The sequence below is a fragment of the Ursus maritimus genome, unplaced genomic scaffold (genome assembly GCF_017311325.1).
Source record: "Ursus maritimus isolate PB19 unplaced genomic scaffold, ASM1731132v1 scaffold_26, whole genome shotgun sequence".
Taxonomy (NCBI): domain Eukaryota; kingdom Metazoa; phylum Chordata; class Mammalia; order Carnivora; family Ursidae; genus Ursus; species Ursus maritimus.
Window position 1 is genome coordinate 16,809,043 of NW_024425119.1, and position 144,179 is coordinate 16,953,221.

Genomic DNA, 144,179 nt, shown 5'->3' on the forward strand with positions numbered 1-144,179 from the left:
TTTTGCTCTTCAACCGAAATGAAAATAACAAAAAAATTGTTCTTTGGATGTTTCTACTGTCTTCAATGAGTGTTCAGATGTAAGTAAAATCTGAAATGTCGTAGGAGCTATAAGAAATAAACTCTTTTTAACTTGAAATAATGGTTGAATTTTTTCTTTTATTTAAGTGAAGAAATGAGCGTTAACAGTCTTTTAAAATGTGCACTATAAAAGGATAAAATGTAGAAAAATATCCATTTTTATAATAAACTAAAATTAAGGATTACAAAAAAATCAATTATCTATTAAAAGGTTTAAAAATACTCTAATCAGTGTAATAAAAGTGAAGTTCACTAATTTATATTGCTGAACATCTGTTCCTAGTTATAATAAATTTGGAGTGGTTGCCGAGTGTATTTTCACTTTTAGATCATCTAAAATCAGGGGCTTCAAAAAATTTCAAGCAAATTAAACTTGATGATACATACCAGTCTTAGAAAAAATTGCATTTTGTATTATTTGTACTGTCAAAAATAGATGTTATTGAAAGATGATATCAGCATTTAGAAAAATTGAAATAAAGTTGGCATATACTAAAACATGTGACAGTAGGGTCCATGAAATATTTTGCAATATCACATCTACTCGTATACAAGCTTTCCAATTTTGTGAGTTTTATTTCCCATTTACCATATATTAGCTGAGTTTGGCACATTGGATTCTGCATAATCCTCCAAAGTACTGTGGAATGCAAATCTAAGTGTATCTTTTAAATCTGTTAAGCTACATGTAAAATATTTCTATATTTAAACAAATTTCTTTAAATCATATTAAAGAAGAAAGTCATCCACTCAAAAAACATAAGGTTATTGAATGACGACAGCGTGCTAGCCCTGTTCCAGGTGCCGGGAATTCAGTAGTGAACAAACTTTTCTCATATTAGTATGCATTCTAATAAGTAAATTGCATTCTAAAACAAACAGCCAAACAACAAATATGATTTGAGCACATTGCATCTAGCTGTACACATCTCTTGCTTTTGTTCATCCTTATTCTACTCAGATTTAATTCATTTTTTCTCATTTTTCTGTTTAGTGGAACCTACTCAAACTTTAAATCCTAGTTTGAATTTCACTTCTTTGAAGTTTTCTTTTATACTACTTCTTTCACTTCACCCCTGTGTAAAATTAATTACTTCTCAGTTCTAATAATAGCAATGTTATATATATATATAATATATATATATACATGTATACACACACGAATATATAATTGTGTATATATAATATACATTTTGCTTTATTATTAATCCCATGCTTGAATGTGAGATTTTTAATAGGGGACTTACCTTATTTGTTTAAATAGTTTCTGTACTGAACACAATGCTGGCTATATACAGTTATTTTTTAAAAAAGATTATATGATGAATGGAACAATTTTGGGATGTCTTCATAGATAGCGTATTAAAAGGAAAAAATGGATCAATGAGGAACTGTTTGATAGTTTCTTATTGCCGCCATAACAAATTGCCACAAACTTTGTGGCTTAAAACATGGCAAATTTATTATTTTATAGTTCTATTGGTTAGAAATCTGACATGAGTATCACCGGGCTAAAATCCAGACAAGGCTGCATTTCTTCCTGTAAACTCTAGGGGAGATCTGTTACCTGGTCTCCTCCAGCATCTAGAGGCTGCCACATTCCTTGATGTGTGGTCCCCTTCTTCCATCTTCAAAGATAGCAAGGTCTCGTCTCTCTGACCTTTCATTCTCTGATCATAGCCAAGATTTTTCTGCTTTTAAGAATTTGAGTGATTAGATTGGGTGCACCGAGATTATCCAGAATAATCTCATCTCAAGGTCTTCAGCCTTACCCATATCTGCAAAATCCCTTTTGCCATGGAAGGTAAAATATTCACAGGTTGCTGGGGTTGAGATGCGGACATCTTTGTTTGGTGGGGGAGAGAGGGCATTATTCTGCCTACCACAGGTAAATGTAAACCAATAACTTGGTTCATGTGTTGTAGTGACTGCTAATAATATGTAAAAATAAAGATGGCCAGCAATAGAACAAGTTGTAACAATCAAATTAAGACATTACAGGAATGCATCTAGTGAAGTTATTTTCTTCACAGTTGATGAAGAATTAAATAAGTAAATAAATACTTGAATAAGTGGAGTCAAGGAAAGTTAAATTAAAAAGTAAATAAGCAGAGTGCCTGGTGGCTCAGTCAGTTACTCATGGGACTCTTGATTTCAGCTTAGTCCTGATCTGAATCTCAGGGTCATGAGATTGAGGCCCCCATGTCAGGCTCCCTGCTGAGCATGGAGCCTGCTTAAGATTCTCTCTCTCGCCCTCTCCCTCTTCCCCTCCCCGCCCCAGTGCACACGCATGTTCTCTCTCTCTTTGTGTAAAAAAAAAAAAAAAAAAAAAAAAAAAAAGTAAACAAGCAAAACTTTTGGCAGACTAACTATAAGCCTAAAAGCCATCAAAGCCAAAAACCAAGTTTTTTCATAGAAGGTGAGCTTCGGAACTATAACTCTCTTTCAATTGAGAAGCAGCAATATGAGGGTGCGTTCATAAGTCTGTTTTTTTGCCATCTTAACTTCAGTTGCCAGATATCTTATAAGTTTTGAATGTACTGAAAAAAAAATAGATCTTTCACAATTTCCCCAAAGAGGTCAAAGCACTGTTAGGGCATTTGTCCTGATACACAGGCTGTGATTTCACTGGCTCAGGTCATCTCATCACTTCTGCTTACATTCCCATGAGCCACGCACAATAATTCCTCACCATCTTGATAAACACATCCGTCAACTGCTACTACTTGTCAATGACATCAATTTAATTTTATTGGAGATAGGGTCAGAAGCAAATATCTAAGAGACTACTATCCTCTAAATCAGATCTAAAAATACCCACATTTGTTGTTGTCACCACCACTTCTTTGAAGGAAAGAGGGGGGAAAAAGAAAATGTACCCTTGTAAATGTCAGCAAGGAACAAAAGAATGGATAAAAGGAAAGTAGTGAACGCTCCATGAGTTTTGACTTGAAAGAAATATTTAGCAACTTTGAATTTCTAGTCTTATTTAAGTTGAAAAGTGTTCCTCTGATTTTGGTTTTAGAATATTCATGTGACTTTTCAATGTATGAGACTGCCATTCAGACAATGTTTATCTCCATAAGCATATAATGTATGCATAACTTCATAAATCAAATAATCAGTTCACTTGTAAAATACAGTTACAAACCTATGTTTTGTTATAGGAGCAAAGTTATGTTACTCTCTTTAAATCATTTTGGCATATAATCAGACAATTTCAGGGCAACATTCTGTTTGAGAAATTATCTCATTTAGGGGCGCCTGGGTGGCTCAGTCGTAAAGCATCTGCTTTTGGCTTAGGGTGTGATCCCAGCGTTCTGGGATGGAGCCCTGCATAGGGCTCCCTGCTCCGCTGGGAGCCTGCTTCATTCCTCTCCCACTCCCCCTGCTTGTGTTCCCTCTCTCGCTGGCTGTCTCTCTCTGTGTCAAATAAATAAATAAAATCTTTTTAAAAAATTTATAAAAAAAGAAATTATCTCATTTAAGCACACAATTTAAAGATGAGCAACTTGGATGGGATTTAGTGATTTTCCCAAGGTCACATAGCTAATTGGTGGCAAAATAGAAGGTTAAACTCAGTTTAAATGTCAATACTCTTCCTTACAACCAAGTTTGCCTTCAGAATTTCTCCTTTTTTCTACGAACATCAACATTTGCATTCATGGTGTTCTGTATCCCACCTAATCAATGGGAATGGACCAGAATGCTATCATCAGATAACATCAGCCATGATGATACTTGCATTTTTAAAAGATTTGCCTGATTTTGTGGGCAGGGGCAGGGATTAGAAGAGGGGTAATAGTGCACATGGCGTGAACTGTTAAGAATAGATTGCAGTAGGGCGCCTGGGTGGCTCAGTCAGTTAAGCGTCTGCCTTCAGCTCAGGTCATGATTCCGGGGTCCTGGAATCAAGCCCGCATCAGGCTCCCTGCTCAGCGGGGAGCCTGCTTCTCTCTCTGCTTCTGCCCCTCCCCCCAGCTTGTGCTCACTCTCTATCTCTCTCTCAAATAAATAAATTTTAAAAAAATAAAAAAAAGAGAATAGGTTGCAATGATAGAGGTGAGAAATGAAAGTAAATCTGTCTAGGAGAGTATCAGTGTAGAAGCAGAGATGGTTCAAAAGTAGTTAAAATTAGTAGGAGATGGTGGTGGAATAAGTATGGAGCAAGAAGGAAGAGGGAGGTAACACAGATGATTTCCAAATTTCTGGGTTACGCAATTAGAAATATAGTGACATTATTCACTGAGATAGGAAATATTAGAGGAAGATCAAAGTATTAATCAGCTTTTGATAGGTTATGAGGCAATAACAAAGAAGCCCCCATTTTAGTAAGAACAAAAATCTAGTTTTTTCTTCATGACTAGAGATGCAGAAATATGTATATTGAAATTGTGTGTGTGTGTGTGTGTGTATATATATAATTTCAAATAGAACCTGGTGCAAAACAAAATTCCAACAAATGTTAGCTAATATTATTCCTATTACTATCCTTATCCCAATGAAAAGGAAATTGAAGGGTAAGAAGCTTTAAATAACTTGTCCAAGATCATACAGATAGTTATAGAGACAGAATTTGAGGCCAATTTTACGGAGCACAGATCCAATTCATAATCATTATATTAAAATGTCTGTGCTGGGGCGCCTGGGTGGCACAGCGGTTAAGCGTCTGCCTTCGGCTCAGGGCGTGATCCCGGAGTTATGGGATCGAGCCCCACATCAGGCTCCTCTGCTGGGAGCCTGCTCTTCCTCTCCCACTCCCCCTGCTTGTGTTCCCTCTCTCGCTGGCTGTCTCTATCTCTGTTGAATAAATAAATAAAATCTTTAAAAAATAAAAATAAAAAAAAATAAAATGTCTGTGCTTTTCTTCTACCTGGGGCTCTTGAGTACTGACTCTCTACAACCCACCTATCATTGGTGATGAGCACGGATGCCTACTTATTGCATTACTTCTGAAGGAACCCAGGAATATATAAACATTTGATAGATTACAGAACAAAATTGTTTCTCCATGGAGAAGAGAATGATATTTTAAGGAGTACGCTGAGCAATTAAATTTGCACTGAAAATTAAATAAATTTGGACCACTGCCACCAATCAAGTACAAAAATCTATTTCAAATAATTCAGTGACTGCATGAACTCAGATTAGGAAAGACCGATTTATTTGTTTGTTTACTTATCTACTTATTTATTTAAGTATTCCAGCTTTATTGAGATATAATTGCCACATAACAAGTTCAAGGTAGATGTGATGGTTTGATACATGTATATGTTGCAAAATGTTTACCACGGTAAAATTATTTAAAACGTTCTTTTCTCACATAATGATTATTTTGTTGTTGTTATTATGGTGAAAGCATTTAAAATCTCATAGTAACTCTCAAGTATACAGTGCAATATGGTCAGTGTGGTCACCATGTTACTTATGGAACTTCATGTTCTTGCATCTGAGTTTGTGCCCTTTGATAAGTGTCTCTCTGAAATGGACTATCTCTCCACTCCCTGGCCCCTGGTAACCATCAATATACTGTGTTTCTATGAGTTTGACATTTTAGATTCTATAAATGAGTGATATCGTACAGTATTTTTCTTTGCCTGATGTATTTCACTTAACATAATGCCCTCAAGTTTCATCCATATTGTCCCAAGTGGCAGGATTTTCTTCTCTTATAACAAAACAATATTCCATTGTAGATATATGCATATACATAACACACATGCACGCACGCACACACACACGTGCGCACACACACATCCCATATTTTCTTTATCCGTCTGTCAATGGACATTTAAGTTATTTCCATATATAGGCTGTTGTGAATAATGCTGAAATAAACATGGGAGTGCATATATGCCTTCAAGATCCTGATTTCACTTCCTTTGCATATGTAGCCAGAAATGAGATTGCTAAATTATCTGGTAGTTTTATTTTTAATTATTCTGGGAACTGCTATACTATTCTCCATAGTAACTGTACCAATTTACATTGCCACTAACTGTGCACCAGGGTTCCCTTTACTCGACATCTTTGCCAGCACTTGTTATTTCTTCTTTTTTTGATACTAACCATCATAACACATGTGAGGTGGTATCTCATTGTGGTTTTGATTTGCATTTCTTTGATGATTAGTAATGTTGAGGAATGTTTTTGTGTATACTTCTTGGCCATTTGTATGTCTTCTTTGGGAAAATGTCCATTCAGGTCCTTTACCTATTTTTAAATTGGGTTCTTTGCTTTTTCGCTATTGAGTTGCATGTATTCCTTACATATTTGGGGTATTATATATTGGTTATATTGTTATATATTGGTTCCTATTATATTTGGGTATGGTTTTCTATATTTTCTCCCATTCCATAGGTTGCTTTTTCATTTTGTTGGTTGTTTCTTTTTTGTGTGCAGAAGCCTTTAGTTTGATGCAGTGGTATTTTTGTTGCTTGTGCTTTTGGTATTATTTCCAAAAAATCATTGCTTAGACATTATCAAGGAGCATTTTCCTTTTGTTTTCTTCTAGGAGTTTTATGGTTTCAGGTCTTATGTTTGATTTAATCCATTTTGAGTTCATTTTTGTGGGTGGTATAAGATAGGGGTCCAATTTCATTCTTTTGCATGTGCATATCCCATTTCCCCAACACTATTTATGGAAGAGATGTCCTTCCCCTATTGAGTATTCTTGGTTCCTTTATCAAATATTAGTTCACCATACATGCAAGGGTTTATTTCTGGGCTCTCAATTCTGTTCTATTTGTGTATGTGTTTGTTTTTATGCAGTACCATACTTTTTCCATTATTATAGCTTTATAATATAGTTTGAAGTCAGGAAGCACAATGCCTCCAATTTGCTTCTTTCTCAAGATTGCTTTGACTATTCAAGGTCTTTTGTTTCCATATGAATTTTAAGATTGCTTTTTTCTAATATTGTGAGAAATACTATTGGAATTTTGATACAGATTTCATTGTATCTATAGATGTCTTTGGCTAGTATGGACATTTTAACAATATTAATTTCTAAGCATGAACACTGGATACCTTTCCATTTATTTGTGCCTTCTTTAATTTCTTTCATCAATGGCCTCTACTTTTCAGTGCAGAGATTTTTTTACGTCCTTGGTTTAATTTATTCCTAAGTATTGTTTTGGTTTTGATGCTATTGTGAATGGAGTTGTTTTATTTCTTTTTCAAAGGGTTCATTGTTGGTGTATAGAAAAGCAACTGATTTTTGTATGTTGATTTTTAATTCTGAAATCTTACTGAATTTTTAAATAAGTTCTAACAGTTTTTATGTGAAGTGGTTAGGATTTTCTATATACAATATGTCCTCAGAAAACAGAAATTTTGCTTCTTCCTTTCAATTTTAATGCCTTTTATATTTTCTTGCTTGATTGTTCAGGCTATAACTTCCATCATGGTGGTCTATAGCTTTTCTTGTGTCTTTATCTGGGTTTTGGTATCAGGCCTCGTAAAATAAGTTTTGGAGTATTTCCCCTTCCTTAACTTTCTGAAAAGATTTGAGGATTGATAATGATTCTCCTTTAATTATTTGGCAGAATTCACCTGTGAAGCTATCTAGTCCTGGGCTCATCTTTGTTAGGAAGTTTTTTGTTTTATTTTGTTTTATTTTAAAGATTTACTTATTCATTTGGAGAGAAAGAGAGCACACACACAGGTGTGGGAGGGTGGTAGAGGGCGAGGGAGAGAGAATCTTAAGCAGACTCCATGCTGACCGCAGAGCCTGATGGCTCGATCAAACGACCTTGAGGTCATGACCTGAGCTGAAACCAAGAGTCAGTCACTCAACTGACTGTACCACCCAGGTACCCAGTAGGAGGTTTTTTATTATAGATTCAATTTTCTTTTTAGTAATTGGTCTGTTTAGATTTTCTGGTTTTTTTCATATTTTACTCTTGGTAGGTTGTGCACTTCTAGGAATTTACCCACTTATTCTATGTTGTCTAATTTTTTGGTGTATAATTTTTGTATTTTTGTGAAATTATGTAATATCTCCTTTTTCATTTATAATTTTATTTATTTAAGTTCCCTATTTTTTTCCTTCGTAAGTCTAGGTAAATGTTTGTCAATTCTGTTTGTCTTTTCAAAAACCCCATTCTTGATTTCACCGATCTTTTATACCTTTCCAGTTTCTATTTCATTTATTTCTGCTCTGATATTTGTTATCTTCTCCCTTCTGCTAATTTTGGAGTTAGTTTGTTCTTATTTTTCTAGTCCCTTGAGGTATAAATTGAGGTTGTTTAGTGAGATCTTTCTTTTTTAAATGTAGGCATTTATCACAATAAGCTCCCCTCTTATCTCTTCTTTTGCTTCATTCCATAACTTCTGGTAAGTTCTTTTTTCATTTTCCTTTTTTCAATGTATTTTTAAAATTTTTTCTTTTGATTTCATCTTTGATTCATCAGTTATTCAGCAGCATGCTAATTTCCATATATTTGTGAATTTTCCAGTTTTCCTCCTTTTATTGATTTCTAGTTTTATATCATTATGGTGAGAAAAGACACTTGGTACGATTTCAATCTTTCTAAAATTTCTAAGAATTATTTTTTCACCTAACATATGCCCTATCCTGGAAGCTGTTTCATGTGCACTTTAGAAGGATGTCTGTTCTGCTGCTGTCAGATAGAATGTTTTGTGTATGTCTATTAGATTCATTTAGTCTAAAGTATAGTCCAAGTTTAATGTTATCTTATTGATTTTCTGTCTGAATGATCTATATATTGTTGAAAATGAGATAGTGAAGCCCCCCACTATTGTTGTATTGTCTATTACTCCCTTCAGAATGGTCAGTATTCACTTAATACATGCTCTGATGTTGTATGCAGATATATTTACAATTGTTATACTCTTTTTTTTTTAAATTAACTAGGGTCCATGTCCAACATGAGGCTTGAACTCATGACCCTGAGATCAAGAGTTGCATACTGTACTGACTGAGCCAGCCAGGCACCCCAGTTGTTATATTCTTTTGATGAAGTGATCATTTTATCATTATATAATGACCTTTGTCACTTGTTATCATTTTTTACTTAAAGTACATTTTGTGTGATGTATGTATAGCTACACTTGCTCTCCTTTGGTTTCCATCCCTTGACTTTTTTGGTTTGTTTGTTTTTAGTTTCAGGTGTACAATATAATGATTCACCAATCTTGAATTCCTCATATGAGTAAAATCATATTCCATTCATTGACTTTTAACCTTTGTATGCTCTTGAAGCTGAAGTGAGTCTCTTGTTGGCAGTATATAGCTGGGCCTCTTTTTTTTGTTTTTTTTTTTAATCTATTCAGTCACACTCTGTCTTTTGATTATAGAATTTCATCCGTTTATATTTACAGTAATTATTGATAAGTAAGAACTTACTATTTCTATCTTGCTAATTGTTTTCTGGCTGTGTTGTAGTTCCTTTCCTCCTTTCTTTCTCTCTTGCCTTCTTTCTTGTTGAATTGATGATTTTCTGTAGTGGTATACTTTGATTCTTTTCTCTTTATCTTGTGTGTATCTACTCTAGGTTTTTGTTTTGTGGTTATCCTGAGGCTTACTTGAAACATCTTATAATAGTTTATTTTAAGCTAACGACAACTTAACTTTGTATATGAAAATTCTACCCTTTACTTTCCCATTATGCATTTTGTTTTGATGTCACAGTTTTCCTCATATAATTATATCTTTTTGTATTATATATTCATTAACAAATTATTGTAGCTATAGTTATATATATATATAGTTTTTAATATGTTTATTCTTTACCCTTTATAGTAAAGTAGTTAATGCATCATATTACAATATTAGAGTATTATGAATATGACTACTACTTGATTTGGGGCATGATATCCTGACATCTCAGACCACTGGGCCTATAGCCCTGACAACTCTGTGGTCCTTGAAAGCACTGTTGTGGTCCCCAGTGGTTTTAAGGGCTGTTGGAGTCCTCAGTAGCACCTCCAGATCCATTAGCTAGGGACCAGGGCAGTCACCAGTGATCACTGGAGGTGATAGTGGGTGTACACTTGACCCTGGGGACCAGCTGCCTGTGCCTATGTAGTGGCAAGGATCAGTTGAAAACACACATATATGAATGCGGACCAGGACCAGCAGCAAGGACCAGGACCAAGATGGGCACACTAGCAACTGCAAGACCCTGGTTGTTGGTATGCACCCCTGTGACTTCGAGATCTGACCAGAGGTGTGCTCACAGCAGTGGAGGCCATTGATGAGAGTTGTGCTAGCAGGGTGCAGTTGCAAGTGAGTCCAGAAATGCATGCCAGGGACAGGATTCAGGGCCAGATTTAGTCCAACAGGTAGCTGTGGGGCTGCTGGCTGTCAGCATGCATTCCCATGGCTGCCAGGTCTCATCACAGATGAAGGCACAGCAGTGGAAAGAAAGATTTCTTAAATACAGCCCAAACTAAATAATGGATAAATAGATCTATAAATTTAACTGAAATAAAACTGTTTGTTGAAAAACTGAATTGGGGGAGTGGGCAAAATGGATAAAGAGTATTAAGTGATTGTGATAGATGGTGACTAGACTTTTGATGGTGATCACTTTTCAGTGTATACAGATATCAAATTATAATGGTGTACACCTGAAACTTATGTAATGTTATATACCAATCTTACTTCAATTAAAAAAAAAAAAGAAAAAAGGAATGTCTAAGTTCAATTTTTTAGCAGATAGGTATCTAATTCTTCCAGCATCATTTGTGTGAAAAGGAATGCATAAAATAAAAGAATATATTTCCAACACAAATAAACTGGTATAATAATGTTTTTTTTCTAGAAAATATTAAGAACCCTTACAAATCATTAAAAGCTCAATAGAAATGTGGATAGAATAATTTCACAAAATCTTCATAAATGAGGCTAACAAAATGGCCAAAAAATATATGAAAAATTGTTCAACACTAAGTCTCATTACTAATCAGGATAATGCAAATTATTATGATGAACACATGCTGCTATTATAAACTGAAACGATTGGCCGTTTACGAAGTTTACAACACTAAGCAATAATGTGGAGGAATTGGAAATTTTTAATATTCTGATAGTGCTAAACTTAATACTATTGTGATTTTGTAAAACACCATTACCAGTTGATAGAAAAGGCACACACCTTATGACTCAGTACTTCTACTACTAGTGGTAACACTGGATAAAATTTCTAACTTGTGCATCTTGAAGTGAATGTATATAAATGTCCATAACAGCATTGTTTGTAAGGGCCAAAATTGGTTTAACATTATCAACTGAATGAATTAATTTATTGTGATATATTCTTATAATGGGATACATATGACATGTACATGCACGATGCTTGAAACAAAATATAATATTTAACTCAAAAATTTATTTTTTAAAGATTTATTTATTTTAGAGAGAGAGAGAAAGAATGTGTGCGCGCGCGCGCGCGCACATGAGTGGGGGAGGGGCAGACGGAGAGGGAGAAACTCTCCAGCAGACTCCCCACTGAGCATGGAGCCTGATGTGGGGCTAGATCTCATGACCCTGACATCATGACCTGACCTGAAATCAAGAGTCAGACCCTTAACCATCTGAGCCAGATGTCCCTTAACTCAAAACCTTTTAGATGAACTTACAATTGAGATATGTAGAATAAAGATGATGAAAAGCTGACACATTCTATATATGAATATAAAATTTAGTATTTCTGATCATACTTTAAAACCTTTATAGTTAAAATAAACTCTATTGTATTACAAAAAAAATACTTTAGCCTGGTTCTTGAATTCTCATATGTTTCTTACTAAAGAAAGTAATATTTACTGAAATATTCAGAGATAATATATTTAAGTGCCCCTTTAACTATTCCCATGATTCTCTCACTGATCATATAAAACAGCCTATCAAAAAAGATAAATAATGATTCTTGCTGAAGCAAATGGGACTGTATGACATCACACTTTGAAAAACCAACAAATCTGTAATCTTATCTAGTTTGACAGTTATAAAACACATTTCAAAAATTGATTGTATCTACTATGACTTTAAGAGGGTTAGCATATGACTAGGGAAACAAATCTTAAAACCTCTTCTCTAGAGAATGTACTTTAAAAGATTTTATTCCTAATTCACAAATACTGTCACCCTTTCCTTCAGATTTGATACAGATTATTATAAAACATTCCATTTTCTTTCATTCTAAAATGAAATATCTCTTGTTGTATGTATAGAGTTGGCTACTCTTCATTATATTATATGAAATAAACTTTGCTTCTAATTTCTGAAGTTTCAATATCTTTGTGTTTCTATTATGCTATACAAATTTAAACACTGTTGATTTTCATGTCTTAGTTATAAGTAATAATGTTCAGGTATAAGATTTCAATGAGAATTCAGTTTTAATGATATTTCTTGGGTAAGTGAATTGTCTCCTATTTATAAAAAAGCCATACATTCCTTTCTTTTGCTTACTCTGAACTGATTTGTCACAGTCCAACTCTCAAAAATGCAATTTCTGTAATAAAAATACTTTTGAATCTGAAAATGATTTTTTTTTTTTTTTTTACTATTGGCATTTCTGTTTTTAAGCACTAATCTTTTGCAAATGGGTTCAGGCATTGGTGACATGAGCATCCAACAGAGAAGAAGTATCACTTTCAAGTTAGCTCAGTAGATTTGTAACTGGACTAGAATCTTTTGATTATTTTGTGGGGAAAAAAGTAATTTTCTTGTATTGATTTATGGAATATTAATTTTTGGCAATTACTTTTGCTAATTGATTAATTTTTAATAATTTGCCCTCCCAGTTTGGGGCTTACATTTTCAGTATCTTAACAGTGTCTTTGCAAAGCAGAAGCATTGGCTTTAATAAAGTCGAATGTATCCTTTTGTGTTTCATGGGTCATGTTTTTGATATTGTATCTAAAATTCTATCACTAAATCTAAGGTCACATAGATTTTCTCCTAAGTGTTTGTTTGTAGAAGTTTTGTTGCTTTTCGTTTTATATTAGGTTGATTTTGAGTTACCTGTTTTTGGAAGTATATGAATTGTGTCTAAGTTCAATTTTTTAGCAGATAAGTATCCAATTCTTCCAGCATCATTTGTTGAAAATAATTTTCTTTTTCCATTGAATTGCCTTTGAATTTTTGTCAAGAAATACATTTAGAATATTTGTTTAGGTCTATTTTGGGCTCTGTCTTCTATTTCATTGGTTCGTGAACCTGTGCTTTCACTAATACCACGCCATCTGAATTACCATAGCTTTAAAATAAGTCTGCAAATCAGCTAATGTGAGTCCTCCAACTTTGTTCCCCTTCATCAGTATTTTGTTGGCTATTCTAGGCCCTTTTGCCTTTCTATATACATTTTAGAATCAGTTTTTCATTACTTACCTTATACCTCCTGGGATTTTGACTGAAATTCTGTTGAATATAGTTCAAGTTGGGAAGAATTCACATTCTATTTTGTATTGTACAATCTATGAACATAAAATGTCTCTTCATTCAAGTCTTTTATTTCTTTCATCAGTAGTATCTACCTACAAACCTTGTATATATTTTGCTTTATTTAATCCTAAGTATTTGGAGGGAGTTATTATGAATGACATTTTTTAAAAATTCCAAATTCCAATTGTTCATTTCTGATATAGGAGAGCCATTGACTTGTGTCTATTGACCTTGTACCTTGCCAACTTGCTTTTCTTAATTATTTATTCCAGAAGTTTTTTGAGATTCTTTGATGTTTTCTACATGGACAATCATGTCATCCTGAATAAAGACATTTTAATTTTTTCCTTTCAGATTTTTTGTAAAGATTAGAAGTCTTATGCAAAACGTGTCCAAATTGTCTTCTTATACTAGCTACAGCTCCCAGTATGGTGTTGATATGGAATTTTCTCTGTAATTCCTCTATTTCAATGAATTTTGGTCATTTTTATTTATTTTTTTAAATTTTATTTATTTGAGAGAGAGTGAGTGAGCATATGTGTGGGCATGGGAGGAAGGGGAGGGGAGGAAAGGGCCCGAATTTTGGTCATTTTTAAAATTATTATTTCTTTACTCACTTGGTATTTAATTCATTTTTCTTCTTTTAGATTCTTAGGGTGAAAGCGTAGATCATGGATTTAGGGGTTTTTTGTTTGTTTTTTATTAATAGATGCATTTAATTCAATTTTTTTTTTTTTTTTGAGAGAGAAAGTGAGCTAAGGGAAGAGGCAGAGGGAGAGGGAGAAAGAGAATCTTAAGGAGGCTCCATCCCCAGGCCAGAGCCCCACTCAGGTTTCCATCCTACTACTCTGAGATCACAAAATGAGCCCAAATCAAGAGTTGGATGCTTAACCCACTGAGCCACCCAGGGGCCCCTAATGCAATATATTTCTATCTAGAGACGATATTAGCTGTACCAACAAGCTTTGATATGTTGTATTTTTCTCTTTTCATTCAGTTCAAAATGTTTTCTAATTTTCTCTGTGAATTTTTTGCTTTAGTCTATTAATTATTTTAGAGTGATTTGAAAGTTCTTTTCAAATGTTTGATGATTCTTCCTTTTTTTTTTTTTTTAAGATTTTATTTATTTATTCGACAGAGATAGAGATAGCCAGCGAGAGAGGGAACACAAGCAGGGGGAGTGGGAGAGGAAGAAGCAGGCTCATAGCAGAAGAGCCTGATGTGGGGCTCGATCCCAGATCGCCGGGATCATGCCCTGAGCCGAAGGCAGACGCTTAACCACTATGCCACCCAGGCGCCCCTGATGATTCTTCCTAATATGTTTTTTAAAAAATGATTTATAGGTAATTTTGTTATGACCAAAAAACACGCACTTTGAAAATTTCAATCTTTATTTAAATTTATTGGCTTTTCAAAAATAAATAAATATATAAATGTATTAAGACTTTTCATATGACCTAGAATATTGTCTATCTTAGTAAATAAGTGATGTACACTTTTAAAAAGTATATATTCTGGGTCACCTGGGTGGCACAATCAGTTAAGCATCTGAGTCTTGGTTTTCATTCAGGTTGTGATCTTAGGGTTGTGAGATCGAACTCCACCTCGGGCACTGCTCTCAGTGGGGAGTCTGCTTGAGATTCTCTCTCCCCCTCTCCCTCTGCCCGTCTCACTTGTGCTAAATAAATAAATAAATCTTTAAAAAAATTAAAAAGTATATATTCTGTTAGGACAGCAGAATGGTCAATGCAAAGTTTCTGGAGGTAAGTGCTTGGCTTTGCCTGTGCACTTCACTGCTTTCTAATATGAAATCATAAAAAAAAGAAAAATACTTAACCTCACGGTGACTTAGTTTTCCCATTTGTGAGATGGAAATAAAATGAAGATACCTACCTCATAGTATGGTTCTAAAGATTAACTTTTTCATTCATCTAAACATTTTGATCATTTTTTACATGCCATATATGTTAGTGCCATTATTTGTATTATGATTGTCATGACATTTGCTTTGTCATTATCATCTGCAGCGGCAACAACTGTATCAAATAAACTTGAAAAACATATTGAGAAGCAATAGCTGATATGTACACAAAAAGTGAGAAGTGTATAAGGTCATGAACAGGGGAAATGGGTGACTGGAGAAGACATCAGGACATCATTTCAAAGGTAATCATTTCTCATGCTGTACTTCCCCTATAGCCAATATTCTTCACCCACAGTTACATAGAACTTCATGAACTATATATACATTGGCTTGTAATTCCCAAATCCATAACTTTGAGCCAAAGCTCTTTGAACACCAGCTGTCTTAAGCTACTGTTTGCTAAAAAGTATTACTTAGATTTCTCAAAGGCTCTTCAAGCTCCACTTCTATGCCTAAACTCATAAACTTTGCCCTGAACTTGTTGTCTTCCAGAGTTTGTTATAGTATTGAACCATTCATCTTCTTGCATAGGCCAATATCCTTCATTATAACTATATCAGGAAGTCCTATTATTTTTCCTTTGAACTATTGTTAAATTTAAGTATTGTTACATTTGCACACTGTTCTCTTTCCTTAGCATCATCATTTTAGATCAAGAAATCATTTCTCACATGGACAATTATGGACTTTTAACCAATCTGTCATTCATTCTCAATGTTTCCAATTCCATACCTATATGTTAGCCAAAGTAGTTATTACAAACTGCAAACCTGACCATATTACCCCCACATAACCATCTCCATTATTTAAAAATTGTTCAATTTCTTTGAAAGATCTTGGTCTGTTTCCCAGTCATGTTTATAATTGTGCTTTCTCTTTTTCTTCACATCTCAGTCACACAGACCTACTGTTCTCAGCCGACGTTTTCTACTCCTTCTAGCCAAAGTACCTTGGCACAGTATTTCCTATGCCTGGCCTCTGCCCTACTTTTCTTCAAATAGTAAATTCTACTGATTAATCAGACTTCAGTCAAATGGTAATCCCTCAGGGAGACTTTCCTGATTGTGTTTCTCTGTCTATGTTCCCATTTTTTCTATAAAACATGCACATTAATGCATGTGATCTTGAGATTAATGTCTGTTTCCTCATATATTTTTAAATGCAAGTGAGTAGGGACAGTGTTATTGTTCACTGCCATATCACCAATAGCCTGCAAATACTTGATCATAATAGGCATAAAGTCATGTTTTTAGTATCTAAAAAGAAAATAAAGGAATAAAATTCCATTTGAGAGTGGCATAACTGAGAGGAATCAAGCATTATTTGAAAGGAAAATAAGCAAAAATTTTACCATTGCAAGACTATTAGTAAAAAGAGAAAGGTTCTTGTCACAGAATTTTATTATTGAATTGATATTTTTTCACTATAAACACAAATTCCTTTTCTTTTCCTTAAAGAAAAAGAAAACCACTATAGAACTTTAGACAAAAATAGAAGGAAGGAAGGAAGGAAGGAAGGAAGGAAGGAAGGAAGGAAGGAAAGAGAAAGAAAGAAAGAAAGAAAGAAAGAAAGAAAGAAAGAAAAAGAAAGAAAGAAAGAAAGAAAGAAAGAAAGAAAGAAAAGGAGGGAGGGAGGGAGGGAGGGAAGAAGGAAGGAAGGAAGGAAAAAGAGAAAGAAAGAAAGAAAGAAAGAAAGAAAGAAAGAAAGAAAGAAAGAAAGAAAGAGGAAAGAAAGAAAGAGGAAAGAAAGAAAGAAAGAAAGAAAGAAAGAAAGAAAGAAAGAAAGAAAGAAAGAAAAAGAAAGGGGAAAGAAAATGAGAATATTGGGTTCTGGCCTGACTTTTGCCAAAGAAACCATACAATAAAGTTGCACACAACTCACATACCAAAAAGAAGCTCTTCTAGAATGTAATTCTTCTCTCAGGACCAGTTTCCCATTAACCTGTAACAAATTACTTCAAATAATTAATTATACTTTCTTTGTATGGGTTCCACCAGAAGCAAATCCAGAAATAAGAATTTGATAGTAAGATCCTTTGGGAGGTGAAACCACAGAACATTTGTAGGAAAGTGCAGAGGCGAGGTTGGGGATTCTGGGAGACAGTGCAGAATATATACTTCAAAATTATCTCTTCCGCATATTAAGGGACCTGGGGTAGTTATTCAACAATTTCCTTCAGTCGTGGGTAGATGGTTACTCCTGGGGTGGATGTTAATTCCCAATACTTCTTCTCTGTCTGGCAAGTGGACAAAGTAGAGTCTAATCATAAGGAAACTTGAATAATTGGAAGATAGACCAGAGTGTATTGCCCTGGGAAAACTCAAAAAGAAATGGATGGGCTATCGAAACTGCTGCAGTGTACTCCTTGCACTGAAAAGACTCATTCATGTCTTGTAAGAATATATTCTTATAGCTCCCATACCACTCGTTCAACATGCCCTTCTTCCATGGCTGCCACTTCTGTTGCCCTAAGTTTATTGCCCAGTGGAGTAACTCAGACCCTAATTTCCAAGAGGTTATGATGCCTTTTCAAGCCATTGTTGTTGCAATTGCCCATTATTGGGCATGGACAAAGAAACCATAGTAGATTCTCTGATTTCTAGTTATACACTTACTGATCCTCATTATGTAGCATCAATCCTATCTGTTATGATGATATAAGTCATTTTCCCTATAATACGCCAGGAGAGTATTGCTATCTTTGCCTCCCTGTCTCCTGTGAAGCACTTTCTGTATCTCTCGACAGATGCCTGTTTGTGATCTCTCTACAAGCCCAGTTGCATGCCAGAAGCTGGATTCCAAACTATAAATAGTTACCTGCTGCAGAGAACATGGTCTTGGACCAGCAATGTAGGGGTCTCTGCTGCTGAATTCTTAGACTTTTCCTTGGAAAAAAATTCAGAAATGAAACTTGCTATGCTCATTTTATGGCATGTCATTTGTTCCAAAACCTGAATCTGTGCAGAGCTGTCTCTTGCTCTATTTTCTCCTCTATACTAGTGGGTCTTCTGAGTCATTAAATGTATTATTAATGTCCCCAATATCCTAAGAGGCCCACCTAGCACTCTGTATATTTCCTAGAGGTAGGAGTTTTAAGAAACAACAACTCGTTCTTTATCTTAGATGGGCTATGCTAGATCATTGTACTTCTGCAGTATTCACTAATAAGGTAATCCCTTGTATCTCTGCAGGGTTTATTTTATACCCTATGGTACTTTGCCATAGTTCTTTCCACTCCTTGCTTCCTGAATATGATTTTAAAAAGGTCATCAGGATAAGAGAAGAATTTGAGGTTTAATAGAATATCCAGATGATCAAGTTTACTTTGCAGTATATTGTAACAAAGAGCAAGAAAATGATTATTCGCTATAGCATAAAACAATGTCGGTGTACTGCTGCCCATTCCAAAGGAATACAGATTGTTCTGTTTCTCTTCCTTCATAGGAATGAAAAGAACACATTCACCAAATCAATAGCTACATGAAAGTGCTAGAGGCTTTGTTGATTTGTTCTAGTACCAAATCCATATTCAGCATATCAGCTGAGATTAGGGCTATCACATGATTAGCTTAATAGAGTATTCTACTATTTGCTCATCTTAAGAATTTTTGGTGAAATAAACAGTGGTATGATAAGACTACCACACCCATCTTCAAGAACAGCACTCATCGGGGCCATTCAACTTGAGATACCCATTGCTGCTGATTTTCTATGTGGGTCAAAGATGTGTGTATGGCCTTTCTTACAGTGAAATCTTGGCTCTTACTCCACAGCTCACCAGTGTGAGAATCCTGTCAGCTGCTAAGTGTGTTTATCTTAATTACAAACCCATGACTAAAAAAATGACCAGTGGTTGGTTCTCATACCCTTTGGATCCGCGGTGAGGCAAACTTAGGGCAAGAATGCATTCATCATCTGACCTGTGTGTTCCCTGCCTCTAATGGAGGGCCATAATGGTGTTTTATGTTCCTCAGTATTGCTTAAGTTCCTAGTATATCTATTAGCCCTTGGAAGATATATTGCAAGTCAGGAAACTGGATTGTGATTTTCCACTGGGGTAACTGACATTAGCATTCTGCTCACCAACTGTTTATTGTTTCTGATATTTAGTCAAATAATGACCTTATTGGCGCCCATCTCCTTACCCCTAATAGCATAATGGTTTTTCCACCCTCATCACGTATTCCTGTGTGTCCGTGGCCTCCTGCTGGCCACTCCGATCTTGCTGCTCATTACAGTCATTGCATACACCTTGCTGTTGACAATTACATGCCGCTCTCTGGCTTCTGCTGCTCTTGAATCCAATCCTCTCCATTGATGCTACAGTTCAAATTGCTGTATCTGCCTGCAATGACCTCTTTTGAGGTTCTTTTCTTCCCACAAAACCATCCTAAGCACCTACCCTTCTATACCCACATTAAACTAACTTCTTTGTCATTAAGTGTTCTCAGATCCCCCAGCCAGAATTGGTTGGTCTTATGTTTTTTGCATTTTTAGTTTGTACTACAGTATCAGCCTTCTCAGGGTCTATATTAGAGGCAGTCTGCATTTCACTATAAGATCCTTTAGCACAGAAACTTGTCCGGTTTAACACTGTATCCCCCGAAGCACTCTTCCTACAGCCCTTCCTCCATTTTAGCATAGTTGAACTCATCTGAATGAAATTATTGCATGATTTGAGAAAATATGAAGTGTATAGTACAAAAATTCTGGATGTTTCTATATTTCAATAATTAATATTTGATTAATTTGTAAATACTAGAAATTGAATAGTAAGAACAATTCAGAGTTGTGATTCTTTACATCTACGTAAGGCAGGTGAGACGGTATATTCTAAATGTATTTACTGTGCGTGAGAATCTCATCCCTAAAGAATGGCAGGTAAATGGAAATTTATTCATTTTAATGAAACAATTGATATGTATTACACAAAAACCCTTCTACATCTAGCGTATTACATTTTCCAGTGACTAAATAAAGTAACATGGATGAAGTCCTTGTAATGATCTTGTAATGATACACACACACACACACACACACACACAGGTGTATATATAAATCTATCTGTGTATCTTGAAAGGATTAGAGGAAGAAACATAACAATAGTGATTTCTTTATATTAGCAATTCTGTGCTAGTTTCTTTTATCTAAAGATCTCCAAGGCTTTACAAACATTAACACTTCCCTCTTATCCAGTGAGATAAGTATCATTATCCAAGTTTTATAGTGAAATGATGGAGGCACAAAGAGATTAAGTGATTTCCTCAAGGTTACTGCCAGTTATGACAAAGAAAAGGATAGAAGTTAGATTTATGAATCTCAGTCTTATGCTTTAACTATCCGTGGGCTCTGTGTATTTGTCACCAAAGACATCCAGATAAAAAACATTGAGAACACAGTAAACAAAGGCCATATAGGTAAAAGCCAAATATTTGGATATTCGACATCAAATTGATTAAATAGGTAAAAGCATTAAATACAAATCTGGAAAGCTAACTTCATTATGAAGAAGGTGACCCATAGTTTGCAATTAAATAAAGCTGGAAGAGATTATGCTACTTTATATGCCAATTTTTATGTAAGAGTATAGAACTGTGCTCCGAGAAAAGTCTAAAAATATGTATGTTTCTATACATACGTCATTTGAAACCATTAACATGGCCTATGGCAATCTATAGACCTAATAACTATTTTGGGGTGACATGTTTTCTTTGCTCTTTGTTTTTAACAATCTATCCTGTCAGATTAAAAGGTTAAATTACTTTTCTAAGTGACCGCTCTGTGAAGTAAGAATTGTATTGTGAAAGCAGAACAGAATTTATTCTTTTATTCTGGGAAGTCAGACAAAGAATTATCATTGTACAGATTGTCTAAGTATTTGTAAATCTACACCTGTGATATGTAGTTCTTTATCTACTGATTGTTTATAAGCTCGATCTCAGGTAACCACGACAAAATTCTAGGCATTCTTTTTGTTGAAACAGTGTATCTGTGTCTCTTAAAGACAATCCAGTGTTGGCAGAAAATGAGAGTCAAATCATCTGACATTTTTCTTCACTATGAGCCAAGATCCACTTTTGCTAATGGAGGGTGTCTGCAGTTTCCTTGATATTTAAACCTAAGAATTCTTCTATATCCCCCAATAGATTTTCTTTCCTCTAATATGGCAATATCCTCATCTATTCATAGTCAAATGTGAAAAGACAATAAAAGGAAGAATGGTCATTTGCACCATGGCTCCTGGATTACCCAATCTCTGACAAGCTGTTTTCTTTCAATCCCTTTGACCCATATCCCTCTGCAAGTGACATATAATAAGCTACACATATTAAAAGTCTATATTTTGATAAATTTTGACATATGTATACACCCTTGAAACCACTGCCACTGTCAAGATAGTGAAATTGTCCCCTGTCCACCAAGTTGCCCTGTTGTGATCCTCCCATCCTCCCTTCCCACTCCTTCCCAGCCCTACCCTCTAGCCACCACCCCCCTCCAATCCCCAAGCAACCACAGATCTGCTTTCTGTCACTACAGCCTAGTTTTCACTTTCTGGAATTTGCATACATGGAACTATATGACAAATACTTTTTTTTATAATAATATTTTTATTATATTATGTTAGTCACCATATAGTACATCCCTAGTTTTTGATGTAAATTTCCATGATTCATTACTTGCATATAACACCCAGTGCACCATGCAATACATGCCCTCCTTAATACCCATCACCAGTCTATCCCTTTCCCCCACTCCCCTCCCCTTTGAAGCCCTCAGTTTGTTTCCCAGAGTCCATAGTCTGTCATGGTTCATTCCCCCTTCTGTTTACCCCCCCTTCTTCTTCCCTTTCTTCTCCTACTGATCTTCCTACTTCTTATGTTCCATAAATGAGTGAAACCATATGATAATTGTCTTTCTCTGCTTGACTTATATTGCTTAGCATTATCTCCTCCAGTCCCATAAATTGAGCTGCCCTATGATCCAGCAATTGCACTACTGGGTATTTACCCCAAAGTTACAGACATAGTGAAGAGAAGGGCCATATGCACCCCAATGTTCATAGCAGCATTGTCTGCAAAAGCTAAATCATGGAAGGAGCCGAGATGCCCTTCAACAGATGGCTGGATTAAGAAGATGTGGTCCATATATGCAATGGAATATTACTCAGCCATCAAAAAGAACGATTTCTCAACATTTGCTGCAACATGGACATGTACTCTTTTTCATGATTTATTTTACTCAACATAATTATTATGTTATTCACCTATGAAGTATATATAAATAGATCTTTTTTTATTACTGGATAGTAGTCCATTGCATAGGTATACCACATTTAAAAAAATCCATCCACATTTTGATAACCATTTGAATTCAGTTTCTATCACAAATAAACCTTCCACAAACATTTGAAGTGTTTGTATGTACTTACACTTTCATTTCTCTAGGTAAATATCTAGCAATGAAAAGTCCACCTCTCATGGTAGATGTATGGTTTTTGTTTTGTTTTGTTTCAAAGATTTATGTTTGTTTTAGAGGGAGACAGACATAGAGAGAGAGTGCACACAAGTGGGAGGAGGGGCAGAGGGAGAGAATCTTCAAGAAGACTCCCCACTTAGTGAGGAGCCCCACACAGGGCTCCATCTCACAACCCTGAGATCATGATCTCAGCCAAAATCAAGAGTCAATTACCCAGCCGACTGAGCCACCCAGGCACCCTAGCCCGTTAATTTTTTTAATTAACATCCACTCCAAGCAAATCTGAAAGATACTATAACTGAAATCTGCATGATTGGTGTGAGCCCAGATCTTTGAAACATGATGTGCTTACAGAATGCCTACACTATCTAATAACTTTGCTATCATGAGAACAACCAGTTGTTTGGTAATAGTATAAACAAATGGATAACTCTCCACATGTTTATTGAAGCCATTAGCTGGTTAAATTGGTCTTATAGAAAAATATACTACAATTTCTTTTTTTTTTTTTTTTAAGATTTTATTTATTTATTTGACAGAGAGAGAGACAGCCAGTGAGAGAGGGAACACAAGCAGGGGGAGTGGGAGAGGAAGAAGCAGGCTCCCAGCAGAAGAGCCTGATGCGGGGCTCGATCCCAGGACTCCGGGATCATGCCCTGAGCTGAAGGCAGATGCTTAATGACTGAGCCACTCAGGCGCCCCTATACTACAATTTCTACAACACTGTTTGCTTCTTCAATACAATAACTATCAGCCTTGTGTATTTGTTCTTCCAACAATGAACAGAAGAGCTGGCATTATTTTTAAAATAAGAAAATAGCTTGTTTTCATGTAAATAAAAAGGTAATTGACAAAATTCAAAAAAATCTCTCATGATTGTCTACTATTCCTAAAGTATTTTTTATGTTATGATAAAAAATAGAAATAAATACATATTATCTGGCTGTAGGCCCAAATCACAAAAGCCAGATTACCAAAATATGTATGCATCAAAAGTATGTCTTCTAACTTTTCTTACATTTATAAAATGCTGTGTTTGCGCCAATTCATGTCCAAAGTTTAGTGTATTATTTTTGGCTCGACATCTTTGTGTGTATTTTCTAGTTTAAGACTTGTGCATGCCACAAATGTCAAGGGCTTTATAAATGGTGATGAATTGATTTCTTTTAACCATTTTAAATCCAGTTCATCTTTCCTATTGTATGAACCTGCAAGTTTCTCCCAAATTAATAAAACTTCCTGTTCTCTACTTATTTATAATATATAAATCCTACAGTTGTAAAAGAAACAGCAATTAGGATATGTGTTTTAAAGTGCCAGTGGTGTATGATTTGTCCTGATCCAAAAAAATTTACAACAAGGGAAAACAAAAACATGTTCCATAGTAGGATATCCAAACATAAAATATGCTTAATATGCTATTTACACAATAAAATTTTAAGTTGTCTCAGATATGTGAATAATTACATGTGGGCTAAACTTCCATCTGGTATATTGACAAGCCAAGTGTGGTTTTAATATGTAAGAATCTGAGTGTGTATGTGTTTCTCTGTGTACACATGCTTGTGATAGATATTTAAAAAAAAGATAGGAAAAAAAGTTTGTATCTACTCCCTGCAACTATTCTCTTTGATCTCTCAAGAGAGGAAATGTAATATATTTGAAATTAACAAGTCCCAAGTTTTTGTGAATCAATAACTGCTCCTATTGAAACTTGTGACAAGTTGTTTTTAAACAAATTGCTCTCAGGAGTGGCGAGGGCATTATTATTCAATGATCTTCAGAAACTTGACAAAGAATAATACCTACATAGTGTAACCTCATTGCTGATCAGGGTTTAGTCTGATGATTTGATCAAGTAAGTGGAGTTCTCTTCATCACTTGACTACAGGACACATACATTGATGCTTTCCTCTACTTAGTCTACTTCTCAAACTCCTGCTCCATCTCAAGATAAGGTCCAGATTCTACCTATTTTCTTTTTAAAGATTATTTATTTGAGAGAGAGAGAGCACGATTGGGGGGGAGGAGGGAGAGGTAGAGGGACAGGGAGAAGCAAACTCCCCACTGAGCAGGGAACCTGATGCAGGGCTTGATCCCAGGACCCTGGGATCATGACCGGAGATGAAGGCAGACCCTTAGCTGACTAAGCCACCCAGGAGCCCCTGAATTCTATTTATTTTCTTAAACCTCCCTTGATTGTTTTAGAATATGCACTCCATTAATACATATTGCATTACTATCTATCTGTATCTCCAAAAGACTATAAATTTCCTTACTTCAAGTATGGTATCCTTTTCGTATCTATACAGGCATACCTCAGAGACATCACCCATTCAGTTCCAGATCATTGCAATAAAGTGAATATTGCCATCAAACAAGTCAAATAATTTCTTTGCGTCCCTGTCATATAAGTTATGTTCACACTACACTATACTGTAGTCTATTAAGAGGTCAATAGCATTATGTCTAAAAAAAAGTACATATTATAAGGAAAAATACTTCATTGCTAGAAAGTACTAACCATCATCTGAACTTTCAGCAAGTCATAATCTTTTTGCTGGTGGAGGGTCTCACCTCCCTGTTGATGGCTACTGATCAGGGTGGTAGTTGCTGAAGGTTGGGGTATCTGTGGCAATTTCTTAAAATAAGACAATAATGAAGTTGACTCTTCCTTTTGTGAGTGAATTCTCTGTACATGTGATGCTGTTTGGTAGCATTTCATGCACAGTAGAACTCTCTCAAAATTGGAGGCAATTCTCTCAAACTCTGCTGCTGTTTTATCAGCTAAGTTTATAAAACATTCTAAACACTTTCAAAAATCCTTTCAACAATCTTCACAGCATCTTCACCAGGAGTAGATTCCAACTCAAGAAATCACTTTCTTTGCTCATCCATAAGAAGCAAATCCTCCTCTGTTTAAGTTTTATCATGAGATTGCAGCCACTCAAATATAATAATGAAAATTTTGAAATATTGCAAAAATTACCAAAAATGTGACACAGAGACTCAAAGTGAGCAAATGCTGTTGGAAAAATAGTGCCAATAGATTTGCTTGACGCAGTGTTGTTACAAACCTTCAATATGTAAAAAATGCAATATCTGAGATGTGCAATAGAGCAAAACACAATAAAACAAAATATGCCTGTATAACTGTATAATTATTACACATATATCCGTAAGTGCTACAACTACTAAGTATTATTCTAAGTTTGCAGAAATGAAAAATAAACTATCCTTCCTTAGGGAGATAGAGATCTCAAATTTTAGCAGAAAAGATGGACAAGAAAAATAATTAAACAGCAATATAATAAGCACAAATAGATGTTATTATTTGAGATCATACCCTAAGGGAGTCAAACAAAGCTTCCTACAGTAGGTGATACCTAAATTCAGTGTTATGGATTAATTAGGCATTAACCAAGTAAAGGATGAGTGAAGGGGAGTAGTGAAAACAGATGGTACAGCATGAAAGACTGCTTTGAGATATAAACCAGTAGAGGCAGGTACAGAATTAAAATTTTGAGATTAGAATCAGGAAAGTTGAGACTGGAACAGAAGTCATAGATACCAGACCATGGAAAGCATCTTAACCTGGGCAACCACATATTTCCATCTACCAGGTTTTTGCCACTTGTGCTGGCACAACTAGAAATAACATTCCCCTTAACTCATATGTGGCCCACTTTGGACAATAAATTCTAAGGTCACTGTAATTTAAGACTATCTTCTAATTTTTTTATTGCAAATAGGAAGGGACCTTTGAAAGATGTTTATAAACCATGGTAAGGACAGATAAACCATTTAGAAAGACTAATCTGGAACCTGGTTGGAAGATGACACTCAAAGGCATAAGATTGAGGCCATAAAACTAGTAAGGAGCCCCCCAAGCAATCCAAGTGAGAAACAATAAGGACCGAATGGGAGTGATGGTAGACGGGGCTGTTGAGAAGAAATCCTTTCCCAAAGCGTTTAGGAAGTAAAATAACCATCAGTGTTGAATGGTGGAGAAAAACAAGGAGGAAACAATTAGATACTAAATGTGATTCCGAAGAATAAAGGCAAGTAAGTGACGAAAACTCTAGCATGTGTTCTTTGATGATGGCATAGCATAAAACAGATCGTAACGTGTGTGGCAGTAAACATAAGTAACTCTGGTGGAGTTTCTTGGACACAAACACCAGGCAACGTTAATGTCAGCGCTGTGAAGTGTGAGCCTAGAGAGACGGATGGAATAATCAGGAGCCTGTTGGGACTGGACTGTGGGGCAATGGGGACAGGCTGATCACAGAAGCTGGAAGAGCGACAAGGCAAGAAGCAGGCAGAGGTAAGACAAAATAACTGAGTGTTCACTCACTGAGATAATATTTTACCCAAATAAGTGGGGCACCTGGGTGGCTTAGTTGGTTAAGCCTCTGACTCTGGACTTCAGCTCAGGTCATGATCTCAGGGTCAGGATTTCAGGGTCGTGAGATTGAGCCCCGTGTCGGGCTCCCCACTCAGCGGGGAATCTGCTGGAGATTCTCTCCCTCTCCCTCTGCTCCTCTGCCCTGCTCTCTCTAAATCAATCAATCAATCAATCAATCAATCAATATTTTTAAAAATTTTCCCAAAAAACTAAACTGTCAAATGCCAAACTTAACAGATTAATTTGTGGATTCACAAGCAGTGACATCCTAGAGCAGTCTATGCAGAGGCAGAAGGTTTTGCTAGGGCCACGGTCATTTAATTTTTTTTACATGCAATGAGAACATCAGAAAAATAAAATTAAAACGTGAGATGACAAAATAAGTGTTGGTAGCTATGTAATAAGGTTTTTATACTTCATAAGATAGCCAGAATATCCTCTTTTATTTTATGTAGTCATATGTAAAAAGGTAAACAGTTCTACTTATCGTCACTTTTTTAGTGAAATAAGTTATGCCAATGAAAATTAATCTTCTGAAAGAATATTTTATCTTATAAATATCCTTCTGATTTTTTCCATCAACAACCCTCATATGTTTCAGAAACTTGGTATATTGCTCCTCCCCTAAAAATCCTCACTTTAAAGTGATGTGTTCTATTGAGTTACAGTCACAGGTAACAGTCAACAGGAAGGAAATCAAGAGCTAAAAGCTATCATGACAGTAAGGTTCAGGAAATTACTGAATAGTAGTTGGAAATTTAAAGTAAAGAACAACTTTCAAAGTAGTATCTGGATGTTAGATTCAAGCTAGTATGTCTAATCTTAGATATCTGCTTAAAACTAGGATGTTCCATCAGTACTTCTTAATTAATTTAAAATTATTTATTCATTTATTATAAATTATTAATTAAAAATTATTTGTTAAAAATTTTATTAATTTAAAATTATAATTGATTTAAAAATTTTTTGTATATGTTATGTCATACCCAAATGAACACTGTATTAATGAAACCTACGCTCTTATTAACCAGCCACTACATTAAAACGCACAAAACAAAATGCAGAATGACCCTTTGAACGATATTTGGGGTTGATCATCTATTTTAGGAATAACTGTCTTTGGATCTATGGTCAGAAAAGATTATACACAATGAATTGATATATTAAGGAATAATAATAAATATCAGCATAATCTATAAACGGTCAATACAATTAGTGTTTGCAAAAGTACTTACTCTAAAATTTGGCTAATAACATTTAAGCAAATTAAGTTACTATGTCACTCTGAGTTCTTATAAGTGATATAATTAATATGTCATTAAGGCCCGTTGTTAGTTTCACTGGGAAATTATCTTTTCATTGCATCTGTCCAGGCTGAATACAATTCACTTTATCGTCTCCCATAACTCACTTCTTATGGTTTTATGGAAGCGTATGTAGTAGTTTCACCCCTGGCTCTACCCTGTGTTATGCGACATCACAAACTCATTTAATGGTGATATTAATGATTTTAGAAATCACTACAAATGGTTGGCAGCATCGTTGTCCTTAACGTCTCAAGGGAACCATACAAGTGAGTTTTATCAGCTTGAGGCTGAGGTAGTTGATGAAGTAATAACAAACTAGCTCTGAATTGTCTTTCATTACCCTTTATCTCTCCTAGAGAGAATATAACTTATTCAAATTATAATGGCCTCTGTTATCAATGAGCTTTACTATTTATTTACCTGCATCCAGACATGCAAATGCACATGCATTCTGGTTTTTCAACCTACCTGTAATGAAATTTCCTCACTATCAGAATCATGCACAATCACAAATTATAAACTAGTTTCTACTATAATTTGCTTAGCATTAAAAAAACCCTACTCATTCTTTTAATATACTATCTTGATTAAAGGAGTAAAATCCAATCATTAGGGTTGAAATACAATACATGCTAAACAACTTTTAAAATAAGATCACTATTTCAATTAGGAAGTAGTTTTGTTTTTCTCTTAAGCAACATATGAAGTTAAATTGTGCTGAGACTAACTTAGGTTAAGTAGAGAATTACTAAAGACAGGGACTCCTGCTTAACACAGATATCTAGGTATCTACTTTTAATTTTAGCTTAGTTATCTTTATTTATGGCAATGGTCCTTATATTTGTATCAGCTGGGTAATTTCAAAGAGTTTTCATACTCCGTATCAGTTGCATCCCCTTAACTGATCGTAAGTAGGGTAAAAAGATACAATCATGTGTAATTGACAGAGAGAGGAGATCCAGAGAAGAGTGTTCCCTGGGCCATTCCTCCTTCCTCTCTGCCTTGTCTGCTTTTGACCTTGGGAATAATTCTGTCTTCCTTGTCTCTTTTAACATATGTTAACGAACAATGAAAAAAAAAAATCTTACAATGAAGTTAATGATGATTCATCCTTACAATGAATATTTATTGACTACTGGCTTCATGCCACAGACTCTTCTAGATATGGAGGGTAATATAGACAAGAATTTCTACCTTCACTGTATTTTGTTGAAGGTACTGTGTGTAAACGCTACGGAAAAAATAGAAAAATCATGTAAGGTGGAAGGAGACTGCTAGGGATTGCTTTTAATTTTAAAAAGTATAATGGAATAGGCCTCAATGACATAGTAATAGACTAGAAAGAGATGAGGTAGTAAACTACGTTATAGAAAAAATGTATTTGTAACAATGCATTTATAGAAAATGTATTTTCTGGGGCGCCTGGGTGGCACAGAGGTTAAGCGTCTGCCCTGAGCGTGATCCCGGCATTATGGGATCGAGCCCCACATCAGGCTCCTCCGCTGGGAGCCTGCTTCTTCCTCTCCCACTCCCCCTGCTTGTGTTCCCTCTCTCGCTGGCTGTCTCTCTCTCTGTCAAATAAATAAATAAAATATTTAAAAAAAAAAGAAAAGAAAGAAAATGTATTTTCTATATTTGTATATAGAAAAAAAAGCATTTGTAACAATAACTTCCAATGGCTTACCATTTTCTGTTTCGTGAAATGTTCTTGATATATCATTAGATTCAATCCTCCCAATAACCCTGAGAAGCAGGACAATGTGACTATCCCCCTCTTGTGGATGAGAAAACACATTTGAAGAAATTATATGTCATAAGCAACACCTGTTTTAATTTTTCCCTACCAGACCATATTTTAATCTTTAATTTAATACTCCACAGGCCAATGCATTAGCTTCATTTGGGATTTTTTCAACCCAATGAAACTTCCTAAAATTAAAATGTTAATATTATACTAGTCAATGACATCCATAAAGGTAGAATCATGTCTGTTCTACTCACTAATGACATCATTTCATTAAGGGCATTAGTGCCCAGCTACACTGGACGTCCTGATTCTCAAATACACCAGTTAATTATTTTCTACTTTCTCTGACTAAAAGCAGTTAAATACTTGCCCACATACCCTCTTTTTCTATCTTTCTATTATGACATCAGATATTTCTTTAGAGTTGTTGTTTTCTCAGATTCTCAGATGGCGGACACTTTCTTTAATTTGGGTCTTAATTCTGTTACCCCATCCAGCTTATTGATGGTCTACCTACTTCCAACTAGTGTGTGAACTGTGTGGGAGCAGAGACGTTGGCACTGTGAGCACAATGGTGTTTTAAATTCTCAGAACTTTACAAAACACATTGTGAGCACCATGTATTTGTTGTTTGATTCTGAATACATAATGGCTATCAAGTCATCCTACAATTCCAAATATGTTCTAAGCCTCAGTAACCACAGAAAGCATTTGGAACTAATAAAAGTAATATTCATAATATCAAATTCTTTTCTTAGCATAAAATTATTTAAATATCATTACTATTATCATTTCTCAGATCAGAAAAGTGAAGCAGAGAGAGTGACTCTACCAACCAAGAACTCTCAGAACCAAGTTCTGGGTACATAGTCTTAACCACTGCACTCTATGAAATTCCTCTTTGACACTATCCCAAAAGATTATGGCTATTTCCTGTGAATTATTACAATTATACTTACTATACTATTTCCTTTGAAAGATTATGAATATTTCCAACACACTGACAAGTCTAGGGAGTGCCATTTGCATTATTGTTACGTGAACATACAGAATAATGTGAATAAACTCCCTTGGGTGAGGCAGCATGAAGGTCATTGTTTTATTTGGAATATACTGAACAGCTTATATTTTTCTCCCTAATTCTACTGCCTTCTGCTCTTTCTGACTGGTGAGTAGTTAACTGCTTGCCCACATACTCTATCATTTTTCTATTCACCCCTAGAAGAAACATAAATAAGAGTGTAAATATTTTTAAAAAGAATATCCTATTTCTACAATGTTTATACTTTGATACACATTGGAAAGCTTAGATGTGTACCTGGAGGAAGGAGGAATTTCCATCAAAATATCAGTAGAAAAGAAAACTAGAAAAATTTCTAAGGTATACATTTGTCTACATTTTAAAATTAATAAGGAGAAACTCTTATTTCAACATCATAAATATTAGTTATCAGAGAAATTGGATACTATGGTGCAGGGGGAAGATTTATGCAAGACTTTTCCACATACTATAAAAGGTGAGACTTTCTTCTTTGCCTTAAGGTGAAAGAAAAAGCATAAGATCAGAAAGCCGCGTGAGGAAATACGCAATGGCATGAAGTCCTGAACTCTGCACCCACTGTACAGTGTTGGGGAAATAGCAGAAGTGAGTAGTGATCCCTCAGTGATCTCTATTAGTTATTCCACTGTATTCTGCAGAGCCCATAAGTAGGGTCTTCAGTGTTACACGAAGCAAGATGTCTATGGCAGAGACATTTTTAAAATGTTTGATGAAAGTTAATCAAGTGTTATTTCTGAAAAACTTCTTGGAACTTCCAGTACACCAATGTGACTTGCGAGTATTCGAAAGTCAGTTATGGGTTGCAGGGTTTCCCAAATTAACTTGAATTCGAAATCACATTTTCATAAAAAGGAAGGATGTGCCTTAGAGTTTACTTGGGATTGTTAATTATCCTGACTAGTCATGAGAAGAAAAGCAAATGAGCTTAAGTCATTCACCGTTGGTTGATAATGTAAAATGAGCAACTAGTGTGGTTGCAATGGGTAGAAGATAAATGGAGAGCACTTACCTGACAGGATTTTGGTATATATTTGGTATAATTATATTGGCAGTTCCTACAGATAAGATTCTCTATATTCAAATACAGTTTTAATTAAATTGCTATCATCTTAGGGGAAGAAAAAAACCCTAGAGTAGGATAAGGTATAGTTGAAAATTTTGTGATTGTTTCTAAATATGTATTTAAAAGGGGTCTTGTGGGAGCCTGGGTGGCTCAGTCGGTTAACTGTCTGCCTTTGGCTCAGGGGTCCCTCTGGGGGATCCCACGGCCCTGGCATCGAGCCCCATGTCTGTCTGGCTCCCTGCTCAGCTTGGAGCCTGCCTCTCCCTCTTCCTCTCTCCCTCCCCTCTGTTTGTGCTCACTCTCTTTTTCTCTCAAATATATACCATCAAATAAATAAATATAATCTTTAAATAAATACAAGGGGTCTCATTGTACCTAGATATATGTATTTCTTTCAATCCTGTTTTGAAATAATAGTTGTTTATACGTATCATTAAATTTAAAAGATTTGTAAAAGTCATTATTGACTGCAAAAATGATGTGTAGTCCAAGTACTATTTTTCACATATAGGAATGTAGCTTTTTAGACCTGTTATCATTCTAAGAATATACACCACTTCATCAGGCAGCAGCTTTTCTCAAATGTAGATATGGATCTCTAGAGAAAAGAAGCATCTGAAATTCTAATTTTGAATACTCAAACATTAAGGGAGTAGACCATGTGAGACTAAAATTTCCAAGGTAGGTCTCTTCCTGTCTCTGGGATATATGACAATAAAATACTAAGGAGACAAGTATAAAATCTACTTCATAGAATTTTCTTGAGTCTTGGAAATGAAGAGGATGATACTGAATAAATGAAAGATCAAATGACAAATACAGGAAATAAAAGATCAAATAAATAGAAGATCAGATAAGAACATTGTTACCTCCCACTTCCCACCTGGTTCACAAGCAAGGCCACAGGCTTCCTTAAGCTAATGTCCAGAGGAAACACAGTAAGGGACCTCTTACCTTAGAATACTGGGTGTGACCTCAAAAGGACATGTCTGGCAGAATATTAGATCAGCTTAAGGCAGGAGGGAAAACATGGTGAAAGAATGGGGAAGCCATAGTACTTGACCAGGTAGTTAATACAAACATAGTGTTGGGTGACATTTTTGGAGCATCTAAATAGGAAATGAACTTCTTATTTAGGAATTTATAAAAGATATTGCATTGAAGTAAAACACAAAGAATGCATATATCATTAGTGTGCAGTGAAATTAATCAAGAGAACATAGCCATATAATCAACAACTAATTTAAGATATAGAACATTACTGATGCCAGGGAACGCCCCCTCCTGAACCCCTTGAAAAGCTCTCTTCATTCCAAAAGAAACATAGTCTTCTTTTTTTTTGCCTCCTTTTGAACCGTACATAAATGGAATCACACCCTATGTACTCAGCATGAGACTTATCCATGTTATTCCATCATGTAGCAACTGTTTTTATCTGAACTATTAATAAAAAATAATTACAATCCATTATTGCAAATCATAGAAAATAATTCTATAAGTTGCCCACATTTTAAGACAAATTGCCATTTGAGTGAACCAATGACTTTCTTTTTATTTCATATATGGTGCTGATGAACCAAAGAATTATCCTGAACACTTTATACAAAATTATGATAAAAATTAAATACAATATCACATGAACATAGGAATTTTTTCATGCATATAGGAGTGTAACTATAATGTAAAAGGAATGATTTTCATGTATGGTCTATAGGATTCCTTTTGTTTCTTGGCCTTTGGATGATGGAACTTTTTGAAAATCTGGAGATCATCTACATAGTCACTTGAAAACGTTACATATTTACATAGACAACATTTTGCATTTAATTTCAGAGCATCAGACCACCTGAAGGAATTTGCAAATCTATGGTGCTGAGATGAGGAATATTAAATTTAAAGTTATACTTTTGCAAACAATTTTTTTTTTCAGAGAGGAAGGGAGGGAGGGAGAAAGAGAGAGAGAGATGGGGGGAGGGGCAGCGGGAGAGGGAGAGAGAGACTCCCAAACAGGCTCTGTGCCCAGTGCGGAGCCCCAGTGGGGGCTTGATCCTACAACCCTGAGATCATGACCTGAGCCAAAACCAAGAGTCGGACACTTAACCAACTGAGCCAACCAGACACTACTGCAAACATTAAAACACACACACACACACACACACACACACACACACAAAGAAAGACTGTTTAGAACAGTAGTCTCCTTTTGTAGAGAAGAAAATCACAGATGTTTTTGTCATAATACGTTTCAAAACATAGTAAGTAGGCAGAGAGTTTGCCTTTCTGGGTAGTTGAAATTAGACCACCAAGGTTTAATTAGCCTTGCCTTTGAGTAGTCTCAGATTTACTCTCTTGTTCTACTCCAGTCCAGATACAGTATATTGGGATTCTCTCAATCTCCCTCTCTTACTCTTCTACCATGTAATTTTTGAAAAGTCTTCAGAAATTCTTAGGTTTTTCTCATTTTATCACAGAATCATTTTGTGAAGACAATATCAGTCGGGGTCCAGTTGTAACTAACAGAAAGTACCCTAGCTATTTCATCCAAAAAGTTACTTAAAAGAAATTCAATGCTACCAAATCAGTGTTTGGGCAGTCTTGACTAATTCGAGGATCATACCATAGAAATGACCACTAAACTGCCTGTGACAAAATCAGGAAACGAGAGGAGGACACCAATCCCCTAAATTCTGACTTCATGATCACAAAACGTGAGCTGGGATCTGGAGATCACAGAAGGACCACTGCGCCTGTTGGTTTGGGGAACGTACCACCTGCCGTTATCCAGGCAAGAGGCTCGACCAGAATGGCTGGACCCAGGCTCTCTTCCACTAACCGTAATCATGGTGGGGCCCCTCTCTCCACTTAGATTAGCTCTGAATTCAAGACTTACCTGAGCGCACCTGATCAGTAGAACCCAAATTCCATCCAGAACTCTTGCTACGAGTTAGTCCTGGAAATACATAAGGAAGACCACAAGGGAGGGGAACCCATGCTGAGCAAGATTATTTACCTTTCATGCTGCAGATATCTCGTAATATTCAAACAGGCATCATGACTATGAGGATGTGATTATCACAACAACAGCAATAAATCTCCAAAATAAAGTTGATTTAAAGACTGTTCTTTTTTTTTTTTTAAGATTACACTGTATTTAAGTGTCAGGGCTATTATATAACAGGAAATGAAGACAGGAAATGGAACTGATAATATGTCAACTGAATCTTATACAGTGAATAATAGACATTCCTCACAATATTTTACTATACTGAAGGTATTTTTGCATTAAATATTGCTTGAAATAAGAGAGACTGAAATTGGCTCAGTTTTACCTTTTTGGGGGGGGTTCTCTTTAAAATGTCTGTGTGTGTCCTGCTTGTGGAGGAATTCTTCACTAAATTAAATATTTTTTGTAACAGAATTTGATATGCACATTCCAGATGTCTAGAGAGACAAGAAAATAGCAAAACATTCTTTATTTTTTCTGTATCTAATTAAACTTTTCCCTTATGCAAGTTAAGAGTATTGTATTGCAAATACTATGCATATTTTCTTAAAACTTTGCCTCTATAATGTTCTATAATATTGATGTCACATATGTATTCTCTGAAAGCAGATGTTCTATTTTTAATATATAAAAACAAGAGATCAGAATTTATATATATTCCAGGTAGCTAAGTATCAATCTGCTTTTGAACTCTAAGGAATGGCACTCATATTAGGGTTTTTCTGTAATTTATGCATAATAAAAATAATTCTGGTTATAATCAATAGCTCGAAAAGTCTTTGTAGCCCAGCATGGTACAATACAGGGAAAAGTAAGTCAGCTATTGAGGCAGTCATCGTATCTCAACTCTAAGGTGTCAGATACATCCTTATACCCTCCGTTCATTAAAACTAAGAGAATAACTCTCTGGTATGCTAATACAAAACGTTTTAGGACGTTTTCCTGCCAAACTGACCTCTATTCATTTAGGCCTTGTTAGTAGGTGATGATACTATTTGATAGATGACCTCACTTAAAATGGAATTCCACCCAGAAAAACTAGGAAAGATGCCACCTTATACAGCCCCAAACTACATGTGGATAATGTTTGTTAAAAGAAGACAATAATAGGACAACCATAAAAAACGTGGAGGTGTAACAGAAGCTAAATGTGTCCAGATTCTCAATTAGAAAAAAATGTCTCTGCATTTGTCACAATTGTATCTTTATCTCCACCCCTGCTCCTCTCCAGCTCTGACTTCTAGGGATCACATGACCTCCAGCTGGAGATACCACAGAAGAGCTCTAGTCAGCCGGGCTCTCGGCCTGGTGTTCTTGCCCCCTCCTCTGCCCATTTCTGGCCGGGCTCACCCTGAGGATCTTTGGGCGGTGTGTGTTGGTGTGTGAAATGCAAGCTTTCTAGTGCTATTGTCCCAGGGGCCAATCACAGCATTTCGAAGCATCAGAAAGGCTATTTATCGTGAAATTAAAAAAAAAACAAAACCCTACCTTCAAAGCCTTTGTAGGAATTACATAATTGCATATAACATATGCAAAAATGGCAAACCTCAAGGTCCACGCAAAGTAGACTCTCCATCCACCTTAGCTCCTTCCTGCCTTCGCCAACTCCCACAGAACTGTGTTTGCTCGCCCCCTAGCGGCAGACACACGCACTCATCTTTGCATGAATTCAAACACTCGTCGTCCTTGCGGCAATGCCCCCAGAAGGTCCAAAGGTAAGACAGTATTATGTCCAAATCGAATACTTTGGAAAACCAAATGCAGACCTTAGAGAAACAAAAAGAAACGCAAATACTAAATGGAATACCTCCCTCATAAAAGACTATTAAAATGAGAAAATAAGCAGCGTAATTAGAGAGAAGGTAGAACACGTGCTGCTTGCCCAGCCTGGATATAATTTTTGGTTCAGTTTGTCACAATTACAAGTTAAGTAGCATTATGTCGTTCATGCTTAATTTACTTCTGAGCCGCTTAAAAGGACCAACTCTTAGTGTGTTTGTTTTGTGGCGACACATCTGTTGACACTGCTGCCATCTTCTAGTCAAACTACAGAAGTTGGTGATTACAGCGTCAACCCTCTGCTTAGAAATAAGACTGCCAAAAAGAAAAAAGAAAAAAAGACTGTCTTTAAAGAAACACTTATTTCTATATTGCAAAAATCTCCTGTAATTTCAAATATTGCAAACCATGTTTTTTTTTATAGCCAAATTTACTTCTTTTAGTGTGTTTTTGTTTTTTTTGTTTGTTTTTTGTGGGGTTTTTTTTGGTCAAACGTTAAGGGATAGCTACAAGGGGACTTATTTGTTCTTACCACACACGAAGTTAACAGTGTGCTGTCTAGATATCCATTCACATATGCTCTTATTTTTATTTTTACAAACACTAAAAACAAAAAAATTTTTCTAGTGGGTGCAAATGGACTTGTGACTTCAAATTTGAATTCTATTAAGGAGAATATATTTTTACCTGATATATTATTGAGAGATGAAGAGATTTTTGTAACAGCTTTTATATCTATATTCAAATCTCTCTCTCTCTTTTAGAGATTTTATTTATTTATTTATCAGAGAGAGAGAGAGCATGCACAAGCAGGAGGAGCGGCAGGAAGAGGGAGTTACAGACTGAGATAACCCCCACTGAGCAGGGAGCCAGACTTGGGACTGGATCCCAGGACCCTGGGATCATGATCTGAGCTGAAGGCAGACGCTTAACCGACTGAGCCACCCAGGCGCCCCTATATTCAAATATCTCTTAAACGATGTGAAAAACTCATATTGACTAACTGACCTAATGTTTATTAAATAAAAGTTTCTTTAAAAAAATTTTCTAGGAGAGAGTTCATGTTGAAATTATAGAATTAGCTATTTAGTGGTGACTTTATTCCCATTTTCCTCTTTTTTTTACCTCGGCTTATCTTCAATTGTTGTCTTTCACAGATAAGAAATATTCAGGTCAGCAACATCAATAGGTTTTATTACCACAAAACCCCCAGATGTTATCATCACCTATTCTGCCAGTTTAATTAGAAATATTGAAATGTGCTCTATCCCTGTTGAGCTTCAGACTGTGGAAAATAGCTTGTTTTCCAAGTTCTTCAAATTCTTATACAGCTACTGCTTTGAAAAATGAATCATTTTTCACATTTTAATGGGACCAGAGAAGAAGCAAAATTTGCTCATTTTTATTTTCAGACAAATAACCCGGGATGTTTTAGAAAGGATTGATCACATTTAACATTGAGTTTAATCCTACAGATCGTGGTACTCTATTACAGGCACAAGCCCCATTTTTTTGCCAGCAAAATAGGACAATACGCTCTCAATATGTTACAAAATTAAGTGGACTGAAAAATTACAGGTAGTTTATTTAAAGACCAAATTTATTATTTCAAGACCAAATGGTTTGTTTTCTTTCATAAGTAATACTTCAGGGCAGTGATCTCTACATAGTTCTTCAGGAACCCAAGCTAATGCCTTCTTTAGTTCTTCAGTGAGGGACTTCCAAGATTCCTGGGCATCATCATTTCAGTCAGCCAGAAAGGGGAGGGCGCGTCAGACCTCCGAGTGGTCCAGCATTTCCACTAGAAATGAGCGAGAGTTCAGTCCCATGGCCACAACTACCTGTGGGAGAGAAACTGGGAAATACAGGCTAGTTACGTGCCTGTGAAGAAATATATTTACATATGTAATGGACAGCTACTAGCATTCTCTGCCCAAGCCTGACCTCTAATAATCAAATATCCATCCCTACATTCCTTCCCACATATGGAACAAGCGACTCTCCTTTTTTAAGGAGAAAACCTGAAGTCCTATGTAGCTCAAAGTCTAAAATCACTTGGCGATGCGTGGATTTCTCCATCATGTTCAGAAGCAGATCCTAGCGCTAATACCATTGGGATCACCAGAGAAAGTTGCCTGAGTAGATCTGAGTTCACTCTCTGATAGAAATTCGCAGAGCCCCCAGCTCTTCTGGCTAATGGGCTCTTTGTGGTCCTTTCTCTTCTTAGCCACACCTGAACGAGGTGTCGCTTAGATTTTTGCAACCTGATTCTGACTTACAAAAATTGGGAAGCCTGAATAGCTTTTAAGACGTGAACAATCTAAAAGCGTTTTAGAACACAGTGGTGGTTTCCTTGGCCCAACTAGTGGGTTTTTTTCTAAAATTAATTACACTTTCATTCTATTTGTGTAACTTTTACGTGCCCAAATCACAGAAAAAATTTCTCCCAGATAGTGTCCAACTCATTGTTTGGGTTTTTCTTCAATGTACCATTCAAACTAATGGCAGCTACCCAGCAACATTGAGTTCATCTAAAGAATAGGCTTAGTTGGGAGGGCACACTTTTCTATTAATGAATTGGGGATATATATACACACATATATATATATATATATGTGATTTCTTCATTGTACTTCTAATTCTCAGATATATTTTGAATTAGGGAAGTTGCGAAATAGAAAAATTTTGAATAATTTAAGCGTTATATAAAAGTTCAATCCAGGGGATGCCTGGGTGGCTTAGTAGGGTTAACCGTCTGCCCTCGTCTCAAGTCATGATCTCGGGGTCCTGGGATTGAGCCCTGCATGAGGCTTCTTGCTCAGCAGGGAATCTGCTCTCTCTCTCTCTCTCTTCCTCTAGGCCTCCCCACTGCTCATTCTTGCTCTCTTTAAAAATAAATGAATAAATAAATAAAAGTAAATAAAATCTTTTTTTAAAAAGTTCAGTTCAAATAAGCAACGAATCGTGCATACACCTGCATATGCGGAATAACGATTTTATAGGTATTTAATCATGTGCATTTACACAAGGATTGTAGAACATCTGATTAATATTCTCTCTAATTAAAGCTATATCTTGCTCAGTGGCCATATGTTTTTCACTGTATGTACTGGTATGCACATGTGTAAGTCTCAATCAAACTGGAGAAGACCAGCACATTTCACTTCAAATATTCTCTAATTATCTGCTGCTGTCTCAAGTTGAAAAACAAGTAGTTTAATGGAATGAGGTCACTGAAGCTACAAGAGTGAAAAAGAACCCATTAGTAAATAAGGAAAAGATGATCAATAAGAGAAGAATAGGTTGGAAAGGTTTGATGGGCTTGGATCCTAGATGTAATAAATAGTAAGTTAGGACTGGAGTTAATCAGCAATATGATATTTATGATACAATAAAGTCCTGGAAAAGGCACAAAAATAGAGGCTCGCAGACGCAGGTGTCCACATACCGCAGGTACACAACAAAATCAGAAACAAAATCATCATATACAAGATCGGCTCAAATAAAACCATGTAAAATCTATTTCTATTCCATAGAAGATATTTTCAAAATGTCTCCTAACTTACCAGCAAGAAAATTAGTCTTTCTTATGGAGTGTAATAATGAAACTATGCCCAAGGAGAGCAATCTGAGTTCAGAGATTGCCACATTCGTGCTGTGTTCTCTTATCAAAGTTGACATTGCATTAAAATGTCAGAGTTGAGAACTGTGACTTGAAACCAGGAATTCATTTTTCCAGCTACAAATGCTGGTTAGGAAAATTCACTTCGAGTTCTTACTAACTTAAAATTCTGTAATTAGTTGTTTTCTAGTGATTGATGCTTATCATATGATTTAACTTGTTGAAGGATGTCAAGAGCTAGTTAAGCCATCTTCTCTACAATAATATTTTAAAAACTAGTTTCTGATACGCTCTGTTAGCATACTGACGACAGACATGCAAAATAGCTGATGATGAGAATGTGTCCATGCCCAGCAAGTGTGGGAGTTTCCAACAACCAAAATAAAAAATATCTCCCCCATTGGTAATCTACAGGTTCAAGTAAGGCACAGAATGACTATAAATACAATTCCACTGTGGAACATGATACAGAGAGACAACCAAGAGTGAAATTCCTCTGAAACATGCAATAAGAGAACTTGACATCAGGAAGACAGGTTCTAATTACGGCTTCATTTATTGCAAGCTAAGTGGTTTTGTTTTTTGTTTTTTTTTCCTTTTCTTTTCTTATAGCAGGAGTTCTAACTCTGAGCCTTGGTATCTTGTTGTACAAATTGAGAATAATAACACTAAGACATGTTTAGAATTTATTATTTAGCTCAAAGTACTCACAGAGGTGAGTATAACCCAAAGCTTTATTAGAGTTTAATTTTCACACCTGAGTATATTCACTTTTCTGAAGTATATATGCAAACCTCATGTGTCCCTTCCTAAATACATGAGGATCAATTTTGTACCTGAGTTTGGATCCCAGGAGGGAGAGAAATCTTTGCTTTCCTATGAAGATGTTCTTGGGAAGTATCAGAAATGCCCAAGGTGGAGGCAATATTACTTCGTCTATGAATTGCCTCCAGTCCCTTAAAAAATTATTTTATTTATTTATTTATTTATTTGACAGACAGAGAGAGAGAGAGCACAAGCAGAGGGAGCAGCAGGCAGGGGGAGAGGGAGAAGCAGGCTCCCTGCCAAGCATGGAGCCCAACATGGGGCTCAATCCCAGAACCCTGGGATCATGACCTGACCCAAAGGCAGACGCTTAACCCACTGAGCCAGCCACGCTATTTTATACTTACACATAAGGTATTTCTTTCCTGTAGAATATCAGAGCATTCTGAATACATAGTTCCTGAAGAACTATGAACTGAAATAAGGGTATGAGGTACTGGGACTCAGGATAGTTGCACCGATGGAACAAGATGACAGCAACAGGACATTAGTAGCTATCCTTAGAGGAGAAAAATCTCAAGCAGAGAGGCTCTCCTTGGTTGCTTCTCCAGCATCCATTTTCCCTTTCTCTCTCTTCTTAATAAGGCCCTGAATTTCCAAAGGGTGCCCCCTGACTAGGCCAGGACATTTGGTGCATGTCATAACCCCTCAGCTGCAGTGACTTGTGTTAAGGGTGGTCGCGTTAGCCATAAACAGTCGTCCTCCTTCAAACCAGTCAAAGGAAAATTCAAGATTTGTTGTTGATAAAGAAGAGGAGAAAGCCTTTCTCTTTCTCTGTGAAGGAGAAAGCCTTTATCCATGGATTACCAGGAGCCCTCTTCTTACCATGAGAACAAAGCCAGTTCAAATCGGAGGACAAAGCTGAGATTCACAGAAAAGCCTCATTCATGAGCTTCTGCTCCATGATCTTTGGTCATGTGAACAAATCCCAGTTTGAATTGCATTTTCCTAGATCTTGCTACTGAAACCATCGTAACTGCTACACAAGGGTAATAAAACTGCGACAAAAATTTGATACTTCATAATGCCATCTAATGAAATCAGACTGATACTGATTAATTTAAAAACCATTGTTATTATTATAAGCAAAATCTATGAGGTAGAGAAAGATATTAAGAATTGGGAAAAACAGCATGCAGGTGTGTCACAGGAGGAGAAGAACAACGAAAACTTGCAGATAAAGTCAAAAGTCAAAAGTGACTGTAAGCGCACCCATGTTCATGGTAGCATTAGTCACAAGAGCCAAGAGCTGGTAGCAGCTTGGATGTCCACTGGCAGGTGAATGGATAAAAGAAAACGTGGTATATATATGCAATAGGATACTATTCAGACTTAGAAAAAGAAGAAAATCCTGCCAGATGCTTCAACATGGGTGCACCTGGAGGATATTATGCCACGTGGAATAAGCTAGTCCCAAAAATAGATCCTGTATGATTCCACTTACATGAGGTATCAAAAATAGTGAAACTTCTAGTAACAGAAAGTAGAATAGTGGTTGCCAAGAGCTGGGGAAGGGGGAAATGGGGAATTGTTGTTCGATGGGTATTGAGTTTCAGTTTTACAAGATGAAAAAATTCTAAAGACGTGTCGAACAACAATGCAAACAGTTAACACTACTGAAAGGTACACTTAAAATAGTTAAGATGTAAATTTTATGTTACTCGTATGTTGTATTTTCTACGACAATTTTTTTTTTAATGGCTCTGGAGGGAAGGGAGGGTGAAGATAGATTGCTTAATGGGTATGGGGTTTTCTCTTGGGGAGGTTTTTGGAACTGGATAGGGTGATGGCTGTGTAATGGGGAGAATGTACATTTTTAATGGCTAAATTTATATTATGTGAATATCACCTCAACAAAAAAAAATTTTTTTAAAAAGTGACTGTGAAGTTTATGCAAAGTAGTAGCGAAGTTCACACATACTTAAGGCGCACTGTGGTCCAGCCAAAATAGAATAGCTGCACACAGGCTATAATCGTTTAATCGTCACACGCCCAAGGTGTAGATGCTATCATGATCTGTATTTTACGGAAGAGCAAAACGAAACAATTTTCCGAGAGCACGTAGCTCGTAGGTCATTCCACTGAAGATTAAAGTGAAACCATCTTCACTCACAGCCTGTACTCTCTCTCCTTGCGGACGAGACAGAGTGAAGCTGGTGTCCAGAGAGGCTTCACGTACTGAAGGAATTCTTAGTCCCAATTCTGCCCACGTGGCTTCTAATGATAAATCACCTGTTTATTTAAGCAGCTTGAATGAGTCTCTGCTCTTTGCAACCAAATGACCCTCCCTCGATTTCAAATGACCCATATAGAGAGGGGCCTGTGGAACCAGATAGGGGGCCCTTATGCTCAGAAGAGGACCCAGGAATCAGGGTCAGACTATCAGCAAAGGAAAGTTGATACTGAGTATAAACATGAGAGAAATGGGACCTGGGAAGAACCAGCTGGTGAGAATCCGTTTGTTTCAGCTGGAGGAGGAGAAAATTGTAGCAGATTGAAATTAAGGTTCGCCTGATGGTCGAATTTAAATCTCAGAAATTCTAGATGGAACTCTCACTACCCATATGCAGTCCCTGGAATCTCGATTAGATGAGTTTTGCCTTCAGCGGCATGTGCAAAAGTTCATACTGTTCATACAGGGAACTATCATTTTGACTATGCTATTTTGTTTCAGTTTTATTAGTTACAGGCTCATGATCTGTCACCCTGTTAAAAAGGTGAGGTCTTGGAGTTGGAATAGTCGGAGTCTAATTTGCCACTTTCTAGTCAAACCATTTAGATATGTCACTGAGTAGCAGTTTCTTCATATGTGGAATGGAGATAAAAATACTTCCCTTGGGGCGCCTGGGTGGCGCAGTCCTTAAGCGTCTGCCTTCGGCTCAGGGCGTGATCCCGGCGTTCTGGGATCGAGCCCCACATCAGGCTCCTCCGCTGGGAGCCTGCTTCTTCCTCTCCCACTCCCCCTGCTTGTGTTCCCTCTCTCGCTGGGTGTCACTATCTCTTCAAATAAATAAAAAATAAAAAAAATCTTTAAAAAAAAAAAACACCACTTCCCTTGACACATGTGGGGAAGAATAAAACGGAAAACATGTAAATTAACTACCCCAGTGCCTCATTGGTGATTCCAAGTGTTCACTATTATGTTACTATAATAACTGTAATTATTATTGCGTATGTAAAACATCTAACCACATAGAAAACTTCCTAAAATAACACTCCCTCAGTGAAAGCAAGTGCCATTTTCCCCCCACATATACTTATTTTAAATAAGCTTCCTGATGGAAAATGTTCACAGTGATTGATTTTTCAGGAACTCTGATTTTTAGCATTAAAGTGCTTCTGGACCTCTGTAAGCTTAATTTAAATATTTAAAGTTTACTGAGGCTTAGAGTCACCTCCTCATTAAAATCCCAAACATAATCCTACTGATTATACTTTTACTTCAGACTAAGTTTCTTTTTACTTACTTATTATGCACTTACTGTTTCTTTTGTCACTTTAAACTTTTAGTTGTAGCACTCAGGGGGCATCTCTGTCTTGTTACAACTTTGCAATTAGCTCTTAGATCTTCCCTAATTGCTGTGCCAGCACACTTCACTCTCCCCTCCAAAGACACCCTACCTCTTTCCCCTGTGATGTGTTTCTTCGCCACAAGCTAAATGTATCAGTATCCCCTTTTCTAGTGGTAGGAAAACTGCTCTGACCTCACGTTCTTACTCTTTTCTCTGCCTAGTGGCTGGTATTATAAACTGTGGGCTTTTGGTTCTCCAAACCTTCGTCCACCATAACCAAAGCCAAGATTTCGGAACCCCAAAAGAACTTCTCAGGGTGCCTGGGTGACTCAGTCTGTTAAGTGTGTGCCTTTGGCTCAGGTCATGACCCCAGGGTCCTGGGATCGAGTCCCACCTCTGGCTCCCTGCTGAGCAGGGAATCTGCTTCTCCCTCTCCCTCTGCACCCTCCCCCATCCTCCCCCCTGCTCCTGCGAGCACTCTCTCTCTCTCAAATAAATAAATAAAATCTTAAAAAAAAAGAAAAAGAACTTTTCTGGCCCAAGAAAAGCAGAAGCATACAAAACATTGTTTTAAAAACTCTTGCCTCTGTTATAAAGGTATAAAATCTGTGTGTATGTGGGTGGGGGTATGTATGTATTATGCGTATATGAATGTGTTCTAAATGATAATGGTCTGCCATTAATATAATAACCGAAGTCTCCTTTAATTACTGCAAGTATCCTATTCCCTTTTCTACCGTTTTAACTTGTAACCTATGCGTGTCTTTTTTTTTTTTAACATGCGGATTATTTTTTCCAAGATAAAACTGGGTCTTGCTATTTTATGTAATCTGGCAATCTTTAACTTTTAACTAAAATATTTAGATAATTAAAATTTAATGTAACTATATATGTGCAAATTTATATGACCTTGCTCTTTATTTTCTTTTTGCCTCAACCATTCTTTTTCTTTTCTTCTTTCTCTGTCTTTGGATGAACTAGTATTTTTTATGATTCCATTTTGTCTGTTTCTTTTGTTATTTTCTTGATTAGTGTAGGGTTTATAGAGTCCACCTCTAACTGAATGCCGTCCGCCGTCATGTGTTTTTATATTATCAAAGTGTAGCGTAAGGATTTCACCTCAGTATACTTCCATTTCTCTTCTCCTGGACTTTGGGATACTGTCGTTATATATTTTAATGTTGCATATATTATAAACCCAAGAACACATTGCTGTTATTTTCATCTATACAATTACTTTTTAAAGAGATTTAAATGATAAAAAAAAAGTGTTTAGCCATGTAGTTATTTCTAGTGCTTTTTACTCCTTTGTGTAGACCCACATTTCCACCTGGTATCATTTTCTTTCTGATTGACAGATGTGCTCGTTATTTTATGTCTGACAGACTTTATTATGTTTTCCTTTGTAAAATTTATTTTTGCTGGATATAGAATTTTATGTCGGCAGTGTATTTTTTTCTTTCAGTATTTTAAAGATGTTGCTTCAATTTCTTCTTGCTTGTGCTGTTTCCTGTGCGAAATCTGTCATCTTTATCTCTGTTTTCTGTAAGTAGTATTTTTTTTCCCTTCTGGCTGCTTTTAAGGTTCTCTAACACTTGGGGCACCTGGGTGGTGCAGTCGGTTGAACTTCTGCTCTTGGCTTTGGATCTCAGGGTCATGGGAATCAAGCCCCCTGTGCGCTGAGCACAAAGTCTGCTGAGATTCTCTTTCCCTCTCCCTTTGCCCCTCCCCCCCAAAACAAATAAATGAAATATTTTTTAAAAGATTCTCTATCACTCATTTTGAGCAATTTGATTATGTACTTTGGTGTAATTTTCTTTATGTTTCTGTGCTTAAAATTTATGGAGTTCCTTGGAAAACATGAATTTATATATTTTATCAAATTTGGAAAATTTGCAGCCATTATTTCTCAAATGTTTTTCTGCCTCCCTGTTCCCTCCTTTCTTTTGGGGATCACCATTATGCATTTTTTAGGGTACTTGAAGTTGTCCAAACTTCACTTTTACACTTTTACCGTTTAATTATTTCCTTCTGAGTGTTTCATTTTGGAAAGTTTCTATAGCTGTGTCTTCAAGTTCTCTAATCCTTTTCTCCTTCAATGTCAGACCTGCTGTCAATTACGCTTTATGTACATGTCATCTCAGAAATTCTATTTGGGTCTTTTTATTATTTCTTCTATGTCTCCAGTTAACTATTTTAACCCAACTGTTTTTATATCCTTTTCTACTAAATCTAACATGTATGTCAGTTCTCAGTCAGTTTTGATTGTTCGTTTGTTTGTTTTCCCTTTTAATGGTTATATTTTCCCAAATCTTTGCATGCTTGATCATCTTTTTTTTTTTTTTTTTTTTTTGACAGAGATAGAGACAGCCAGCGAGAGAGGGAACACAAGCAGGGGGAGTGGGAGAGGAAGAAGCAGGCTCCCAGCGGAGGAGCCCGATGTGGGGCTCGATCCCACAACACCGGGATCACGCCCTGAGCTGAAGGCAGACGCTTAACCGCTGTGCCACCCAGGCGCCCCCATGCTTGATCATCTTTAATTGGACGCCACACATTTTGGATTTTACCTTGCTGGGCGTTGAATTTTTTTTTATTATTATTATTCTTACAAATATTCTTGCGTTTCACGCTGGTATGCACTGTTACTCAGAAATAGTTTGATCTTTTTGTGCCTTGCCTTTAAGTTTGCTTGGCAAGACTAGAGCAGTATTTAGTTTAGGGTGAATTATTCACCACTACTAAGGCAAGACCCATCTCCACACTCTATCAAAATCCTGTGAATTACGAGATTTTCTAGTCTGGCTGATGGGACTAAGCACTATTCCTGTCCTTGTGTGAGCACCATGTACTCTTTAATACTTTCATATGCTTCTGTCCTCTCTGTGGACAGTTTCCCCACACATGTGCATCAAACAGTGCTCTGCTGACTACCTCTAGAGACCTTTTAAGAGTTCTCTTGTGCAACTCTTTCTTCTCCTGTTCTCTGTCTTGTGAATACTAAGTGATTTTATTTTGCTTTTTTCTAATGGCCAATGATGAACATATTTTCAAATGTTTATGTTCCATATGTATATTCTCGCTGTGAAATATCTGTCTATACTTTTTGCCCATTTTATAATTAGATATTTGTTTTTTTAATGTTGACATTTAAGAATTCTTTATACAGTATAGTTAAAAGGCATTTTTTGTCAGATATGTGACTTGCAAGTATATTCTTTTGTCCTTTCATTCTTCTAACAGGATTTTTGCAGAGCAAAACTTTTTAATTTACTGAGATCCGATTTACTGGAGTTCCTTTTTATGGATTGTGGGCTTGGTAACATGTTTAAGAACTCTTTGCCTCGTCATAGGTCCCAAAGATTTTTTCCTAATTTTTTTTTTTTTAGAAAATTTCCTGTTTTTTATTGTACATTTAAGTTCATGATCCATTTTTTGTTAAAGTAGGCTCCATGTCCAGCATGGGGCTTGAACTCAGGACCCTGAGATCAAGCCCTGAGCTAAGATCAAGAGTCAGACCCTCAATCAACTGAGCCACCCAGGCACCCCCATGATCCATTTTGAGTTAATTTTTGTATAGGTATGAGATTTATGTGGAAGTTCTGTTCTTTTCTTATGGATGCCTACTTGCTCCAGAATAATTTGTTGAAAAGGCTCTTTCCTCCATTGAATTGCTTTTGCATCTTCATCAAAAACCAGCTGAACATATTATATGGTCTATTCGGAGTTCTCTGTTAGGTTGCATTGACCTCTATGTCTCTCTCTGCCAATACCACCTTGTCTTCCTTACTCTAAGTAGTATATACTAAGCCTCAACTTCAAGGAGAGTCACTCTTCCCATTTTATTCCTCTTTCTCAAAATTGTTTTGGCTATTGTAGAGCTTCTCTTTCAATATAAATTTACAGAAAAAGCTTGCCTGTGTCTACCAAAACCAAACCAAACCAAACCAAAACAAACAAACAAACAAACAAACAAAAAACGAACCCACAAAACTTGCTTAAGTTTTGATAGAAACTTTTAGGCTATGAACCAATAAAAGAGAATGGACATCTTGATTATGTTCAGTCTTCCAATGCATAAACATATCATTTACTACTTTTAATACTTTTTTCCACAGACATAAATTTAATCTATCAAATCAATATTATCATTGAAGGGCATTATAGTTCAGTCATAATAGATCTTCAATCCATCTGTTACCTTGTCTAAGAAAAATCTTCAGAAATGCCAACCTACCATTTTAGCATCCTGTTTAAAACCCTTAAATGCATCTCTACTTTTGTCTCCATGAAAGAGTTCAAAAATCCTTAAAAATCTATTAACCCCTACCTGTATGAATAAGTACATTAATTTTTTTTAGCTCAATGGCATTAACATTTTTATGAGAATTTTCTTGCCATATACAAATAGTGTTAAATACTGGAATTTTCTCTGAAGGTGACTTCTACTTTATTTTATCAGTAAACATTTCTTATGAACAAGCTGGTATGGGAAAAATACGTAGGATTACCCTTCATAATATGTCATCATATTATTCTACCTCTCTTTATCTTGAATGCTCTATTAATATTCAGAAATCATATATCTTTGGTATAATTTAATAACATATAAATAGAAGTGCTAATCATAATTTATTACAGAAGACATAACAAAATTTTACACTATTCCACTCATTTTTAAAAGTTATTATAAAAGTACTTTAGAAAAAAATATGACATATCCTTGAATATAATTTTTAATTTATTTATGTGAAAATGTATTAATAAGTATTATATGTATTTATTCATGATATACATAGAGAAATTTAATGAAATGTGAAAAAGGGCAAAAAATAGCATAGGACTGGTAAAATAGATTTATTACATGGTTAGCTTTCATTGTTCTTAAGGAGAAGCTTTAGATGAAAAACATTTCATTGTCATTAAACTTTTTTTACACATGCTTAAAATATTTTATTAGGTTCAAATTTTGTATGGTAGGTTAATAACTGTCAAAATATATGTTTTGATTAAAGCATAGAACATTAGTCATCGTATTTTTGAAAGTCTAGTATTGTTCACATTATTCCAAAAAGATAAAGAGCTACATTAATGGCTGCTTTTACATATAAATTATTTACAATTAGATTACAGATGAAAAATGCTTTCTATTGCTGAACATACATACACACGTGTGTGTGTGTGTGTGTGTATACACTTTAAGCACTTTCTAGTATATACTATGTTAGGACATTGCATTGAAAAGGAATAAGGAACAGAATGGTTTGGGATGAAAATTCTTTAAAATTTCTTTAATTAATTTTGTATAACGTCTGTTGTGAACACTGGCAGAAGAAAACATTGCCTTATGTTTCAAGGCCAGCTATTGAGAAACGCAATGAGGCTAATATTAAATAGTTTGAAATTCACAAGCAGCATCACCCATCTTGCTGGAGTAAATAGGTTTCAGATCTAAACCTGAATTATGATTAGAATGGCATTTTTTTCACAGAAATGAGGAATGATCTGTGCAACAGAAAGAGATATCCATATACATACACATATGCATATGCATATACATAGATAGGATCAAAAGCAGCAGTTTCTTTTTATGGAGAATAATTACAGAAAATAAGTGTGCTGGTCGTCTTTCCTGTTATGCCTTTACAATACGAAATTAGCCTATAAATCTGATGCATTTGGATTTTTATGCTCTATTCCCTCAGAATCTTTATTTTATGTTATTTTAAATAAACTCAATTTAAATAAACAGTCACATGGAAAGTGTATATAGTGGAACAGCAAACAGCTTGATGAATTTTCCGAAATGAAACCATAATGTAACCAGCACCCAGATAAAAAAACCAAATTGATTATCGAAACCCCCAAAACTCCTTCTATTGTCTTCCAGCTACGTCACCCAAGGGGATACTCTCTCCTTGCTCACAACAGCATATAAGTGTGTAACATATGTGCACACTTTCGTGCTATGTTTCATTCCCTCAGATTCTATTTGTGAGATCCCTTCATGTCATTGTGGGTAAGTGTGGTTATTTGTGGTTGTTACGGTACACTATTCCACTGAATGAATAGACCAGAATTTATACATTCTAGGACGTTTGAACTTTGGAAATGAGCCCAGGTTTGTAGTATGGAGAATAAGGCTGCTAGGAGCATTCGTGTTTCATGGCTATTTGTGTACAGACATGGTTCAAATCAATATTCAGTAACACAAGAGGAAGGGCCATTCCTTTCACGAAGTCGGCATCAAATACATGTTTCTGTTTTGTAGGAACCGTTTGTAGACATTTCCTTTCAGGTTAAGGAAATACCCTTCTATTCCTGATTTGTTAAAAGTTTTCTTGTGGGTGTTTTCTGGGGACAGTACACTGTAGTAAGTATACTGAATTTTGTCAACTCTCTTTTCTATAACTATCAAGTTGATTGAATGAGTTTTGTCCTTTTTTAAAATGTGGTGAATTGTATGGGTTATCTTTTCTAATGTTAAACCAACCTTTCAATCCTAAAATAAACCTTAGTTTGTTAGTTTTTCATATATGTGTGTGTGTATCACATATGTAGTAAATTTTAAGTAAGCATTCATACAGTGTGTATAAATACATATACATGCACTTACAGACTTCAAATATATACATAGATACTTCTAAATTCTATTGCTCTTCTTTTGCTGAGATTTTTTTTTTTTTTTGCATTTACTTTGCTCAGCAACATTTGTCAGTAATTTTCTTCTTTTCAATTCCTTTGTCAGTCTTAACTGACCCCAGAAACTTAGGAAGTGTTCCTTCCTGTTTGTGTGATGTTAGAGTTATTTAAAGAATCATGTCACCATTCCATTTTCTTTAACTTTTTTCCAATTTCCATTACATTTCCTTCATTGACCTCTCAGTCATTTATGGTATTTTGTTTTGCTTCTGAGCAATTGAGAATTTTCTGATTATCTCTTAAATTTCACTACAATCAGAGCCCATGCCCTAAGTAATAAAAATCATTTTAATTTTAATGACAGTGCATGGTTAACTTGGGGAAGTACTATATATGCTCTTGAAAAGAACCCACATACTATCTATAGGTCTAACAGGTTGATTTTCTTAATTACATTAAAGTCTTCTATATATTTTCTCATTTTTGTTTGCTTATTGCAGTCTTCCATTAAGATTACGCATTTGTCTGTCTCTTTTTGTTTTTTTGTTTTTCTGCCAACTTTTATTCTTCATATTTTGAAAGTGTGTTATAAGTATATAACAGTTTAAGGCCTTCTTGCCTTGAGTCCTTCTTGTCAGGTGTTTGGCTTTCTTCTGATTAGTGTTCGCATGTTTTGTTGCTTTCGATCCTGTAAGAATCTCTCTGTGTTCTTACATTCAATAGATATCTCTTACAAGCAGGTTGCAGTTGTCTTTTGTTTAGGACGTCTGGCTATCTAAGTCTTTTACTTTTGGTACAATTACATGAAACCTACGTAATGATGTATTTGGGTTTTTAAATACATCAAAAATGTTATAGCATTTAATTCAATTGTCTTATGATTTTCTCTCTCTTTTCTTGCTTTCTATGTGTAAATCAAAACTTTTTATTACTTAGATTTATCTTGCTAGTTTCTAATTTATTAATCTTATTTACTTCCTGTTTAGTGGTCACTACAGATTCTAAAAATATTTTATATTTAACACTCCATAGTCTGATACAATTATTTTATTTCATTTTTCACTTCTTTGGTAATACTAGACCGTAGGAAACTTCAACTTCATTTACCATTTTTTATCATATTTCATGGAGATTTAAAATTCATAAGACATTGTGTTGTTTTGGAAATTGGTATTCAATCAATATTCATTTGTATTTGCCCTTATATGTGCCCTTTCTGGGGGCTCTTATTCCTTCTCGCAGAACTCCATTTTCTGCTGGAAAGTTCTTTTGCCAGAACAACTTCACTTAGTATTTCTTTTGTTACAGATTAGCTAGTGACAATTTGTCTCAATTTTGGTTTTTCTAAACTTGTGAACTATCCCTCAGTTTTTAATTTACCAAAAACACTATTTCACCTTTTCTTTTGAACAATATTTTCACTGCATATAGATGATTGCTAGGGTAAGAGCTAATTCCTTTCAGCACTTTGCAGATTTAATTCAATTTCCTCTGACTCTCATCACACCCATGGAAAGGTCAGCCATCAGCTTCCTTGTTGCTGCTTTGAAGGAAATGCGATTCTGTTTCTCTGCCTGCTTTTATTTTTTGTTATTTTTGATTTCAGTGCTCGTACTGGGCTGTTCCTAGGTATAGTTATCATTATATTCATACTAACTATTTCAGTATATCTTGAATGTATTGTAACTAATTTTTCCAATAATGAAATACTTTAATTTTGTTAGAATCCTAACAGTTCTGATATTGATTTCCCCCTTTTCTATGTTCTCTACTTTCGGACTCATCAACAGTAATGCTTCTTCTACGACACTTTTCTTTTTCAGTGTTCATAATTTTTCCCCTATGCAAATATTCAAATATTTTTTATTGTCATATCATTTAGTTCTATTATCTTATACTGTATCTAATTTAGTGCTGGACTCTTCTAGTCACTTTACTTAAATCTATCTACCTATTATCTATCTATATATGTCTATCTGCATTTACATAGGTGTCCATTTATATTTTCTGTTTCCTTTGTTCTTTATATTCCTATTTTTTTTAAAAGATTTTATTTATTTGACAGAGATAAAGACAGCCAGCGAGAGAGGGAACACAAGCAGGGGGAGTGGGAGAGGAAGAAGCAGGCTCATAGCGGAGGAGCCTGATGTGGGGCTCGATCCCATCACGCCAGGATCATGCCCTGAGCCGAAGGCAGACGCTTAACCGCTGTGCCACCCAGGCGCCCCTATATTCCTATTTTTTGACTTGTTTTTTACCTCAGACTGAACTCCCGACACTATGTTTCTGAAATATCATAGAGGCTTGTATACTATTTTCAGGTCTTATTTTCTGTATATTGAAAATTTCTCTCCTTCATTTCACAGTTCAGATAGAGAAGTGGTTGATCATCTTAATCTTAACAGAGATTATGATAAATCAAAGCTGGGCTGAACTTCTAGTAAGTTTGAGTCCACCTCTGATTTACACTGCTTCCCAGGTTTCTGTTTCGTTTTTGTTTTTACTTTTAACTAAAAATCGTATGTATTCCATGGCTTTTTCCTGTATCAGTAAAAATCTCTAATTTCTATCCTCATGAGAATGGTAACACTCTCTTATGCTATTCAAAATTTTTCTGCAAAATTTAGACCTGTGCTCCACGCAGCCTCAGCATTTGGCAAATGTACTGACAGAAAATTAGCTATGTATATGAGTCTCTAAATTTCCATGCATAATTCTTCTGTTTTCCCCGTCCTTTCTCAGTAACCTTCCTCTGGACTTTGCAATAGACTTCCAGCTGCCCCAAATGCATGGTCTAGCAGATGGCCCGGGGGTTGTAAGCGTTCAGGAAGCCATCCTTTATCTCTGAGTTTTTCTCCCTTCAGAATTCTCTCTACTTCTTTTTATTCCAGCAACTGTCTACTTCCTTCGAACAGATTTTTTCTGTTAGATTTATTTTATGCATTTTTATTTTCTTTAATTACATGTATTTGATTTATGTTTATCTATACTAGACGGGGTTGCTGATCCACCGAGAACTACTCTATCCCCATCAGAGCTGAAAGTCCCTACCATAGAAATTATAAATGCATGTGTAACAATGTATAAAGTTAAGCATTTTCTTGAATCTTCTCCTGGAAAGGCATGCTCTTTTCTAGATGTTTAGTTGTGTTTTGAACTTTCATCTGTTCAATTAATAGAATATCGTTATTGTTTTACACTGTCATTTTTTTGTCTAGTCTCAACCACATTTACAATATATCTGATGCATGACTGTTACCTCTTGGACTTTCCTTCCGAGACTATTTTTTTCTCTGGATGATAAACATTAATTATAACTAGGTAAGTTTTCTGCTGTGTAATTGCATGAGTTTCTAGGTGTTACTTTGTTCAAATTTGAACTCTAAATGAGAAATAGACAGTTGTAAAAATTATTAATGAATGCAAGCTCCCAAAGTTAGTTTTGGAACAAAAATAAGTCATGTTCAAAATTAAATACGGCATTATTTGTGTCTTTGGCCCGAGAGGTTTGGTGTTAGTTTGTAACTCTGAGACTCCATGATTTTAAAAGTCTACTTTCTTCTCATCTTTTTGTAAAACCAAAGCTAATGAAGCTGCTCTTTACAGTGCAGCCAAATCCACGTTAATAGAGTGCAGATTATTACGGAAGCTATAATAATCGCAGAGAAATTGATAAGGACGGGAATCAGTGCCTGGCTTGTTAATTGTAAAAGCTTTTACTATAAAAAGAAATTATTTAACAACTGCACTTAACTAGTTATGAAGTTTTATTAGAAATAGAGATTAATGGTTCCTATGGTGTCTCGTGCAGGTTATAAACCATCATTGTGTTTAAAGTAAAACTGTGATATTCAGATGCTGATAATCTACAACCAGGTGAAGGTTTGGAAACCATAATGTTTCACTTTTCTTTCATGTTTCATATATTTAAATGATTTTATTGACAAGAATATAGTGAGAGATGCTTTGTGACTAATAGAACCAAATGTTCAAATATTATCCTCTCCAACAGATAAGATTTTCTGGAAGAAATTATATCTCAATTCTACCAGCTCAAACATTTTAAGATCCCCCTTAATATAGAATACATTTGATACTTTTCTATTACATATAAAGCTTAAAATTGTCTCTCAGGACAAGCAATTTACAGACAAAACTTCTCCTTTTACTGTAGCTTTCTAATATTAGACCCTTTCAGGAAAATATATTCCAATAAAGAAAAGTAAGTGAGGATGTAAGAAACATGTGTGGACTGGTTTTTGTTTGCTCTCTGGTACTTGATGTCCCTGGTCTCTGATTTGATGCCTCCAATTCTATGAAATAGGTATTGTTATTTTTATTTTCAAGGTGTGATAACAGCAACAAAGGAAGGTAACATGCATCTAGAAAGTGTGAAGCTCTAATTTGAAAAGAGGTGTGTCTAAATTTTCCCACCCACGAAGCTTTAGATGTGAAAGTAACAGAGACAAATAGAAGGTGGAAAGTTTCAAAGAACAGAAAGGGAATGGGGGCCCCAAAATCGCTTCATCATCTTCACAACCCTCTGGTGAGGCAACTCTCTAGATTCTAGAAATCCACTGATCATTTGTGTATTTTTTCACTTTTTTTCTTTCATTATATATATATATATATATGGTCCATTTTACTTACAAGCATCCATCAGGAATGAACTAAGAGAAGTGAAGTGGAGAAAGAAAGAGAAAAACAGACACACACAGAGAGAAGAGGGAGTGTGTGAGTGCTTTGGGTGTATTTGGTGGAGTTTATGGGACTACAATATATACTGTTACCCCAGTCAACACCAAAAATTAAGTAGTCCTTCTCAGGGACTTTGCATCCGGGAACTAGATGAACTCCAATAGGTTGACACAGGAAAGCAATTTAGAAAGTATTTCAGGCTGTGGTAAGGATTATTGACCTTATTTTAAGTGATGGCTAATTTACATTTTGTTTCTGTGAAACCTTTTGTGATTCACACAGGAAAAAAACAATAAAGAAAAGAAAAGAGGACATAAGACAAATGGACAAAGGAAAGGGGAAAAAAAGAAGGAAATTACAGGAAAAAAGAAAGGAAACCAAAAGAAGAGAAAACGTACCATTTGTACATCACCAGTATGTCATGGACAACGAGCAAACTTTCCCCCTCACTCCGTTTTATATGGAAGTTTCTAGCTGACACTATTGAGTTACTTGTGATAATGGATGATGAAGAGTTTGCTTCATCGGTGTGTGATTAAATCAGTCTCCAAAATCACATAAAAGAGACAGGAGATAATATCATAAAGTTGGAATTCATGTTTTGAGAGAGAAAACGACGTTTTGGATGAAATCAGAAAGGCGAGTCAGGGCTGGGGACTTCTGTAATATTTAGAACTTCAGGGAGATTAGCAAAGGTAGGTGGATTTTTAACATATTTGACTCTGTGACATGCTATATACGTTCTTTTATTTCAGAACTTATAGGCCAACTTATCTGAGAAAGTTTAGTAAAGATATTAATTGTTCTTCGGTGCTCTGTAGGCTCTAAATTGATGACTCTCGAATGTAAGTTGGTGCGGGAATGAGTCTCAGGATGGCTTGCCCCCTACACCAGCAGCAGAGATGTTCCATCAGCAACGGTTGTATGTGCTCCCACTGACAGTGAATTCTTTGATAGCAGGTGTCATATGTCACGGTGCTTATTTTCTCAGTCCTTCCTCTTCTATACTATAGGTAACAGGATTCCTTCTTGCTGGCTCAGGTATGCGCATGGGTAGCCCCAACTATGACCTCAGTCAAAAGGAATTTAAGAGACTGCCAAGGGTTTCTTATTACTATGTGAGAGAACCACACACGCATGAAATCTGTTCTTCATCCAAAATTTGCAGTTGCTTATGTAACTCACTATGTCTTCCTCCTTGCGCAGCTAATGACCTTTATGTCAAGACAGCCTTCTAAGGAACTAGTGAATCTGTTAGGTCCTAGCATGTGTGAAACCATAAACTAGCAAACATACATACAATAGTTACCACAAAAATACTTTTTGCAAATAGGATGTATATAAGATTTTAATTAAAACCTAGTGGATGTATAGATTAAATGAGTTCTAGGGCACCTGTTCTATTTTTAATTCCAAGCTCTCAATTCTTTAAGAAATATATATTCCACTAATAATAAAACTACTCTTATTTCAAGACTACAGTTAAATTATTGGTTGATACAGTTTATTTTGTGGCAACCACATGAGGTGTTCATCTCTTTTATGGTTGTGTTCAGTGAGTACTTTTATAAAAGTATTTCACTTGATCTAAGAGTCTTATAAGTTTAATTTTACTATATAAGTGTGTGGTCCCTGTTTCAGTTTGAAAGGGTGAAAGAACACTGTTCGGTGCCTAGTAAAGGAAAAGTTTTAGTCTAAATACCAGAAAATTATTCTTCCCAAACTGAGACAGCCACCCATGTACCCATCGCTTGTCATCCTCACCTGTCATAGCGGAGAGTCCTTTCTCCTATGTGCTTCCTAACATTCATATAAGACCCGTATATCATGGCACGATTCTAGTAGCAACAGCTAACACATTCGGCCTGCTTTCTGGTAACTCAACAGTAGCAAAGAAGGAACCTAGAATTGTTTGTTCGTCCTTATGTACGGATCTATCCAAAATGAAACTACTCTTTCAAGGAGCTTCCTTGCAAACACCATCACCTTTAACTACATATAATACAATTATCTGTTCACCAGGATAGCATTATACTACTACAGAGTGAGAAAGAAAGTATTTTATCAATATTTAAAACAGCTGACTCTGGTACATCAACAGAAAGCCAAGAATAAAGAGTATGACAACCAAAATACTAAAATTCCTTATTCTCATAGAGCCGGTGATACCACTCAAAACATATCCTCGGGGCACCTGGGTGGCACAGCGGTTAAGCGTCTGCCTTCAGCTCAGGGCGTGATCCCGGCATTATGGGATCGAGCCCCACATCAGGCTCTTCCGCTATGAGCCTGCTTCTTCCTCTCCCACTCCCCCTGCTTGTGTTCCCTCTCTCGGCTGTCTCTATCTCTGTCGAATAAATAAATAAAATCTTAAAAAAAAAAAAATATTCTCATTACTGCCCTCCTTAATGCCCAGAACTCCTGTGAGATATTTGGGGGAAAAATATCGTAAAAATGGTGCCTTTTCCAAGGTGAAAAGGTTCTAAAGACCAGCTGTCCAATATTGTGCTTTTAGTTAATAATACCGTACCATAGACTTAAAAGTTTGTTAAAAGATTAGGGCACCTGGGTGGCTCAATTCGTTAAGTGTCCCACTCTTGATTTTAGCTCAGGTCATGATCTCAGGGTCGTGAGATTGGGCCCAGCATGAGGTTCCACACTGGACAAGGAGCCTGCTTAAGATTCTCTCTCTTCTCCCTCTGCCCCTCCCCACCCCTCACTCACCACATACGCACTCTCTCTCAAAAACAAACAAAAAACAACCCAAAAACCAAAACCTAAAAGTGCTTCAAATGTATTAAAAATGCTTAAATGTACAGTTGCAAAGGTAAGAAAGAGTCATGTGGAAAATTGTCTTCACACAAAGGTTGCCTCCAAGTACAAGTATGTTACCAGACAAACTACCCCAGAGATTAGGGAACAGAAAAGCTCACAGAACAAATTGAATGACTTGAATTTAGGGCACACAGCACAAAGCAAAGCGAAAGAGATGGGTGTTTAACTGGCTGAGAATATAATGCAATTAAATTGAAAAGACACTACCCGATTCTTGGGGTTTGCAGTGTTTGTGGTGTGATGATGGTGTGAACACGAGAACAAAAGCTGAGGTTTGAATGTTCCTTACAAGGACAGAGGACTCATGGGGCCATGATGGCAGTCATCAAATGTTGGCTGAACTAAGACTGCAAGAATATTGAATGTCTCATGTATATTTAGTATGTCATGAATATTTAGTGCCCCTGGTGCCTCATGTATATTTAGTGCCTTGTGAATATTAGTTAGGTATTTCTGCTTTCTCCCATCCCTTTCTATATTCACAGATATATGATCCACTTTATCTTTCTAACATGCACCACAGTTTAGCATGAAGGTTATTCTACTCATTTTCTTTTCTTCTGTAGCAGAATGAATTTTCTCAAATATAGAAAATGAATTTTGCCATAAGAAAAAAATCTCCTAAGGACCAAATGGAGAAGATGCTGAAAAACTAAAGAAATAATGGATAAGCAAAGATACTATCATACCTTCGGTAGTACTGGAGATGGTATAGGTTGGAAGACTTTTCTAGAAAGTAATTTGGCAAGAGGTATCAGGAATCTTAAAACATTGCAATTATTTAACATTTTCCTATTCTAGAATGTTCCCTTATTTATATGATAATTTTATGAAAAGATATGTGTATAATGACACATATAACAGCAGTATATATTATAACAAAATTGAAAAATCATTAATATTTAACTACAGAACATTCATTAAATAAGTGTCATACCATAAAAATAAAATGACCAAATGAAGGTGAAAAAAGTATTGTCACATTGATGGTTAAAATCATGAAGTAAAATATTATAAGTCACTCTGTGGAATTTTTAAAAAATGTATAAAGCTGAAATAAGAAATAATATTTATTCTAAATATGCACATCTATAAAATTAACAATATATATTAGTTGAATAACTCATCGAATACTTTAAAATTTCCTATTACTCCCATTAAGTTAAAACAATTTGTAAAATGAATCCTGAAATACTATTTCATGGCAAGAAGATATAAATATTATTTCAAAAGACTGAGTTTTATGTGTGTACCTCTTCGCATCTTGAAGGAATTAAAGAGGCATGATTTCCCTATGTATCATTTCTCTTTCCTTCCAATTTCATTAGAAATTTAAAACACACAAAAAAGAAATTTAAAACCTCCAAGTAGTGCATTTAGTCCTTAAAATATGTCAATGAAATAAAGAGTACCTCAGAAGGAGTAAAAGCTCTTACCAAAAAATCAGCCTGGACGAGGCATTGAAGTAAATGTGATTTTTATTTTTTTTATCTCTATATTTTTAAAAATTAGAAACACAATGAATAAAATGCTGCCCATAATTCAGACCCAGGTCAGAACAATGGAAAAAAAGAAAACACTTTCTTCATAGTTTTAAGTATATATCCACTTGAAAACACATCTTTTTAAACTTCAAAAACAATTTTTTACATAAATGTACCTTTTGTAATCAAGTGGAATATAGCTACATAAAATGGTACAAGAATATCCGAGTTTCTTCTCCTTTTCACATAAAGACATAACTGAAATAATTTAAACTTGAAAGAAAACATGGTAGAAATGTAAACTACCCTACATTATGACATAGTTGTAACTATTCTAAATTTGAAAATTGAGAGATAAATCATAGGATGTATAACTTTCACAGAACTGAATATGTGGAAAAAGAGAATATACGTGTATTTTCTTGTCCTCTCCCTCTCTAATAATAATTAAACAATTATGTCAGAAGAAATGAATAATGCAGAGTTGTCTAAAGGATTCTATGTTTTTAATTTGATTTTATTTTTTAATAAAAGGTACTAATTCTACACAGTGCCATGCACATAGACAGAAAAAAAAAACAGATTTATCAACATGGGCTCTTGATACATATTGACAAATTCGTTTCCTGTGAAGTTTAATCCATGTGCAAGGCACCAGCAAGGTGTCAGACATGCCAGGCTTGCTATCCTGGTTTTGGCACTGAATATTACTCTCATCTTAACATTTACCAACATGATAGACGAGGCCAAAGCTTTCAGTATTTTTATTTTAATTTTTTTGATTACTATAAACTTGACTAATTTTTGATCTGCTCATTGGTTTTTTTTATTTTCTTCTTTGTGGCCTTTACTCATTTTATATGGAGTAACTGCTCTTTTTAATTTCCTTTGATTTATAGACAATATTAAGTATTGAAGATATCACACTTACTACATCCAAAGAAATATGTTCTGGAGGGTCACAAATTTCATTTACTTCATACTACAAATCAAATATTTAAATTTTTATTATATTCCTACACATCTTTAACTGAATTTCTTTTGCAGCTCTAGACTTTGTTTTTATTTTTTTATTTTTTATTTTTTATTTTTTTTTAGACTTTGTTTTTAATACACATATGAGAGAGAATACTTTTTTTTTTTTGAGAGGGAGAAGGTGGAAAGGAGCAGAGGGAGAGGGAGAGAGAGAATCTTAAGCAGGCTCCACACACAGTGGGGAGCCCAACATGGGGCTTGATTTCACAACCCTGAGATCATGACTTAAACCAAAATCAAGAGTTGGAGTCTTAACTGACTGAGCCACCCAGGTGCTCCAGAAAGAATACTTTCTTCTTCTTCTTCTTCTTTTCTTTCTTTAAAGATTTTATTTATTTAAGACAGAGAGCACGTGCATGTGACTGGGGAGAGAGGCAGAGGGAGAGGAAGAGAGAGAATCTTTTTTTTTTTTTTTTTTAAGATTTTATTTATTTATGTGACAGAGAGACAGCCACCGAGAGAGGGAACACAGCAGGGGAGAGGGAGAAGAAGCAGGCTCCCAGCGGAGGAGCCCGATGTGGGACTCGATCCTGGAACGCCAGGATCACACCCTGAGCCGAAGGCAGATGCTTAACAACTGCACTACCCAGGCGCCCCAAGAGAGAGAATCTTGAGCAGACTCCCTGCTGAGTGCTGAGTGTGGAGCCAGACCCCAGGCTTGATATCACAATCCTGAGATCACGACCTAAGCTGAAACCAAGAGTTGGTTGTTCAACGGACTGAGCCACCCGGGCACCCTGAAAGAATACTTTCTGATCAGCTTCTGTGCAAAGGTAGACCTATTATAATGTCTTTTGTTATGTTTTTTAATATTTCTAAGGATAAAATAAAATTAGAGGAATTTGTTACAATTACATGTTTTGATAATTAAAGTATATTTACATGGTACTTCCGATGCTTCTTATTTACAGATAGTGTCAATTTATCTATCTCCTTTACTCAATTACCCAAGACAGTACAGTCCCTTTTGCAAATCTCCTGATATAACAATAAAAAATGCAGAAAAAAGAGTGGAGCATTTTAATATCAAGCACTGTTCTACTACCTACCAGTAGTTATCAGGGCCCACTGAAAATGTCTGTATCTGCTTTATACAAGGTATCATTCTATACCTGAGTAGTCCTGAAATTTAATCCCTTCAATAAATGTTTTTTGAGTGTTTATTACGTTCTTAAACAGTGCATGTTAATGTCCTCCACTATTATGGACTTCACAAGACAATTAGGGACAAAAATACATATATCAAAGATTAATTTTTCTGCATTTATATTTATAAAAACCTGAGTTTATCCACAATGGAGTACAAACCAGCATAACGAACAAGGAATATTTCACTCTGTTAAGAGACAGTTATAAAATACCCAAAGTGCTATGTAGGAAAAAATAACCACTACTACTGCAGGGAATGAAAAAGGAAGAACAGGGGCCTATTTGGCTAGAGTAAGCTGGAGATGTTTATGGAAGAAGAGGAAATTGAGCAGAGTTATTAGGCCATGATGTTCCTCTTCTAACAAAGGACAAAACTGATCCTGAGAATATTGTCTCCAATAATTGCAAGAAAATCATACCATCAAGTTCATTTCAGGATACCAAAATGAAATAAGGCTTAATCCACAATTTGAAATCAGCATTGTAAAAAAGCCACTCTCTGAAATAAACGCAAAAATAAATAACTGTGGATTAGGTCAGTGATCTGTACAAATCTTCCCGGAGGTGTAAACCTGAGGTCATTTCTGGATAGCAGATGACAAAGAGGGCAGCCTTGTCTTCATCATGATTCCTTAGTGCATGCCCAAAATGAAGGTATGGTAACATTTTTCAAAAAATAATATGTGTGGGGCACCTGGGTGGCTCAGTGGTTAAGCACGACTCTTGGTTTCAGCTCAGATCATGATCTCAGGGTTGTGAGATCGAGCCCCATGTGGGGCTCCACACTAGGAGTGGAGCCTGCTTGAAGATTCTCTCTACCTTTCCCTCTGCCCCCCCCCTCCAAAAAAAAGAAGCGTTATTGTGCGTTCTCGCAGCAAATGAAGAATACTGCAGAAAGAAAGAGATGAAATTTTCATGAAACAGCCACTTAAATCCAGTTAGAAGTTTTATCCTTCTATAGAATATGACCGGACAGCCAGAGAAGGCAACATTCTATAAGTAATTTTTCCCCATTCATTGTGTACTCGCCGTGAAGACTGGAATCGTGGCTGGAATTATGGGCTTCCTGAGAGCAAATATGTTTATGCACACAGAAACCTTACACTGATGCTGTAGGTGCTCCTGGATTCCACGTTACCACTCTTGGCTGGTTTTCTTCCTGCCTTTTAAAATGCTCATTTCTTAGTCTCCTTCGAGCAGGGTGGCTTTACGTCCTGGCCAGCCTGGGTCAGAACCCATTAATGCCCATCACCTCGCTGTATTAATTACTAGTGCCACTCTCAGAAAGACCAGTTTGGAGAAGATATTCTGTGGTAACACTCTTCGTGACTTCCTCCTCTGCCGGTGAGTGCTGCCAAGGTTTCTTGTAGTGTGCCTTCTTTCCTTCTCACTATATTCAAGCCTCTGGGCACTAGCATCCCTTCTTAAGTTTGAGTTTCTTCGATGTGCATCTGACTCTTCCAATTACAGTCTTACAGAAATTTGTATCCTCAACTCCAAAATGTATTCCTCTTCCTGCATGGACGTTCCAGAGGCATCGTAAACTCAAAATCCAAAACTGAATATATTCTCTTTCTTCCTGCTGTACCCACTTATGTCAGTGGAAAGCATCACAATCCACCTCAAATTCCAGACCTCATCTTGGGCGACCCTGTCTCTTTTGTCATATAAGCAACCATCAATCCTATCGATTCCACCTTCTCTGTAGCTCCCTAATCTGCTGCTTCACTTTTTTTTTTAAGATTTCTTATTTATTTTTGAGACAGAGGACAAGCGGGGGGGGGGGGCAGCAGGAAAGGGAGAAGCAGGTTCCCCACTGAGCATGGAGCCCCATGTGGGACTTGATCCCAGGACCCTGAGATCATGACCTGAGCCAAAGGCAGATGCTTAACTGACTGAGCCACCCAGGCGCCCCTGCTTCACTTTTCAGACAGTGACACGCAGTTAAAAATATGAGCAGGTGAGTCAAAGAGATGTGGATCAGAATCCTTGTCTTACCACTTACTAATTATATAAAGTACTGAATTACTGAGTTGAGGTTTTCTCTTTTGTCTGTATAAGGATAGTAACAGTTCCCACCTACCTTGTAGAGTAGTTTTAAAATTTAAGTGAGAAAATGCTTAGAAAGCACTTTCTATGGCACATAATGGTTCAGTAAATGTTAGCTATGGCTTTTAATATTGTTTGAATTATTATGAGCGCAACCCACTACCATCTCGGGACTAGATCACTACAACCACTTCCTTACTACGGTTTCCCAGACATCATTCTTTTCTTCCCATTGCCCTTCTTGACCCTGAAGGTAAAATAATTTTTTAAATACACACATGCGTGTACATCATTCTCCTGCTCAGGGGCTACCCACCATTACCCACCTTATCGTGATGCCTCGGCCACTCCTGACCTGTCTCCTGCTTCCCATGCCAGCTTTCTTGACTCCCCCTTTAACAAAAAGGTTTTTCAAGCTTGAGTGTGCCTAAGAAGTACTAAAAAATATGGTAAGACTAATTCCGAGGATATGCCCACAGGTTTTAATTTAGTAAATCCAGGGTGGGGCCCAGGACTCTGCATTTTGTTAAGGTTTTATTTGCTTTCCGGTTAGTTAACACACAGAGTAATGTCAGCTTCAGATTCACAAACAGCGATTCAACTCTTCCATATCCAAGATTCTGAATTTTGAATTAACTCCATCCCCTCACATCTACCCTCCCAGGAGATTCTGCTACAGGGAACATAACGTCAGAAATCTTGGTTTATGTTGTATTAAACTCCAAAGCCCTTCATCAGCATTTTTTGCCTAACTGCCTCTTATTTTTTACTCACCTTGGCAGTTACTGTCTTTCAAGGAAGCAGTAAGTTGTTGAGTTTCTTTTATTATAATTCTATGCAGAAAACCGAACTTCTGGTATCAAGTTGGTATCTTCCCACAGGTTTTTGTATTGAGAAGATAATTCATTAAGTAAAGTTACTACATTTCTCAGTCTTTATTAATACCTTGTTACCTTAATGTTTCCATTTCTCATGGGTTTGGTTGGTTAGCATGAGCAAAACTTTCCCAAAATTTTAATCTTACCGGGCAAAACAATAAAAGTGACATAATTAATATTTACAAATGAAGTGTAGCTCCTTAAATTGAATATACCTTGTGAAGTATCGCCTAGAAAGAAAACAGAAAGGAAACACATCTCTCTTAGGTTTAGCTTATTTGCAACAACATCTGGGATGAAACAGGACCGTTTCCTCTCCATATCCAGTGGCTTTGTAACTTTTACAACAACAATGTCATTTCTGTTTACTGCAACACTCAGCCATTTAAGACCTAGAACTTAAAAGAATAAATTTTACCGATTGTTATTTTTCCCCTTTACAACAAGAGTAATCCTTTCCGTGCACTTGATTTTATTTAAATTTTACTTTTTGATCTGTGCTCATTTTCCCTCAGGTCATAAGTAATTTGATAGCCAGGTGGGTGTGCTTGTGTGTGCGTGTGTGTGTGTGTGTGTGTGTGTGTGTGCTAGAGAGAGGGAGAATTTGTATGTGTGATTTATTTTTTGTAAACGCTTCCCAGTAAAATCTTGAAGATTTTGCTTTTAGTCTCCCTACATTTGACAGATATAAACATGAAGATAAGAATCATGATAGGCTGTTGAATAGTTTATCTGTTTGTAGTTCAGCTTCAAATATATGACTCTAAAATTCAGAATAGATACATCACTTGGTGTAGTTCAGATAATTGATTCATAAGTCAGCTACATCAGGCAGGTTTTGATGGTATCTTTATAAATAGGCCGGAGCTTTCAAATGCCTGATGGTATCTCTCATGCTGACATGAAAGACATTTAGAGGTTGGAATATGCTACCAGTACAACTTGTATTCTAGATACAGTTTGTGAGTCCTATTAACTTCCTATCGTACAGGGAACGAAATATCACTGAAATGTAATAAATTTAATGGTGATACAAGAAATGCTTTTATAACTGTTTTAAAGGAGCAATGTGAGATAATGACTTTTATGTTAGATATTTAGAAGTAAAAACACAAGCAATTTTAATATTTAAAATACAAACAAAAATAATAACAAAATAAAAGGATTTAAAAAGTCCAGAGACATAGCCCCCTTTGCATACTGCCGAGACGGTTTTCTTATCCATTTGTGAGCTCGTTTGAGCCTGCCTTTGCAAAGTGCATACACTCAGTCTGTCTTCATAATTCCAGATGCATGCACACATCTTCTATCCTAAAATTGGGGAAAGGATTAGGCGTTTTTGTAGTGAGATATTTATCAAACAACTGTAAACATAAGCGATTCTGGGCTAGAAGTAGGATAGGAAGCATCATTGGTAATTCTAAGCAGGTCCCCTGCACACCGTAAATTTCTTTATATTTTTCACAATTACTGAGGCCAAGCCTTCTATACCGCACATTGTGCCATCATCTTCCCTCTGACTGCTGTCCTATCCTGACTTCCCAGTTGGCTCTCAAATCCATAGAGGATTTTTTCACTAGGCTTGAAATACTTTCTCTAGGTGCTGTTCCCCCCCCACACACACACAGTACCATAGAAATGGGCACCCAACCCCTATCATCCTAGAAGATATCTATACGCCTTTGAAGGAAATTAGAATGTCACTTCAAAATATGCCACTTCGGCATATTAATTACTTTTAATTCAAAGCACTTAAGAAACAGGTGAAAGAAGGACAATCAGGTCTTCCTTTTTCTGTCAAAAAAGTTTTTCCTTAGCAAATAGAATCTTAAAGTCCACAACAGAAAATAACTGGGGAGAAACCCTTTCAGTGTCCCCAGTGTACGAAGTGTTATTTTCAGAAACTCTTGGAGCATAAAGCCCGAAGTCATATGAACGGCTGGGAACGTGCTCCGTGTTCCAGGAGATCTTCCGGGGAAGGATGGAGCTGTAGCTGTGCCTGGCGTCGCACAGGGAGAAGAAAGATGCCCTAAACGTGTTCTTCCCGCCCCGAGCAGTTTACGAAGGACTTGCAGAGCCCACGATCGAGCTGCCAAGCCCCCCTTCTGTCCCACCTGCGCCAAGTGCTTCGTGTCTCGAAGGAACTGCAGCCGCTTGAGGCTTTTAAGCAGCATGTGGAGAAGCTGTTCGTACGCCAGGACTGGGGGCACCAGCCGCGAACAGAAATCGCCTGCAGATGCACGTGAGGGTCAAGCACAGGAGTGAGAGGTCGTCTGTCTGTGAATTCTGCAGCCACGCTTTTACCCAGAAGGCCGATCTCAATCTGCACCTGCGCACGCACACGGGCAAGAAGCCCTTCCAGGGCCACCTCTGTGGCAAGACCGTCTGTGCTCAAGCCAACCCGAACAAGCACAATCATACCCATTCGGCTGCGAGGCCGAGTTCCGCAAGGAGCCCTTCTCCTAAAACGGGTATTGCCGAAGCACGTGGTGGGTCGGCCGCCACCTGGAGGGTCGGCCCCACTTTTGCCAGCAGCTGGGTATACACGTCAGAAGGCCCAAGTCAGTGCGAAAGTTCAAGTGCACTGCCTGCGACTGTAACAAGTTCACGTAGCAGGCAGGTGCACCTGCGGAGGCCCGTGGAGATTCGCGACCAGGTGGAGAACTACAGCCCACGGCAGCAAAAGCCCTGGAACCTAGTCACTGAAGAGCAGACGAAGATGGTGATGGTGACCCTCCAGACGCCTGTGGAGCTGCAGCTGGACTCGGCCAAAGTTATCGTTAAGTCCCTGCCCAGGATAGCCTGGCCTCACAGTTCCCGGGTCAGAGACAGTGCGGTGGTGGAGACAGAGCTTTGCGAGCCCAGGAGGCCATCGCTCATCACCGCTACCATCCCTGCGGACTGTGACACGGAGCCCCTCCAACCCACCACAGCCCACATGGCCCCAGACCCCAACAAACCACATGGCTCTGGACTGCAGGGGAAAGTGATGGTGGTGATGGTGGTGGTGCTGTTCCGTGAATGCTTCTCAGGTGATCTTCACATCTTTGTTCAAAAGATCTGCTCAAAAATTCCGTACCTAAACCTCATTTAAAATAGCCCTTTCTCCCCCTGCCATTCCTGCAGCACGCCTGTTCTTTTCCGCGGACTTACTTTTCGCTGTAGTACTTATGCATTCATCATTATTCAGCATCCTGTCTGATTTACATATTTTGTTTATCATTGTGTCTTCCCACTAAAAGGTAAGCTTTATGAAGGTATGGAGTTTTGTGTTTTGTTTGCTGCTCTATCTTCAAAGCTTGGAATAAAGCCTGGCCCTTAATAGATTATTGGTCAACATTATTTTATTTGTTTTTAAAGTGAATATAGGTGTAGGTGTCATGCATACTAGGACCTAACAGTTGGCTAGTTCCTTAGTAGAGTACCTTGACATAAAGGTCATTAGCTGCACAAGGAGGAAGACATAGTGAGTTACATAAGCAACTGCAAATTTTTTAAAAGATTTTATTTTTTGAGAGAGCGCGCAAGCAGGTGAAGGGAGAGGGAGAAACAGACTTCCCTGCTGAGCATGTGGGGCTCGATCCCGGGACCCTGAGATCATGACCTGAGCTGAAGGCAGGCGCTTCACTGACTGAGACACCCAGGAGCCCCAGCAACTGCAAATTCTGGATAAAGGACAGATTCCATGTGCGTGTGGTTCTCTCACATAGTAATACAAAACACTTGTAGTCTCTTAAATTCCTATTTGATGGAGGTCATAGTTGGGGCTACCCATGGACATACCTGAGCCTGCAAGAAGGAATCGAGTCACCCATAGTATAGAAAAGGAAGGACTGAGAAAATAGTCACTATGACCTCTGACAGCTGGTATCAAAGTATTCACTGTCAGTGGGAGCACATACGAGAGATGCTCATGGAACATCTGTGCTGCTGGTGACAAACCTTCTCAAGGTCCGTTTCAACACCGAGTTACTTCAGAAGAATCACCAATTTGGAATCTACAAGACAGCAAAAAGCAATTTACATCTTTACTAAAATTTTCACATAAGTGCCTACAGATAAAATGCATTCCAGTTTCATGCAGTGAGTGTGTTAAAGGCTCCAGCTGTGTGCCAGGCTCTGTGGTAAGTCCTGGGGACACGGTGCTGAACTAGCAGCACAAGTCACCCACTTTCTTGGAGCTTGAAGTCATGCAGCACAGGAGTATTCATCGCATAAAGATTGAATATTCTTTCTGTTGTTTCTAAGAATTGCATATTCTTGTTATTATTTTAAAGTTACATTTATGTTTACGAAAAATGGCAAATTGATTTCCAGATTGCTTGGAAAGGAGTACAAGGGAGGTTTCCAAAATGACGGAAATGCTCTTAATCATGATTGGATGGCAGTTACACAGATGAATACATCTGTTAAAATTCATAGAACTGGACACTTAAAATACAGGCATTTTGCTTATGTACGTTATCTTGGTCAAAGATACAAAAGTATATAGCCTTCTATGTCCAAATCATAAATGTAACACATGTTCTTGTGGAAGATTGGAGGGAGGAAGTCCATCTGCAAAATAGAAAATGTACATGATTAACAAGCTTTGGGATTTGATTTAGATTAAAAAATAAAGATCTATAAAATCATAATAGTAAGGGTAAAGTTTTTGTAATGCATGTATAATCTATATAATCCAAAAATTTTGACTATAAATCAGCCCAATAAATTCTTTCAACATTTGTAAATTTAAAATAATCTTTAGGGGTGCCTGGGTGGCTGTCAGTTAAGCATCTGCCTTCAGCTCAAGTCATGATATCAGGGTCCTGGGATCGAGTCCTGCATCAGGCTCCCTGCTCAGCGGGAAGCCTACTTCTCCCTCTCCCTCTGCCTGCTGCTCCCCCTGCTTGTGTTCTCCCATGCTCTTTGTCAAATTAATAAATAAAATGTTAAAAATAATAATAATAATCTTTAATTGTCCTTTAATTAAGTGATTCATGTTCATTTACAGGAAATTTGGAAAACCCAAAGAGATAGTCGTCCAAGAGCTAATAATCATTTGGTGTGCTCCTTTGCAACCCTGTTTTTGTGATACGTTTGTACAAAAATGAAGTCATACTTACCTGTCCTTTCGTATCTTGCTTTTATATTTATTATCAAAACATAGGCATCTCCCCATATAATTCAAAACCATTTTTAGACATGATTTAACATGTGTATATAATTTTCAGTGGTATTGAGGGAGGGTATTGTGGTGGAGAGAGCTGTTTAGCGCCAGTTACATTTGTGAATTCCAGCTCGGGAAATAACTGGCCTCTAATCTAGATTAATCTTTTTAATTCTGTTCAGGTGTGTGAAAGATATGACTATCTAAGCCATGTAAAATAAGATAATATCTTCTTTGCAGGGCACTTCATATCTTTTAATAAAATATATGTAAGCCATCTAGCACTGTGCTAGGTATCTAGCATAGACTCAATAAATGATTATATAGTCCACATACCATAACTATTTCTATATCATAACTAGCTTAACCACATTGTTAGATGATATTGTTTACATTTTTCTCTGCTGTAACAAAGGCTACTTGCACTAGTTTGTTTTTCTGACTAATCATAGCCTAGATTTCTACAAGTATCACTTTAGTCATTGATGATAAATAATATCACATACATCATTCAATGCATGTAATTAGACCTACTACAATTTCTCTTACATTATAGCCTTTTAGTTCCTACATCCTTAATTTCAATTATTCTCTATTTATTAGAATTGAAACTTTGATAATTTTTAAGTAACACTAATTGCGTATATTTTTTCTGAGTATTTGTGTATCTCTGAAAATATCTTTCTTTTGTCTTCATATTTTAACTAGAATTCAGCTATCTTTTTAACTAGAATTTTGCAAAAGTTGCCCTCAAAACTCTTTAGACTTTTTACTTTTCTTAACTAACTTCTGTTCATGTAATTGCAAAGAAATTTAAGTCACACTGAATTTTTTCAATTAATTTTTACATGCTTTTTCTTTCTGAGAGACTAGAATATGTATTTTTTTTCTTAAAACACACTGAATCATATTTGAGATGTAGAATTTAATCTCCTTGCACTACCAGAATAGGGATTATTGCTTCTGTGGATTTCTGAGTTTATATTCCAGAAATTTGTATTATTTATTACTGTATTATTTTGATTATATTCTTATCTTCATATCTATATTTATATTATATGTTTTTAATACATTCATTCGTCTTTCATGTTCTTAAAAATCTTTTCTTGTTCTATACATCAATGCCATTTAACTGACTTTCTGTAATGCCAGTTCGACTCTTCGTTACCAAAAATGCAGATTTTAAAGTCTGCTCTAGACTTTCTAGTCTACTTTTCATTTTTAAAATTATTTTCAGATATATGCTTTCTCCTTTCCAATTAATATTGTTATGTTTTTGTCTTAAGGAACATTTTCAAAAATCCATTATTTTTAATGCCCATGTATGGTGGAGGGATTTATCTGTTCGTTTTATGTCTCTTGATCCCTAAAAAAAGAAAGATGTTCTATGGTCTGGATTGCCAACATATGGTGCACCTGTCTTGCCCTTATCATCCTCTCAATCGTTATTTTGGGAAGGGAATGGTGTAGCTCTCTCAAGTCTCAACTCCAGAAGTCTGGCTATTGTGCCCATCTCAGCATAATTTCTATGCATAATTAGGATTGATTCAGTTGGCTATGGGAGGTGGTTCCCATACTCGCCATCCTCATGTGACAAGGAAGAGGTGATATGTAGTAAATAACAGGACACAAATTATTTTGTTTTCCTTTTAAACAAATACAACGCGTGAATCATAGTAAATCAAATATCTGAGCCCTGCCCTAACATTTCCAACAACCAAATCTCTACTTCTATCTATGTTTGCCTTTACCCATAAGCACTGTACTGACTAAGAAACAGTTTGCCACTCCCACTTTTCTTATTCTTCTAGCTGTGAACGCTTAAAGAAAGAGAAGGTGTTGGTAGTGGGTCCCGAGTGAGAGAAGTTAAGGGATGTGGCTATTTCAGAAAACCATGCTCATGGAAGGGAGAGAAAAATGGCCAGCTCTCTGGTTGTACAAAGCTGTGTACAAGCTTTCTTAAGAAAAAGGCAATATATTGTAGCTCTCTGGACCAGGCAAATTATGCATTTTCAGTCCAGAAGGTAGCACAAACCTAAACTATGATTTTTATCTCTCATTTCAATTCTCAGTTCACTTAGTGAAACACCGAGTTTCTGCTAACTGACTTCTGTTATATGAAATTTCAATGCTATTATAAACTGTCATTATTCAAATTCAAATTAGAATTTAAATAGAAAATTGGGAAATGGCAGATTTAGTCATCCTAAGTAGTCAATGTCTCAGTGAAACCCTGGTGATTAAAAAATACACACCAATGTGTCTGAATTAAGGTTTTTTTCACAGATATCACTTACTAGTGGTTCTCTAAAGGTAAAATAAAATTACTAAAGCCATGTTGTTTTATATTTTCCTTCTAGGAGAAACTCAATTTGCTTTAAGATATTTAATAAAAAGGGCGCCTGGGTGGCACAGCAGTTGGGCGTCTGCCTTTGGCTCAGGGCGTGGTCCCGGCTTTATGGAATCGAGTCCCGCATCGGGCTCTTCCGCTATGAGCCTGCTTCTTCCTCTCCCACTCCCCCTACTTGTGTTCCGTCTCTCGCTGGCTGTCTCTCTCTCTGTCAAATAAATAAAATTAAAAAAAAAAGATATTTAATAAAAGAACATCATTAATCCAAGTTCTGGGCTTATCTTCCATCATCTTCCATCAACAATGTTTGGTGATTATTCTCTACCAGATAATTGATACAGTGGCTGGTGTTAAAGAAAAAGAAGTAGTATAAGCATTTGCTGTTCTATTCCTGATTCTTACAATACTGAGCGTCACAAACTAACATACTTATTTTAACAAGAGAAAATGTGGTAGGAGAAAATATATTTTTCCAAAATATCTTTTTTTCATTTTATATATAATTTCTAAGTTACATGTTATTCACTGTTATAAAATAAGATACCCAAAGAACATATATTTTGTTTTTGGTACAAAATTCTCCTTTTGTGAACTTTTCTCCTAGATTTAATTTTCTAATACTTTATAGATGCCCACTAATTCTTTTTAGAATTCTGATATTTGCTGAGACCAATTGGAACATTATGCCATAGTATCTGTTATATTTCTCTATCTCCTGAACCGTTCAATTTCATTTTTGTCTCATGCCCACTTATTTTAACTATAATGCCAAATTGATAAGCAGCTATTCATTGTTCGTAGCTACAAACCAATTTTTCTAACATTTATATGTATCCAATCATTCCCCATTTTATAATTGCACTATTTTTTTTCTCTTCTAAAAGGATCTATCCTGGAATCTGTCCCCAATTTTATAATTTTGAATGCAACTTTTCTCACATATTTTAATCATCCTTTTTTTCTATTATTTTGCTATTTTCATTAATTCACTTGATATTTTGTATTCCTTCTGACCAAATGGGTTATTATCAGATTAAACAGTAACATATCTATATATACATGTTATTTACATGTAAGTAGTGTATCTATAGACATACACGCAAACACACACGTGTGTTAGTCTTACTCTATAAATATGTTAAGCTTTAAAAAAAGACATTATTAAAAATAAATAGTAATTTAGAATGACCAAATTCCATAATTTTTAAACTGCTTCTTAGCAGGTTGTGCTCAAAACCTCTCCTACTGTGGAGAATGTTGTGTAAGTAAAATATAGACCTCTTTTAGTCTAAGCCTTAAAATTTTCTGATAAAAGTCAACCAACTGGTTATTTTTTAAATAATTGTCGTTTGAATGAATTAAACATTCTACCTCCAACTCAACCCAAGAATTTTAACCCTCAGATGTGTTTGTGTGTAGAACTATATCCAAATTATGCAAAACTGAATAACTTATTACCTTGAAAGTAAATTTATGTCTGGAAAAATACCAGTCTAATTTAATAAGTGTTTGAATGTTTCCAAGTGTCTAGTTATTAAGTAGTCATCTTGAGTCCTATAAAATGGTCTGGATACTACGGCGGTAACTCACAGTCATACTTTCATATAAATGACAAGTAATTTCATCTCTTACTTGTCTTCAGTGTTTTTTTTTTTTCTTAATTCTTTATGCCTTAGTGGTGCCAGGATTACTAAATATTGGTGAAATTCCACACTGCAACAACACTTTATAATCTGCTAATTCCCTCCTTAGAGGAATTTACATTTCCATTATTAAAAGTAAACTTAAATTGTATCTTTATCTGAAAGAAAGAAAGAAAAACAATCTGTTTGGTAGTTTATACATTTGAAAATTATGATGACCCTCTTCTTTGCTTTGAAATAATATATTGTCATTATAAAATATATTTCCAATTTATAGTGTGTCTTTTTTTTTTCTTTGGGAATTTAAAACACTTTAAATAATTTGGGCTTTGCCTGATTCCCCCAGAATTGTAGAGTATGACTGATAACTGCCTTTAGAATCCCTAATAGCTAAATTACAATTATTATGCAAAGTCCTACAATAGACAGTTATATGGATTATTAAATGACTTTGCCTTTTTTGCAAACTATAATCATTTTCCTTTATTAGCTGAAGGATTTCATAATTTAAGGAAGATGAGAAACCTATAAGTCACGCTTTCAAATAAGGAACATGGATATTGCAAACATTAAATTCCCCCATAAAAATGTTAAGGCATCATTAAACTAGGTTCAGATTAATACAATTCAGTCAACTCTAGACAGATATCTCCCATAATAAGCTGAAACAATACCTAGTGATCTAAGATGTAAAATATTTTACTACAGCCAATTTATAAACCTATAAAACATACAGGTATCATTCAACCTCTTTATTAATAGTGCATGCCTTGTATTAAATCAAAACCGTTTTAGAGGCCCCTCCCTTTTGGCATTCCCTTCCTCAGCTGTTGCCCCTCATTATGTGTCATCTCATTGAAGCTCATCCAAAGTGAATGACAGCATCTTTTTTACTAGAAGCAGCATAGCAATTCTCAGCCTACTGATACGGCTTAACTATCTTCGAGATTTATAGACACACTTGCTATCCTCAACCTACAATATCCTATGGTCTAATGTTGATGTATTTGTTTCTCTGTAAGCAGATGTGGTTTTCTCACTTTGGAAAACTGTAATTTATTATTTTTTAAGTTTTTGCAAGCTGCTTTACATGTGAATTCTATTCCCAAGAAAACGAATGGTGGGATAACTTCACATTCTGGACTATTTTGAAGCTGGTTGGAAGAATCCTTTTTTCACCATTTTTCCCCTAGAAGAAAGCCAAATATTTTGTATTGTCTTAATTGCCAAAAGTTTTAATAAGTTATCTGTTCTGATTATCTATTATCGCATAACAACCCCAAAGCAATGGTTTAGTAACCCCCAAACAACGACGATATTAATTATGCTCTCAAGTCTGCAACTGGGGCAAGATTCTGTGGGCCGACTCATCTCTGCTCTATTCAGCATCAGCTAGTCCAAGGTTAGAAGCTCGAATCACCTGAGGATTTGCTCACAAATCTTGGGTGGCTGTGGTTACTACTCCCATGCGGTATCTCCAGTCAGGTGCCTTCAGGGCAGCCTGAATCATACGTGTTGACTCCTGGCTCCCAAAGCTCAGTCCCAATGAGGCGCAGATGGGACAGCTGAGAACAGATGACACAGGAACAGATGGGAGCTCTAGCACCTTTCCCAACCTGGTCTCCTAAGTCCTACCCATTACTTCCACCTTATTCTGTTTGTTAAAAAGAGAGTCAACAAGGGTGATCCATAATCATGGAGAGGGGAATTAGACTTAACCTTTTGATGGGAGAAGTGTCAAAAAATGTGTGAACATGTTTTAAAACTGTCACAGCATAAAAGGGGAAATTAATCCAGTACTTTTAAATATCACTCTGGAAAATAATCGCGTGCATGTCGAAGGTTGCTTCACAGAAACTGCACTTAAAATGTAATTTTTTTAATGTAAAACTGGGTTTCTTTCCATGTTGACATAAATTGAAAAGTAAAGTTGTAATATGATGGTTTAATATACATATATATTGTAAAATGATTACCACAATCACACTGCAATCAAGTTAATTAACATATCACCTCATATAGTTATCTTTTGTGTGTGTGTATGAGAACGTCTGTTTGCATTACTATGTTCCATTGACTCCTTATAACAAGACTTGTTATCCCAAGTCATCTTGACAAAAAATCAAGGTATAATAAATGAAATTCCAAAATATATGCAAATATTAGTATCCTTAACAGAGGAATTTTGAACTCTGACTCATCACAGACACATATGCAAGGATTAAGCTATTAAAGAATTTTCATACCATTTTGACATTAGAGTTCGTGCATATAACATGAGTTAATATGTTGTTTTTCACACAAAATCATTGCAAAAGAATCTTTCTTACTGGGAAAATAGTTTTAAAGAATGAAGACCAAATCTCTAAAACTGAGACTACCCAAAAGAATAGTGAGGAAAAAAATAAAACAAAAACATTAAGGTATAATGGTTAAACTGATAAAGTCATCGAATATTGAGAATATAAAAGATTAACAAAATCCCTGTAAATGGTTGACCAAAAATAGTGTATTACTGAATTTGCTAGAATAACATTACACAAGAAAAGTTTATTTCTCATTTACATAGCAAGTTAATCTGAATGTTCCAAGTTGATAGAAAGCTTTCCTAAGCTTGAGAGATTAGGGCCAACCATAAGAGGACTGTGCCCTATTACACAGAGGTTACCAGGAAGTTCATTATCCCATTTGCCAGGGCTTCAAGATGTACACTTGGTTGTCTACCCTTTGTATGTTAGGAAAGGTGGCACATGGTACAGATTTCTAGGCAGCCACCGGTGGTTTTGCCAGTCGGTCAGAGATCAGTATAAAGTAAAACTGGAAGACAGTGACAAGAAAGACTAGAGAAAAAGTGTATTAATGGATCTCTTAGAGACGGCATAAAGTATACATATCTTTATGTATCATGTCACTGCCCATCAGAGAGTATACACCAATGAGAAGCCACTTTGCAACCAGATGGACAGGATAACCGATCCTGCAGATATCAACCTGCCTCTTTCCTTGGCCATCCTTGTGCTTACAAAATGGATCCAGGATAATAGTGGTCACAGTGGCATGGATGGAAGCAATGCCTGGGCTTATAATATGGACTTTGCCTCAGTGTAGCTGACTGAGCATGTCACTTTTAAATTTCCAACCAGCCAGTATTAGAAATGGAGCCTTTGCCCCAGACATAACATCATTTCTTTGGGGGCTGAGTGGGTGGATAACAGGAGCCAAGTTAAATGCCAGCAACCAGATTCTGCTCTTCCAGGATTCTACCACCTGCGCTGATACTGAGGGGCCCAGTTCGATGGCAACATCCCCACCGCCAATTTGGGACCTGTAAGCACAGTCACTGCTAAGCTTCTCAAAGTTGTCTGTGCCTCCTCACTTCCTTAGTAAAGGAAATTCCTCTGAATTGTCCCAAGCAACACAGTAAGATGGCAGGTTCTTGGGCCAATCTACCATATCAATTTTAACCCCCCTATCTTTATGAATGTTCTGAACTATTTTGTATTCTACCACACGATGTTTTATTATTTCCACTACTCTTTTACTCTAGTGTATCAAGGCCAGGCTCCTAAGGAACAACAAAGCTACATGGATGAGCTCTAGGTGTCGCCCCTATAATGCGGAATCACAGCTCATGGTGAGTAATGCCATGTCAACGAATTCTCCCCTTTGCAGCCTAATGTTCTGTATCACCCATCTCCCATTTGCCTACCACCCTCTACTCAAGATCTTCTTCCACCTTGGCCCCCAAGTTCTTGCCAATACATGTTAACCAATATATTAGCATTGCTTGTACTCTCAGTTTAACTTCTCGGAGACCTAACTTTGATTATCAGTGATTTGGCTCAAGTGAGGTCTAGGACCATGACTTGAAATGCAACGAGGCCAGCAGCAGTGATCCTGAAGTCCAGAGGTTAAACAGTTGATTTCTGAAAGGAACTGTACTCAGAGAAATCTGAGAAGGCCCCGGATGTTTATCTAATACAATATTTCTTTCAGGGCAAGAAGGTCTTCAAGGTTATACATTTAGCATTTACTTGCCCTTTCCCTGTGATGTATGGCTCTCTATATGAACTAAAAACAACTAATCTTTTTTTATATGAAAAGCTGTATAACTTAATTTCTCTGCGATAATTAGCCTCCTTAGCAAAGCATACAAGGAGAGGCAGAATTTTTCATCATCAGACCGAATACAGACTACACTTACAGGCAAGAAATTTAACTTCTTAAGGCCTAAGTTAAAAGTAAAATAAGTAGTGTGAGTAATAACTAATATCAAGATGTAAGCAATATCAAGAACTCACTGACTTACTGTAAAGGCATTTTTAAAATTAAATTCATGCATTTCTACTAAATCGTGAACTTTCACAAATTTATAAATTCAGCACTATGACATATTAACTGTATGAAATATAACTGCATATTTCATTCAAAAGAAATAAAATAAACGTCAACTGTGGCCTATGGAATGGTAGTTTAATAAAATTATTAAGCAGAGTTTATTTGGCAAGGCAAACTGGAGAGCAACGCACCGGGAAGTTACAGTGGTGCTATTCCGTGTAAGAAAGAAAAAGGTTTAGTGTGAAGTAGAGTGTACAAGACACAAACAAACAAAAAGCAAACTATATGTATTTGAAAACACAGCTGTGGCTTATGTTCAGTCATTTCATATCTCTAAGAGAATTATTTTTTTAAAAAACCGCATACAAAGGGTAAATTTAATTATCATGTGAATATTTGAAACTCTCTGACATAATACATCCCCTAGGATTACATGTCTGCTAAACAGATTTCCGTCTCTTTCCAAACACATTATTGATCAATTTAGCCATTGATTTAGATCCACTGGGTCTTCTCTTTTCTTTGAGTCTGAAGTTTGTCAGGATGTCCTTGATAATTCTGATAAACATCACTTCTACCTCCAGAGACTGCTCTGCTGCGGACAATTCACAGAACTGGCATCGGTTATCCACTGCCAGCTTTTGCCCTTCTTCCCAGCCAACCTCTCGTACATGACAGAGATCTTGCTTGTTACCAACCAAAAGCACAGCTGATTCCATAGCTCTGAAACACAGAACACAGCTCTAGCAAGATTATTTCACATCTTTTTTTTTCTCATCAAGTAGGCTTATATCAAAATGAATTATGGACCCCCCAAAAAAATACTGTGTGTGTGTGTGTGTGTGTGTGTGTTCCTTATAGTCATATGTATGTGTCTGACACATACTCCCATTTACTTACAAAGATTATTTTGGATAGAACTTAGCGTGTGACACAGAAGCAGCAAGACTCTTAAAGCATAAGATCTGCATTGATACAAACCTATTCTTGAATTATGGCTCTGTTTACTAATAAGGCATGATTGTTACTTTTCCCACTTTCAATTTTCCTACATGTAAAACAATGGCAAAATAGCACTCATTACACAGAATTCTCCTAGACATTAAATTAAATGATGGATATAAAAATACCTAGCACAGTGACAGGCAACAAAAGATGCTTACCGAGTATTATTTTTCATTTCCTTATCAATTGAAAGAGAAGGACTAACTAACGTCTCTTTACAGAATAGTTACTGTAATGAACAATTTAAATATAATTTTCATAGGTAAATATTACTCAATACTCCTGCTGTTTGTTCTTTGTTAATATCCATTATACCATACTCTAGAGAAAAATGTTATGATCTCATGACCTTGTATGATTTTTCTATTTATTGAAGAAATATATTTCTTTGTTAAGATAATGTCTTCAGCAAATACCAATATATTCTCCTTGGTTATAGTGACACATTTCTAAAACAGAATTTCATTTGAAGGATATAGTAAGACAACTAGTCCTCAAATGTCACGGAACTCTGCCAAGTTATCTACTTCAGGGGAAAAAAATGGATAAATGCAGTCTTCAACTCTATCTGAAGAGATACTGTCTTCATATTCTGTTCAAAGTTGGCTTTATTCACATGATGGTGTGAGTGGTGAGGGGAAAAAGCACTGCATGTGTTAGACTTTTGAGGGTATTAATATCTTTTTTCTGTATAGGTCAGAAAATTATTGTAAAGGATTAATGGGAAAGGGTAAGTGAAATATTTTGCAGACTGAGTCACAAATATCAGATGCAATTTTATAAAACAGTAACATTTTTTGCTATTTTAGTCTATCTACAGATTTAGAACTGTAAATACTCGAAAAATTACTTAGTACATTAAGAAAATTGCCTGAAAATGTCAAGAATAGGTGTTTTCATTTTATGCATTTGAGTATTCTTAAGTGATTCTTTCGATTTGGAGGAAAGTAAAGGAAGTTTATTACTATCCCTTACCTAAGTCATGCTGTTTAAATATGAGGCATTTAATGGTTAAAACAATGGAGTTCAAAAAAAAAAATCTGTAATATTAGAGGAAGTCAGAGCTGTGAGGTACCTTAGTAAAATCACATCCTTTTCTCCTACCATATTTCTATCAGTTTTATAATCAGAAAAATTAGGTCTAGAGATTAAAGTGGTACCTAAGGTCAATCAGATATCAACAAGAATGTACGCCAACTGACTCCAGGGAAATACCCTCTATCAATTATTAGCCATGCTTTCTTGATAGTGGGCATTTAAAATAGATATAAAAACACATATATGAATTTTCAATACTAATACTATGTTTCTTGATTCTCAGATTAAGAATGTTATTTCAGACTCTAAGAACAAATCTAATCAAGAGCACAAAGAATCCTTTCTATCAGCATGTTGAACAAACATAAATATTTTAAATGCAAAAGGCTAAAACCAAAAAAAAAATAAGGAAAGCTAAATGGGAAATTCATATGGTTAAACGTATCTACTAATACAAGAATGGTTTAAGGCACGGCTATGTCTTCCTTCATAGTTACGCATGTCAGAACAATTAACAATGGGAAATCATTGATCAGCGCTTTATTTTATGAGATGAAACAGAGAAAACTGTATCCGCATACTTAGAATTTGTAATGGTCTGATTATTCCGTCTATTTTGCTTTGATAGATTGAACAACCCAATGACTAGGAATTGGATGCCAAATGTAATAAATTTGGATTTATTTAGTATCCTTAATATTTTTGTGGGAATGAAAAGAAAGGTTGGAAACTGAACTGTCTTGTGTACAGAGGGCCATTATTTTGCAAGTGAGTGTCGTGTTAACAATAGAAGCTGTCTTGTAAAATAGCCATTTACTCAGAGCAAGTAACTGTTTATGTCAGCCGGGATATAAAGTATTCTCATCTTATTCCTTTTACTACATGTGTAACTCCTGTGGAATGGAAGGTGAATTGTTCAGGGCTGTTAAATTTTGTAATTGGAAGGCTGTATTAAACTCTTCCTAATGATGCTTATAGCCATATGATGATTTACTCAAAAGAAAGGAGAGAGGAGTGAAGAATATCTTACCTTTTACAATGACTGGTTTGTGGCTCCCGAATTCTGTAGATCAGTGCTTTTGCAAAAGCAAATGACGACCTGTCACTGATGTCATACACAATAACGAACCCATCTGCCCAGTGCAGCTCACTTGTGAGGGAAAATTTTGCTTTCTGTGGCTGAAAATAAATCAAGCACTTTGAAACCGGCGGGATAGTCCACCTGCATAATCTAGACAATTAATTAATGGAAAACCCATTTCACCTAAAAGAGACGTTAATAAGCCAAAGACTGATATTTTCTAAAATGTGGTTTCCTTGGTTCTCTCTTCCTTATCACTCTTTCTTTAATTAAAATGATTAAATGTTTAAAATAAAGAGGAAGTATAATAAAGTTTTATTATCTCTCTCATTTGCAACTTTTCTCTAAGAAAATATCTTTAATTTTTTGGAAGTTGGATAAGCTCTAATAGTTGCCCTTTGAAATAACATTCACGTATTTGTTCTGAAAAGAGAAAATATTTTCTATCAATATTAGTAAAAGGGTTATCTATTGATTTTTGGTACTAGATTTAAATTAGGAAAAAAAAGAACCACTGATAAGGTTTAGCTAAAAACATTTAAGGGATATTTTACATTGCTAAATGAATCTATCTCCTGGAGTTGTTTTGAGGTCTTGAACAGCTGGCCATTCCTTCTCTTATTTAGATAATCCTATTTTAACTTTTTTGTCTTTGAATAGACACAGGAGTTTGTACTAAAAATCTACCTTACTTATGGTTTATTGACAGTGATTAGTTACAAATGCAACTTAGTGAAAATATAAACTGAATATAAACTGCCTTAAACCATTAAACTATTAACTTCTTTTTTTAAAAAGATTTTATTTATTTGAGAGAGAGAGGCGAGAGCACAAGCAGGGAGAGTTGCAGAGGGAGAGGGAAAAGCAGACTCCCCGCTGAACAAGGAGCCCATGCTCAGGGTCCCAGGATCATGACCTGAGCTGAAGGCAGACACTTAACTGACTGAGCCACCCAGGTGCCCCTAAACCATTAACTGCTAATAGCTATACTGTGACCGCCTAGAAATATAAATGCAGCCTAATATTGTTATTTTAAAGATATTTGTACTGTGATAATTTTTGTTATAACTTCACAGAGAAGCTAGATAATGGAATGTATAACATTAAAAATCATCTCTTAAAACTTTAATTAAAATTGAGAATAAATTTCAGTTTTAAGACGGGCAACTTTATTTTCATTTACTCTTCTCCAATCTTCTTCAAATCATGATTGAAAAAATAAAATAAAAGCATATATTTTTTTTTACTTACTTGAGAACAGGGGTCATATACTTCTAGATTCAGTTGCTTCCCTTCCAAATACAAATGCTTACTATAGATAGATTCTGCAAAATATGCATATATTCGTTGTCAGTAAGGAAATACACCAGAACAAAAAAGAAATGAACTCATATTTGGATCACAGTCTTGAAAATTCAACTGGTTATCTTCTAGAAGAATAGTACAGTGGCTTTTTTAAAACGCTAGTGGTCAAATACATGCATTTATATATATAACATATAAATATATTGTTATATATATTATATATATGTATATATAACATATATTATATATATACATATATATGTATATATATATATATTTCTTACAAATAAACTTCACCACCACTACTACATTCTCTTGTGCTTATACTTACCTTCCATCCTATAACTATGGATGGGTTATCTGTGTTTCTATCTAAGGCCAATCCATTCATTATGAACTAGTTACCATTTACTCTGATCTACTGAAAGACATGACCCCGCCAACTCTACCTCTCTCTTCTGAATCATAAATTGTTCTTCTTTACTATATCATTACTAACAGCTGAATTTCTAACGACAATCGTTTAGAGCCCCCAACCTCTTGAACTATTGCCCCATTTCTCTGTTGACCTTTTAGTAAGTATATAACCCTGCCGTGTTCAATTTCTCTCCCCCAAGTTCTTTAAATTACTCCAGTCGGGCTTTAGCTCCAATAACTTAAATAAACTGTTCTTATCAAGGTTATGGTTTTAAATTTAATGGCTAATTCTATATCTTGATCTTACATGCCCTAGTAACGTTAATATAGTCAATCACTCCTGCCTCCTTAAAATGCTTCCTTCATATGGTTTTCAAGGCAACATACTCCCCTGGTTTTTTTCTTTATTCCTTGTTGCTCTGTATTAATCTTTTTTATTTGTCCCACTATGTCTTCTCACTCTCCAGACATGGGTCCAGTTTATGGATCTCCTCTCTATCTATGCTCCCTTGCTAATCTCATCCTGAGTTTTATAGAACAATTATTGCTGATGAACCCAATTTATATCTGTAGCCCAGACCTCTTCCTTGAACTTCAGATGCAAACAACTCCTGCTATTGCACATATCCCTTTAGATACAGAATAGACATCTCATCTCACCCTGAACACGCTTAAAACTGAATCCCAGATCTCCCTGAAAAGACCGTATCTTCCACAATTTCCCATTTCGTTAAATGACATACCCAGAACTCCAGTTGATCAGGTTAAATGCCCTAAGTCATCCTTGGTCCTATCTTTCTCTTACCTCCCATATTTATCCTATTAAAAATTCTTTTTTACTCTATCTTTAAAGTATATTTTGAATTTGTCTGTGTCTCATCATCTCCATTATGAATACATCATTATTTTTTGTTTTATTACAAAACCTCCTAACTCATCTCTCTGCTTTACCCCTCTCCTAACTCCCTTCTTGTGCCTACTCTATTCTCAACACGGGAGCAAAAGTGAACCTTGTACCCGAATCATATCACTTGTCTGATCAAATCTCTCCAGTGACTCCCCATCTCACTTGCATAAAGCAAAGCCTTTAAAATACCTAAGAATGGCCCTCATTGTCTAGTCTCCCATGACTTCTCTGACTATTCTCCCTCAAATTCTTTGCACTCGAGCTACACCATCCTCCATACCATTCCTCAACTTTTTCAGAAAGTTCCTGCCTCAGAATTGTGGTAATTGTTCCTCCTGCCTTGCATGTAATCCTCCAGATATCTTCATGGCTCAGTTTTCATCCCCTCCACCTTCTCAACAAAGTCAACCTTAACTACCCAATTTTAAATGGCCACATACCATATTAGTGCCATTCCCCCACGCTGTTTCCTTTTTCTTCATAGCATTTATCATCATGTGACATAACGTATACTTAATTTTTTTAATTGACCCTTCCTTCCAGAATATAAATCTTACGACAGCTTGGATAATTCTCTTCTTTTTCACTGCTATAGCTTCTCTACCTAGAAGAGTACCTGGGACATTGTAGGTGCTCAATAAATATTTGTTAAATGCATAAAGGACTACCTTTCTGTAACTTTTCCTCCAGGATTTAATAAAAGAGTTACTTCTCTCCAAAATGGCACACTGACAAAAAATCATGCCCCATTCCGTAGTTAAAAAGATGTAGCAAGCATTTGGGGAACTAACTTCAGGGGGTTAGGGATGAATTTTAAAATCTTCTTAGGTTACATTTAATGAAATTTGTTATTGTTTCATTAAACGTTAAAATACATTTTCAGACAGTTCCTTCTAACTTCATAGGTTTACTACTGACTGTGAACCATAAAAGTTCCAGATTAAAAATATCTACTCTAAATTCAAAAACTGCCAGCAGGGGTCACTAACTCTTAACTTTTTAGAATTACTATTTTCCCTTTCAGGTCTTCATTTACAAGATGGAGTCATTTTTTGCTAGTTTGTCCTCATACAAGGATGACCTTTTGCTCATTTGGTTGTCTTTTCAAAATGTCTCTGAGTCTTACTTTTTTTAATGGAAATGTACCAGCCAGAAATGTGTCCACTTAATTTGTTTACATAACTGTATCTTATAAAAGATTAACGGGACTTTTTGTTGTTGCTGCTGCTGCTGTTATTTTTGGGTGTGGTTTTATTTCTGTTATGTTTTGCTTTGTTTTGTCATTCTGGAACATTTTTTCATGCCTCCTATTTTGTGTTATATTGACATTTCTGACTGAGGTTTTTGACCTGAGAAATGAAACAATAGGAATTTCTCTTTCTATGTATTTCTCCTTTCTTTGATCAGTTTCCAAGCACTTTCCGTAAAATGTTCACAATGTCATATGGACTGAAATAGTATATTAGATACATGTAGAAAGCAGTACAAAACTTTAAAGTTACCTTTAAAATTCTCTAATAATGCTACCTCATGAATGAAGACTAAAAAATTTTTTTGGTGGAGGGAATTATTTCTCATGGAAAAACACACTTGCAATGATAACTTCCTATTTATTACTCTAGGAATTATTGAACAAAAAAATCAAAATCTCATGCCTTAAGTCAGGTGAGATATTAGTACCATTATATTGATTAATTGCTGAGCCAAAAATATACTCAAAAGTCTGGCAAAATTCCTCACTTTTTATTAATGCCCCACTGTGGTATTTCCCATATGTCATGCTAATTCTGATCAAAATAAATTTAGAGCAGAGTTAGTAAAATGATTCAAAGATTATATTAAAGTGCTCTGGCACATGTTCTAGAATTTCTCTGAAACTTAGATAAGCAACCTAGATAATTATGATATGATCTTTAATCAAGACATAATTTTCCTGTTATTTTCACACAGTTTTACAATTAAAATAAACTTTATTTTGTAGCTCTAGTGCTTTTATAATTAATTTGTCCTTATCTTTCAACAGATGTTTATTTAATTTCAGAACTGTTTTACAGTTCACAAAATTATTCATACTCACATGTTTTACAATATTGGGGGGAGGAATCTCAGTTTTAATATTCTTCTAATTCTAGCCTGAAACAAACAGACTTTCTAATCCATCTCACTTAACATCAAGTTAGGTGCATTTTATCACAAAAGAACATTCAATTCAAGTACCTATTTTGGCATTTCCAACCAGAATCTGAATAAATAAGTTGCTTAAAAGTGCAACAATGGAAAATTCTATCAAAATGCCTCAGTGATCTTAATTGTGGTTTAGTTAAAATGCTGACATTTTAAAGGTGAAAAAAGTCTCAAGTGGTGACTTACCAAAATTAGAGGCATATTCTCCAATGAATCGCTTGGTAAGAAACCTTACTGTAAGGGCTGCAAAACAAACATACTGGACTTAGGTTCTTTTCTGTTTTAGGACACAGACAACTTAGCTATGTACATAAGGTTTTATCTTTCAGCTCAAAAATTACCAAGCATTAATGTAGACCCTAAAGCTTTATTAAATTCTAGTCTAAGTAATAGCAAGATTTTCACTATCCAACCATAGAGATTAAAAGACTAGAAAGAAAGTGATCTGCCTTTTCAAATCACTACGCAATTAATTCATGAATGCAAACAGGTAAGGCAGCTTACTTATGTAACCAAAGCAGTTCTCAGTAAGTCTGAAATTCAAGAACTAGAACATCCCTTTATATTCTTTATTGGATTAAATCTGGCTCCAAGGTGCTGCGTGCTAATAGTGACAAGGACAAGATCAAGCATTTATCGTTGTTTGTGAGGATACTGGAACTTCAAAATCCAGGAAACCAGAAAAAGGACCTCTAGTGTCAGTTTATCTTGTTGCAGCTCCTGGGTCTGGCCCGGTGTATGGTTCAGGAAGGTCAGGTGGCTCTATCCTGACTATCATAATGGAACCAAAAACAAAATCCAGTAAAATAAAACAAAACCATGGCTTCCAAAATCAGGGCACCTGTTGCTCAGTCTCCAGGTATCTATAAAGCCATGCCCATCCTAAGGTTTTTCACCTCTATAATGTTGCATTTAAAAAATAATCCACAGGGGTGCCTGGGTGGGTCAATTTGCTAAGCGTCTGACTTCAGCACAGGTCATGATCTCGGGGTCCTGGGATTGAGCCTTGCGCTGGGCTCCACACTCAGCAGAGACTCTGCTTGTCCTTTTCCCTCTCCCTCTGCCCCTCCCCCTGCTCATGCCCTCTCAATAAATAAATAAATAAATAAATAAATAAATAAATAAATAAAATAAAAATCTTTTAAAAATACCCACAGGTCTCCATGACCTTTTCTCCATCCTTAGTCTCAGAGCAGAAAAGTGAGAAGTAAGTGGGACAGAGATGGAGGGATTTACTATTATTCCTATGAATTTTAAACAACGTATAAATTAATACTTCAATTATCTTTCTCAAACTGTCTATAAATTCTATAAATATACAGTTAATTCCATTATTTACTCATAAAAATGAAAACTCCTAATGAAAAATAATACACATAATTATATAGCTATATCTATGTATTAGGTCAGTATATTTCTCACTCTTCTTCCATTCTGAACCCCTCCATAGGAAACAACACCACTCACCAGATTTGCCTGTTCCTTCACCACCCAAGACAGCAAGCTTCACATCATTCATCTTGTCTTTCTGCTCCTGTCTTCTGGAGCTATACTGACTTGATCCAGCATGTGCTTTTTAAAATACTTTTTATTAATGCTGCTATCATTTCTCTAAGGCCAACTCCGCCCCATACTCCCACCATCCAATAATAACTTTTAAAATGTTTTCCTGGAGTCTTTTTAAACATATTCCATTAAAAAAAAAACAAAGCACTGCAGTTACTATTTAGAAATAAAGTCTTCTTAAGTCAATAGCTAAGAATTTCACAGGAATTCTGCAGAAGAGTTTCTTAACTAAGCTAAGAAAGCTTAGCTCCCAATCCTCTATTTTTATGTACATAGAATTTACCTTTCCCTAGACCTAGAAAAATGATTTCATTAAGAAAGTTTTTAGATGATGGGTATACATTCCTGTAAATCTACTTAGATTGGATCAGTTTTGATTTTTCTGTTAATACCTGAGCCTATATCTTCTTGGGCTTCTTCTGTGAAAGACAAAGGGAATAAGTTAACTCAGTCATGAAAAGAAATGAGAGAAGGAAGAGGATGGCTACCTCAGATGTATTAGTTTAGGGTTGACAGCAGGGCACAAAAATACCCAGCCCATGTTTTTGAGTCACGTGAGGCTCTCAATGAGATATATAGACACAAAGGGTGTTACAATGTCTTTCTTAATAAGCAATCTCTCTCTCTCTCTCTCTCTTTTAAATTTTATGCCAATAGACAGCAGTAGGGTTTCCGAGAAAAAAATAAACCAAGCAGCTTCATGTTGCTTAAAAAGCAATAAACAGAAACCTACCATGTTTCCTTCTGTAGTACTTTATAATTAGGAAAAAAGGAAATTCAAAAAAAAAAATTTGGAAGGGGTATTGTGATATAATTCACTCCTGCTATGACATAAAGAGGCAAATTTAATATGCAAAATGATGAGTCTTTCATACTTTTAACCATTTTCCCTACTACAAATCCCCGTATTACCTTCTTCCCTTCCTCTTTCCCCATTTGTATATGTATAAATTAGAGGGTTGAGAAAAGAGTACAACAACAAATACAAGAATTCAATCTTGTCTACTAAATGTTGAGGCCCAGGTAAAGAAGTGCCATTTCTAAGCTGGGTGGAGCACATGTATAACACGCTTTTAAAAATGCATTTATTTAACAAACATTGAGTAACGCCACTTTTTATTGAAGCCATGTTGGGTTTACTAGGTCAACAATTAAATAAATACTTTTTCTGCCTTAATGAATCTACAGTCTACTAAGATGAAAATTGAAACAATTATAATTACAATAAACATGATCATGGCTAAAATAAGGCTCTAACCAAAGGCTGGGGAAAACAGAGCAGTGGATGGAAAGGTCTTCAAATAGTAGGTAAAGGTTGAAACATGAGCAGGACCCAACAGAGGAAAGAAAGAGTGATTGGGGATTAGGGAGATGTGTCTATTCCAAAAGAAGAAATACACTCTGTAAAGAAAGAAAAGGCAAGAGAATGTATTGTGAGATCAACAAAGTAACAGCTGAAACAAATTTTTCCTTTCATTACAAATTATAAAAAAAAATTAAAAATAAGCTATGTTCTCCCTTTAACCCATGCACCTATATTAAAAGTTACAAGTAATCATTTTTTTACTAAGGAAGTTTATCAGAGCACCTAGGTGGCTCAGTAGGTTAAGCGTTTGCCTTTGGCTCAGGTTCTCTGCTCAGTGGGGAGCCTGCTTCTCCATCTCCCTCTACCCACCCCCCACCCCCCACCCCCCACTAATGCTCTCTCACTCTCATATAAATAAATAAAACCTTTTTGGAAAAGGAAGTTTACCAGGTGACTTATACTATGGAATGTTTTTCCCTCTATTTCAAGAGATTCTATTCTTCTCTTCTTAAGGAAGTTCTGATAGCTGTCTTTAGGGAGTTTAGTATATCTACCGATTGGAAGGAAAAATTTAACTTCACGGTATGCATGATATTGGAAACACTATATAGATGGTTATCAAAATACCTGCATTCTTATACCATATCCTCCTCCTCCCTACTTCCATTGAAGTCCAAAAATAAATCTAGTAAAAAAGCAGCCTAGTGTTGGAATAGAATGAAGTTATAAACCTGGATGGAGAGAATATAATTATGTACATACTTTTCTAAGAAACAGAGTGTCTATATATTTTTTTGGCCTCAGGTAAAGTGTGCTAAAATATTAATATTCTGATGACATATTATTTATACTACCTAGAATCCTCTCACTTTTTCCTAAATAAATATTTATTCATAACCAAAACAAAATTAGTTTATTACTTTATTCATTTATTGAATGAAAAAAATTTATTGAGTGTCTACTATGGGATTGGCACTATTTTCAGTGCTAGAAAAATATTAGTTAACAAAGTACTTGTAGATTCTGCTCATAGGAGATGGACATTAAATATTAAAAAATAAGCAACTAATTACATAGCAGGTGTTCATTCATGCTATAATTTTATCTGTTTAATTTTTGTGTCTCTGAGGTCAGGTTAACCAGCCCTTCTCAGCTAATCTCATTTCCCTGTAATTTCTGTTAGAATAGATGCAGAGTTTCTCCATAAAAAGTTTCAGATTCAGAAGGGTGGAGTGATTAGAAAAATCTCTAAGGAGAAAGGATATCTTTGCTCCATTATACTACTCTAGAACCTTGAAAAGATGGGCTACTTCCCATCTCATTTTCTGTGTCTATCATAATCTAAACCAGACATGAATGGTGTACATAGACAAAGAGTAAACAAAGAAATACATAGAAATACAATGTTATTTATTAATATAGATCCCCAGGTCCTAAGTATATTAGCAAATCAAATCCAGAAAAGTTATTTAAAGAGCCAAACGTCATGAGCTAGTAGAATTTATTTGAAGAAAGACAAGTTAATTGAACAATGGGAAATTTGGTAGAATTTGGTAGAATTTTCCAATGCATTACCAAGATAAAGGAGAAAACATGTATGAATAACATGCTCCCAAAAGCATTTCATGAAATTTAACAGCCACTTAAAATAAACAAACAAACAGGGCCACCTGGGTGTCTTAGTCAGTTAAGCATCCAAGTCTTTTTTTTTTTTTTTAAGACTTATTTATTTATTTTGAGAGAGAGTAAGCACACACATGGGGGGGGAGGAGCAAAGGGAGAGGGACAGAATCTCGAGCAGACTCCCCATTGAGCACTGAGCCCACATGGGGCTCAACATGGGGCTTGATCCCACAACCCTGGGATCATGATCCTGGGATCATGACCTGAGCTAAAATCAAGAGTCAACTGCTTAACAGACTGTGCCACCAGGAGTCCCAAGAGTTGGCCTCTTGATTTTGGTTCAGGTCATGATCTCAGGGTTGACGGATAGAGCCCCCATGGCAGGCTCCCACTCAGCATGGAGTCTGCTTGTCCTTCTCCCTCTCCTCCTCTACCCCCCCACATGTGCTCTCTCGCTCTCTCTCAAATAAATAAATAAATAAAATCTTTAAAAAGTAAACAAACAAAATATTTTGTAATCCAGATATGGGGGATTTCTTAATTGACTAAGGTTATATTTTTTTAAAATCCAAATATCAGAAAAATAAATACCTATAAAATTATTACTCAATATTCTTCTTTAAAAGGTATTTTTACTTTTTAAGTTAAGTTTAGCATAGAATTGGTAGTCTTCAACACAATGAGGGGAAGAAATAGCACATATGAAAAAGGGAAGACAAACTGCTAGGATCTACAAATGGTATTTTTCCTTAACATAATATCTACATTATTAGCATACATAAGACCATTCAGTAAAATGGCCAGGTAAAAGATAAACAGAAAAACAGTCATTCCAAATGATAAAAATAACAACTAACACATGTTTAACACAGTGTATAACAGGTAATTTTTAAATGTTTTCCAGGTACACTGTATTTAATCCTCTGAGAAACTTCAGGTAGGTACATTATTAACTTCTAATATAATAGAAACCCAGCCCTTTTCATAAAGAAAGGAAAAAAGAGAAATAAAAAGAGAAATGTATAATATTTCTATGGTGAATTCTCTGTTTACTGAAGTTTATAAAATAAGATTTGAATACATGAACAAACATAAATACAAACACCTAATGTCATTATTACCAAATTAATCTAAAAGTAAAACGCAATAACAATTAAGATACCAACAAAGATGGTTCAATTGAATGTAGAAAGTCTATTGGGAAAAGAAAATATGCAAGAATAATTGAGAAATTTTTAGGTAAAAGAGTGACAAAATACCTTTCATGAACCAAATAATACTAAAAAAATCATTAAATACTATTTTATTAGAATGGGATTGATGTGCTCATTAATAGAATAGATTTTTGAGTATAGAAACTGAAAACACAGAAATTTATTGTATTATGAATAGAACATTTTTGATACATGTTATCTTTAAATTGTGTTGATGCTATTAGAAAAAAATCGTAGAATAATAAGTTATGTGTGTACCTCATACCATGCAGAAAAATAAGTTATGAATAATAAAAATCTTAGTGTGAAAGTTAAACTATGGAAAGTTTACATAGTCTTTGACATATATATGATAATCTTCCAAAAAAGTGTAGGGAGGGAAAAGTCTTGTTAAGAAAAAAAATCCAAAGACATAAAGAAAAATATATACCAAAGTAAACAATCTAATGACTTCATAATTGATCTTTAATTGTTGGTTATGTTAGTCCCAAGGGATTATTGACCAAGGTATAGGAATTTGTAGATGTATTAATTGTGAAGTAAGTGTCTAGATACAAATGGTTTCTTTTAATCAGAATTGAGGGTTTTTTTCACCTCAAATTATACACCATGTTACTGAAGGAAATAAAGTTCTAGCAGAAAACAAATGTTTTTAAAATGGAATTACTTCTGGATACTTTATGTGATAATATGCAAATTTTTCATGAAAGAGTAGCCTTTTTTTTAAAGAAGAAAATGGTATTCTAATCTCACAAAGCACATGTTTTCAAACAGCTAACAGATTTAAACTACATCGAGAGTGTTCAGGTGTTTCCACATTATGTTAGGGTTAGGTAAGCAATCTAGGGGGAAACTTAACAGAAAAAAAGAACATTTGATTGCTAAGCTCTATCTCTCTTCTGTTCCAAAAGCACTTTATGCCATGTATCATGACATAAATAGCACAGATAGCATTCTCAGCCAGAGATTAGAAGCAACTTCTCTGCAATCACAAATCCTCCAAATCTCTTGCAAAGAAATTATTCAAACCCAGACATTTACCTAACCAAATGTTGAAGCTATTGCAATTGTTACAAAACCTCTATTAATATGAATAGTGGCTAGCATACACAAGCTTCTATTCAATATTTTTTGGGCTATGATATACGTATCTTAGAACTAATAATTGCTTAGTTCATCAATTTATATTCTAGCAGTTTGCTCATTACATTTGCCCACAGAGATTTTTTTTTGTTATGTGTGATTCCTTTTTGATGGATTGGCTATTTATCTGAACACGTATGTGAAACAGATTGCTATGTATCAAAACTACTCCCACATTATTTGGTCTGGGAAGACTATTTTTAGAGTCTACACCTATTTATGGTGATAGTTCTTGGCTTATAGCCTCTTGAGTGTCTGTGCTTAAAAATTTAACAAATCAATCTGAATACTGAATGCCAACCTAGTCTACAAAGTGCAACTAACCCAAGTTTATTTCTCCTTCTCCCTCTACTCCCCTTTGTGCCCCAGCCGCCTTCCTCTTGGTGTGAATGTGTCTCTCTCTCCTGCTTGCTTGCTTGCTTCCTTTATTTCTGGCTGCCTTTAGGAGCTTCCAGATGCTTTTCTCTATCAGCAGTGTTCTAAAACTTTACAACGTTATTTTCTGGTGCATGTCATTGTTTTCATTCATTGTGCTGTGACTCATTTGGCCCTCTCAATCTAGAGATCCCTGCTTCTAGTTCTAGGAATTGTTCTTGTATTATTCCTTTAACAATTTATTCAACTCTATCTTATGGCTTCTTCCTGGTTGAAACTCACATTAATCAGATTTTGGAATTACAAGATTGATTCGTAATGAATGACGTCTTCTCTCCTATGGCCTTTTCTACATCTTTAACTTCTCCCTTATAGCTTATTTCATAGATTATACCTTGAGTATATATATAAAAATACACACACACACACAATTTTTAAGAGTGCTTTCTTATTTGCTGCTATTGTATTGAAATATTGTACACATTAATTTCAATTTAAAGAAAAAGATAAAGTTTGATACATTCTTCAGTAGAGCTTGAATATATAATCCCTATCATAATTAACTTCACCTTTATGAACCAGTATTGCTCTAAGTTATACTGCAATACATAATAAATACATGATGTTTACCAAATATGGTTGCATGAATTTTAATTAAACAAGGTAAAGAGGCTTATATCATTCCCAAACAATTTTAAAACTCAGTTGACATCATTAATGGAATTGACCTATGACAGTTATGCCTTTATAATTCTAATCACTTTTAGAACAAGTTTTGAAAGATAATCTTTCATTTCAGTATCATATTCTAAAGAAAAATTTTATTCAATATGTCATGTTAGTAATTGACTAAATTACATGGGCCTGTTTTTTTTTAAAGAAAAATAATGAATACCTCACCAATTTGCAAAGGTTTTCAAAGCATGTGTGAGACAAAATAATTGAATGCCTCTGCTAATTTTTCTCAGCATGTATACTTATAATTGCAATTATCTTTTCAAGGTAAACGATTTGATATTTATTTTACTCTTTTAAATTATTCTTGAGGTGTTTATTGTTTCATAAGGTTTTAGTTTCCTGCTACATTTACAATCGTTGAAACACAGTAGCTAATAGTAATTACAACTCAGCTATTCGCCCTTTTCCTCTTCTCTAAAATTGTCTGTCGGTCTTCCTATGGACACTGGTAGTTTTCTTTGAAACTACTTTAACTTTTTGTTAGAAGTTTGCAAGTAGACTAAAATTTTAGTTAGCTCTTAGCACTTTCCTAATCTCTTGCAGTTGGTCAGTAGAACAAAAGTGACTATGGTCCTCAAAAACAGTCCTCCTCTGTAACGCAGCTGCTCTAACAGGAAGCTTGAGTGAGCAACGTATGGTTTCCTTCAGTGAGTGCACATTCTGCAGAAAGAGGAGTTTAAAAGGCTGAGCAATGCAGATGTGAGAAGGATACATAACTCTTATTTTCTCAACTCCTTTCATTACCCTTTAGAAATAAATATTCCAAAATTAAATTTTCAGAATTCAAGCTGAATCCTACCATTAAATGGAATTGAATGAATAAAAAGTATGATTCCTCTGAAAGACTGTTATAAATAGACTTCAAAACATGTAATGGTTCAAAAAGAAGAAAATGTATTTCCTGCTCACATAAAATACTAAATATGTGTTCCTGATCAGTGAAACCATTCTCGTCCAACATCTTCAATGCCTGGTTTCCAAACATCCTGCCCTGGGGCAGTGGAGAGGGAAAGAGCATGATGAATCATGTGTGGGAGGTTTTGGGGGGTAGCCTGGAATAGCTGGGCTTCACTTCTGTTCACATAAACCTGAATCATAAATGAAACATCAGCTCTTTGGCTCCTCTTGGGTCTCAACTGTGCTAGCCTTTGGACTGGAAATTATGCCATCAGTTCTGGTTCTCAGGCCTTTGGGCTTGGACTGGAACTACACCCTTGATTCTCCTGCATCTCCAGCTCACTGACTATGGATCTTACGACTTCTCAGCCTCATATCATATAAGCCAATTTTTTATAATGTCTGTACTAGTTGTACATTATTTGTATATATACACACATTTCTTTATATATTATATATTATTTTTATATAATTATATATTATATATTGTTTTATATATTATCTATTATTTATATAATGTATAATTATATATTATATATAACTGTATACATACACATAATGTGTGTATATATATATATATATTCATATATACATTTCTTGATAGATAGGTGGATATCATGTCCTATTGCTTCTATTTCTGTGGAGAACCCTAATGCAATTTCCAAGAATAAATTTTATTTTCTCTGATAGCATATTTCAAAATGTAATTTGCTCAGGGTTACACTAAGAGTAAGCAGTGAAGCAGGTTGGCCTAAAGCCTGCAGTCTTTCCACTATAACACACCACCATCAACCCTCCTTTCCCTGCTCATTTGTTCTTATGTGAAACAGATTTTCCCTTTTCAACCTTTTTTTGCAAAATTCTGATACCTGTGCTCTGGCCTCAATGATGTTATTCCAACAGGTTTATGATACATGTTTATATTTGACTGTTTTTTTTTCTTACCTCATCTCCTTGGTTATTTTTTCAAAAGTTGAGTCATTAGAGCACTATCCCTTTATATTCACAAGCATAAAGCTGTGCGTAATTTTAAAGATATCCTTCTATTTCCTTTCTTGTTTAAAGTAAATATAATTTTTTTTCAGTTTTGCTTTATATCAAGTATTTTCTTCTATGGTTCTTACTACTGTAAGATTCTGCAATGACTTTCTTATACTTCTGCCAATTCTGTATTACAAAAAAAGCTATGTCCTACATTAGTTTGCTATTGCTGAGTAACAAATTACCCCAAACTGATGACTTAAAACAACACATAGTTATTATCTCAGAACTTCAATAGATCAGATCCAGGCAGCACTGCTCAACTGGATTTTCTGATTCAGGATCTCACCAGACCGCCATCCAGGTGTCAGCTGGGACTGCGACGTTCTCTGAAGCCCTACTGGTAAAAAAGCTATTTCCGATCTCCCTGGGGCTGTAGAATTCTGATTCCTCTGTTTGGTGCTGGTGCTGATAGTGGTGGTGGTTATCAGCCAGGACCTTTCTCTGTTCTTGGATGACCGCGTAATTCCTCGTCACTTGGCTTTGTCCATATGCCCCTGCAGATAGATAGATAGATGATAGATACTGATCTTTGTGTTTGTGTGTTTCTTATATATATTTATCTTGTAACATAATAATAGGACTGATATTCCACCATATGTGCCATATTCTAGTAGTTAGAAGCAAATTATGCTTGCACTTACATAAGATGAGACTCACGGGGGAATCACCTTAGCATGTATCTGTCATGTGCCCTAACTCTTCATTTGTTGTTTGTTCTGAACAAAGTATACCTTTATTTTGTTTTATTTATAGATGTAAGAATTAATGGTGATGATTAGATCACGTTTCACATTAATAAATAAACAGATGTGGACATAATTACTTTTTAATGTGTTCCATATAATTCTGAGTCAGTACTCTCCATATAACCCCATTAGCAGTTTTCTCTTGGAATTTTTATCCTAAGAAAATGAATTAATAAGGCTGCATTTGAAAAGTGAAGTATTTTTATTTGCATTATTTCATTAGACAGGGTCAGGAACCAAGCCACACTGGCTGTGAGAGCTTTGGACAGTGAGATAAGCATATATGATCTTTCTTGTTCTTTCCCATGGAGTAAGTCATCTACTTTGAAAATAAAAGAGCAGAGCTGTCTTCATTTCAATAGATCAAGAAATACACATTGAGAGCCTACTATGGGTTGGTCAGACATCATGAGAATGCATTGGCAGTAAGAAAGAAAAATTAATAAAATCATCCATCCTTTGAAAAGTTTTCATTTTCAGGGGTGCCTGGGTGGCTCAGTTGTTAAGCGTCTGCCTTCAGCTCAGGGCGTGATCCCGGAGTTCTGGGATCAAGCCCCATGTCAGGCTCTTCCGCTGGGAGGCTGCTTCTTCCTCTCCCACTTCCCCTGCCTGTGTTCCCTCTCTCCCTGTCTGTCTCTCTCTCTCAAATAAATAAATAAAATCTTTAAAAAAAAGTTTTCATTTTCATGAGGAATATTTAATATTTATATATCAAGTGTAAATTGAGGTAAGCACAGGGTGCCATGGGGGACCAGATAAGAGAAACCTAGCTAAACTCTACAGGTAGATGTAATAGGCAGAATAATGGCCCCTTAAGATAGCAAGTTCTAATTAATCTGGAGCCTGTAAATGTTAAATTATATAGGAAAAAAAAGCATTTGCAAATGTAATTAAATTAAGAGTCTTGAGGTGAGGAGATTATCCTAGATTATTGGAGTGGGTCCTAAGTGGGACCACAAGCATCCTTGTAAGAAGGAAGTAGAGAAGTGTTTGACACAAAAGAGAAGACAACGTAACCACAGAGACAGAAACTGGACTGATGTGGCAACAAGCCAAGGAAAGCTGGAAGCCACCAGAAGCAGGAAGAAGCAAGGAATGGATTCTCTCCCTAGTGATTCTGAGGGATCAGGGTTTTCCTGACACATTGATTTCAACCCAGTGAAACAGGTTTTGAATTTCTGACCTGGGGAACTGTAGGAGATACTTGTATGTGGTTTTATGCCACAACCTTTGTGGTAACTTTTTACAGAAGCCATAGAATACTAGTAGAGAAGGGGACAGACAGAGAGAACAGCTTGAACTGAAGGTAGAAGTGGGTGACAACTACTGGGCAGTGAAGTACCTCTCTATTACTTGAGAGCAAAAAAAATGAGTAGAAATGGTGGAAATTGGTGCTCATTCACAAGACGAAGTGAAATTATGGTGGCCTTATGTGGCATGCTAAGCACCATGTCATAGGACATCAATAGTTCTAGGAATTTTAAAGTAGGAGGGATGTCTGGTTGGCTCAGTTAGTACAGCATGGGACTTTCAATCTTGGGCTTATAAATTCAAGCCTCACGTTGGGTGCAGAGATTACTTAAAAATTAAAAATATCTTTTAAAAAAGAATTTTTAAGTCAGAGAGTAATGTATTATTAAATGCTCCATTCTGAAAAGTATTATAAAATATTTTTTGGAAGTAGAGAAATAAAGGATCTAAGGGAAGCTAAGTAAGTAGAAACCGCACCTGTTATAATGCTATTTCGCACTCTCAAAGGGTCTGAGTTAGAGTGGCAATGAGATCAAAGGAATACTGTTTTGAGAAATACTTAACCAATGAAAGTTTTAAAATCAGCAGGATTTGGTGATTGTATGTCTGGGGAGGTGGTATGAGAAAGAGTAAACCCGAAGATGAGTACCAAGTTCGGACTTAAAATGATTAAGTCGATAGCACTGTCATTACCTGAGTATTTACTGTTGTTTAATTTCACTATGAGAAGCAGGTGGAAGGAGCGAATGCCTTCAGTTTTGGACATGTTAGGTTTGAGACATCCTTGGGGGTGTCCAGGAGTGAGCTGGCTCGACAAATCTAACATGAGAAAAGCAGCAGAACTGATGGGAAAAGCAGTTCGTCTTATCAATATCCTTTCAGTGCAGAGTGAAGCTTGTTTTCATGACGGGGATTGCAAATTGAGATGTGATTTTCTGAAAAAACCCACTTTGATCTCTAGAGAAGAGAAAAAGCTATTTACATAGACTTTTCCACATTTGGTTTTCTGGATGGTTTCTTAAGGCAAAATGCCTTAGATATTTTGGAAATTCTAAAAAAAAAAAAAAAACCACAAAATAAAATATTTCTGCTTATTTTAACAACCCATAAATAAGCATAATAGATCATATTTGTCCCAGTGTGTAGGCGTGCAATCTGAGGCTCAGAGGGGATTTTAAGTATGCCACCCAGAGAAATATCTTAGTAAGTAGAACCTAGAATTTAAGCTACAATTTGATACATAATTACAATGTATTTTCCTCTGTACCTTGCTATATCTTGGTTTTAATATACCTCTTCTCAAAGCTAAAGGATTCTTATTCCTATATTTGTTGAAGCTGATTTTTTTAATCAGCTCTAGTACCATATAACAAAACTGAAATGTTACAGAAATAAATTTTCAAAACAAATTACAGTCCTATAATGAACATAGCACAAAACATACGGTAGGTGTCCCAAATGTCATGTATTAATTGTTGGCTGACAATATTGATTACACAATCAAACTGGGATTAATTGCTAAATTTTCATTTTACTAGATGATGAGATGTGTAAAATCAAAGTATTATTATAACTTGCAGTACAAAGAAATCTTCTGTCTCTGATAGACTTGTTTTTTTATTTATCTAAGCAAAGACTTGGTCTCTGTTACCCTAATAATTAAATTCTTCCCAAAGGAACTCCAGCTGAGAACAGAAACCTCCCCATTAGAATATGAAATAGAATTTCCTTTTGGAAATCTCTTTAATTTCGTGGTCCTTATTCTTACACTTGTTTTTCTTATTCAGTGGTGATGATATTTAGCTATGTTCTTTCCTAGTTGCAAAGGGAACTGCGTTTTGTCAGGAATCTTTGAAAATACATTCACAAAAAGTATATTTGATTAAGGAACAATGTTGACAATTTTCTTCCTGAAGAATGAATTTTTTTTTTTCATATCACCAATGCCTTGGTTGGTTTTTTGCCCTATATGGACACATACTAAAAAACCATTTCCACCACTAGCTTAGCTCCTAAGAACTTGGATTTGTTTCCACTATTCCCTGTCCACCAGATTTAAAGTTGTAATAGTGACCATTGGGGAATTCAAGTTGAGCACGGGGCTCCTCTAGACTTTAGCACTGGACAGGGCAGCTGCCCCTTAGGGACTCATGTTTGGAGTTGGGTTCCACAGGCCCACCTCCATCCCAGCCCAGGATACCCTTCAGTCTGGGGTGCTCTGTTCTCTAGCAATCATTGATATCAAGTAAGCCTTAATACATCAATCAAGACACACCAAATCTGAACAGAATTAATATATACAAACATACCTCAGAGATATTGTAGGTTGGGCTGTCTCCAGACCACCACAGTAAAGCAAATATCACAACAAAATGAATCAGAGTCTTTTTTTTTTTTTGTTAAAATTTTATTTATTTGAGAGAGAGAGAGAGAGAACGAGCATGAATGAGGGAAGGGGCAGAGGGAGAGGGGAAAGCAGACCCCCCCGGCTGAGCAGAGAGCCCAACTCGGGCCTTGATCCCTGGATCTCGGGATCATGACATGAGCTGAAGGCAGACGCCTGACCAACTAAGCCATCCGGGCACCTCAAATCAGTCATTTTTGGTTTCTCAGTACACTTAAAAGTTACGTTTACACTACACCGTAGTCTATCGAGTGTGTAATAGCATATCTAAAAAACATGTGCATACTTTAATTTAAAAAATACTTATTGCTGAAAATACGAAACATCATCTGAGCTTTTAATGAGTCATAATCATTGATCACAGATCACCATAAGAAATATAATAATAACAATAAGTTTTGAATTGTTGTGAGAATTACCAAAATTTGATACAAAGTGAGCAAATGTTGTTGGGGAAAATGGCACCAACGGACTTGCTTGGGGCAGTGTTGCCACAAACCTTCAGTTTATAAAAACGCAGTATTTGTGAAGTACAATAAAATGAGGTATGTCTGTAGAAACAAAAAATGTTGAAAAATGTCCAAAACAACCATACATGGTAATAACTTTGGGGATGATCAGTGGTAATGAAAATGAATGAGAAATTCTGAAAAATGTTTGTGAAAATTTGCTTGCAAAAACAGAATGGGTTAAGGATGATGAAAAGTTTTCAGGTCTATAATATTGGGGTACTAACTGCCTTATTAACAGCAGTGGGGAAACTGGTGTGAAAAGATAATTTTAGTGTCAGGATATATTACATTGGAGAGTAAGCTGATTATTAAAATAGCTATTAAATTTTTTAAGTAAGAAATATATAACCTAGAATCTCAGTGATATTAGTTTTAGAAAGGGGAAAACAAGAGTGTGTAGATGGGAATATGAGCTAGTGTCTCTTAGATATTCCATATGGAGAGATGACCTGTGTTTCAATTTTTTAAAGATATGTTTATTTTAAAACTTTCTGATATAACATTCCCCCTTGCAGTCTCCATACAACCCTTAGTTATTATCCCATGATGCTCTTTCCCAGAAGGTTAGGGTCTGTGATATCGTTTTCTCCTGAAGGCAGGCTTTGTTGAGAAGACGAGAATTATCTGGGGTATTTAAAAATGGTTGCTTTTCCTCTCCCCTTGCCAGAAGTATGAGGGCATTTTTCTCTGATGTATACTCTAAGTTCCTGGAGCTAAAACTCACAAAAGTGTAGGGTCTCTCTATAACTGGGTCCCCCTGGAGATTTTAACTCTCACATTTGTCTCCAGCAATTCATCAATTCCAGTTCAGGTTTTGCTGGCACTGGTTCCCACAGAGCTTTCTGCTCTGGTAAATTGTGATTGCCCACACTTGCCTGTCTATCTCTCCAATTGCGATCTCACGGTTTGCCCTGTGACCTCACTTTTCTGACAAATTTAAGAAGAGTTGCTGATTTTTCAGTTTGTACAGCTTGTTACGTGTTGTTAGCAGTGAGAACTTCTAAGCTCCTTATATAATAGACAGCTCTGTTTTATTTGGGGGGTGGGGAGAAATGTGGTAACAGAAATCTACACAGCACGCTGGTTGAAATGGACAGGGTAATTATTATTATACTTATTTTACAGATGGTAAGCAGACTCAGAGCTATTAAATAATTAGCTCATGATTTTACATCAACGATTGACAAATATATGCTTTAAATAAATCTTGGCATTAGTATTACATGCTAGACTTTCTTAGAAAAGTGAAAGCAAGTTTATGGAATTTCCAGCATTTTTTAAATTGGGATACACATATTTCATATACTTGTCATCTTGTAAGTCACTAATCAAGAACTAAAATACAATTTAAGCATTAGGCAGGTAACATAAATGTATGAAATGCCATGAAACGGATAGTTTTATGTTTAAAACCCATGTAAAGGTGTTCAAATGCAAAGTTAGAACAAAAAACAAGCTAAAATTCTCTGGCTGGACTTGTGCCCCAAATCACCAGTTTTTAAAACCATCTTACAAGTGATTAAGTTTTGGATTATCTTGTGAATTTTTCAAGTTTTAACATGATATAAAACATAATTTGATTATGATTTTCAATAATTTTGAATGCACCTAAACATAAGAAATCAAGATTTATGTCTTTAAACTATTGGTTCAAATCCAAGACTAAAATATCTCACAGAGAAAACCAAAAAAAAAAAAAAAAAAAAAAAAAAAAAAAAAAGGAATACATTACCAAAAATAAAGTTGAAAATAAATTATAAGACAAGCTAAAAATAAAACATACGGGAACAAAACAAATATACTTATCCTGAAAGGAATCTGATAGTAGAGCTGCAACCCTTACTAAATATTGTGGTAGGTAAAAATATAAATTTTGCAAACCCTGTATCATTCAGACCTCACAGTAACAGTTCTTTTTTCTAATCCTCAAAATTACATGTTATTATTATTACCAGTCCAAGTCACTTTTTAAAAAATTTATCCTCATAATACAAATGTTCAGGGGCACCTGGGGGGCTCAGTCCACTAAACATCTGACTCTTGATTTCAGCTCAGGTCATGATCTCAATGTTGTGAGATCAAGCTCCATGTCAGGCTCCAGGCTCAGCATGAAGTCTGCTTGAAATTCTCTCCCTCTCTCTGCATCCCCCCTCAAACAAACAAACAAACAAACAAACAAACAAACAAACAAAACCTTTTAAAAAAATACAAATGTTCACCATTGCTTCTTGTATTTCAAATCTTCCCTATAGAACAATTTCCTCCTCCTGAAATTACATCCTTATAAGTTCCTTTAGTGACAATCTAATGGAAGTATGATTATTTTATCTGAAATTATCTTTTTTTCTCTCTTATTCTTGAGAGATCATTTCTTTGGATATATATTGGTTGGCATGTATTTAATTTTTTCCCTCTGAAATAATTGTACCATTTATTCTACCTTCTATTGTTGTTACTGCTACAGAGAAGTGCTCTCCAGTATTTTTTTAAAACACTTATCCACAAGTCCTAAGTGTTTTCACTCACCAATGAACTCAAAAGTTTCATTAAGGTACTGAGAATAAGGGCGCCTAGGTGGCTCGGTTGGTTAAGCATCTGACTTCAGCTTAGGTCATGATCTCAGAGTCCTGGGATCAAGCCCTGCATTGGGCTCCCCTCTCAAAAAGGAATCATCTTGTCCCTCTCCCTTTGCCCCCCACACTCATTCTCACTCTCTCTCTTTCTCTCTCTCACAAATAAATAAATAAATAAATAATTTTTTAAAAAAGTACTGAGAATAAAGTGAATATTAGATTTATTCATTAAGGCATTCAATTTTGGAGTAAATGTGGCAAAATTTTCTTTTGCAAAAATACAGAAATCTAATATTCACTTGCTTCATCTTCATTTGCCTTCAGTTGTCATTATCATGATTGTATCATCATACGACTCTTGGGGTGCCTTGATGGCTCAGTCAGTTAAATGTCTGACTTTGGCTTGGGTCGTGACATCAGGATCCTGGTATTGAGCCCCAAAGTGGGACTCCCCACTCAGCGTCCCTCTCTCACTGCCTCTCCCCCTACTTTGTGCGCACATGCTCTCTCTCTCAAATAAATAAATAAAATCTTTAAAAAAAAAAAAAGAAATTTGACTCTCAAAATCTCTGTGGCTGAATTTAAATTTAAGAAGAGCATTTCAGTGCTCTTTCATATAAGATTATTTAGACTAATGTCAGATAAAAATTTAGGATAATTAATTTTAGTCTCTGACTTAAATTCTAGTTTGTGGCAATTAATCAGTTTAGAAGTATAATCCTTAAATAGTCTCCATGCAATTTCAAAAAGGTTAAAATCTGGACTCATGAAATTAATTGCTCTTCCCTTTTTCCCTTAATCATTTTTAACCTGATCCAAATAAACAATTTTATTCTATTTGTGAAGAGATAATTATGCCAATTAAATTCAGTTGACAGTGTTCTCAAAAACTTAGAGCTCAGAAAATTAGTCTTTCTATGTCGTTGTTTCAAATCTTTGTAATTCCCAACTATAGTAGATTTTTCATGGAAAGTGATCTTAGGAATAACTTAGTTATTTTAAAAGACTTGTGGATAAGTGTTTTAAAAAACACTATGGGCTTAACATTAGATGTATATCCTATATGTGTTTTGTAATTTTTTACCATCTAATTTATATTAAATAATCTTGAGTAATCAAACTTCATTTTTGTAGGAATAGTGGACTAAAAGTCCATGTTTTTTTTTTTTTAAAGATTTTATTTATTTATTTGATGGAGAGAGAGACAGAACACAGGCAGGGGGAGTGGGAGAGGAAGAAGCAGTCTTCCAGCAGAGGAGCCTGATGCGGGGCTTGATCCCAGACTGCTGGGATCACGCCCTGAGCCAAAGGCAGACACTTAACGACTGAGCCACCCAGGCGCCCCAAAAGTCCATGGTTTTTAATAGGAAGCTATATCTTTAATTCCCCACCTGAGCTTGCTGGGAGAGCCAAAGAACATGAGCAAATTCCAGAATCCATCATTCTAAATACTTTTTTTTTTTTTTAACATACCCTGTACTTCTCCACACCTCATTCTTTCTGCTGCCTATTTCATAACAGGCCTCCACTCCCTCTTTCCAGAATCCTGCTTACCTTTTTAAAAATACTTCTGTGACATTTTTTAAGTCTTCTATTTCACAGTCAGTAAGACTTGGAAAACAAATGAAAACCATTAATGTCATTTCAAATTGACAATCTGCCTCTTTTAGAGAAAGCATCTGATCTGTGGTTGGAAAATGTCCTGTTAAGGAGTTTACAGAGAATATGCTGATAAAGTTGACTTTTTTATAGCAGGGCAGTCTCAACAGTGTCCTGCATGTGATAAAATGACCCCTGAGATAATAGAAGATCCAACAAAAAATTGTAGTGGTTAAAGTCTGAACTCCTAATTCTTAGCATCCACCAATCATAACCATATAAATTTGGAAATTTTTCTTAACCTTTTTGTGTGGCAGTTTTTTCATCTATAAAATAGGTATTATTATAGTGATTCTGTCAAGCAGGTGATGGAGAAATAAGTTAATGCATAAACACACAGTAAGTGCCCCCTCGTTATGATTTCACTGTTCCTTTTCAAATTAGAAACTTTATGATTCTCCAAATCTCCAGTTTCTATGGAAGGCTGAGAGATTATTCTTGTCTTTCATTCTTTTAGCAAAGGGGTAAAACATGTTGTATCAAAATCTACAACTACAAACAAATGAATATTCACTCTGGGTTCTGGATTCTGAGCATTTCTGTAGAATTTACTCATACATTAAAACTAGCAGATGGCACATCTGTATTATCTGTCCCAGGTGACATGAAGTAAGTGCAACTTTTCCTGGCTTTGTTGTGATGAAGGCTCTGTCAACTTCTGTGCAATTGAGTTACAATCTTGAGCCAAGATTATATCTGGAAAGATGATTTCTTCTTATAGTGGTCTTAACACATTAGTGCCCCTGAACTCCCTGAAGACTTGTTAAAATGCAGCTTCCAGGGCCACAACCAAACCTACTAAATAAGAATTTCTGTGGCTATCTGCCTCAAGAAAATGCATTTTAACATGTACCTTAAGTAATCTTGAAGCAGATGGTAGTTGGCTACAACGTGAATGGAAAACACTTTTCAACTTCAGCTGTAACTAAAGGCCCAAGTAAAGGAGATGCACCAGAGGCCTAATGAGCGCCTTTATCCAGTCAATCCAATGTAATCAGAGACTGGTTCACCCTTCACACATGTTTACTAATATCCAAAGTAATGACTGTCCAAGTATATTCTATGGTCACTGCCATAGGAGATGATGCATCTGGTTCCTCAGTTGTATTTTATAGAGTGAGCATGAAGTTTAAGCCAGGTACTAGGAATGGTGAGCCATTTTGCATATTTGGCATGTTTGAGGAACTGAAAACATACTTCTTGATGTAGTAAATTGAGAAGGATCTATACTAGATAATGTGAAGACAGACATGGAGCAGATCATGGAATAATTTGTAGGTTAAAGTAATGATTTTGATAGCATTTTGAGAGCTAGGTGAAGCCTTTATAGAAAACCACTCCTACCACTGTGTAGGGAATGTGTTACAGGGGCAAGAGGGGAAGCAAAGAGATGAGATAGGTTAACACAGCGATCAACTCAGGAAAGAACAAGGGTGTCATGAAAATGAAGCAGCAGAAATGGAAAGAAGAGTTTGGATTCAAGATGTATGAAGAGAGAGTAAGCAAGAATTTGGAAGTAAGTTGAAAGTAATGAAAAACGGTAAAGGAAGAAATCAAGATCCTTTAAGGATTTTGAATTGGGAGAAATAGGATTTATGGTACCAGTACTGAGATTAAAAAGAAAAAAAAAGTCGGTGGGATCTGGGAACAACTTAGAAGATATGAAGAATCAAGAATTTCATTTTGAATCTCTTAAAGTCGAGGATGTTAGATATGAGTCAGCTTCTCAAAGGAGATGTCTGAATAAAGATGTGTATTTTGAACCAGAGCATAAAAATGGAGGATCTATATAAAAGGAAACATTTCTGCCAAACCATAGAGATTTGAACTGCCTGAGAAACGACGATTGCTATTTATCTAGTTTATGTATTGTTTCTTGGAAAATTTCATTCAAAAGGAGAGTTTTCTTTCTAAGAATGCTTTTGCCATCACACCAGCAGCATCAGCATAACCTGGGAGCCTGTTAGAAGTATAGAATCGCGGGCCCCATGCCTGACTTACTGAATTATTATCTACATTTTAACAAAATTCCTAGGTCATTCATATGCACACCGAAGTACAAGATAATACCACCCTAGTTTACAGATTGGTGGGAAAGAGGAAAAAGAATTAAGGAAAGACAGTACTACCAATATACATGGGGATCTGGGGCCTCCGACCTGGCCTCCAGGGCTTTAAAACAACTCTAATCAGTGCCGTCCATGTTCACTGGAGGAGATAATGCTAAGTGAAATAAGTCAAGCAGAGAAAGACAACTATCATATGGTTTCTCTCATCTATGGAACATAAGAACTAGGATGATCGGTAGGAGAAGAAAGGGATAAAGAAAGGGGGGGGTAATCAGAGGGGGGAATGAACCATGACAGACTATGGACTCTGGGAAACAAACTGAGGGCTTCAGAGGGGAGGGGGGTGGGGGAATGGGATAGACCGGTGATGGGTAGTAAGGAGGGCACGTATTGCATGGTGCACTGGGTGTTATACGCAACTAATGAATCATGGAACTTTACATCAGAAACCAGGGATGTACTGTATGGTGACTAACATAATATAATAAAAAAATATTTTTATAAAAAATTTAAAAAATAAAAAAGAAAACAACTCTAATCAAACTTTCATATGCATGTATGTGCTGTTGCTGCTGCTGCTGTGACCCAATTAAACACAAGGATTCGCCAACCATTATGATAAGAAAGACGCATATTCTTCATCAAGGTCCTGAATAATATTTTCTTCATCTACACATCCTCAGGACCTATCTAGGATTTATATGTAAATGTCAGTATATAGTATCTCAAGGGGAAACTGAAGGCAAGTGACCAAATTCAGAGCAATTTCTCATCTAAAACTGTAAACTGTGTAACTAAGGATATCTTAGAGATCAATTCAGTTCTTTTAGCTAGCAGGTATTTTAAAGGTGACTCTTGGGAGGCAAACCAAAAAACAGTCTTAACTATAGAGAACAAACTGAGGGCTGCTGGAGGGGAGAGGAGCAGAGGGATGGGTTAAATGGGTGATGGGGATTAAGGAGGGCACTTGTGCTGAGCACTGGGTGATCACTAAAGTCTATACCTGAAACTGATATTACACTGTATGTTAACTAATTGAAATTTATATAAAAACTTGAAAAAAATAAATAAAATAAAGGAAGGGCTCTTGGAACAATTTTCTGTTTATTGTTTGATGCTATGAATTCATATTATTTTAATTCCAGACCACTTGTTTTTTCTCAACTATTCTTTAAAACTTCCATGTTTCATGAAGTCAATACAAGGTCCATATGCTTTGTAGCTATGTATCATCCTCTCTAAATTACTCTTATTATTATTCTTTAATATTATAATGTAATTTGACTTCTACAATTTTGTCCTTTTAATTAAAAACTCTTTTTAAATCAAAAGCTACTTTTTATTTTAAAACTAAATGACCATTTTGTGTATATGAATAGTTAATATAAATACACCAAAATAAGTTACAGATTAATTAAGTTAAGAATACATATAGATTTTTAAAAAGTTTTTATTCATAAATAAGTGTCACAATCACCCCCATAGGCACAGGATATATATATACCACCAACCAAAAATTTGGTTTGGATGTTGAGACCAATAGCACACACCAAGGGGTTCTAAGAAGGTTCATTGCTCACATACTGAGACTTTCTGGGAAGAGCAGTGAGGCTTCCAGACAGATCCAAAATGGCTTAGGTGATCAGAAAAAAGAGACTAGACTTTTATTATGATTACAGGGTGGAGCTGGGGTGAGGGTTCCAATGCACATGGAGAGGGCTTATAGTCTTCAAACTTCCTGCTGGCACAAAATGTGGAAGCCCCTACGTTTTCTTCTCAACTTCTCTAGATGTGCGGTAGAAGGAAGAGGGGAAATTGTATGATACGAAAGCTATCAGCAGTGAAACATTAAAAATGGAATCAGAGTCTTATTTCAATAAGAAATATGCATTTTTATCTTAAATATTTAGAGGCATTGGTAAAAGATAAGGAAAGAATAATTTTGAGAAATCTGAAATGTATACATCATGTATTTTCTAACAATTGAAATAATGGAAATCAATAACTACTAAGGAACTTGAAGAAATTTTCAACATAGAGGCAGGTATAATAGTTTCTTTGTTAATCTAAATTGTTCCCCATTATCTTTTACATGTTGCAATCTATTTCTCACTGTTCAAGATGTTTCTCACAGTCATAAGTTTTATAATTTAAAGCATTCTAAAGAACATGAAAATATTTTATATTGGCTTAAACCATGTAATCTGTATTTGATTATTTTAAATTACTTTAACATTTTCCATCTTTTTAAAAACTCTATCCTTTGGCTAACCTTATTTACAAATCTGACATTCACATTAAAGTAAAATGGTTACAAATCCACAAAAAAAAGTTCCAGATTTCTTGAGGTTTTATTATGATTAAAAAATATGTTATGTGACTCGACTTCCTAATATTGACTCTTATCCATCTGACCCAAAGAAGCCTTCACTGTATTAGCAGTAGTTTATCCTGAAACCTCAGCATTTCCACAATAATGAGAAAATAGAGGTTGAAAAGTTCTGAACCTACTCATGACTTTACTGTTTCTACTTTTAGAACAGGGCTGACCTTTCTCAGGCATAGGTTTTGAAGGAAACATTCACATGACTTTTGGGGACTTTAAAAAATTAGGAACTTTACCCTTGAGTTTGATATGATTGATGTCCATACATTTTTTACTTTATAGCCATGGTGAATGGCCATGATAAAAATTGATGTTATTTTGACCATTTGATGCTAAAAACACTAAAGAATGTTCTTTTCTAAAAATAGCACAAAATGTCTAGTATGGAAATATGAGACTAGTTAATCAAATCCTGGTTACCTAGAAATTATCATTTCTATTACATATTTGTTTTGTGTATGTGCATCCTCTCTTCCTAAGATTTCAAGACTTAAAAATGTATGTGAAAGAACAGTGTTTTATCTTTGTAAACTGGCATGTGTTGAAAGAACATCGTAAAGCTGGAATTTGAGTTTCTTCTTTTAAAAAAGAGCAAGAATATTTCTGCTGTTAAAATTTTAGTACTCATCAAGCCCAGTTCAAATTTTACTTTGTCCTTCATATTTACCCTGGTCTATCCAGATATATTTAATCTTTCCTCTACTTAAAGATTTCAACAACAAAAAACCACAACCAAGCTCACAGATACAGAAAACAGATTGGTGGTTGCCAGAAGCAGAGTGGGAGGTGGACAAAATGGGTTAAGGGAGTCAAAAGGTACAAACTTCTACTTATAAGATAACTAAGTCATGGAGATGTAATGTTCATCATGGTGACTATAGCTAACAGCACTGTAGTGCATTTTTGAAAGCCACTGAGAAAATAGATCTGAAAAGCCCTCATCACAAGAAGAAAAATGTGTAACTATTTATGGGGACAGATTTTAACTAGACTTATTGGGGTGATCATTTCACAGTATACACAAATATCAAATATTTTGTTGTATACCTAAAACTAATATAATTTTATGTGTCAGTTATATCTAAAAAAGAAAGACTTCACTGTATATCTATCATTTATAGCATTTAAATGCACTCTGCCTTGATTACTGCTTTGAATATATTTAATTCTACTGAAGCTTTTACTACAAAAATTTAGTCTTGGAATAAAGATCCATATATATAAATGAAATTACAATCTCAATCTTTACAAGATTAAAAAGATAGCTGAGAAAGCGATCTAGGGAAAAATATCTGAATAGATCTCTGGGACTGAGCACAGTATTTGAGGATATTTGTGTCCTGTAATATGCTGACCAAAAGCACCATGAAGAGGAGACTCTTAATAATGAAAATGATCCATCTTGTGAAATTTAGTCAGATACTATCTACCTGCTTACCAAGAATTCATGGCAGCTAGGAGAAAGGCCGTACGTGATTTCGAAATACAGAATATCCCTCACTGAGGCTCATCTTTCAACTATGACTATCAAGAATCCAACTGACAACAGCAAAAACAAATTGGGGTCTTTGCTCTGGCAACTTTCCTGGCAGCACCAGCCATGGCAACAGGTTGCTTCCGCTATCCCCTTGCATCATGGAAGGAGTAATGATTTACCTGCAGAGTAACAGATTCATATATCAGACAACAATCAGATTTGCTTTTCCTATCTGGAACATTTTTGTCAGTACCACCATTCATTCTTTATCCATTATTTTGACAGTCCAATCATCATCAAGAAATTCATTTCATGGCAAAGGTATGGCGGGATAACCCACTGGAATTTCAATTATAACATTATCTGGGATACACAAACTATACATTTGGGATGCTATCCTATAAGGTGTGGTATATTCCTCAAAGCGGAGGCCACATATGGTGCCATCTACTCTAGAACCTTCTACCCCAGTAACAAAGGAACAGCTAGGAAACTGGCCACTCTCACTAATAGCAAATAAACTACTTTCCCATATCTGTGAACTTCATCAGTTGGTTAGAAGGCTCTAGTTCTTAAAAGAGAAATGTTTCCACTAGGGCACAGTCATGATCCTATTAAATTGGAAGCCGAAAGAGTCCATGGCGATTTTGGGCTCCCCGTGTGGGTTCAGTAAAGAATCATTGTAGTGACTGATTCCAAGTCCTCAGATGAAATTGAGCCACTATTACTCAGTGAAGATAAGAAGATTTATTTGAAAACCAGAAGTTACCATTGATATAGTGCTTAGTATTCCTTATATGGAGAATGCTGGTACATTGGAAATTTTTAAATGCCAACTTGATAGAGACATGACCACCAAATACTCAATCTATGTAAATATGCAGGTTTCGGTCACCTCATCAGCAGAGGAATTTTGTCTAGCTGAGATACTGGTGGAAGGTTATCCTCAATCATAAGCACTAAATACAATTATTTTGTTTTTACTCATTAAAACTTCGATTGGCAAAAAAAAGGAGATAATTTATTGTCAACCATTTAATTCACATTTTTCATGTATTCTAGTGGTGATGAAATATTTTACCACCAGAAGATTAGATACATAATTATTTTTATATAGCCATCTAATTGTTCATGAGGTTTTTACCTTCGACTTTTCAATCCACTTGAAATTTGATAGTTTGAGGTATTTACATGTTTTTCCTTAATAATTAATAATTCTACTAACTTATTGATTTTGAGTTTATTTATTTTAATGGTTATATATAATGAAAGATTTCTTAAATGGTTTGAAATATAACCTTCATTATTTACCAACCAACTTTGTGTGAGGCAAAATAAATGCATATTATTTCAACTGCTAGTAATAGAATTCCTTTTAGTACAGAACTTTCTCTTTTTAAAAAAATGTTTATTTTAAGTAAACTACACACCATCCATGGGGCTCAAACCATGACCCTGAGATCAAGAGTCACGTGCTCTATCAACTGAGCTAGCCAGGCACTCCCAGAATTTTCTTTAAGGAGAAACATTTTGACAATTGCTTAGGGGTGGAAGATGATTATTTCAAATCATGGGTCAAGATGTATATGCTCCAAAGACAAGCTAAAAAAGGGGAGCAGAATTCCTAAAGAAGAGGGTAGTGGCAAAAGAGGGAGAAGAGAATATCAAGTAACAGAGCAAGTCCCAGGTGAAATGTTAGGATAGTTGGTCTGGTGGCAGAAGGACTTTGAAGAATGGAGATTTCTCCCTCTTTTATTCAACAAACACTTATTGAATGCTTATGGTAAAGACATTAACCTGAGTACTGTAGATATTAGGTGACAAAGCTCTTATAAATTTTACATTTCAGTGGGAGGGTAAAACAAAAAATACAAAGTCAACAGAAAAAATAAAAATTTCTAGTATTTAGAAAATAAAACACTAAACAAGATAATGACAGAATGTGCTTGATATGGAAAGTGAGATGGGATGAATAGTTAAGAAAGACATTCTAAAATATTTCTATTGCTGTCACATAAAAATTCTGTCATCCTCAAACTTGTATATTCTGCTATAAAGTCTAATATTTCAAGCAACAAGGATGCCTTCCTTCAATCGGCTAATATAAAGTATACAAAAGAGAAGCAGGGACAGGAACTCCTGAGGTTGAAGTGATTATGACACATAAGCCACTGGAATTGAGAGGCCAGCAATGGTCTCACAGCTAGATTGTAGTGAAAAGACGGATGACCTCAGCTGGAATGTAATTTACATTTACATACATCCCTAGTTTTCTACCTCATTTATCTTTCACCTATTCTTAAAGCGATATTGAACTCTATTCATTTAAGCACTATTATAATTTATTGATAATAGGTTTCAATTATTTGACTTCTTTTGAAACATTTGGTTTTTTATATTAAAATAATTTGCCGTATTTTAAAAGATTTATTTTTTTATCTTAGAGAGAGAGAGAGTGTGAGCAAGTTGAGGGGAGAGGCCGAGGGAGAGAGAGAACTTCAAGCAGGCTCCATGCTCAGCATGGAGGCCCATGCAGGCTCAATCTCACAACCCTGAGATCATGACCTGAGCTGAAACCAAGAGATGGATGCTTAACCAACTGTGCCACCCAGGCACCCCTTTTAAGATTTAAAATGAATTTTAGGGGCGCCTGGGTGGCACAGCGGTTAAGCGTCTGCCTTTGGCTCAGGGCGTGATCCTGGCGTTATGGGATCGAGCCCCACATCAGGCTCCTCCGCTATGAGCCTGCTTCTTCCTCTCCCACTCCCCCTGCTTGTGTTCCCTCTCTCGCTGGCTGTCTCTATCTCTGTCGAATAAATAAATAAAATCTTTAAAAAAAAAAAAAAGATTTAAAATGAATTTTAACGGCAACATATAATTACATTTCAACATCATGTGATCTTATGAATTATAATAGCATGCTTATTGTTTTCAAAGTTCCTTCAAAATCTATGTAAATGTGAGAAGGTAGTAGTAAGAATAATTATTAACTCAATGCCTAGGAAGCTAAGGGTAATTAAATGGGCCGGATGGCAGAAATTAATAAGTTCTCCTTATAACCAAATCCATATTAATTTAGGCTTATCCAAAGTTGAAATATAATTCTTATTAGAACAAGTAGCTACCAGCATGGAACTTCTTAAAAGGAGTCACATTTGCCTATCATTACCCCAAAATAACCTCTAGATGAAGAAAGGAAGTATACAGAAAACAAATACATGTAATTGTGCTCATTCTTCTTAAAATATAATTGCTTTTAGCAAACACACAACCACACAAGCATTTATTCTTTTAGACTTTCACTGAATAGTTTCATTCTACTGTGCATGTGAAATAGATGAAGAAGGGGTGACATAAAACATAAAATATCAAAAATAATATTCTATGTGTTTCCTATAATCCTTATGAAAATATTTTCATTTCTGGAGTAAAATGTAACATAAGACTTATTGATAAAACACTGTAGATAATGTTCATGATTGTGACTTTGGGGCACTGAAAGGTAAATGACAAAAATTTTCTAGATTTGAGTTTTCGTTATTTCTAGCCATTTTGATTTTTGCAGTTCATGATGGTGATAATTATATTGATCATTTTTTATTTTAATTTTCATAATATTATATTTCCTCCCATCCCTGATGATGTGACTAGGTTATGAAAAATAATATAGAAGTTCAGGTTCTGTTTGAAAAATTGACTTGAGTGAAGAGATAGAAATTTTTTACCTCTATTTCTCTGTTCTGATGACCAAGAGGTTACATAAAGAAAATCCTGAATCAATGTTATAAATTAAGGAAGCATATAAGGTACATGTTGAAACATTTCTAATTAGATAGGGGACATGACCTATCAAATAGAAGGAAGCATCTTGGGTAAAGTTGTAACTCTTTCTTCAGTGGGGAGGCAGTGTCCTCAGAAAGTAATATTAGGAAACCTATAAAAATAATTATATCAATGAGTCAAAAGGTAAATGTATCTACAATTGATAGTTTATTGTCTAATTTTAGAGTATTATTTAAAAATTAATAATGTAATAAAATTTCCTTACCATGATGAGAAACTAATAATCAACAACTTAGTCAAGTATAAAATACTAGATTTTACATTTGACTTAGAACCATTGAAAAATAATTCTGGACATACTAATTGATGCGGCAAAACAGGAAAAATTATACATGTATAAATTTTGAATAATTTTATAATTTATGAGTTATAATTGCTGTGAAAGTAAAAGCAACATAAAATTATTTCCAGTTGTTATGATCATATTTTGAGAAACCTAAGAAACAAAATGAAAACAAATTATCTTAAAAGTGGTCAATACATTAAGAAAAATATCCTTCATGTGTATCAGAAATAACCAGTTAGAAAAGCTGAAAGTAAAATATGTCATTCAGAAAATAACAGCATATTATGAACTATCCAGGAATAAACACAGAAGACCTATTCAATTTTATTGTAAGATGTTTTTGAAAAATCTCAGGTGGAGTACTTTATATGTTTATCCTAAGAAATGACTCAATATTGAAATAAGTCTCTCTAAACACACACACACACACACACACACACACTCACACACAAAAGCAGCCCTTGCTTTGTATGGTTCTGATATGCAAAAATTTCAGGGATCACAATTTGGTTAAATAACACCAGTCTCCAAACAACACAATTCAAATATCACTTACCAATTTATATTAGCTCTTCAGTCCACACATCACTAGGTGAAAAACAGATGCACATCACAATCAAATCAAAGTTTTTAAAACTATGGTGGGGGTGCCTGGGTGGCTCAATCAGTTAAACATCTGACTCTTGGGTTCAGCTCACGATCTCAGGATTCTGAGATCAAGCCCTATGTAGGGCACGGCGCTCAGCAGAGTCTATTTAACTNTCTTTCCCTCTTCCTCTGCTCCTCCCCCCTCAAATAAATAAATAAATCTTTAAAAATAAATAAAAATTTAAAAAGTTTGAATTAATAAAAAAACTTAATAAACATAATATGGTTAGTCGATGGCTTGGGACATAGTAAATGCTCAATAAATGGTAACAATTATAAATACTTCAGAATGGGAAATAATACTCTCCTGTCCCCAGATATGTGACTGTTCATAATCAGATGTAGTTTGCAGCTGTGTTCTTAAACTGCAACAAAGTTTGGAACTATTTAAAACTAAAATCTCATTAGTAAGAAACAGACTCAGTAAATGTTACAAGTTACATTAGAAAGTTCATAAGTAAAGTAAGTAATGTCTTCCTTGATACTACTTAGAAAACTTTGTGGTACTCTTGACTAATCTTTTCATTGGCTTGAAACTTATTTCTCCAACTCAGGCAAGATTATCCATCCGTTCATTCATCTAACATTTATTCAGTGACTCCAATATGACAGTGATATGAGCTGTGTGTCTTCACTAGACCCTTCTTAATCATGAATGTACATCAAAATAACCCGATAACCCAATTCTCTCTTATTCTTTGTCTATGCTGCCTTCTTCCTTCCTTTTTTCCTTCTTGATTTCTCACCTCTTTTCCTCTAAACCTTCCCTGGTAAAGAATAGATTTTGATAACATCCTGTCTGCCTTCTTTCAGAATATAATCTATAAACTCTGAATTTTCCCAGAGTGACTGAACTACAAATTAAGATCACATATTTGATAAATTAATTAAATGATGTTGATGTTTTTCTGATTAAAAGTCAGAACAGGTGAACAGTTTATCACAATCCAACACAAATCTTTATCGTTTCCTTTTTCCCTTCCTCCAGTTGCACACGACCTGTGCAAATTTGCCATTTCTTTTGTTCATTCTATTCCTCTTTTATGTTGCTCATTAAAATGTTACATTTTATACCCAATATTGTTCACACTCTACAAGGTTTTTATCACTTAGATAAAAGCAATCTACTTGATGCACAGCTGGTTTCCAGTATGATCTAATTGTTTTTGTGATATGTCTCAGCCACCTAATGCCACACAGAGCATTGCTGAGCTTTTTCACATAAGTAAATTAAATTACTTGCAGATGAACTTGTTTTATAACATGTATCTGGAAAAAGTTTCAGCTCATTTAGTGAAATGTCTAACATCAAATTCCATTGAAAATGTGCCTGCATTCACTAGATAACCCATTGTGTTTCTTAGATCTCTGACTTATTCTGGTTTCTTACCACATATTTCTAAGCCATAATTTTGTTTATAAATAGTGATGTTATTTATTCATACCAAACTTCATGCCTTTATGTTAATGGTTTCTTTTTATTTTCAATTCCAATATACTAATCAAAGTTTATAATTAAAGAAGTTTAGCTGAGCTGTATTTTTGTTTGGTTTGCATGATTATTTTACTGTTACTAAAATAAGCCATATCACTTAAAGCCCATGAACCTACATTTCTGAAAATTAGCTAATTGGTTTTAAATTTATATCCCCACAATGTTTTTAAGAGATCAAATTGTGTCATCTTGTTTAGGTTATGCTTATTTTAACTTTTAAATTAAAAGATTGCAAGTTGAATATTATATGTTTATTAAATGTTTGCATAGTTTTTTATATATAAGTGAACACTTTTTGATTTTATTTTATGAGGTTTTTAGGGTAAAAAATACATGGGCAAAGAGTAGCAAAGAAAGCAAACCAAGTAATGGCTCTACTAAAAGTTTACATTACTACCTTCATCTTTCATTTTAGAAATTGAGATTTTGGTAAAACTAATCCTGTTTACTACACCCATTACTTTGTATTATCTTAGTCTAATGAAATATCAAGCAGAAGCATGGGTGGGATGCAACTGTAGCAGAGGGACATTTTGCAGGCAAAATAAAGCCACTAAAAAGCACTTATTCTTAATTATGTAAGAATGGAGAACTGACACTTATAGAAATTTTTAAATTGTGATGTATAAATACTATTATCTTTCACCGAAGTATAAGTAGGCATGTATTTTATATGATTATCCAATCCCATCAGTGCATGTATATAAAATGTCTGCCTGCAATTTACAAAAAGTGGTAACTACTTACAGTAACTACGTATTTTTTGTATTTTCAGCATAAAATCACTAAATAAGCTTTTAAAGCTCTAAGATGTGTAAAAATGCCTGTGCTATGTGTAACAATAGAATAAATTAGATACTAATGAGTATTGGAAGCAATCAAATAGTCTAGGGGACTAAAATGGAAATATAATGACAAAGATGGATTGAGAATATTGATGAGAGAGAAACACAATTAGAAATTAGGTAATAAAAGCAAGCTGCCATAGGACTAATCAAGTAGATGTGTCACTTGAAAAAAAAAGTTCAATAGGGTGTAATCACCATGAAATGGCATAAAATATATGTTACCTTTGTGCACAAATGAATTTAAAGATATTTGGGCAACGTTTAGAAACACTGAATATATATGCAAATGTAGTCATGATTGGAAAAATTCGAACCACATTACAAGACAGGCATCTACCTAACTTTGTCCCTGAGGGCCCTTTCCAGTTTCCTGCGTGGACCATGGCATAGGGCCCAAACAGAAAGGAGTGGTCTTACTGGTCTGAGAAGACAACTGGCTGGAAATCACAGTCTCTGGGAGATTTAGAAATTGGAAGGCAAAATCCGGAGGCAAAAGGACCAAAAGCTCGGTATTTGGGGACAGCAGTAAGTAGGTGTATTTGACACATCCCTAAAATTTCAAGAGCCAAGGCTCCGCTGGAGCTCAGCAAGTGATCAGGATGAAAGGGAAGCCAGCCGGGCTGTCCACCTGCAGCCCGTCAGAGGCTCTTGCTTCCTGGAGACCTCGCTCATATTTGGACTTGGTGGAAGGTTGTCAAGTGGTCATTTCTGAGGGGTTTTCTAATAGGGGCTATAATCTCAGCCTAAAGAACAGCATCACTGGTAGACATCAAGTGATGGCAGTGGGGTATTATAAGTGCCTTTCCTGAGGACATGCATCACCCTTTAAAAGAAAACTGTAAGAATGTTTCTAACACTAAAGTATTCCTAACAATCTGAAAATGTGTACACACACACACACACACACACACACACACACAGTCACCTTTAACCACCTACTCAAAATTGGAGGGTACCACTATCTAATCGCCAAGAAGGTCATTGAGAGAATGTGACTGGCTGGTTGACCTGGGAGCTGAACCCAGCAATCAGAGGCTCCTCACCTGCTACCTGTCCTTGGAATGTGGCTCCTGCTTGCCTGCCCCTCTCCCAGAAGCTGCCCCAAGGACAAAGCCTTGAGATAGTGATGTGGTGTTGAAAGCACCTGGCCAGTATATGTGACTGAACCCAGCTAAGGCCTCTATATAAACTTTTAAGATTTGGCAGGTGGGTGCTGAGACCTATGTGTCTTGCTTCTGCCCAAGACAAGCCTCGTATGTAATTTCCTTTGCTTATTGAACCTGCCCCCTGCCAAGCTGGAGTGGCCTGCCTTTTCCTTCTGTCTCTCCCTGTCCTCCACATGAGGGACAGGCTCACATTTCACCCAGGAAGTTTCCAAAAGGGTTGTGAACCAAGGCAATTGAGTAAGGCTTCTTCTATGCCTTACTTTTCCACTCCCCAGTGCTTCTGATTCTTCTTGGACTCTGTCATGTCAAGTCCCACTGCCGTATGACCTCCATGCTGGAGAGGCCACATATTAGCTCTCCAGGCAACAGCCCAGCTGAGCCGTCAGCCAACAGGCAGCGTCAGTGGCCAGCCACGTAAGTAAGTTCTTTGTTATCCAGCCCATCCATCCATCTTCAAATGACTGAAGCCCCCACTACCATCTCACTATGACCCCTGAGTTACTTCAAACAAGAATAGTACAGAAAAGTCATGCCCAAATTCCTGACATACAAAATTACAAAGAAAAGAAAATTCTTTTTTAATCACTTATTCTGGGGTGATTTTTTATATGTCAATAGTAATTAAAATAGGAAAGCTCTGATCATTTGGATTATTCAGCAAATATTCACTTTCATTGATGCTGGACTTAGACTTATGATTTGCTTTGGCCAGAGAAAAATTCTTGCATTGGGCTTGTACAGTGGACCTTGCCTTCTCGCGTTTTTGCTATTGTGAGGAGGAGAAATTTGCGATCCTTGATACGTGGGTGCAGATGAACACAGGAAGCACAGAAAGGAGCCTGGGTAGCAGCAAGAAGCCAAGCCCAGGCAGACAGACAGCCTGACACCCGGCTATGCATCGGAGGCAAGACCAGCAGAACTACCTCAACCGAGCTGTGGCTATCACACATGTATGATGCAGGTATTATGGCACTGAGAGTTTGTAACTGCTGTGCGGCAATTTCATAACAAAGCTGACTGATAACCCCAGCTCACTCTGGGAACAATACGTGGGTATTATTTAGGGTGGAAGTGAAAATCAGAGATGGAGAAACTATAGTTCAGCTAAAATAATGAATAACCCAATTTGTATAGCACAACAGTGGTGACTAAGAGCATGGGATTTGGGGATGTACCTGAAATAGTTGTAGTTACATCTAGAAAAATTGTAATTTCTTTGTTGAAACAGAGGAGAAAAAAGCAGTGGCTCCAGGTCGCAAGACAGCTATATAAGAAGGCTAGTTTTCTAGGGGAAAGATTGTAGAGTGCACAGGATCACGAGATAGTATTACCATACATTTTAAACTTATCGAGTACAGACTTTAAAATTTATGGAAAGCAAGGGGTACCTGGGTGGCTCAGTGCGGTGGCCCCGCACTCTTGGTTTCAGCTCAGGTCCTGATCTCACGGTCCTGAGACTATCGTGTTGGGTGGGTGTGAAGCCTGCTTAAGATTCTCTCTCTCCCTCTCCTGCTGCCCCTCCCCACTCTCCATTCCCCAACCCACTGGGGCATGTTTGCCCACAAGTACTTTCTCTCTCAAATATTAAATCTTAAATATATATATGGAAAGAAAATAAGCTGAAGACTACCCCAAGTGACCTCATCTACACGTCACAAGTAGTTTCTAACTATCTCACCTTCCCGCAGGAAAACCGTACTGTGATTGTAACACACGAACACGGAGCAAGGCCCCGTTCACACTCCATCCTTTCCCATCCTCTCCCTTATCTGATCTGATGGTATCTTAGTCAAGCCACCGAGATGACCAGAAACATCCTCTCCTGTCCTGTTTTGTAGAGTCAGGAGGTAGCCTGCCTAGCCATGCTCTGCAACAAGTAGTTGAACGTATAATTACCCAGCACTGCAGTTTTAAAATTTACCGTTAAACAATCCTAACTGTATTGTCCTCACTTTCACTAACAGATTGTAATTTTGTTCTTTAAAAGAAGGATTTGGCCTTAAGAACAGTTCTGAGAGAACAATTTGAATGTTTTCTTCTTATACGGTCTCAAGATTTTCCTTCTCTTAAATAGGCGTGATAATCCGGATGACCCACTTATAAGTGTTAGTGTTCAGCTTTCATTTGCAAGAGCTCATAGAGAGCTGCCCTCTGACTAATCAGAACTCACTTATACCACTGAATATGCTGATTGTTTACCTTGATTTTTACATTTCAATTTTCATGGTAACACTGCATAAATAACACGTATAAAACTTTAGGGCCTCTTATATTAACAGGGAATACAAGATATTGATTTGATTTTGTTGGAATACGTAGATTTTGCCTAACATGACTTAACTCCAGCCTAAAATTTCTTACTACCCAACTTCCTTTTAGCCACATTTTTGGGTCTGATTGTCAGAAAAATACACATGGAAGAAATTTAGCGCAAATTCAGTCTCATCATCAGGCTGCCTTAGAATGTATTTGGATCAATGTGGAAAAAATCACAGAAAAAAAAAGGGAGAGATGGTCCTATGATGACAGGTAGGATGGTTTCAGAATGTGTGAATATTTTTTATTGTGAAAGCTTGTGAACATTTAATTAAGTTGCCTTATCTTTTGTCTTAAATTCTTAAAAAGACAACCATATTAATCCAGCCTAATAATCACTTCAGAATTTTAAAAGTCTATTGATTTTTTTTTTCTTCTAAAATCTCTTCAATAAGATCTGTCCCTAGAGGATTCTATAAAAGGGCAAAAGATGTCTTTGCAGCCTTGGCTCTTTCAGACACTTGGCAGTTTAATGACTCATTGTACTTATAAATGTTCCTGATTAAGCTCTTTTATTTTAATTCTGTAATTTAATTTATATCATTAGATTTCACACAGAATTTTCTCATTTCTGCTACCTGATTCACACATCATTAAACGTCTACTTACGCAGTTGATAGTCTCATAAACATCAAGTATGTTTTCTCTACTTGGCCTTTGATAATCTTTTGTAATCGATCTCCTCTTTGAAATGGACAGAAGTGATTTTTCACATGTCAGACATCTGTAACATAGTGTGTGAAATCACTTATCTTAAAATCAAACTCAATTGCACATACGCTGATCCTGAGAAATAACTATTACTAAAGGATAATGCTAAAAATTAATTATGTCCCTTGGATTTTGTTTTGCCCAGATCTTGGAGTTGTTAATATTGAAGCAGCTCTTTGCTTACGAGGGTTTTATTTTATTTTATTTTATTTTATTTTATTTTATTTTAAAGATTTTATTTATTTATTCGACAGAGATAGAGACAGCCAGCGAGAGAGGAAACACAAGCAGGGGGAGTGGGAGAGGAAGAAGCAGGCTGCCAGCGGAGGAGCCTGATGTGGGGCTCAATCCCATAATGCTGGGATCACGCCCTGAGCCAAAGGCAGACGCTTAACCGCTGTGCCACCCAGGCGCCCCTGCTTACGAGGGTTTTAGTTTCCCACAGCATAGTCTGAAACTTTAGATCAGAAGAGGTACAACTGAGTATAAAATATATATATAATTTTACACTGAAGCATAAACTGTAATGATATGAAATTCTAATGGAAGTTGTCAAACCAAAATACAATCTTCCAAAAGGTAATTATGAGAACTGTTTCTAGGATTCTTGACTCCCCTCACCTACTTTGAGAATATAAAATAATCAAGTGGAAGCACTGCAAGAAAATTTTCTTTGATGAGGGCTTGTGCCTCCCTCTGACAGGCCTTCTGCCTTGTCAAAGCGGAGATGTGAGCCTCTCTCCCTTCGAGCCACAGGAGGCCTCTCTGGTAGGGCTCAGATACAAGTTCCCTGAGATTTGCAGACATGGGAGACTGAAGTCTGACTAATGTCTGATAAAATCAAAGCTACCTTTGAACTGGGATATGACTCCTACGTGGAAAATCTAGAGACCAAGGAGAAAGCCATAGTCTGTTTGGGGGCAGATCTAAGGAGTACCAGCGCCATGAGATAGGTTTGCCCTCAGAGTTTTCAGACGTGAGTTGCACAAATGTTTTCTAGAGATGAGAGTCTCATATAACTGGGGACCACTAAGAAGCTGGAGGTATAATTCCTGATATCCTGGGAGTCAGAAACGGTTATCCATGAGGGAAGGTCGAGGGGGAAGGACAGCAAAAATCCCCCAAAGAGCCCTGGAGAGAGTTAGCTTTAGCCAGCTGTCAGGCATGGGAAGCCGGAAAGGATCCACAAATAGAGATTATCCAATTACCTTAAATCTCCTCCCTCCCTCTACCGTGAATATAATTGAAGGCAAAATGTAAGGGTAGCTGTGGAAAATCTGGAATAACTCTGAGGCAAGAAGAGCAAATCTCAAGTCAAGTCTGAGTTTTTTATTTTTGTAAAGAACTTGAAATTCCAACTACTAAGTTAAGACAGCATTTAAAAATTAAAATGTCTTGAAAGACTTGCCTATAAGCAAGCAGAAAAAACAGGGGACCAACCAAAGCTTTCATACAGGGCCAGGGAATTTTTACTCCAATTTAGCACATTTTATAGTGATGATGGCTGACCAAAAAAATAGGGGTGTTATTGCACCATGAATTTTGCTTATTCAGCATGAAGATGACATAATTTTTGAAAGATTAAAGTACCTTGTATGATTGAAAATGTATTGTACCTTATTAAAAATAATGACATTTTATGTTTTTAAAATAGGATACTAAAATTAATTAATTGCTGATATTACAAGATTCCCAAAATATTAGTTGCAACTTATTTTAATAAATGTCAGAGCTTACACTTGACTGGAGTTTCAGCCCAGAATAAATAATATTAATTGGCTGTTTCTAAATATTTTTTCAACAAGTATTCAAAGAACGTCTTCCGTGTTTATCCTTTCCTCATTTAGACCTAGCATGATGCCTGACAAAATATATCACTTATAGATGTTTGGTGACTGACTCACCTGGGACGCGGGGGGGGGGGGGGGGGGGAGTGAGAGATGAAGGAGATTGGTTTTGAATAGTCAAATATTCAAATTAATACAAACCCACATTTCTAGTTTGCCTATGTGCTACGAAAGAGGTAATTATTACCTCCAATATCAGAAGAGAAAAAAAAAATCAAAGCTCAGAAAGTTTGGTTTCCCCAAATCATACCACCAGCAAAGCCAGAAGTGTAAACTGGTTTCCTTGACTGCAAAGGCTGCACTCTTTCCTCTGCATTTTATCACTTATGGTGAGTAAAAATAATTCATAACATACCTGCGTATTTTCCTAATGGAATCAATTAAAATCAATCGAGTCATCAATATATTACAGGAACTAAGTCACTCTATAAAAGTCTTGATAAAAGAGAAAACAAAACAAAAACACTAAAATCTTTCCAAGCATACCAATTTGGTTGTTTGAAAAAACAAAAGCAAAAACAAGTTTTCATTTGCTTGGTTTGTTAGCAAACTAGGAAAATTCTGAAGCTAATTTGTCGTAAAATATTTACAGAAGATAGAAAGCATCCCCTCATTCACGTTTGCATTCGTTAGGCATTTGTTGGCCCCACCCTGAGGGGCTCTGCTCTGTAAACCTGGGAACTTAATCTGTGAACAAAACAATGTTTCCAAAAAAAAAAAAAAAAAGACAATGTTTCCATTCTTATGTAATTTACACTGAAATGGAAGAAGCAAACAAGTTTTAGGTGGTATTAAATTTACTAAAAGGCTTCCATGTATTCGGCATTTTCTAAATAGAAAATAATTTTTAAATCTGTTTTGAAGCAGATATTTATATTAAGATTGAAACACAAGTGCTTATTCATTGGCCAAATACATGTCAGACTGACTGAGAGACAAGTACTAAAAAAGTCCTACCTTCACATTAGTAATAGATCTATAAATGCCCTTTAATACCTTCAGCAGCAATATCTGAAAACACCACAAGATGGCAACATGACTCTATAAGAACAAGCCTTTGGTTCAAATAGTATTAATATCTTTCAGTTTCCTAAAGCAAAAGTTGAAGTTTTCAGGGTATTTTACTGCTTTGAAAGTAAAGATGGGATTTCAAGAATATATAACTGTTGAAATCACATCAAAGAGTGATTTTCCAAGTTAATATTTTACAAATCTGTGAGACTTTTTTTTAAAAATAATAATATTTTTTTATTATATTATGTTAGTCACCATACAGCACATCCCCAGTTGTCTGTGAGACTTTTTAAATAGCGGTATGAATAATGCAAACACTGAAGTTTCGCCTTTAAAATTCTTGACCTGAAGTTATTGTGGCTCATCTGTTATGCTTACACAATATTTTTTTCTTGTGGAGTTTCACTACTTGGACTTCCCTTGGCTGTCCTTGATAACAAATTGTGGAATGGTTATATGTCAAAATCACTTAAAATATTTTGATATCAAGAGATTGCATGGATGGTTTCTAATTAAACAGATGACTTTTTTCAGGCTGATATTTATAAGTGTCAAAAGCTAGGAATTTGCACTAGCAAAACACTCTAAAATAATCATATATGTCTTCCCTCTACATCAGATTTTATTTTTTGCCTATTTATCAGATTGTTGTCAACTTTACATCCTGTTCAGTCCTTCCATTCTCCTCTGAATCAGGAAAATCCCTTTCCAGTGTTGTCCTAGGTTAAGATCTAACAATGAGAGGCTCTCCTTTGAGATTTGAAAGACAGAAAAAGAGAAGCCTTTTTTTTTTCCAATGGCATTTGCAAAGATAGAGACCGGGGTATGCACATAGGAGGTATGCCTCGACTTCCAAAACGAATTCCTATAATCCTCCATCTCAGTGCTGTAGGCACCTGCGATGAGCCTGTTTTTCTGAAACCTTTCAAGTTGATAGCATGCAAGTGAGCTTTTGCAAATTACCCATTTGAGGGTTGTGGGCAGCTGACATCATTGACGGCAATGTAATTTTGGTAACCTCTAGCAGCATTTTTTCTGACCTCTACTCCCCAGTCCATTTCAAGAGATGTGTAAACCTCCAACTCCCTATATTAAAACCACTATTTCTTGGAAAACAGAGTGGCTTCTGCTTTCCTGACATGGCCCACACTGAAACACTCCTATAAATTCCGAAGAAATCAGGTTAAGTGTGTATCTATGTTTGAATTACCAACCTTTAGTACATAAGGTGACATAACAACCTCAGAAGTACAGTTACAATAATCACAACAAACCCTCCCATTCAGAAAGAAGAAAGGGAGGCACATTGCACGCACTGATCCGTAGCAATTGTGAATTCCTGGGGTCAAATTTTGCCAAGATGATGTAGTTTTGGCATATCGGTGAGGTTCAGTGAGGTGGAGCCTGGAGACGTTTACCAAGAAAGAATTCTTGAGACGTCTTTGGTGCAAAATAGTGGTTTATTAAAGCACGGGGACAGGACCCTTGGGCAGAAAGAGCTGCTGCCTTGGAGTTGTGAGGGGTGGCTGATTATATACTGTGGGGCTAGGGGGGGTAAGGAAAAGGGAGGTTTCAAAAGGATTCTCATATGTAAAAGAAGACCTACAAGATACCCCAGGCCTTGCCACTGTCAAGTTAAGGTTGTTTTTCCCTCTAGCAAGGCATTAGCATTAAGATAATTGGGAGCTTCCTGGAAGAATGTCACACATGTCCCACCCAGGAGTGGGGGCTGGGGAGGGGATTGCAGGGTGTCAGTTCATGCTTTGTCTTCAGTTTGCCTTCTGTTCCCCTATCAAAGAGAGTTTATCTGGAAGACTAAGAATGTTCCTTAGAATCTTGTTATGCTTGCTTGCTAGGAGTAGCTCCCCAATCCTTGTCCTTTTGACTGCCCCCCCCCCAGGGTTATCCTTTTCTTTTTCTTTTTTCTCTTCAGCTACTTCTTGCCAACAGACATTTAGGAAACCTCAGGTCATTACCCATCTTGCTCTTAATTCAGGCTGGTTGCACTTTGGCAGTATGATGCTCTGGTACACTTTATTGGCCTTTTGTCGATTTTATTCTAATTAATTAAATGTTACTAATGTGCCAATAGCAATGCCTACAATTATTTTCAAGATAAGTCTCTGTCTAAAGTTACCTAGCTTTTTTGGGGGAGTCCGATTCTTAGTCTTTTTGTTTTGAGCCACTTTTTGCAATGAACACATTTGCCAGAGCTTTTTGAACAAACCTTGGGTTGAATTTTGCTTATAGGTTAAGTTTTAGTTATTGTTACATTTCTAAATGCATTTCTAAATGCATCTTTTACTGTTTGGATAACAGAAGGAGTTCTACCTTTCAGCACTGCAAGGATATCTCTAATAAATTGCATTTTCGAACTGACTCTGAAATATGAAAATATAATTGAAATTTTATATTGCCTGGTATCAGAGACTGCTAAACTCTCTTATGAATTATAATAGTCCTCTTTAGAGTCTATACACAAAGGCATATTGTTTCTAAATATTGACAATATTATTTTTGTGCAATCATTAAATTTCTTTTTTTAATTCTCTGTTTTTGGGCGTTTTGTTTGTTTGTTTGTCTCTGCCCCATTCCCACTTAGGATATGTGTGACATTCCTCAGGTACTCCTGGCTCCAGGAAAGCTAAGGGAAGGAAAATCAAATGGTCAGCTAATAGAGATCACAGTTCAACAAGGCATGAGTCTCCCTCAGTTTACAAAATATCTTAGTGATTTATAAGGAAAAAAGCATTCTTATCAATAACCCAACTTCCAATCAGAAAGGGAGACAAACCATATGAGACTTGACTCTGGAGAAATAAACTGAGGGTTGTGGAAAGGGAGGTGGGTGGGGGGATGGGGTAACTGGGTGATGGGCATTAAAGAGGGCACGTGACATGGTGAGCATTGGATGATATACTCAACTAATGAATCATTGAACATTATATCAAAAACTAATGATGTACTATACCTTGGTTAACTGAATTTAAATTAAAAAAAAAAAAAACAATAACCTGACTTCCTGAAGGAAACTCCCAACTGTCTTAATGTTAATGCCTTACTAGAGGAAAAAATAACCTTGACTATAGCAAGGCCTCCAATATCTTGTAGGTCCTCTTTAGCATACAAAATTCTTTTGAAAACCTCCTTTTTACCTTATCCCCAGCCCCCAAGTACATAATCAGTCACCCCTCACAACCCCAGTGTAGCAGCTCTTTCTGCCCACTGGTCCCGTTCCATGCTTTAACAAAACCACCATTCTGCATCAAAGATGTCTCAAGTATTCTTTCTTGGCCATCGGCTCCGGACCCCAGGCCATCAAACCTCACCTACATTCAAAACTACATCAAATGTTTCATCACTGAATGTGAGGTTGGCCATAGCTTATCACATACATTTTATACTGCTCTGCTCCTACTTTACTAAGAAGTTTTTATCACTGATAGATATTCAATTTCTCCAAATGCTTTTTCTGAATCTATTGAGATAAATGATTTTTTTCTTTATTCTACTAATGTAGTGAATTACATTTTGGTCAAAGAATGTAAAAAAAGGAATCCTTGAATTCTCAGCAGAAGCCCAACTTTATCATGACATATTATGCTTTTTTATGCATGGCTTGATTGGCTTTTTAATATTTTTTCTAGAATATTTGCACTTATATTCTTAAGTAAAATCTGGCATGTAATGATCTTTTCCTGAAAAGTCCTTGTCTGGTTTTTGTATTGAATTTTGCTTGATACAAAATGCTGCCTTCACTAATGAGTTAAAAAAGTTCCAATCTTAAAAAAAAAAAAAAAAAAAGCTTTGTTTTTCTATTCTCTGGGAAGTTTACCTCCCTTCAATTTTCAGTGAAATTCACTGGGAAAGACTGCGTTGTTGTATTTGAAGACTTTAAATTATGGTTTCATTTTCTTAATTGTTTTTAAATGATGAGATTTTCTCATCTCTTATTTGTGTTAAGTTCTTTAACAAATGTGTCCATTTCATCTAAATTTTCAAATATTTTAAACTAATCTAGTTCATAACATTGTCTTAATGCCTCTTGATATATGAACTATATCTATGGTGATATTTCCTTTTACCTTCTTTATATTAAGGTTTTTTCCCCTTTTTTTGATCACTTTAACTAGAGATTTATTCTTTCAAAGTTTTTCTTTGAACCAAACTTTGTCTTATTTGATACTTACTACTATATGTTAATTATCTATTTCATTAATTTAATTCATTAATAATTTAATTTACTCCCTTAATTTCACTAACTTATCCTCTCATCTTTATTACTTCCCTCCAGTTTTCTTTGATTATATGTTGTTGTTTATTTTTCAATTTCTGGAGTTGGATTCTTAGATTATTGATCTTCAGTCTTTTTTCTTTTCTTTTTCAAATATATCTATTTTAGCTTTATATTTCTGGAAGAAAGAAGAAGGAGAAAATAACAGCTGTAAAAGATAAAGAGTGATGGAGTATGCAGTAATGGTGAAGAGGTTAAGTAAGATATAAAAACTATCTGCTGTGGGGCACCTGGGTGGCACAGCGGTTAAGCGTCTGCCTTCAGCTCAGGGCGTGATCCCGGCGTTATGGGATCGAGCCCCACATCAGGCTCCTCTGCTGGGAGCCTGCTTCTTCCTCTCCCACTCCCCCTGCTTGTGTTCCCTCTCTCGCTGGCTGTTTCTATCTCTGTCGAATTAAAAAAAAAAAAACCTATCTGCTGCATTTGATATTGAAAGTCAAATTGCTGTGGATTCAGATACAATTTATTTTCATATTTTTATTTAAATTCTAGTTAGTTGATATATAGTGCAATATTGGTTTCAGGAGTAGAAATCGGTGGTTCATCACTTACATACCACACCCAGTGCTCATCATAACAAGGGCCCTCCTTAATACCCATCACCCATCTAGCCCATCCCCCACCCACTACCCTCCATCAACCCACAGCTTGATCTCTATCATTAAGAGTCTCGTATGGTCTGTTTCCCCCCTCTTTTTTTCCCTTCCCATATGTTCATCTGTTTTGTTTCCTAAATTCCACATATGAGTGAAATCATATTTATCTTTCTCTAACTTTCTTATTTCACTTAGCATAATACACTCTAGCTGCATCCATGTCACTCCAAATATATATATATAATATATATATATATATATATATATTATATATATATATCTCCCATATCTTCTTTATCCATTCATTATCACTGAACATTTGGGCTCTTGCCATAATTTGGCTATTGTTGCTAATGCTGCTATAAACATCAGGGTGCATGTACCCCTTTGAATCTATATTTTTGTGTTCTTTTTTTTTTAAAGACTTTATTTATTTATTTGACAGAGAGAGAGAGCCAGCGAGAGAGGGAACACAAGCAGAGGGAGTGGTAGAGGAAGAAGCAGGCTCCCAGCAGAGCAGGGAGCCTGATGCAGGGCTTGATCCCAGGACCCTGGGATCACGCCCTGAGCCGAAGGCAGATGCTTAATGACTGAGCCACACAGGCACCCCTATATTTTTGTATTCTTTGGGTAAATACCTAGTAGTGCAATTGCTGGATCATAGGGTAGTTTTATTTTTAACTTTTTGAGGAAATTCCATACTGTTTTCTAGACTGGCTGCACCAGTTTATATTCCTATCAAAAGTGTAAGAGGGTTTCCCTTTTTCTGCATCCTCACCAACACCTGTTGTTTCTTGTGTTGCTAATATTAGCCATTCTGACAGGTGTGAGGTGGTATCTCACCGTGTCAGATATATTTTAATGAGGTAACTAACACCGCGGCTGCATCTTTCTTTATTCTTTTTTTTTTTTTTTTAAGATTTATTTATTTATTTGAGAGAAAGAAAGTGCAAGTGAGTGGTGGGGCAGAGAGAGAGGAAGAAAGAGAATCCCAAGCAGACTCCCTGCTGAGCTTGGAGCCTAACAGGGGGCTCTATCCCACAACCCATGAGATCATGACCTGAGCCAAAATCATGAGTGGATGCTTAACCGACTGAGCCATGCAGGTGCCCCTACATCCTTCTTTATTCTTAAACTGACTCTTTTGATAGCAACTTGGCTTCAGCTATTACACGGAAAATAGTCTCTAAAGTTATCAGTGATATTCTAGGAAAATCCTTTGTCTTGTTAATGCTTATTATCATGTTCTACTTTATTTGCACTAACTTGTCTGACATAATTTTTGTAATACAGAAGAGAAAATCCACACAATTTTCTAGGCAAGTTGAAAATATACCCAATAAAATATTTCTAAGTATGTAAGAAAACTGTCCAGTAGAAGAGAGCTGAACACAGTCAGAGACTTGGTGAAATGCAGATAATGAGGAATTTCTATAGAATCCAGTATTGAGGGATAATTAAATGTAAAAAGTACAAAAGAGAATTAGGAGACTTGAAAGATAAATTGAGAGGCACCATCTCTAATAGGAATCCAAAAAACATGAATGAATTGTAGGCACATGTTGTGATGAGCACTGGGTGTTACACACAACTAATGAATCATTGAACACTACATCAAAAACTAATGATGTGCTTTATGGTGGCTAATTGAACATAATAAAAAATAAAATAAAATAAAATAAACAAAAAAAAAAGAACGGAAGAAAAAGAAAATCACTTTAGAAAACAAGAGCTGAGTGAAGGCCTGAGTCCTGAGAGGAAATTTGCATTCTGAATTCCAAGCAGGATAAATAAAATAAATTCTTACCTAGTTATATTATGTTGAAACTGCAAATTATTAAGAATTAAAGATAAACAATTAGAAATGCAAATGGAGAGTAAAGTTAGATCACCAAAAAAGATCATGTTAGAGCTGATTAGAGACAATTAGACTCACAATATACTCATTATCAAGAATAATAAATGCCAAATGACATTGGTATGACATGTTGAAGGAAAATAACATTCAACTGAAATTTTTATTTCCAGCTGCATTATTATTTAAGAGCATCAGTGGAGTGGCTGACTGGTAGTGGAGCACATGACTCTTGATCTCAGGACTGTGAGTTCAAGCTCCACATTGGGTGTAGAGTGTACTTAAAAGAATAAATTTTTTAAAAATTGAAAAAATAAAAATATGAGTAAAATAAAGATAATTTCAGACATGAAAAGAATGAGAGTTCATATGCACAGATACACACTAAAAGACTTATTAAAATGTATACTTAAACAGGAAGAAAATTGGGAGCCTATATGTGAGGAGTGGTTATATGAAAAACAGTAGAATGATTTGTGAGACTTATGGTACCCAATTGGTGAGTGAAAAAAAAATGACAAAGATTCTAAATCAATAGCAGCAAAAGAGGGATTATTCAGAAAATAGTTAGGACAATTAACTTTTTTGTCTTTTGAAGAAATAATGTTGCATAATTTTACATTGTGTTAGAAAAAAGTTAGTTAAGGATGCATATTACATATTTAAAGCTAACTGTTGTAAGAAGAATTATATACTCTATTACTTCTAAAACAACAAAAGCATGAAGAAGAGATAAAGAGTGTATTATCTGTCCACCCAGGTGCATAAAACAAAAGGGAGAAAGGAATTAAAAATAAAAGAGAAAAAATAAAACTGGTAAGTAGAAAACACAAAATAAATCCCACAGTATATAAATTCACTATAAGTATGAACTAGTTATATCCACCTATATAAATGAGTAAATCAAAACATAATGTTTTATCTGCTTACAAGATGAATGGTAAAGATACACCTCATAGAAAATTTGAAAATCAAAAGACAAGAATATATCAAGCAAAAAAACTTTCAGAAAAATACTTTTCAAAATAAAGCCAATAAAATAACATTAAAAACAGGTGAACCTGGAAAACTGATCTGTTAAATTTAAAAAGAAACAAATTTGAATTTAAGGTAAAAAGTAGAAAAGCAGATGGACACAGTACATAACAACAAAAGGCATAATTTAACAAAAATTGTGTTAAGCTTACTAATGCTCACAGATATCTTATTATCCTGTCCTAGATATATGGAAAGTTGCAATTTTCATTTCCTTTGCAGTGAGGTGGTCCTACGTGAGTAATTCTAGGTAATGAAATGAGAGGAGAAAAGATGTGTGTCCCTTAGGAGCTGAGGCAATGGAGAGTTCATGCATGATTTCTCCAGTCTGGCTCTTCTCCTGCCACAAAGACTGACGCTGTCGGTTCTTGATCAGAGGTTGCCAATAGGAATATATTGTGACCCGACCCATGGAGATAGTTATGTATTTTTTTAGTTAATTTTTTAAAAAGTGATATGAAATCAATAATTTTAATAACATTTTTTATTTAACCCAAATATATCCAAAATAATGCCATTTCAACATGCAATCAATACAAAAATTATTAATAAAATGTTTTGCCTATCTTCACTGAAATTCAGGGTATTTTATACTTACAGCATATTTCTGGTCAGATAGCCACATATCAAGGGCTCAGTAACTAATACGAGTCCTACTATATTGGACACCATAGTTTTACAAAGTGGACTTGCCATGTGGCGCTCACATCACCTGGGGTGGCTGAGTTATCTTACAGATGACAATTTCCCTGAGGAATCCACTAGATTCACAATGGATTTTGTATGAGAAATAAATAAATCTTTGCCGCCACAGAAAATTTTATTCTTTATACTGCATCATATTCTACATATCACAAAGATACAAAGATAATACCAATCACGATTTTCTAGGCACACAAAAATGTAGCTTTGAAATATATAAAACAAAAACTGACATAACTCCAAGAATAATTCATAAAAAACTTGATCATTCAAGGAGGCTTTTATGCACGTCTATGAAAAGTTATAGACAGTAGCTCAACATTTAATAAGGTTACAGAAGATATGAATTAACAAAGTTATTCTAATAAACATCTACAAATGGAACTTAACAGTAGATAGTACTTGTTTCTTTAAGCATACATGGAGCATTTTCTTTATAATTTTCCTGTGCTACTACTGAAAGAATTATCAATAAAGCTAAAAAATTCATATCATACAGATGATTTACTCTCACCATAATGTGAATATGCTGTGGCACAAAACTAAAAAGAGATAAAAGTCTTTGTGGGGGGGGGGGCGCCTGGGTGGCTCAGTTGATTAAGCGTCTGTCTTTGGCTTGGACCGTGATCTCAGGGTCCTGGGATCGAGCCCCAAGTCAAGCTCCCTGATCAGCAGGGAGTCTGCTTCTCCCTCGCCCTCTGCCTCTACCCCTGCTTGTGTTCGTGCTCTGTCTCTCTCTCAAATTAATAAACAAAATCTTTAAAAGAAAAAAGTCTTGTGGGTTTTAAAACTCAAAATATATGTATATTCCTCAGTGACTCATAAAGAACAATGATGATAGGTTTGCAAAATCTTAAGAATTGTAGGGAACAGAAATAGTGCATATCAATGAATATAGAATGCAGTTAAATAGTTTTTAGTGAAAATTTTACAATCTTAAATTCATCAATTTAATAAGAAACTGAAAGAAATTGTTAAGCAGTCAATTGAAGAAGCTTGGAAGAGAACAGAGACCTATCTTAAGAAAGTGGAAGAAAGAATATTAAAAACAAATAGTAGAAATTAATTTTGAAAAACAAGAGGAAAGAGTTCTTAAAAATAAAAAAAAAAATGTTTGAAACTTCTAGTAAAACAGATAAAGAAAAAAAGTGATGGTACAAATTACTTATATTACAAATAGAGAAGGAAAATATAAGTATATAGAGAAGTTTTTTTAATAATAAGGAAAAAAATTTAAGATTGTTTTAATAGGAGAATTTTAAAGGCTCTGTACTACTTGCTTGGTGGACTTGCTTAGCACTAAATAGCAGAAACAAATGAGAGATAAAGGAAAATTATATCAGTTGCCCTGTGTGAAGTGTATCTTGGAGCATGCAGGGTAATTATTATTGCAACTGACCTATCCCTGCTTGTTTAATGGGTATAAGTATATTCCCTCATACATAAGTGTGGAAAACTGTCCTGTGTGATAATTTCTCTATTAATTAGGCATCTATATATTTGAGTGATGCTTTAATTTTATAACATAAAATAAATTCAAGTGGTATTATACATAAAATTTTTATTCAAAATAGTTCTATACCACCTCCTACAATAAAGTTGATCAGATGCAAAGTATGTTAAATAAGTGAAAGTTTATTTCTTTTAGTTCTAAGATGAATCATAATTATATTGAAGACTGAGAAGGGATGTGGAAAATCCCTCTTGTAAAAGAATTTTGATTATCTTCATATTGATTTGTTTGTAACGGAGTGGGAAGAAAAGTCGAGTCTAAAATGGGAAACCTGCACTTTTCAAAAGCTAAGTTGGCCCTGAACTCAAAATAGTTTAATATATCATAGATATTTTCCTACTGATGGAAAAATAGGCTAGTCTGTGAAAATTCTGGCACTATATAAAGTTTTTACTCTATACTGTTCTACACACGATCTAGTATAGAACAAACATAAGGAATTAGCAATTCTGTGTTAAATGAGTATCATGCAATACCCATGGTATGCCCCGAAGTAAATTCACAATACAGAGTTTAAGTTATTTTGATGGATGGACTAGATATTGAAGGCACAACATGATGAAATTACAAGTTTCTTGCTTTAGTTATCAGTTCTTAACAAGACTGATAACAGGTTGATTTATTAATTTCACCCAGGCAGAAAGATAGAGTGGGAGGATATTGGAAAGAAGAAATGTCAGGATTTCAAGTTATCAGATACAGATACTTATGAATAAACCAAGATATCCTCAAGTACATAACGTAGAGAAAAAAGGATAGCTATCTAAACGTGGAAGGGGACTTGCTGTTTACCACAAAGACAAAGATGCATAATGTCCTCTAATCAATATGTAAAGTGTTACAGATATAAATGTCATGATTATTTTCAATTCAATTCAACAAACATTTATTAAGAAAACTATTACCTGCCAGGCACTGTGAAAGGTCCTGGGGACACACAGATACAGAGTTAGACTGAGGGTTGCAAAAAGTTCCCTGCCAAGTAAGGAAAAGAGGCAAGTAAACTAAAAAAACGTGAGGATTTAAAGGGATAGCATAATTATAGAATAAAAAGAAATTTATTTTACCTAGGAGTCGGGAAGCCTTTTTGGATGAGATGACGTCAGACCTGAGTTCTGAAGACAGAGGAAAGAGCCTGTGTCTTTGCAGGGATAAAGTGTTACTAGGTAGGCAGAGTGGTGTCCCACCTGATGGATCATGACTGTTCAGGACTCTGTGCTAACATTTTGACCGTAATCCTGGGTAAGATAACAACTTACCTTAGCTTTGGTCACCTTATCTATAAAGGATTTTGCAATACTTACTTTTAAAATAATCATGAGGTTTAGAAATATGTATATAAAACCATAATAAAAAAATTAGTAGCAATAATAACAATAAACTAATAATCATAATTCATTGAGTGCTTAATATAGTAAAAACTAAAATGAACACTTTTCATACATAATCATATTTAATTTTGAGCACAATCCTGTGATCCATATTACTATTCTCATTATAGTGTTATAAGCTGAGGCTTAGGGAAATTAAGCAATCTTTAAAACATTATTTAATATTACATTTCAACATCACCAGCTGAAAATCCATTAGAGATGGAACACTTACAGGAGATTATGTCTGCAGAATTTAGCACAACTCTTTGTTCATAGTAAGGGTTCAAAAAATACTTGTTAAATAAATTAATAAGTGTTTTAGAAAGACCCAGGTATGTCTAACTCCAAAAGTCACACTCTTAAATTACAAAGTAAGTAAATATTTTGGAAAAATAGCTATTCACATCCACTGCTCATTTTTAAATCAGATTGTTTTTTATTGTTGTTGTTACTGAGTTATATGGGTTTTTAATATATTTTAAATATCAACCCTTATCAGATATACCATTTATAAGTATCTTCTCATTCAATATTATTTTATTTTATTGATGGTTTTGCTGTACAAAAACTTCTTCATTTGATGTAGTCCCATTTGTTTATTTTAGCTTTTGATGTCCTTGTCTGAGGAGACATTGCCAAAAAAACATTGCTAAGACCAAATCAGAGAGCTTACTGTCTATGTTTTCTTCTAGGAGTTTTATGGTTTCAGGACTTATATTCAAATCTTTAACTCATTTTGAGTTTATTTTTGTATATGGTATAAGATAATTGTCCAGTTTTGTTCCTTTGCATGTAGCTGTCCAGTTTTCTGAACACCATTTATTGAAGAGACAGTCTTTCCCCCACTCTATGTTCTTGCTTCCTTTGTTGTAGATTAATTCAGCTGATAAGCATGGGTTTATTTCTGGGCTCTCTATTTTCTTCCATTGATCTAAGAAGACACACCGATGGCCAACAGGCACATGAAAAGATATTCAACATCACTCATCATCAGGGAAATGCAAATCAAAACCACTATGAGAAACCACCTCATACTTGTCAGAATGACCATTATCAAAAAGACAAGCAATAAGTGTTGATGAGAATGGGAAGAAGAGGGAACCCTCACTTACTGTTGATGGGAATGTAAATGATGCACCCACTATGGAAAACAGTATGAGTCTTCCTCAAAAAAAAATTCAAAGTAAAACTACCAAATGGTCCAGCAATTCCACTAACTGGGTATATTTCTGAAGAAAATGAAAACACTAATTTGAGAAGATATATGTACCTCTATGTTCATTGCAGCAGTATTTATATTAGCCAAGATACGGAAGGAACCTAAGCACCCACTGATGAAAAAATGGATAAAGAGGATGTATATATGTGTGCATATATATATATACACACATGTACAGTGTGATTTTATTCAGTAATAAAAAAGAATGAAATCTTACCTTTGGGGCGCCTATGTGGCTCAGTCAGTTAAGCGTCTGCCTTTGGCTCAGGTCATGATCCCAGGGTCTTGGGATCAAGCCCCACATCGGGCTCCCTGCTCAGCAGGAAGCTTGCTTCTCCCTCTCACGCTCCCCATGCTTGTGTTCCCTCTCTCACTGTCTCTCTCTGTCAAATAAATAAATAAAATCTTAAAAAAAAAAAAAAAAAAGAATGAAATCTTACCTCTGAAACAAGAGAGATGGGCCTCCTCAGCCAAAGGCAATATAGTGATTTATTCACTGGGCTGGATGTAACTATGCCATCCAATGCTTCCATGGTGTTAGTATTATATCTAAAATAATAACTTTTAAATTGCATTCCCAACATGTCATATTTTCCTGCTGACTTATCTGTCTATAAAAGCTTTAGTTTTCTTCTAGTGTATTTTCAGTTAGCAATATTTTCTAAAACATTGCTTCTCTGTGATAAACAGACATATCGGTGCCTAAGTTGAAGAAATCACTATCACTATACCTCAAATTTCAAAATATGACTTTCACTATTTAAAAAAATCTCCTTTGTAAACAATAACATTTTTTATATGTTTGCTTTTAAAGTATGCATCTTCCTACAGTTTTTTTTTTTAATTTTAAAGAAAAAAAATATCTTCTTTTGTATACAGGTTGCCCAGAAAGGTAATATATATCAGACTCCAATTCATAAGGGCAGCACTCTAGACAGTTACTTTTAGCATCTGTTTGTTGCAAAGCTCAGTATACCCTCAAGACATACCCTTCATAAACACTGAACAGGAGAAACACTGTTCATATTAAATTGGGCTGCAGGAATACAGAAGCCATGAATTTAAATTACTACTAGAATTCAGAGAAAATGGTAGTATTCAGCCTTTAAATAAGAACTACACTTTATTCTTAAAAACTGAAGTTATTAAGTTGTAAATCAGAACCATGCCGGGGTTCCAAGCTATTCTTAATTTTCAAACCACTCGAAGGTATTTCTGAATTACCGTTGTACATTTCCTCTCCTCTCAAGTTTACTTTCACAAGACACTGAAAGCCTTTCAGATGATTTGTTTTTCATTTTCTTATTTTTATAAACAGGCAGAATAAAATATGTAGCAGGTGCTGAAATACGCACCTGACCTAGAATATGTGAATAGATGGATTCACAAACCACTATCAAGCACCGAAGTGCGGCACAGCTCCAGGGCAAAGGATGTTTTTTAATGAAGATACCTAATTTAAACATTTTTTCCTCTACCTCAAATGTTCTTACCATGCTTTTTGCTACATTGGAATTGGAACAGTACAAGATTCTATGGGCTGTATTTACTTATAAAAAAAAAAGCACAGGGGTCTGGAAAATACAAACGTTAGAACATTGTTTACGTTGTTAATCCCACCTGCAATTCTCTCTCCATTCCTCTTTCCTATCTGAATTGAGCTAAGTGCTCAGTTCAATGTGGGACTATTGAAAACACCGGGACTTTTTAAGATCATAGAAACCTGAGTTTGGATTGCTTCTTCTCTAGATGCTTGTAATAAGTCTGACGCACCCTTCCCTTCCTTTCCATTTCTGAGACGTAAACGTGATTGTGAAACATTCTGCACTGGAGAGGTGAGGGTGAGATTGTAGAACAGTGCAACAAGACAGACGTCACTCCCCTTAAAACTTCCCAGTGCACAGCCAATCAACAAATGAACTTTTATTTTGCTTAATCCATGAATATGTGCAGTCTGTATGTTACAGCAACTGAAATTAGATTCTAACTAGCATGCTTATATGACATGTATAGATTATGCAGATACATACAACCTAAAGAACTAGTCTTACACTCAATAGAAAAAGATTGCAGCATTCTCATTAAAGTCACAAATAAAACAAGAATGTACCCTATCACCACTTTTGATCATTGTTGCAGTAATAACCACCACTGTAATTATGTTAAAGCAATATATTCAAGGCATAAAAAATTGAAGAGAGAAAATAAAATTATATTTATTTGCCAGTTATATGGTTGTAATATGTAACATTCAAGACAATAAATTAGAAATATATTATAAGATAAAATATATTTTAGTTTAAAAAGATAAACATCAATACAAAAGGCAATTATTATAGGTTAAGAAGTACTTAATTTGCTGTATGTCGAATGACGATTTGACATTTTTACTCATGAAATTTAATTTAAAATTATAATTGTTTACGTTATGTTTATGTTTTCTTAATAAACTGAATACTTAAACACAGTTCTTGTAAATTTATGTTATTAAAAGTCGATTTTAAGTCTTGAGTGATTTGGATTTCATAAAGGAGGCAGCAGTTGTCCTCATTCTTGGTGACAGTTGATATAGTGAACCATTACACTCAGTCAATATCACTTCTATTCTTTACAAGTGGGAATTAGGAGAATTTCAAGAAATGTTTGGTTGAATTTTCTGGAAATCTAATAGATATGCTGACAGTTTCCACATAAATATTCTAGCTGGAGTATTTTAAGGGAAGAAAAAATTTGGCTCATAGAATCATTGGCTTAAGTTATAGCTTATTACAAAGAAATGGAAGACTAAAGTTATTATTTTTATATAAAAATTAAACAGAACTTAAAATATAGTAATATATTTCTCATACTGAAATAACATATCAAATTTTTGCTTACTCATATCCTACAAAAAATTTTACTGAGCTTGTTTTGATGATAACGAGGTACTTATGAAAATCAAAGACAGCTATGAGAATATATGATTTAGCTTTTACAATCTCCTACTTCCTTTGGCTTTTGTCCATTTGGGGTATTTTATTGCAGATAAAATGGTATTTGCAATTGATGTCATTGAAATAGCAATAATTAATAAAAATATATCTTATTTGGTTTTCGATAAGAAAGTTATTTGTTTTTATTTTATATAGCTAAAACTAATTCAGCTTCACACAAAGATTTCAGAAGATCAGTTGTTTACATTTTCAATAATGGGATAATTTACATGGGGAACGAGTATGCTTTGATAATATAAATTCTAAAATTCTATGGCTGGTGATTTAAGGTTCATGCTCTCCTCTCGTCCTCAATCCAACCTTTCCGCCAGCTCTATATGATTACTATCTGCCAGTTAAATGTTCCTTTCTCTGTTCATTCCCATATTTACTACACATGTATACAATGGAGTATTAATATATCCCTCTAATTTGTCTACTGCACTAACTACAAATCCAAACTAATCTCCATAAAACACTTGCCTCATTATATTACTTGCTCCAAAATTTTCAATTTCTTCTTCCCATCCATGGGATAAAGTCTATATTTTTATCTTGGTATTTAAAGCTCATTTCACATTCTGTCTCTAACCTACTTTCTAGCATTATCTTTTATTACCCTCCAACATGAGCCCTTAGTTCTATTCAAAATAGCAAAAGGATTTAAGGCTCTAAGACAACTTTTACTAAGAAAGTTTGACACTAAACAAGTAAAAAAGAATCAGATAGTACCAAATGCTATGTAGAAAATCAAGTAGGGTAACATAATAAAGAATGAATCAGATAGTGTCAGCAGGAAATATTAGATAGGATGTTGCTGGTGCTTCACTCTCAGACTCTGATAGTTGAGCTAAGAGCTGAATAATAAGTAATTAATCATGTGAAATTTTGAGAAAAAATAGGTTCCAGGTCCTAGCAACAACTAATAAAGACTCCAAGGTAAAAACCAGGAACATGTCCATAGCAGCATGTTCAAGAAACCAAAGAAGGCCAGTGTGCCTGAAGCAGAATGAGCAAGAAGGAAAGATCCAGAAGGGCCTGGGTCACAGCAACATTATAGGCCACAGTGAGGAGTTTAGGTTGTATTCCAAGTCTATTCATAATCTGCTAAAGATTTTATGCAATAGGGTGACATAATCTGATTTATATATTTTTTAAAGTATTTTGGTTGTCAAAGATGGAATTGAGGAAAAAACAACAACAACAACAAAAAACTGATAGTCCAAACAAGAGGTGGTCTGAATTAGTGGAGTGATTAGTGGAGATGTATAGAAGTGGAGGATTTGGAGTTAATTATTGAAATAGGGCCAAAAAGACTTGCTAAGGTATTGGGTTGGGGAGTTAGAGAAGAATCAAGGATGGCTCTCAGATTTTTGTCTTAAGCAACTGAATACAATTTACTTAGATGAGGAGTCTGAGAAAAAAAAATCATTCATTTATTCATTCGATAGATATTTTGAAAATTACTATGAACTATTGCTTGAAATACTGGAATTCTAATGACTAAACAAAATACCTAGTAGGAAGGAGAAAGAAAACGAACAAACAAAATACAATGTTAGGTAGTGATAACTCTGATACATAGACTCAAAATAAAATACGACATGACTCTTTTCAGTTGGGCAGTCAGAAGACGTTGTGCGTGAGGAAGTGACACTGAAGGTAAGTCGAATAGCAAGGAACACTGGGAAAGATCATTCTAGGCACACCGAACAGTGATACAAAGTTCTAAGGTGAAAATGATCTTGATGTGCTTGAGAAATGGAAAAGCAACTGTACAGAGAGCATGGCCTACAACATGGTAGTGTTGTAACATGAAAGGTGAAGGCCAGATTCTGTACATTTTTGCAACCAGCGTAATTTTGAAGGTAATTTATAGGATGACTTTAATCAAGGAGAGTGCATGACCTGGTTTACGTTTTAAAGGATCACTCTGGTTGTGGTATGGAAAACAACTTAAAGGAAAATAAAAGCAGAAGAAAGGAATTTGTTGAGAAACCATTAGTTTCAAAGGAGGTAGGAGCTTGAGTAGAAGTGGTCATAGCAGAGGGA

General features: G+C 35.6%; 1 protein-coding gene and 1 pseudogene across 1 annotated transcript; one reads left to right on the forward strand and one right to left on the reverse strand.

Moving 5' to 3' along the window:
* Positions 1–37,180: 37,180 nt before the first annotated feature.
* Positions 37,181–69,085, forward strand: LOC103677838 (annotated as a pseudogene).
* A 10,519-nt stretch (positions 69,086–79,604) lies between these two features.
* Positions 79,605–88,959, reverse strand: RERGL (RERG like). Its single transcript, XM_008707061.1, has 5 exons — positions 88,879–88,959; positions 87,598–87,654; positions 83,850–83,923; positions 82,548–82,696; positions 79,605–80,197 (listed from the first exon to the last, which is right to left on the reverse strand). Exons 1-5 carry the CDS (start codon positions 88,928–88,930, stop codon positions 79,915–79,917), a joined length of 615 nt encoding a protein of 204 aa, XP_008705283.1. The 5' UTR covers positions 88,931–88,959; the 3' UTR covers positions 79,605–79,914.
* Positions 88,960–144,179: the final 55,220 nt, after the last annotated feature.

What these genes read in the sequence shown, in the direction of transcription:
- RERGL (XM_008707061.1), bottom strand. Translation starts at nt 88,930, where the DNA reads ATGAATGATGTGAAGCTTGCTGTCTTGGGTGGTGAAGGAACAGGCAAA. An exon ending in TATATGACCCCTGTTCTCAA is followed by an intron (nt 82,697 to 83,849) that starts GTAAGTAAAAAA and finishes ATTTATTTTCAG; the next exon opens with CCACAGAAAGCAAAATTTTC. An exon ending in CAAACCAGTCATTGTAAAAG is followed by an intron (nt 80,198 to 82,547) that starts GTAAGATATTCT and finishes TCTGTGTTTCAG; the next exon opens with AGCTATGGAATCAGCTGTGC.